At 52.0% G+C, this 103,182-nt stretch overlaps 6 protein-coding genes across 15 annotated transcripts; 2 read left to right on the forward strand and 4 right to left on the reverse strand.

Moving 5' to 3' along the window:
- Positions 1 to 1,851: 1,851 nt before the first annotated feature.
- Positions 1,852 to 4,298, forward strand: LOC141975251 (uncharacterized). The gene is made up of 2 exons (XM_074935548.1): positions 1,852 to 1,873; positions 2,203 to 4,298. The coding sequence occupies exons 1-2, from the start codon at positions 1,852 to 1,854 to the stop codon at positions 3,348 to 3,350; spliced, it is 1,170 nt and encodes a 389-aa protein (XP_074791649.1). The 3' UTR covers positions 3,351 to 4,298.
- Positions 4,299 to 7,158: 2,860 nt separating this feature from the next.
- On the forward strand, positions 7,159 to 44,910 carry LOC141975147 (uncharacterized). Its single transcript, XM_074935348.1, has 4 exons — positions 7,159 to 7,299; positions 9,417 to 9,531; positions 10,743 to 11,411; positions 43,841 to 44,910. Exons 1-4 carry the CDS (start codon positions 7,282 to 7,284, stop codon positions 44,443 to 44,445), a joined length of 1,407 nt encoding a protein of 468 aa, XP_074791449.1. The 5' UTR covers positions 7,159 to 7,281; the 3' UTR covers positions 44,446 to 44,910.
- Positions 18,404 to 27,330, reverse strand: LOC141975143 (uncharacterized). Of its 9 annotated transcripts, none has more exons than XM_074935339.1 (4): positions 27,037 to 27,330; positions 25,283 to 25,386; positions 21,987 to 23,127; positions 18,404 to 19,443 (listed from the first exon to the last, which is right to left on the reverse strand). In XM_074935339.1, the coding sequence occupies exons 2-4, from the start codon at positions 25,350 to 25,352 to the stop codon at positions 19,389 to 19,391; spliced, it is 1,266 nt and encodes a 421-aa protein (XP_074791440.1). In that variant the 5' UTR covers positions 25,353 to 25,386; positions 27,037 to 27,330; the 3' UTR covers positions 18,404 to 19,388. The 9 variants fall into 9 exon arrangements, with proteins under 9 accessions (XP_074791440.1, XP_074791438.1, XP_074791439.1 ...); XM_074935337.1 differs by having other exon boundaries at positions 21,987 to 23,130; positions 27,037 to 27,328; XM_074935338.1 differs by lacking the exon at positions 27,037 to 27,330 and adding an exon at positions 26,240 to 26,433 and having other exon boundaries at positions 21,987 to 23,130.
- A 2,320-nt stretch (positions 44,911 to 47,230) lies between the features above and the next one.
- PFDN5 (prefoldin subunit 5) lies at positions 47,231 to 51,708 on the reverse strand. The gene is made up of 6 exons (XM_074935346.1): positions 51,548 to 51,708; positions 50,669 to 50,771; positions 50,049 to 50,080; positions 48,761 to 48,835; positions 47,736 to 47,841; positions 47,231 to 47,602 (listed from the first exon to the last, which is right to left on the reverse strand). Exons 1-6 carry the CDS (start codon positions 51,617 to 51,619, stop codon positions 47,523 to 47,525), a joined length of 468 nt encoding a protein of 155 aa, XP_074791447.1. The 5' UTR covers positions 51,620 to 51,708; the 3' UTR covers positions 47,231 to 47,522.
- Positions 51,709 to 57,719: 6,011 nt separating this feature from the next.
- ESPL1 (extra spindle pole bodies like 1, separase) lies at positions 57,720 to 84,579 on the reverse strand. 2 transcript variants are annotated; one of them, XM_074935322.1, is made up of 31 exons: positions 84,362 to 84,579; positions 83,794 to 83,886; positions 82,237 to 83,352; positions 81,249 to 81,353; positions 80,052 to 80,220; positions 78,223 to 78,359; positions 77,677 to 77,870; positions 76,344 to 76,586; positions 75,435 to 75,579; positions 74,646 to 74,790; positions 74,025 to 74,164; positions 72,565 to 72,699; positions 71,805 to 71,924; positions 70,513 to 70,684; positions 69,574 to 69,702; positions 68,752 to 68,908; positions 68,174 to 68,283; positions 66,320 to 67,470; positions 64,798 to 65,230; positions 63,921 to 64,091; positions 63,176 to 63,389; positions 62,265 to 62,452; positions 61,631 to 61,758; positions 61,428 to 61,550; positions 61,073 to 61,228; positions 60,587 to 60,757; positions 60,399 to 60,503; positions 59,782 to 59,897; positions 59,481 to 59,564; positions 58,751 to 58,915; positions 57,720 to 58,225 (listed from the first exon to the last, which is right to left on the reverse strand). In XM_074935322.1, the coding sequence occupies exons 1-31, from the start codon at positions 84,392 to 84,394 to the stop codon at positions 58,024 to 58,026; spliced, it is 6,750 nt and encodes a 2,249-aa protein (XP_074791423.1). In that variant the 5' UTR covers positions 84,395 to 84,579; the 3' UTR covers positions 57,720 to 58,023. The 2 variants fall into 2 exon arrangements, with proteins under 2 accessions (XP_074791423.1, XP_074791424.1); XM_074935323.1 differs by lacking the exon at positions 84,362 to 84,579 and having other exon boundaries at positions 80,052 to 80,172; positions 83,794 to 83,934.
- Positions 84,580 to 94,762: 10,183 nt separating this feature from the next.
- Positions 94,763 to 99,142, reverse strand: MFSD5 (major facilitator superfamily domain containing 5). Its single transcript, XM_074935331.1, has 2 exons — positions 98,907 to 99,142; positions 94,763 to 96,198 (listed from the first exon to the last, which is right to left on the reverse strand). Exon 2 carries the CDS (start codon positions 96,148 to 96,150, stop codon positions 94,792 to 94,794), a length of 1,359 nt encoding a protein of 452 aa, XP_074791432.1. The 5' UTR covers positions 96,151 to 96,198; positions 98,907 to 99,142; the 3' UTR covers positions 94,763 to 94,791.
- Between the last annotated feature and the right edge of the window lie 4,040 nt (positions 99,143 to 103,182).

The raw sequence follows: 103,182 nt of genomic DNA on the forward strand, positions 1-103,182 counted from the left end.
GCGCGTTCCGTCAGTAGATCTCAAAGCATTTTACAGAGGAGATCAATACCCTGATTCCCATTTTACCACTGGGGAAACGGAGGCACGGAGCAGCGAAGTGACTTGCCCCAGGTCACTCCAGGTCTCCCAAGGCCCAGTCCAGTGTGGTGTCCGCTAGCCCACCCAGGTTCACATAACTGAACGTGGTCCACTCTCGAGAAAATCAAAAGCAGTTTGAAACCACAGCTGCCCTTGTGCTGCAGTGACCATGTACAACGTTCCTCTGAGGAGGGGCAGAATCTAGTGAGAGGTTGGGCGGTCTAATGGATAGCATCAGAGGGGTAGCCGTGTTACTCTGGATCTGTAAAAGCAGCAAAGAGTCCTATGGCGCCTTATAGACTAACAGATAGTGGATAGTGTAAGTTAGAGGGGCCTCAGGACTATTCTAACTTACTTCATGAACCGGGCTGGCTTCAGATAATAGCAGAGCTTGGGTGGAACTGAGAATTGGGCACTTCGGACTGGGATAAATAACTACACAAGGTGCCAGGCAAAGGAGGACTGGACTGTGCCCCATCTGTCCTGGCCTTCCATTTAAAAAGAGCAGGAAACATAGGGCCAGACCTCATCATTGCTGTAAATAAAGCGTAGTTCCATTGACTTCAGGGCGAGAATTGTATTAATTTGCAAGCACTCTGGATTATTTTATTTCCTATTCCCACACCGCCTTACTTGGAAGCTCTGGGTTGAAAACTGGGCCCCATTTTAATCATTGGGCGGTGGGGGGGTTGCCATTGACCCTGGTCTTTCTGCTGATTTATACAGGGGCATGTTTTAATTTCCAAGAGACATCCCCAAATAGTTTCTCATCCATTCAAATTACATCCCTCCCAACTGGCCAAAAACTAGTGTGGTCTTAAAATACTGGAACATTCTTTGTATGCTAGTAATGATTATTTATTTGTATTATCGTAGCGCCTAGGGACCCCATCATGGACCAGAACCTCATGGTGCTAGGACCTGTACAAACACAGAAGAAGACAGTCCCTGCCCCAATAAAGTGTGATAGTCCCTGTTTTATTGCCTGGGATCAGGAGCATTTCTCACTTTTGAACCCAGATGTGAGCTGCTGGATGGCTGAAATGGAAGAGTCATAGAATATCAGGGTTGGAAGGGACCTCAGGAGGTCATCTAGTCCAACCCTCTGCTCAAAGCAGGACCAATCCCCATTTTTTGGCCCAGATCCCTAAATGGCCCCCTCAAGGATTGAACTCACAACCCTTAGCAGGCCAATGCTCAAACCACTGAGCTATCGTGCACCCCAGGTTTCAAGGAGCTCCCCAGAGACAACTGTACAGGTAAGAAATAAGTGACCTCCTTATCAACGAGCAAAGCAAAAATGTAGAATTCCAACCAAGTGGTTGTGAACCCTTGGATTCCTGTCTCATCGTGTCCAGTATTGTAATCAGCAATTGCCAGATCTTTAGAGGAAAGATCATGCCCAGCTTCCAACCAGGACTGACTTTTTGCAAGTGGGGGGACACCCACCCTCCACCCACCAGCAATCCTTCATCTGAGGTCCAAATGTACTGCTGTCCTGTACCCTGTGTCGTCATGTACACCAAAGCAAAGTGGGTATAAATTACTACCAAATTGGAATGGTAGTGGTTTACACCCACGTCACACTCCCCCTACACTGGTGCAAATGATCACTCAAGGTGCAGGGCTGCAGAGACTAGGACCTCATTCCCATATACTGATGCCCTGAAGTGGGCATAAACAACTCTCTGAGAATACCCCCTGTGCAGGGGTCCTTGCTAGTGCATGCAGAGCTGGTATAACGGCTCTGCATCAGCCCTGATTGTAGGGAGTATGTCGGAGGTGTGGCCAGAATGTACTATGCTATGAGTAGCCTCGCTTCTCAAGGCCCACAAGGGGTAATGGGAAGCAGAGTGTAAATTAGAGCAGCCCCAAGGCTGCTCTAACTTACATCAGAGTGTGGCCAGGCCCTGAATACAGGATGTACAGAGGTGACTTTGTTACCTTTGCCCTGCCACAGCACAGGAATAGACTAACTGAGAACCAGGTGCCTAGTGTGTTTAGATGGGATGTAAATCAAAGATTGCTCCACCTTGCTCTTCGGGGGGTGAGGGGGTTCGGCTCCAGAGCTGCAGTATCAAAGGGTTTGTTTCCCAGCTTAAAACGCCTGTCTCTCATGCACAGGGAGTGACTCGTGCCTGGACGCTCTTTCTGTTCCAGCAGATGTTGAGGTCAGTAATGGCAACAAGGAGATAGATCATCATCCAGGAGGCCCTGAGGAGGCAGAACCGCGTACTGTATTGGGCAGAAGGTCCAAAGAGTATGTTGCCCAGCATCCTTGCCAAGGGAAAGCCTGCGAGGACCAACACAGTTCGGAAAGGAATCAGACAAGTCGTCCAGAGAAGAGGCAAGGAAAATCTGATCTGGCTGAAAGGGAATATAAAGACCTCGTCGCCCACCCTCCTTGCCACAAAAAGGAGAAGGCCTACAAATGTCTGCAGTGTGGGAAAAGCTTCTACCAGAGCGCGTCCCTCATTCGACACCAGTTAATCCACTCAGAAGACCAACCCTACAAGTGTCCTGACTGCGGGAAGACCTTCACGCAGAGCTCACACCTGGTGTACCACCAGGGGACCCACATAGGAGAGCGACCCTACCGTTGTGGAGAGAACTTCAACCAGAGCTCGCATTTGGGGTACCACCAGAAAACCCACGCCAGGGAGCGACCCTATGAATGTGAGGAGTGCGGGAAGGGCTTCTACCAGAGCTCCCACTTTGTTTACCACCAGTGCAGCCACTGGGGAGAGCGACCCTACCGGTGTTGGGATTGCGGTAAGAGCTTCTGCCTGAGCTCCAACCTTCTCACCCACCAGAGGATCCACACTGGAGAGCGACCCTATCAATGCTGGGAGTGTGGGAAGGGCTTCTACCAGAGCTCTCACTTCGTGTACCACCAGGGGACCCACACGGGCGAGCGGCCCTACAAATGCCCCGGGTGTGGGAGGAGCTTCAGCCTGAGCTCCAACCTTCTGAAGCATCAGAAGATCCATGTGGGAGACAGACCCTACAAATGCAGCCAGTGTGGGAAGAGCTTTGGTCTGAACTCTAACCTGATCAAGCATCGGAGGGTCCACACAGGAGAGAAACTTCATCTCTGCGCTGACTGCGGGAGGAGCTTCCGGTGGTGCTCTGCACTCATCCAGCACCAGAGGACCCACACGGGGGAGCGGCCCTACAAGTGCACCCAGTGTGGAAAGTGCTTTAGTCAGAGCTCCAACCTGATCCAGCATCGACGGATCCATGTGGACGAGGGACCCGATTCCCCTCCTTAATGTAGCATTCCCAGACTGGATCAGCCCCAGGGTCGATCTAGCCCAGTGCCCTGTCTCTGACAGTAGCCAGCACTGAGAACCCCACCGCAGGCAGATGTGGGATAATCTGCCCTCCCATTAAGGGGATGATGGCCGTAGAATTTGGACACCCAGTGGGAGGCTTTCGAAAGCATCTGAGAGTCCATGGAACTTGTGCTTCTAAATCTCTTAGGTGCTTCTGAAAATCTCCTCCTGACCATATATTTTAGAGACATTTTTGTCTTCTGGTTTCTTGTCTTCTGCTCCTATAGAGAAGCTAAACTGGGGCGGGGGGGGGGGAGGATTGGGGTCAGCCCATAAGGCAGCCCAAGAAACCAAGGGCAGTACAGGAGTGTATCCAGCTCCTTTCTCTCTGTTATGAGATGAGTTACTGCAGCAGCAGCCAGATGGGTGGAGATCTGCAGTGATTTCTGGGACGGCTAAACCTGAAAGCAGAACCATCAGGGTGATAGGGTGGGCAGCCAGACTGGTATATCATTTAATAAAGAGGCAACAGCAGAAAGAGCTGAAACATGGCTGGGTCCAGGCTTCAGGAACAGCAGGCACTGGTCTCTTACAGACCTGGGCGTATGGCCTGTGAGTGCCCGAAAGGACAAAAAAACAGAGCAATCTTGACATAAACTGGGCAGTCACTCTTAAGATTGCCAGCAGACTGTGGGTAAAGTTCTACTGGACCAGGGAAAAGAGGACAAAGCAATCCCCCTTGTTCTCAGCTGAATGGAGCATGGCGGACATGCAGAGCAGATGAAGCAAACGGGATGGTTTTGAGGTGACACATGACAAGGATATTTGGGGCCAGATTTTCAGTGTGTTGGGTGCACGCTGGGTCTTTTACTCATTTTCAAATTTGGCCCATCGCAGTTTGAAAAACCTAGTCCTTAGTTGAGTGCTTCAATGGGCGCTGAGCTCTTTTGAAAATCTGACCCTGTGTTGATCAGCATTGGGGTGGGGTGGGGGTGGGGGGTCTGAAGAGGTCTTGAAATGTTTCTGAATTGTTTTCTCCGGAGCTGAGTGCTTGAAGGAAAGGCAGGCCATAGTCTCCTTGATTTGGTGTAATGATGATGCCCAGGCATGGCACGAAGTGGGTATTCACCCACGAAAGCTTATGCTCCAATACGTCTGTTAGTCTATAAGGTGCCACTGGACTCTTTGCCGCTTTTACAGATCCAGACTAACACGGCTACCTCTCTGATACTTGAGAGTAAAGTGTGATCCGGGGCCCTAAGCATTGTGTTGTTTTGCCTTGCAGACACTTTCCAAGTGTATTGGGAGGGGAAAAGTAGAGGGTAGGAACACGGAAATGGCCAGACTAGCTCAGACCTGAGATTCATCTGATCCAGTATCCCATTTCCACCAGTGGCCAGCAGCAGCTACTTCAGAGGAAGGTGTAAGAACCGCACAGTAGCAGATGTTGGATAATCTGGCCCCACATTAGGTCTCTAATAGAGAGCTGTTTAAGTCCTGAAGCATGAGATTTAATAGCTCTGCTCATGGCAGCAGTCACTGTTCTAACTCTGGATTTTTTCTGTTATCCTTGTAAACGTCCACACCCTTTTTGAAGGACTCATTGGAATTTTAGAGTGAATTCACCACTTGTGCCCAATGTCATGTTACTTGGATCAATCACTAGGCACCCTCACATTATCCTCATCAGATCCAAAAGGGGGGAGCAGCACTGAAACCAAAGAGGAGGATCTGCTATAGGCTCATAGCTTTGTGATGTCACAGAAAGACTTGGGTTTGGGGTTCTTGCCTTCTTGCTTATCGGATAAACAACCCTATCACTTTTTCAATGTTGCACTTGTCGTCGTCTTTATTTCCTGGGTCTCGGGTGGTCCTGTTATAAAGGGCAAAGGCCGAGATTTTCCAAGATGCCTAAGGAAGATCCCACTCACAGTCAATAGGACTTTCTTGGTTTAGGTCTTGTCTATCAAAATTGTGGGAGCTGAGCTCTGTGGTCTGTGATATACAGGAGGTCAGACTGATCATCACAATGGTCCCTTCTGGCCTCGGAATCTATGAAAATAATACTCTAGTCTCTAAAGTGCCACAGGACTCCTTGTTGTTTTAGCTCTTACATAGTGCTTTTCAGCCATAGATCTCACAGCACTTTACAAAGGATGGCAGTATCATTATCCCCATTTTACAGATGGAGACACTGAGGCACAGAAAAGTGACCCAACTTGCCCTAGGCCACTGGTAGAGCTAGGATGAGAACTCATGTCTCCTAAGGCCTAGTCCAGGGCACTAGCCACTATACCACACTGCCTCCCAAAGCTTGTATGACTGTAGATAAAGTGGCAACCCACCCACCCCCAGTGCAGCTGCAGCTATACTTGTATATTTGTGCCATATAGAGTATAGCTTATTCCCCTCTGGACCAGCTCTTGATGGACAACATGATCCTCCCAGTAGAGGACTGGACCCCAAATTTTCCTCTTACTTACATGAGTAGAAATCAGACTTTTCTGGTTTTCCAGTTTTCCCCCAAATCAATAGGATTCTGTGCCCTGATGCCTAGAACATTCCCTGAGATTCTGGACTAGATGGGACGTGGCATTCAAAAGTTCTCACATGACCAATGGAAAGACAAACAGGGAAATGCCACTGAGTTGTGTACAGAGCTTCCCTTTGCTTGACCAAAAAACCAGCAAATCCTTAAAATGCCCCTCTCCTGTGATGCCTGCAGAACACTAGACAAAGGCTAGACAGCTGGTGTGGGGACCACATTAAACCCAGTCTTGTGAACCCCAAATATGGGGGGCGGGGGGAAACACTAATGAAACAGGCCTCCCAAACTCATGAGATTGGCTAAAAAATCCTGGGATTAAAAAAATTTGGGGTTATTTTAGAACTTTTAGGGGTCACGTTTTTCAGTTTTTCTCTACTACTGAGAAGACTAGAAACAAACTTAATTTTTTTTTAAATGCAAACTTAGATTCACACCGAACCCCATGACTCCAAGAGCTGGGGCTTTAAGAAATACCAACTGTCGGATGAGTCTCTGCACACTGCCCTGTTACCCTAATGGTCTTCTCCCCGCCCCAACGTTGGCCCCGGCTTTGCCCCTGCCTACTCGCTGGTGTAAGCTGCTGCATAAGGGTGCAGTAACCTACTCCTCTTCAGAGCATGGGAAAGCTGCTGCATAGAATCAGGGGAGCTGAGCACCTTGGAAACCTGGCTCTTATGTGTTGGGGTATGTAAGGGTTAAGTAAAGACCTGGGTAAAGATCATGGTAATAGGGAGTGAGGCACAGGTAAGCACTATTTCTTCGCTTGATAAAGTTGCCGTCCTTTTCCCTTCCCTTCTGCGTGGTAAGGATTGATAAGCGTTACAGCTGCATAAGGAATGCGGTTGTCTGAAGGATCCCCCTTGAGTAAAGAAGTGTTATCTCCCCCTTCCTTCCTTTCCCAGCTACAAGAGCTCGGGGTCATGGCCCCTTCCTCCTTCCCCTGTGAACTACTGATTAAGGGAACTTGTGGCTACAATTACTGCAAAGAAATGTACCTTAACGGTAAAAATGTCTGTACACTATGCTTAATACTGTAAGCAGTAAACAGGGGCAGGTATAATTATATTTAGTATCTAGCTATTAATATTCATTAGATGGGCATTCATATTACTGAATAAGGGTTTTGGAAGGGTGTCGTAGTAAATGTGGGTATTTACATATTAACTTAGATGAAAGAGTGCGACGTGATGAACTCGGGGCTTACTCGACGACTGGGTCGAGGGGAACGAGTACCGTGATAAAGAAGTCCGTTTACTCAATCCGCCCCGGGTCCTCCTGCTCCTTCTTTCCATCTCTAACATGATGGTCTTCCAGGCATGGCGTAGCAGTAGAGAAACAAGACAGCCCAGACTTTCTGCCAGGATTCAGAAGAGAAGATGAATGAGAACCAGTCACAAGGTAGGGCAGGGGTGGCCAGCCTGGGGCTCCGGAGCCAAATGCAGCTTTTCAGAGGTGAACATGCGGCTCCTTGTCTAGGCCCCGACTCCGGGCTGGAGCTGCAGGCGCCAGCGTTCCAGTGTGCCAGGGGGTGCTCACTGCTCAACTCAGGCCCGGCCCCGACTCCACCCCTTCCCCTGAGCCTAGTCCTGCACCCCTGGAAACAGCAGATCGGGAGGTGCGGGGAGTCCGGGAGGGAAGGGGAGGCACTGATCAGCAGGCTGGGAGGTGCTGGGAGCAGGGGGGAACTGATGGGGGGCTGCTGACGTGTTTCTTTGGCAAGGTACACTGGTAAATTCTGGCTCCTTCTCAGGCTCAGGCGGGCCACCCCCGAGGTAGGGCATTAGAGTGGGCCAAATCATCTGTTGGTGTAAATCAGCTGCAGCTCCGCTGAAGTTAATGGAGCGATGGGTGATTTACACCCGCGGAGGGGATCTGGCCCCACGGATTTCAGCGCCTCTGGCGGCTGATTTACAGCTGCTGAGGCTCTGGCCCCATCCGTTTCAATGGCGCTATGGCAGATTTACACCCGTGGGGGGATCTGGCCCCATGGAATTCAGCGGCGCTGGTGGCCGATTTACACGCGCCGGGGCTCTGGCCCCGCGGATTTCAGCAGCGCCCCTTGGTACAGCGCCGTGCGCTGGGGGCTGAAGCGCGCTGCTACCGCGGGCCACGCTCCCCCCGCCCCGGGCGCAGCCCCCTGAGCCTCGGCGGGTCCCCGGGCTGCGCGAAGGCTTCCGACCATAGAGCTGCCGCCTCCGCCCGTCGCTGGAGCTCACAGGCCGGGGGGAGCGAATAGAGCAGGGACCTTCCTGTTCCCAGCCTCCTCCGGCTCGCGGCAGCCCGCAGCCCCCGGGTAGCCTCCTCCCGCAGCCCTCGCGCGCCGGGAGAGCGCCCCGAAGCCGAGACCCAGGGCCCGTCCGCTGGGGTGAGCCGGGCTGCGGGGCCGGGGCCGGGGCGGCGCAGGGAGAGGCTGACCCGGGGGAAGGGGAAGCACCAGCCGGGGAGGCGAGAAATTGCTGCCCCTGGGGAGCAGGCGGGGATCGGGAGCCTGGCGGGCGGGGAACAGGGCCAAGGTGGCTGCGGCCCCCCCAGCCACTTGCAAGGGGGGGCAGGCGGCACGGCCTAAGGGGCCAGCAGGCTACCGAGGGGCTTGCAACGCGCCCGTCCCTGGGACTCCAGTGCCCCGTGCCAGGGTGGGGGCACTCAGACTGCGCCCTTTTTTGGCTAGTGGTTAGATGCCTTGTAGTGCAACCGTGGATTAACCAGGGTGCTGGGGAGCAGGGGCTGGGATCCTGGATCGGGGGGGGGGGTGATGCGGGGGAGCAGAGGGAGGGATCGGGGGTCCTGGATCGGGGGGTGATGCGGGGCAGCAGAGGGAGGGATCTGGGGTTGCTGCAGGGGAGCAGAGGGCGGGATCCAGGATCGCTGCAGGGGAGCAGGGGCTGGGATCCAGGATCTGGGGTTTGTTGCTTGTGAACCTTAATTTAGTTCTCTCCCATGGTATTATTCTGATTACTTTCTATTACACTATCACCTTGGGGCTCCAGCCAAGATCAGGGCCCCATCATGCCAGGTGCAGCGCAGATGCAGAGCAAGAGAGAGTCCTTGCCCTGAAAAGCTCACGTGCTAAAGACAAAGTTGGGAGGGGAAACTGAGGCGCAGGGCAGTTACTTGCCCAAGTTACCCAGCAAGCTCATGGCAGGGCCAGGAATAGGTCGCCCTGTCCCAGTGCAGTACCATAGCCTGAGACCATGATGAATGGACTGTGCTGGTTTTCTGCCCCAGAATAGATCTGATCTTTATGTTTATTAGAAAGAGCAAGAGGCTTACTTCAGGGCTGGTTCTGAGCCAGCCAAGTCCCCTTGTGCATGGAGGTCCTTCCCGTGAGCACGCCACCCTTTGCGCTTCAAATATCCTAGGATCTGAAGAAGTTCCCTGCGCTGTATCCCATCTGCTGGGATTCCCCATCCTTAGAGGGGATGGGGAGGACACACATTGTAACAAAGCCTCAGTGACTAGTTATCGAACCCAGATGTCACCTGCCTATTTGCCTTGTGTCTTTCCTTTGGGCTCAGGATTTCCCGGTTCCTGAGCCTCACGTGATATCCTGGATGGAACAAGAGGGAGAGCCACGTGTCCGGGATTCCCAGGACTTGGGGGAAGCGGAGCTCCCAGGAGGCACCTGTGCAGGTGAGGGAGATGTCGAAGCAGCCCCTGGACATCAGCCTGCAAGGGAAAGAGAGGAAATCCCAACACAGCTGTTGCAAGCAATAAGAGGGGGCTTTGTCTCCTCCTAGTGGCTGCAACATGTATTGCAGTATGCCTCTGAGCTAATGGGCCTGATTCTTTAAAGCAGGCTGTAGGGGCTTATGTTTTAAGATCCAGTGTTGCCTAGTGGATGGAGCAGTTGTCTGGACTTGAGAAGGCCTAGCTTCTATTCCTGGCTCTGCTACTGACGTGCTGGGTGACCCTGGGCAAGTCACTGTTCCTCAGTTTCTCCAGCTGTAAAAGGGATACTAGTGCTGACCCACTTTGTAAAGCGCCTTGAGGGAACAAGTGCTATACACGAGTTAGGGATTCTCCGGCAGCTCCAGTTCAGTGTCTTCCAACAAGCTCCTTCTCGTCTAGTTCAAGACTACGGGCAACACTTCTCTCCCCAGGGCAGGTGTCAATTCTAAGCTTTCCACCTGTCCTCGTTGACTTCCGATTCTATCCCCCCCTGCACCCATCCGACCTGGAGGTGGTCCCAGCGCCCAACTCCAGAGGGAACTGGCTCATGCTGGATATTTACGACAGTCGCTCTCCAGTTAATTGCTTGTATTGATTCCCCCAAGCAAGGTGAGGGCCCCCTGGTGGTAGGTGGTGTACAAATACATTTCAAGAGCGAGGCTGGCTATGGTACTGACACACCATAACACAGCCTGAAGCAGGCATCCTTCCAGGCAGAGCAGGGATGTCCTCCCCAGCATACATGTGGGAACAGAGAGCCCGAGGACTTGTCCATGGTCCTATGGGTAGCGGAGGAGGAAGTTGTACTGAGGTTTCCTGGGTGCTAGTCAAATGCGCTAACCACTGGGCCACCTCCCTTTCCCAGCACCCCCCTCCCTTGAAGAGTTTATAATGGCCCATAGCCACCTGGGCATTTAGGTGCCTAACTCCCACTGGCACCTAAATGGTATCCAGTGGGAGTTAGGCACCTAAATACGTGTGAGGATCTGGGCCTAATTAGACAAAAGGTGGGAGGAGAAACAGAAACACAGAGAGGGAAAGTGACCTGCCCAAGGCGGTGGCAGAGACACAGATAGAAGCCATGTCTCCAAGGGCTGGTCCAGCACTGCCCACTAGTCTGCACAGCCTTCTCTGCGTTTAGCTCGGGACTGGATTCTCTCTCTTCGTTCCAGCCGCCGGTGGAAGTGTGAGTGAGAACGAGGGAGAGACGCCCCAAGAGGGAGGCGCTGAGCCGCCGGGGCCCGTCTCTGAAAGCCTCAGGGAGGCTGTCTCGCAGAGCCCCGATCCAGAGAAGAGTCAGAGCCGGCCAGAAAGGCAGCGGAGAAAGACCCCGGGCAAGAGGCTGGTTAAATCCCCCACCCAGTGCGAGAAAGGCTTCCGGAAACTCAAGGACATCCTGGTGCTGCAGCGATCCCACTCCCGGCTGAGACCCACCATCTGCAGCGAGTGCGGCAAAGGCTTCAGCCGGAGCTCCGACCTCATCCGGCATCAGATCACCCACACCGGCGAGAAACCGTACACCTGTGCCGACTGCGGCAAAGGCTTCAGCCAGAACTCCAACCTGGTGACCCACCAGCGCATCCACACCGGCGAGAAGCCCTACCAGTGCAGGGACTGCGAGAAACGCTTCAGCGAGAGCTCCGCCCTCATCCAGCACCAGCGCACCCACACCGGCGAGAAGCCCTACAAGTGTGGGGAGTGCGGGAAGCGCTTCAGCGTCAGCTCCAACCTCATCCGCCACCGCCGGACCCACACCGACGAGAAGCCCTACATATGCATCGAATGCGGCGAGAGCTTCCGCCACAAGTCGCAACTGAGACGGCACCAGAAGCTGCATGTGGCATAGAAGGCCGGGGGGGGGCCAGGGGGATAGATCGGATACAGAACGGGTGGTTGGGTGAGGTGCGGAGGGGTTTGTGAGATGGGGGGTTCCTTGCAGGGAGGGGGGGTGGCATGGATGGCTTGCGGGAAGCTCTGTTGCTTAGGGACAGCTGGCGGTGGGATTAGATGGGAGACGGTTCCTATTTAGTTATGCTTTTTTTCTGGAGGCCTAGGGGAGTTGGGTGCATGGCTCTCTCCCGTTATATTGTCAGAGCATTTTGAAAATGCCAAAGGGATTTAAGAGCTTACGTCTGGTTGAACGACAGTGGGGCTTGTGGCTCTTTAAGCCCTATCGACTTTGCTCCTAAATCCCTCAGGTGACCTTGAAAATCACACCTTGGAGGGGTGCTTAACTCCCTTTGGCGCCTTTGAAAAATCTAAGCCTCAGTTTCCCCGGAGAGACTCCCCACCCAGGGGCTGTCACTACCTTATTGGTGAAACTGGACAATGCCGAGCCGTCCCGAGAATGAAATCAGCGAGGCGGCGCAAACTGCACCAACAAAGCAGCAGTGAGAAGGCTTCGGGAGCCCACAGCAGTGGCGAACGGCAGACCCGAAGGAGGGGTGGGTACGCTGGCATTGCAAAGAACGCCAGGATACTGGGATCCATGATGGAGATTCCTAGCATCCACCCAAAGATGGGGATTCAATGTAAGACGAGAGAGTCAACCACCCAGGCCAAAGTCAGAGCCATGGCTGGATCAGGAGCACATGGGCGTCTATGTAGCATATTGAGCAGCTGTGCATATTTAGATATTCTCTAGCATTAGCACCACATAGCACTGGGCCCTGGCACATGCTCAACTGTGTTTTAAGTCCCACTGAAGTGAGAGAGAAGCCGGAGTCCCAGCCTCCTATCAATTTAGTTTAACAGCCCTGATTCAGGCACGCACGGACTATTGTCACATCTCCTCTCTCTCAAGGTGCATGTAACGGCTCCGTTCCCATGCCAGCCTGCTCAGATGGTCCATGCACTGTCCCAAAACTTCACTGAGCAGCGGGAGGCTGATGAGCATGGCTCTGAAGGAACAGCAGAGCATGGTTTGCAAGGGAAAAGAACGTATTTTGAGGGAGGCCTTTTAAACAAGATCTGAAATCCATGGAAGAAAGATGTTTTGGTTTTTTGTTGTTGTTGTTGTTTTTTAGGAAAGACAAATCTTTGCGTAAGGCAAATGCTCTTGGAGTGGTATCCAAAGAAGTTCTCAAGACCCACCTAGTGAAGAGAAACCTTCAAAGGTTCTCTCCTCTCCTGGAGCCATTCCAAAGAATGGAAGGAGTAGCTGTGGCCTGAAAAGAGCTGGAGATTGAGGTTGTGAATATGGCTTGGAGAAGGGACAGAGATCTTTCTTGAGCAGAGCTGAAGGTCGAGGTGAACATAGAGAGGAAGCTGATGGAGAACGACGGGGACAGCACAAGCCAAGAGCAATCACCATTGTATAGTGCAGTGTCTCCAAAACACGTGAAAGCTGAGCCCCCACATTAGCCAAATGAAATCAGTTGTGCCCATCCCCCCCACTGTGTATTGTTAAAAGCTGTACCCAAGATGAGTGATGGATTGTTGATCATCATCATCTGACCCAGCCTTGCCTCACATACTTCTGTGAGCATTGAAGTAGCTCACAACACTGGCATTTAAAGCATTGTCATTGGCCTCTGAGCTAGTGCCCCATTGAAATGAACTAGGCGAGGAGCTTTTGTTTCAGGCTCTCTGCAAACTCAGGTACGTGTTGCTGTTGCATCAGCTTCCAAGGTTTTCTTCCCAACTATAACAGCTAAAGACCAGATGAAAGCTGAGAATCTGGAGAAGAGTTACAAGGTCCGCCCCCCTTTCCTCAGGCTAATTCTTCACATGCTCCATTGGGGGGGGGACACCTCACACATTGGGAAACACTGATAGGCTGGATTCTCTATAGAGGTAAAATCCAGGCTGAAAAGGAAGGTAGATGGACATGTGAATGAGGTGAAAATGCAGCTTACCCAAGATGGAAGAAGAAGCTCATAAACCTGCATATGGTTGTCTCCACCGCACCTCTGTTCAGGTGAATGGTGATGATCTTCAGCTCAGTAACGACCTGCCATCATTAGAGCAGAAAAGTAGGTCCACCTGCTGAGATGAGGCTGAAGGAGGTGGAATGGAGGATTAGCCAATGGAGCAAGGTTGCAAGTGGAGAGAGCAGGAGCTGATGCCAGGGATGAAGGGTCCTTGAACTTCACTTCAATCCAGTGGACGAAAAGTGGCAGAATCAGATCCCCCAGCTGCAGACAGAGGGTAGGGAGAGCAGTCTTGGAAGGCTGAGAAGCAAAGAGGAGCAAAGACCAAAATGTTAGCAAGACTCACCACAAGGAGGTGTAAAGGGAGCCATAAGGAATCCTAGAAGATTGGGAAAGGGAAGAGTAGCAGCAAAGTCACCAATTTGATGATGGACTTTGCAGAGCAGAAGGCTGGGAATTCATAGATTCAGATTTTAAAGCCAGAAGGGACCACCCTGAACCGCCTGTCTGACCTTCTGCATGACACAGGCCAGAGAATTTCCAAACAAATGAGGATCTGGGTGCAGGAACATGTGATGGCCACAGCAAAACCAAAGTGGTCCAAATTATGGGACAAGTCAAGGAAGATCGCTTGGAATGCCGAGAGACCTGCTGTAAATATTTAAACAAGGACAACTCCTTTGAAAAAGGGCTGGAACTAAAGAAAAATAACAATTTCCCCCCCCCTTTTTTTTTTTTTTAAATAAAAGGTAGAGTCTTTTCATGAGATGAATGTTCTTAAGATGGTGTCTGGGAAATCTGGAGACCATCACAGTGAGTGAAGAGGAACCTTCAAAGGTTCTGGGATCTCACTGAGCTACTCAGGATAGCTACTCAATCTGAACTGGCTTAGATCCAAACTCAATGGCACCTATCAAAGCAAGAAGACATCCACAGGATCCAAGCACAAAATGGCAAGCAAGTTGAGAAGATCCTGGGGGATAAAATTAAAGGAGTTTCTTGGAGATTTAGACGAAGACACAGGTGGGGAAAAACCCCAACTCTAGGAAACCTATGAAACAAGACCGCATAAGTAGAGAATGGTGCGGTCCGTAAACATCAGCCTTTGATGACTACTGTCATGGCCACATGCTCTGGAGAAAACTGGAATTTGATCATGAAAACAATCACCAGAATCCAAGATTTTAACTGTCCAAAAACCCAACAAAACATCAATTGCGTCGTGAACCAAAGTTCAGAAACCGAGAGTCTAGCGGAAACTTTGGAGGATGGACAAAATCACTAGCAGAAGGGACTTGAGTTCCGATGGAAAGGGATACCGAGGCTGTATCGAGCTGGTACCTGTTTGGTGAAAGACCGAGATCTGGATCTTGAATGAGGGTATTCCCACATGCACATATGTATATCACTGTAATAGAGACAGGTTTCTTTTTAATGTCTGAGGCAAACTTAGCTTAGGTAACTATAAGATACAGTGTCAGTGTACATAGGATTTACTAGAGTAGCATGGTTAACGATATAGCTAGGGTAGAATAGGTTCCTAGGTAGATACAAAGTAACATGGGGATGAGAAGTTCTTCAGTGGAAACCCTGAACTCTGGAGGTTCAAATCCCGATCCAAACTATCCAAAGACTCATCTCCGGTTCAGAGTAGAGCCAGTTAGTTTAAGGCCGAGATGCTGAATGAGGTGCCCAATTCCTATTGATTCCAATGAGAATCAGGCACCTAACTCCCTTAAGCACCTACTGCCAATCCCAGCGTCTGATGAGGAGTGACTGCAGCAGAGGCTAGAACAGATTTGGATTTGGTTTAAGCCGATTATGTACATGCCCTGCTTTGAGCTACATTGCTCGCAAAGCATTGCGTCCGCCCTGTACTGATACAAGTGTGTAACGGAGCATCCCAGGGTGCCAAGCTGCGGCTGCACATTCTGGGAATTTTTGCAATAGATTGTGGGATACCTGCCGGTGGCTAATGCCATTGTGGGACATGGGGTCAAACTCCCATGATCCTTCCTCCCTTAACCCACAATTAATCTGGTTCCCACTAACCATGCTCTGGGCAAAACTGAATTAAGAGTGTCCACATGGGATTCCACCGCGTCAGTCTACGTATAGGCAGCCAACCCCCACCCCCACTCCATATTCCTCTAATTTCAAGGGGATGTCTTGTGGAGGCCGGGTCTCCTTAGCAGGGGATGGAGCAGCAGAAGCCGGCCTGTTCTTTAATTAGAGGAAAAACTAGGACAAGCATAGTCGCATTTATATGCTAGTCACTTCTGCAGCGTCTCGGTGTCTCTTTTTCTTTTTAAATGAGCGGTAGGTTACTCGCATCAGTGGTCTTCGAGAGCAATCGCCCGGTCGCAGCTGGAGAAGGAGGCGCATCCATTTCCATTGCTCCCAGCCGGCAGCTGGGGTCAGTTTAAAACTCTCTTGTGGAGAGTTTGCTGCTGTTGCGAGCAGAGCAGTTGGCATGCCGGTCAGGAACATCCCTTGCACCATCCGGTGCCCGAGTCTTGCCCTAGAAGCCAGGATAAAAGTGTAGACAAACGGCTGCTGGTAGATGTTGAATAACTTGTAGGATTTCAGTTGAATAAACGAGTGGCGACAGTTTTTTTAATTAAAAACAAAACCAAACCTGTTCCATGGGATCTGGTTTCATTCTTGTCTTTGCCTTAAATTCGAATATTGCCAACCCCGAGTGATCAAAAATCATGAGCCCCCCACCACCAAAGCATCAGAATGGCCTAAAAATCTTGAGATGTAAAAATCAATAATAAATTGTAGATGTGCTTTTAATTTGCTGTTAGGGCGTATAGGGGTCCTGCTTTCCAGCTTTTCTCCACAACCACGAGGGCTAGACACTGACTTTTGAAAGGGAGCCTGAGCCTCATGACTCCTGGAGGTGGGGCTTCAAGGAAAGTAACAACACTTGTGAGACTAGGCGCCACTGAGCTCTCTTGGGATGAGATTTTGCAACAAGGCTGTGAGGATTTGGGGCCAAGTTCCCCTTCATTCTTACAGGAGTGGGGTCACCAAACCGGTTCATATGACTTTGAAATCTCAGGCCTGGTCTACACTAGACAAGTCGACATAACTATGTTCCTCTGTGTAGACAGCGCTAGGTCAATGGAGAGAATTCTCAGGGAGATGGATTACGTACACTAGCGGGAGAACCCCTCCCATCAGAGGAGGTAGTGTCTACACTGAACTGCTACTAAGTGCAGCTTTTGCATTTTAAGTGTAGACAGGCCTTCACTCTGACTCTGTGTGGATGGAAGCCAGGGCTGCAGCAGCACCCGTACGCTCCCATCCACCAGATCCCCGAGAAGTTGGGGTTTTGCTTTCCCTGTTCCTCTGCATTCTAGCTTCTGTGAGAGCCGCCACACAGGGGACTGAACCAGGGACGCCAGCGCTAAAAGCATGAGCCACTCCAGCGTGAGCTGAAGAGTTGTGACTCCCTGCCGAGCGCTGTGGAGCAGAGACTGGGTGTGACTTGCAACACACTTCAGGGGGTTACACCTCCGCAGTTATCTGCTGCCCTCATGTATTACAAATTCAAGACCTTCCTCCACTCTCCCGGGATTTGGAGTTCAGCCCCTTCCTTCCTGTCCCTGCCACTCAGGGCTCTTGCCAGAACCTGCCGCAGAGAGCCGGGGGCAGGACTGGACTTAGTTAATAGAAAACATGAGCAAAGGGAGGAAAAAAAACAGGAAAGAGGGGGAAAGAACCCCAATAATCGGCTCAATTCTCCATCACTGTGTGTCTCACCTCATGCCACGCAGGTGGGAAATGAGCAGCAAGGTACCAGGCTACTCACCTGCACAGCGTTTGCACCCTGGTGTCAAGGGCAGGCCAGCCGCGGGCCAGCACATATCTCAGCCCCCAGGCTTTATTTTTATTGGCCGAGCAATGGCCCTATTGATTTTGGTGGGAACTGCCACTCACATCAGGCCCACCGAGGGCCCATTTGGTGCTGGAGGCTGGGGAGGCTTTCCTCCCCCCCCATCTCACTTTGCTAGAGGGTTATGCAGCCGGCAGCACCTTGTCAGCCTCGCCCTGCATGTGGGAGTAGCTCACGAGGCTGCATAGCGGTCCAGGCAGGGGTGGTTGCCTACTGCAGGGGTTTTCAACCGTTTTCTCCCCCCCACCCCCCATACGCTGTAAAAACTTCGCCACAATACCTGGTTTTCTGCATCTAAAAGCCAGGGCTGGCATTAGGGGGTAGCAAGCAGGGCAACTGCTTGGGCCCATGGTCCAACACTGGCCCTGCTTTGTGGTCCCCCTGAAACCTACTCCTGGCCCCCCCAGGGGCCCCCCTGGCCCCCCTACTGGGCACGCTTGAGGAAGCTTAGGAAGAGGCTGGGGCTCATAGGAACAGACATGCCGGAGTTGCTGTTTTCCTTCAGCTCCTGGAGTCACCTTATTCCAAGCTCCCCAGCCCAATTAAGCCTTTACAGGCTGCAGATCTGGGTTGGCTGCATCCCGCCATGAGACAGCCTTAAAAGCGAGCGTTCCACTTAAAACCTACCGTCATCTGCCGGTGCAACGGGCCCCAAAAGCCAGGCGTTCTGCGCCTCGCTCAGATCAGTGGGTTCAAAGGGTGGCTGTTGCCAGTGGCGTGCGACCGGTGGTGCTAGAAAATTTGTATTTGATTAGGAATTTCAAATGTTTGCCCCGATCTGGACCCTGGGATTTTTAAACAGGTGATTGACTCGTGGAGGTGGAGATGGAGCTAAGGGGCCTGCTACTTCACCTGCAGCAGCTCTGGATGCTGAGCTGGGAGCAGCTGCTGCCCCTCTGACCATACCTGTACCATTAACAGAATTAATGCAATGCCATGGGCAAAGCTATGGGCCCAGGCAGGCCCCCACCGTTACTGCTCTGTCTGTGGGGCAGGGGGAGGAGCAACAGAAAAGCAGAGACCAGTCGTATCTATCAAATAAACAGGGTCTGGTTGGTGATAATTGGACGTGTTTTATTCGCTTAAAAGCTGGGTCAGCCGGTGGCTTTCCCAGGTCACAGCTGAGCAGGAGGCCAAAACCCCAGCTCATTTGGCCAGTAAATGAAATGACATCTGTGATCTCTGTCGCATCCCACCCTGGCAGACAGTGTGGCTGCGTCCCCGGCTAGCGGCAGGACCATATACACAACCCTGCTGGACCAGCTTCACTCGGGCAGTAGACGCTGACCCATTTAGCATCAGGACGCCGAGATCCCAGCCCCGATGCCCACCCCACTAGGGGGTGTCGTGATGCTGCCCCGTAACCCTCCTTTGTTCTGCCCATTTACTGCCACACCGCAGACCCACGCATGCAAGAGGAAAGACGAACAACTGGGCAAATTTTGATCCTGGGTCTGGTTCCTTTGCTTTTCACCCCTCTCCTCTGCCTCTCAGCCATCTCTCCAGGCGGCAGCAGCTCACGGAGGTGTTGGGCGTATCAGCCAGTCCAGCCTTGCAGTTGATTTTTTTTTTTTTTAAGTGCCAGGAATATTCTTTCACGCAGTCTTTCTGTTTAAGTCCATGTGGCCTGCTGCTTTAAATCAACGCTTAGAAGAGAAGCTGATTTAACCCACACTCAGAGCTGTGTGCTGGTGCCTTCCCGAGGTAGCTGGGAGGTTATATCAGCACGTAACAGCCTTGGCTGAGTGAAGATGCTCTTTTCGCTCGGACAGTGCAGGCCCACGCTTCAAGATCCATAAGTCCCAGGTTCAATTCCCCCGCCATCCACTAGCACTAGGAAGTCTTTAGTTCTGCCGTTCTCGCTTCTCTCCCAAAGAAGAAAACAATCCCTGAGGATAGGAAGTCAGTCAAGAAATAACATAAGAGAAGAGAAGGGGGAAAACAAAATCTGTACAACGCCCACCATGTTCTGGAGCCTACTGTGATAGAAATACCACCAGTTGGAGGTATGGTTACTGGAGCTTTGAGCTAGCGCCCGGTCTTTACATCTGTGACGCTGTTTCCGCAGTCCAAGGTATGTCACAGGCCGGAGTAGCCCTGCGGAGATACAGACAATAGTAACAATTCTTTAGATGTTTAAAAATTCAGCCTGGCCGGTATCATTAGTAACCATCTGGAATACGTCATTTTCCACAAGAGCCTCCTGTTTGCTTGGCAGGATTTGGACATGTATTCTTCAGCCACATCTTTATTATAAGTCAGTAGCGACACGTCTAGTTAAGGTTAATCATAGACTATCAGGGTTGGAAGGGACCTCAGGAGGTCATCTAGTCGCACCAAAGCAGGACCAATCCCCAATTTTTGCCCCAGATCCCTAAATGGCCCCCTCAAGGATTGAACTCGCAACCCTATAAGAAGTGTTTTCAGTTGCTTATAACTTTGCCAGACTTAAACCTTGTGAGCTGAAATTTCCCATGCTGCTAAGATGAGCCAATGGTTACTTACCCTCACTGTTAAAAAAACTGCCTTATTTCTCATCTGAATTTGTTTCACTTCAACTTCCAGCCACTGGCTCCTGTTATATAGTTGTCTGCTAGATTGAATAGCCTGCTATGGTCAAATTTTGTTCCCCGTGTAGGAACTTCCAGACTGTAATCAATCTCTTTGTTAAGCTAACTAGATTGAGCTCCTTGAGTCTTCACTATAAGGCATGTTTTCTAAACCTTTAAGTATTCTCCTAGCTCATCTCTGAACCAGCTCCAATTTATCCACAGCCGTCTTGAACTGTGGACAGCAGAACCGGACCCAGGATTCCAGCAGCACGCACCAGACTTTGTAATATTTAAAAACCGGACACTCCAGCAGGAGTGCTGGAACCTCCCCCGCCCCACCTCTTTTCCTGGAGGTCCCTCCCCTGCCCTGCCTCTTCCCCCAAGACCCTGCCCGCATTTGCTCCTCTTCCCCCAGCCCCACCTCACTCGCTGCTTTTCCCCTCTCCTCTCCTGGGTCGGGTGGGACTCGCCTGCAGAGCGGAGGCTGGGAGCTGTGGCAGGTAGGAGGTGGCCCCTGCTGAGTAAGGGCTGGCGCAGGTGATGACCTGGTGCCTCCCTGCCCGCAGTAACTGGACTTTGGGTGTCAGTGTCAGGCTCCCTTTTTGACTGGACTTTCCAGTTGAAAACCAGACATCTGGCCACCCCCTCGCACCAGTGCCAAACATAGAGGTAAAACACCACGACTGTTCCTACTCAAGATTCCCCTGTTTATGCATCCAAGGATTGTATTAGCCAATTGCATCGGGAGCTCATTATCTACCACAACCCCCAAAGCCTTTTCAGAATCACTGCTTCCCGGGAATGAGTCCCCCATCCTGTAACTATGGCCAACAGTCTTTGTTCCCAGAGGTATACGTTTACATGTAGTCCTATTATAATGCACATTGTTTGCTTGCATTAGCTTAGCAAGCGATCCAACTCGCTCTGTATCAGTAACCTGTCCCCTTCACTGTTAACCACTCCCCCCAGTGTGTGTGTCATCTGCAGACATCATCAGTGATGCTTTTCTGTTTTCTTCCACGACACTGGTAAAAATGTGACACAGGTTAGGGCCAAGACTTGATCCCTGCGGGACGCCACTAGACATAGACCCAGCTGATGATGATGATTCCCTGTTTATAGCTACATTTGCAGACCGATCAATCACCCAGGGTTTAAACCATTTAATGTGGGCTGTGTTCATTTTATAGCATTCTAGTTTTCTTCATCAAAATGTCGTACAGTACCAACTCAGACACCTTCCAGGGGTCTAAGTCTGTTACGTCAACACGATTACCTTCATCAAGCAAACTTGTACCCTCCTCAAAAATATATAGCACATTAGTTTGACAGGATCTATTTTCCATAAACCCATGTTGATGGGCATTAATTATATTACCCTTCTTTAACTCTGTTAATCAAGTCCCATATCAGCCACTCCATTATCTCTATTTCAGGAACCCCCTGCAACACCCCCCTTCACATCCTCCCACAAGGCCGGGGCTCTATGGGTCCCTCATGACACCGCCAAGCCAGGGGCTCTGTGTGCCCCTTATTCTCCTCTTGCCCCCATGCCAGGGGCTCTGGGTTAATGGGTATCCCCAATTAACCCTCTATGCCAGGGGCTCTGTGTGCCCCCCATCTCTCCCTCCCCCCTGCCAGGGGCTCTGTGTGCCCCCCATCTCTCCCTCCCCCCTGCCAGGGGCTCTGTGTGCCCCCCATCTCTCCCTCCTCCCTGCCAGGGGCTCTGAGTGCCCCCCCATCTCCCCCTCCCCCGTGCCAGGAGCTCTGAGTGCCCCCCCATCTCTCCCTCCCCCATGCCAGGAGCTCTGAGTGCCCCCCCATCTCTCCCTCCTCCCTGCCAGGAGCTCTGTGTGCCCCCCCATCTCTCCCTCCCCCCTGCCAGGGGCTCTGTGTGCCCCGTTCCCCCTTTACTCTACGCACCAGGCTCTCTGTGTGCCCCCATTAGCACCGCCCCCCTGCCAGAGCTTCTCTGTCCCCCCACCTCGGTGCTGTCCACGCATTTTACCCTGGCTCAAGGCTCAACAACCGCTGCGGTTGTCGCCCCTCCCCCCAGAGCTTATGAATCGGTGCCCCTCGGCCACGCACTCCCCCGGCCGCGCACTGCTCTCGCACAGCGCCTCCTTCTCCGCCCCCCGGTCTCCTCCTGGCCGGGGCACCTCCCCTGCCTGCTCCCCCTCCTGCCGGTGCGTGCGGCGGTGCCGGCTCAGGGTGGCGCTCTGGCTGAAGATGCGGCCGCACTGGGGGCAGGCGAAGGGCTTCTCGCCGGTGTGGACGCGGCCGTGGGCGGCCAGGTGGGGGCGCTGGCTGAAGCGCTTGCCGCACTGGGGGCAGGGGTAGGGCCGCTCGCCGGTGTGGGTGCGCTGGTGCAGGATGGCGGCGGAGCTCTTGCCGAAGGCCTTGCCGCAGTCGCCGCAGCGGTAGGGCCGCTCGCCGGTGTGGGTGCGCTGGTGCTTGAGGAGGTTGGAGCTCTGGCTGAAGGCCTTGCCGCAGGCCGGGCAGCGATAGGGCCGCTCGCCGGTGTGGGTGCGCTGGTGGCGGATCAGGGTGGAGCTCTCCCCGAAGCCTTTGCCGCACTGGGCGCACCGGAAAGGCTTGTGGCCCAGGTGGCCCCGGCGGTGTTTGAGGAGGTTGGAGGTCTGGCTGAAGCTCTGCCCGCACTCGGGGCACTGGTGGGGCCGCTGGCCCCCGTGGGTCTGCCGGTGGGTGCGCAGGTGCTGGCTCTGGGAGAAGCTCTTCCCGCACTGGGTGCAGAGGAAGGGACGCTCGCCCGTGTGGACCCGCTGGTGGGCCAGGAGGTGCTGGCTCTGGGCGAAGGCCTTGCCGCATTCAACGCACCGGTAGGGCTTTTGACCCAGGTGGGCACGACGGTGACGCAGCAAATTCGAGCTCAGGCTGAAGGTTTTCCCACAGTCGGCACAGGTGCTGGGACGCCGGGATGCCAGTGGGTCTAGGAGATCCCGCTCAGTGGGGTTTTCCCCAGCCCCACACAAGCTCTGCTGGGAGATGTCCCCTCCAGGTCTCCTGGTGGTGACATCTTGGAGATCCCGCTCTGTGGAGTTTTCCCCAGCCCCCAGTGCGGTGGTGGAGGCATGGTGATCCTGCTCCACAGGGTTTCCCCCTGCCCCAGGCTGGATCTGCTGCGAGACGTCCCCTCCAGTTCTCTCTGCTTTCCCAGTGCCTTCCCGCTGCGGGGTCTCCTCTTCAGTTTGGCTCAGGATCTGGTGATCTGCTGGAATGAAAAGGAGAATTCAGACATGGCTACAGTGCTCTTTAAAGTGCTGACATGGTCCCTGATACTACAATCCCTCTCCCCCACTCCTGATGACCCCAGGATAACTTCCTCACCCCACTCTACCTAAGGTATTTACTATGCTCCCCATCACCTCTGTATCTGAGCACCTCACACTCTTTAATGCATTTATCCTCACAACCCGCGGCGAGGCAGGGCAGTGCTATTACCTACATTGTACAGATGAGGAAACTGAGGCACAGAAACTAAGGGTATATCTACGTGGCAATAAAAGACCCACGGCACAGCTGTGGCTGCCAGGGTCAGCTGACTCGGGCTTGCGGGGCTCAGGCTATGGGGCTAAAAACTGCAGTGTAGATGGTCAGACTTGGGCTGGTTGAAGGCCAACTCTGAATCCCCACAAGGGGGTTGGATCTCGGCGCTCAGACTCCAGCCTGAGTCCAAACATCTACACTACAATGTTTAGCCCTGCAGCCTGAGCCCAGTGAGCCCGAGTCAATTGACCCAGGCTCTGAGACTTGGTGGCATGGATTGTTTATGGCCGTGTAGACCTATCCCAAGGGTGCGTTTACACTGCAATGTAAATTTGGGCTCAGACTCAAGCTTGCGCCCAACCCACACTTCCATCTACACACAACTCTGTCTGACTCAGGCCTGGACCCCCGGACCCCATTGGAGGACGGGTTTGAGCCTGTGGGTCCAGCTGGGACTCGGGCCCAAACTCCATCGTTTTGCAGTGAGGACGCAGCTAGACCCCGGGCCCCCTAGACTCAGACCCTGAGTCAGCCAATCCTATCCCACAGTCCCATGGGCCGGCGTTCTTTGACCTTGCTATCCCAAGAGTAGCCAATCGACTCCCAGGAAATGGAAGCAATCCCCCAGTTCAAACAGAGCAGCTCGGCGTTTAACCGTTCCATTTTATTCTGACCCGTGAGCTGCAAATGCCGTGAACCACCTCCTGCGTTTGCACTAGCCACCAAGCAGAAGAAAATCCTTTGCCAAGCCTGCAGCTCCCAGGAGCACAGCCAGATTTTGGAAAATCTCCGGTGCGAGGCGAGCAAACCGTTCAGTTTTAGTACGAGCACCGGGAATGCCCAAGCCTACCAGGAAATAACGAAGAACGGAGTCACTGGACCGGAGACCGCTGCCTTTCTCCGCTAGATTAAAGAGACCTTCAGTATCCAGTATTTTCTCCCTGGGATGGTACTTTGTACGCTGTAATCAAGTCACGTCTGGATGTTCTGTTTGTTAAGTTAAACAGACCTACCTCTGTCAGTCTCTCACAGTAGGGCATTTTATCCAGCCCCCAAATCATTTTTGTGACTCTCCTCACCCTCTCCAGTTGTTCAAAGTCTGTTTAAAATGTGGACACCAGCGCTGGATGCAGTCTTCCAGTACCAGTCTCAGCAATGCCATATACCCAGGTAAAATTACCTCCCTACCTTCTCCCTACTCCAATTTTTCCAGCCCTCAAATCACTGTTACTTGTGAACTTCATGCAAATACTCAGACAAGCATTCACTATTCACAGTGGGTGAAATTCACTGCAGTGCAGAGGCGCACTCATGACCCATTGAACTACTAGGGCTGAAGGGGGAATTAAGTAGTCCATAGACCCAGTGCTGGCCCCCTGGCCTGGCCTGGCCTGGTCCCCTGGCCTTGACCGGATTTTACCACTGTGCAACTGGTCACCAAAATCAAATGGTATCATTTCTGTTCTCTGATTGGATGACGTAACCTTCATTATTGATGTCCACAAAGATTCATAGATTTCAAGGCCAGAAGGGCCCATTGTGATGATCTCTGACTCCGTATGACACATGAAACTAAGTTTCTCGCGCCACAAAACTAATCTTAAAAAGAAAAGGAGGACTTGTGGCACCTTAGAGACTAACAAATTTATTTGAGCATAAGCTTTCGTGAGCTACAGTCCTCCTTTTCTTTTTGCGGATACAGACTAACACGGCTGCTACTGTGAAAACTAATCTTGTTTCTTAGTTAACACACACACACACACACACACACACACACACACACACACAGAGAGAGAAGATCAAGCCTAATAACCACTTGGGATCCTCCAGAAACAATCCAAACACTCCCCCTCATTCTAGTTCTGATTATTCATTACCTTTGCAGGCACCTCTTGGATTCAGCCTTTTGCTGGGGTCCCGGAGAATTGAGACACAGGGTTCTTCCATGCGAGAGACGGTGTCAGAATTAGGAACACACCACCTGCGAAAGAAGGGTGGGAGGTAACAGGAGGTGCTGTGACTTGTTAAACATCCGCAGAGCAGTGGCTTATTTATCTATTGGAGGCAGAGCTGGCTGACAAAATGGATTGTTTGGCTCTCTGGCAAATTCCAAAAAAATGAAAAAGAAAAGATGCTCAGTTTTGGTTGAACAGTTTTTGCAAAATTTTTGACAAATTGAAAACACAATCACTGCAGGTTGAACAAAGCAGGTTTGTTTTTCTTTCAAACATTTTTTAATGGTTTGGATGGTTTGAATAAAATTCAGGAAAATGTTGATAAATTGAAACCCTTTGTTTCGAAAATGTCAAAAGGAAATGTTTTGATTTTTTTCTGAATTTTTTTAGAGGGGTTTTTTTTTGACACAAACAATTTGGCGAAATCGACACAAAATTGTGAAAAGTTTTGGTGTCGCCAATTCTGCATTTTTCACCAGAAATTGGCTGAAAAAATCACCCAAATCTACCAGAAGGCTCTAAGCGCCCTAATATAATTAACTGTATAATAAAAACAGTTACATTAAAACCTCACCAGTGTTTAAATAATCAACTCCACAGAACCTGGGCCAGCCAGCCACCTTCCCCCTTTGTCATCCAGATCTATCCATTGGCTCTCATCCTTTACTGTACTGCAACCCCACCTTACCACCGCCACCATCTAGCCATAGAGGGTGGTCATGAGTCTCTCTGTTCTGATTGCGTCCCTTCTGGGGTCGAGCACAGCTGCTGCTCCATAAGGAGCAGTCAGTCCATGAGCAATTGCTCCAGCGTGCATGTAGCCCTAATCACAGCGTATGACGTGTTTGGCTCTGTGAATGGTCCATAGAGGATAACTACCTGCTATTAATAACAAGTAGCAGACTTAGGCCTTCAGCTTGAGTGACTGCAGTTCAGTCCTATGATGCACAGGATCAGGTGTTCAAATCCTGCTAATAAGCAAGGAGAGGAGTTGCTATAACAACACATTTGCCATGGCTGCTTTTTGCATGTCTGGGAGGCTGCGGGTGGTCTAGTGGCTGGGTCCCAGGAGTCCTGAGTTCCACTCCCAGACCTGCTACCAAACTGTTGTGCATGACCTTAGGCAAGTCACTTCCCCCACTCGTGCCTCAGTTTCCCTCCCACCCTTTGCCTGTCTTGTCTATTTAGGAGGTGCTCTCTTTGGGACCAGGAGTGTCTCCCGCTCTGGGCAGCACCCGGTACCACAGGTCCCCGAGCGCAGGGCGCTGTTGTAATACACAATCATTTCTGCTTACATCCTTTTTCACCAGTTTCTGCAGCACCTTCCACCCGAGCATCTCAAAGCGTTTACCAGCCCTGCCCCACTGATCCCACACCACCCTGCAGTGTGAGGGCGGCGTTACCATCCCTGCGTTGCTGACAGGGAAACCGAGGCACGGAAAGACTGGCTGGAGGGAACGACAGGGCTGAAGGCTGCATCGCCCCCTCACCGTGTTATCTCTGTTTCAGACAGCTGGACCTCCTCCTTCCTCCTTGCCCCAGCTGCCACCCAGGGCCTGATCCCGTTTCTCCTCTGGCTGCTTGCTCCAGGCAGCAGCCGTCCTCTCCTCTTCCTTTGCTTTTCCCCTCCCCTAGGGCGGCCTCCCCCAGGATCGGATCCTCTCCGCCCCACTCACCGCTCCTGCTGGGGGTTGCGTGAGTCTCTTGGGCTCTCCGGGCAGAGCGGCGTCCCCGCTGGAGCTGGGGGATCCAGGCAGCAGGGGCTGCCAGTAGCAGAGATCAGACACCGCCAGGATTCAGGCAACAGGAAGGTCCTTGCTGCATTAAATCCCCCCTCCTGCCCCGCACCGGGAGAGCTGGAGGATCTCTATGGGTTTAAGCCTTTAAAAGGGTGAAAACACTTCTAGGGCCAAACTGACCACCCCATGCAGTGGCCAGTGCGCCTGTCCCACCCTCTGCACCTAACCCCTAGAGCAGGTCGGGGAACTGGGTGAAATACAGTGGCCAGACTGGATGATCTAATGGTCCCTGCTAGCTTCAAGCTACGAAATGGATCCGTGGGGGGAAGGAGGTCAGAGTCTGTGCCCGCCCCCCAGCCCAGTCGCCTGTTTCTCTTTGCCAGGCCGAAACTTTAAAAGCATGGGAAAGGGAAGTTAAAGGGAAAGGTCTTTGAGTGCAGCAAGAGAGATTTAGGCTAAATATTAGGAAAAACTGTCTGAGGAGAAGCGGCGATTTTGGAACTCTTATTACTCTCCTTCTGGCAACATATTTTTTCAGGAAGCCCCACTGTGAAAAACCCAAATAGTGTTACATTTTTTGTACCCACCACCTTTCCTTTATTGGCATTTTGAGGGGATTTTTATGGCATTATCAGCTCCTGCAATTTTGTCCCAGGCATCATGATATTTGGTGGTTTTCTTAAAGCCCAAGCTTCTGGAGTCCTGTTATTATGGGAGACTCTCAGCTTTTTTTTTTTTTTTTTAAAGGTACATTTCTAGTCCTGAGGATTGCAGAGAAGAGCTGGGAAGCAGGATGCCAAAAGGAGGCAAATAAAAGAACCTCCAAATAATCATAGAATCATAGAATATCCAGGTTGGAAGGGACCTCAAGAGGTCATCTAGTCCAACCCCCTGCTCAAAGCAGGACCAAATCCCAATTTTTGCCCCAGACCCCTAAATGGCCCCCTCAAGGATTGAACTCACAACCCTGGGTTTAGTAGGCCAATGCTCAAACCACTGAGCATAATGGTTTAATGTCATGATTTTTCAGGCCTGAACCATGATTTTTGAACCCGGGGATTTGGCCAGTGCGGATTTCACAAAACAAAGGTTTATCCTGTGCTTAAAGTGACCTGAAAAAAAGGGTGGGGAGGTCTAGCAGGACCAACGAGAATCTGACTGGTCAGACAGTGCTTAAAGCGTGCCACTCAGTTACCTGGTTTGGGGTCTGTGACCCCCTGGCAAACCCTCCCCTACCCGCACACATACCTTAACCACTGTGTTTAACGCTCCTGTGAAGCAGAACCCACTACTTCAAGCTTGAGAGGAAGGATGGTGTAGTGGTTAGCGCAGTAGCTTAGGCCTGGGAAGACCTGCAATCAATTCCCCACTCTGCCATAGACTTCCTGTGTGGCCTTGAGCGAGTCCCTTAGCCTCTCCATGGCTCCATTTCCCCATCTGTAAAACAGCAACAATAGCCATGCATTCCAGAAGGGGTGGGAAGATCATTGCCGATTGTGCCCAGATACTACGCTGATGGGGGCTAGACCAGTACCTGAGTTAGAAACTGATCTCACAAGCCCTTACGCATGTGCTTAACTTTGTGAAAATGAGTCGCTCTATTAAACTTGACCACAGTTAGGCAGCTGGTTTGCTGAGCGGTGTTGTCTCCTTGCATTCCGTCATCTGGTGTCTCTCGTCTTATATGTAGATGGGCAGAGACCATCTTTTTGTTCTGTGTTTGTACAGCGCCTTGCACAGTGGCATCCCCGTCCACGACTGGGCCTGCTACACACTACCATAATACACCTAATAAATAATGTACAGTGCCCAGCATAACCTGGCCCTGGTTCCTAACCAAGACTCCTAAGTGCTGCCATAATACACCTAATACAAGTGCAGTGGGGTCCTGGCCTGTGACTGGGGCTCCTCCACACTATGGTAATACAAATAATAAAAAAGAACAAATCAATAAAAACAAGTTCTTTGCAGGTTGAGGGCCTTATCTATCCTACTGCTACCACCTGCCCCATAATATATTTCCAGGGTAAAGTGTTTAAAGCATTATTTTATTTGCACATGGAAGTTCTTCGGTCAGATTTAGAGCCATTGTTTAAAAAAGCCGCAGTGTTTTGGGTGGTGTCGGTTTTTTTCTGGTGGTTTTTCTCCACTCCTCCACCCCTGCCCCACCTTCGCTAAATCTTCCCCAAGACATTCACCCTTGGGCCAAGGCCTGCCCTGGCAAATGTCAGCCCAAGGTGTGTGCAAATTCTGAGCAACCGGAATAGGGAGTTTCAGTGGCAACAGGCAGGAGTTTTAACGCTGGGGGTTGCTTCATGATCCAGCCCCGATGCGAGCTGCCCTGGAGCCGCTGCCGCGCTGAGATTTCATGCGCCACCTTAGGGGAGCCCCATACCCGATTGATCCCACAGTAAATAGTTAATGCCCCCCCCCCCCCAGTGCCTTCAGGGCTCTAACCCTGGAGCGGGTAGGTCTGCCAGCTCCCAGCGATCACAGCCGGGGGGATTGGATAACTGAGGGACCTTCCTGTTCCCAGCCACTCATTTAATCCTGCTCTCTGAGTCTAGCAGCTGGGAGCTCCTGGAGCCCTATCGGAGACACCCCGAATCAGTTGCTTTCCCCAGCTGGAGCGGCGAGTTGGGAAGGTGCAAGGAGCGGCAGCCCCCGGGGAGAGGCAGAAACCAACAACGGAGGTGAGGAAGGGCTGGGATTAGAGTGAAGGGGGGGCAGAGCCTGGCGCGTTGCTGGGGATGGAGAGAGGGGACGATCCGGGCAGCGGGGGCGGCCTGCGGCTGCTGGAGAGCTACCCGCTGAGCGCGTGGGAATCCAGGCCAGCTGGGGTTGAGATCAGTGGGTGGCTGGTGTCACCTGGGACCAGCCAGGCCCAGCCGCACCTTCCTGCGGATGATTCATCGCCGCGTTGTTCTCCGTGGTGCCTTCCAAACCGTGCAATCAGTTACTGCAGGCGGAAGAAATTATGTGGCCTTATAAAACTCAGAGTGATTATTAAACGCGTTGCGGTAACGCCCAGCGGGCCCAACTGAGAGCAGGGCTGGGTGGGCGCTGTCTGGGCAGCCCCTGCCCCAAAGAGCCCCCCGCCTAAACAGACCAAGGGTGGAGTGGAAATCGAGGCACGGGAGGGGAGGGTAGCTTGCCCAAGGTCAAGCAGGAGGTCAGTGGCAGGGAGGGGAATAGAGCCTGTATCTCCAGGGCCTTGGATACTGATTGCGTGTGGGTGCAAAACTCTGGCTGAGTGCTGCTTGTAAGGGACCTGTAAAGGGCTTAAATATATGGGCTTCTTTATTGGTAGCCTGAGGAACAGCAGGATTGCATTCTCAGCTCTGCCATTGGCCTGCTGCATGGCCTTGGGCAACTCACTTCATTGCTCTGTGCCTCAGTTTCCCCACCTGTCCATGGGGAATCTCTCTTTTGTAGAGTGCTTTGAGATCTGCTGATATAACGTGCAAAGTATTCTTATGGTAAGGGTATGGGGTAACCAGAGTGCTGTGTTCCTCTGAAAATCTGGCCCTTAGAGTTGGTGCCGATCTGTCTTGAAAATGAGTTTGATGTTCAGAAGGAACCATTCACAGGTGTGGCGTTGAGCTGGCTGAGTGTTTTTTGTTTTTATTTTTGTTTTTTTTCATCAAAACTTTTTTTTTAAAAAACAAACTTTTTAGGACTGACATGTAAATTTATACTGCCAAAAAGTGAATTTTGGTCAGACATTTCTGGTTCTTCATTGTGAAAGAGGAGAGAAAGGAAGGAAAACAAAAAACCAGGAATTGACTATTTTTTGGTCAAAATATTTGGATTTTGAAAACTAAATTCCCTTTCCTACAACCAGATTTCCCCCCCCCCCCCCAAAAAAAGTATACTTTTTTTTTTTTAACCAAAAAGATTGTTGGAAAGTTTGGAGACTAAAACCAGAAGTATTAGAAATTTCCTGCCAAAACCTTTTCTTTCTTCATCTAGTTCTGAGTCTGCTTGAGCCTAATTTTAAAGCCTGACCTGAACCGAGAACGTTAAGTTATTTTTAGAACCGAACTGACCCAAACCCGATACTTCCCCCCAAAACTTATGTCAGCACTGCTGCTGCCCCATCCCTGGGGCTAGGCCAATGGGAGCATCCCATTCCTTGTGCCTGCCATCTGTCTGCGGCCAGCTCTGGGGGGTAGTCAGCATGCTCCCTCTGCAGTGCCCTCAGAGCTCAGCAAGGTGGTGTTGGCCATCAGGAGTAGGGTACGCTGCCCCTGCCGTGTTAACCCCACCAGCAGAATGAGGTTGACCTGACCTGATCGGAGAGGACGTGACCTGACCCCAAGAGGGTAGGGGTTTTTTTTAGAGACATCCTGAACCTGACACTGTCCCCATCGGGTTTGGGTCAGGCTGCAGTCAGGCTCTGCGTTTGACTCCATCCTGAGACCGTGAGAGCTGCAGGTAACAGCATGGCAACACTGAACCCTTCCCCGTCATTTCTGTATCAAGCCCACAAATCCTGGATCTTCTCATGTTGCATGCCTCAGAAAACCACGGCGGTGATGGCCCAAGTGAAAATTTCTGCCCCAAAGTGCTAATGCTTCCAAAAATAAATAACTAAGGAGTACTTTCTTTTTTCCTAGTGGGAAAAGTACCTTATCGTCCCTTCTCATCCTCTTCACAAATGCCTGAACTGGCTTTGCTAAACTGTTCCTAAAAAAATTAATTGGACCTGGATGATTTCAGCTTAAAGGTCAGAGCAACTGGAAAATGGTGATTATCATGCAAACACACAAGCCTGGTCTACACAGGTTTTGTACCAATACAATTATGTCTGTCTATTTAAGGTACTTATCTGGTTCCCATTACTCTAGTGTCTGAGCAATATAATTATACCAATAGCATCCCAAGTGTGATTGCAGTTACAGGGGTATGGAACGGCTGCCATATGAGAAGAGATTCATAAGACTTCGCACTCACATACAATCAGGATCCCAGGCAATGGAGATACAGCCTCTATTCCCCTCCCTGCCACTGACAGAGATTAATAAGATGGGGTCTTTTCAGCTGGGAAAACAGATGACTAAGGGGGGATATGATAGAGGGCTATAAAATCATGATTGGTGTGGAGAAAGTAAATAAGGAAGTGTTATTTACTCACAACACGAGAACTAGGGATCACCAAATTAATAGGCAGCAGGCTTAAAACAAACAAAAGGGAGTGTTTTTTCACACAATGCACAGTCAACCTGTGGAACTCCTTGCCAGAGGATGTTGTGAAGGCCAAGACTATAACCAGGTTCAAAAAAGAACTAGATAAGTTCATGGAGGATAGGTCCATCAATGGCTATTAGCCAGGATGGGCAGGGATGGTGTCCCTAGCCTCTGTTTGCCAGAAGCTGGGAATGGGTGACAGGGGATGGATCATAGAATCATAGAATATCAGGGTTGGAAGGGACCTCAGGAGGTCATCTAGTCCAACCCCCTGCTCAAAGCAGGACCAATCCCCAATTAAATCATCCCAGCCAGGGCTTTGTCAAGCCTGACCTTAAAAACTTCTAAGGAAGGAGATTCTACCACCTCCCTAGGTAACGCATTCCAGTGCTTCACCACCCTCCTAGTGAAAAAGTTTTTCCTAATATCCAACCTAAACCTCCCCCACTGCAACTTGAGACCATTACTCCTTGTCCTGTCCTCTTCTACCACTGAGAATAGTCTAGAACCATTCTCTTTGGAACCACCTCTCGGGTAGTTGAAAGCAGCTATCAAATCCCCCCTCATTCTTCTCTTCTGCAGACTAAACAATCCCAGTTCCCTCAGCCTCTCCTCATAAGTCATGTGTTCCAGACCCCTAATCATTTTTGTTGCCCTTCGCTGGACTCTCTCCAATTTATCCACATCCTTCTTGTAGTGTGGGGCCCAAAACTGGACACAGTACTCCAGATGAGGCCTCACCAATGTCGAATAGAGGGGAACGATCACGTCCCTCGATCTGCTCGCTATGCCCCTACTTATACATCCCAAAATGCCATTGGCCTTCTTGGCAACAAGGGCACACTGCTGACTCATATCCAGCTTCTCGTCCACTGTAACCCCTAGGTCCTTTTCCGCAGAGCTGCTGCCTAGCCATTCGGTCCCTAGTCTGTAGCTGTGCATTGGGTTCTTCCGTCCTAAGTGCAGGACCCTGCATTTATCCTTATTGAACCTCATCAGGTTTCTTTTGGCCCAATCCTCCAATTTGTCTAGGTCCCTCTGTATCCTATCTCTGCCGTCCAACGTATCTACCACTCCTCCCAGTTTAGTATCATCCGCAAATTTGCTAAGAGTGCAATCCACACCATCCTCCAGATCATTTATGAAGATATTGAACAAAACCGGCCCCAGGACCGACCCCTGGGGCACTCCACTTGACACCGGCTGCCAACTAGACATGGAGCCATTGATCACTACCCGTTGAGCCCGACAATCTAGCCAACTTTCTACCCACCTTATAGTACATTCATCCAGCCCATACTTCTTTAACTTGCTGACAAGAATACTGTGGGAGACAGTGTCAAAAGCTTTGCTAAAGTCAAGAAACAATACATCCACTGCTTTCCCTTCATCCACAGAATCAGTAATCTCATCATAGAAGGCGATTAGATTAGTGAGGCATGACCTTCCCTTGGTGAATCCATGCTGACTGTTCCTGATCACTTTCCTCTCGTGTAAGTGCTTCAGGATTGATTCCTTGAGGACCTGCTCCATGATTTTTCCGGGGACTGAGGTGAGGCTGACTGGCCTGTAGTTCCCAGGATCCTCCTCCTTCCCTTTTTCAAAGATGGGCACTACATTAGCCTTTTTCCAGTCATCTGGGACTTCCCCCGTTCACCACGAGTTTTCAAAGATAATGGCCAATGGCTCTGCAATCACATCCACCAATTCCTTTAGCACTCTCGGATGCAACTCATCCGGCCCCATGGACTTGTGCACGTCCAGCTTTTCTAAATAGTCCCTAACCACCTCTTTCTCCACAGAGGGCTGGCCATCTACTCCCCATGTTGCGATGCCCAGCGCAGCAGTCTGGGAGCTGTCCTTGTTAGTGAAGACAGAGGCAAAAAAAGCATTGAGCACATTAGCTTTTTCCACATCCTCTGTCACTAGGTTGCCTCCCTCATTCAGTAAGGGGCCCACTCTTTCCTTGGCTTTCTTCTTGTTGCCAACATACCTGAAGAAACCCTTCTTGTTACTCTTGACATCTCTTGCTAGCTGCAGCTCCAGGTGCGATTTGGCCCTCCTGATTTCATTCCTACATGCCCGAGCAATATTTTTATACTCTTCCCTGGTCATATGTCCAACCTTCTTCTTTTTTATGTTTAAGATCCGCTAGGATTTCACCATTAAGCCAAGCTGGTCGCCTGCCATATTTACTATTCTTTCGACTCATCGGGATGGTTTGTCCCTGTAACCTCAACAGGGATTCCTTGAAATACAGCCAGCTCTCCTGGACTCCTTTCCCCTTCATGTTAGTCCCCCAGGGGATCTTACCCATCTGCTCCCTGAGGGAGTCAAAGTCTGCTTTCCTGAAGTCCAGGGTCCGTATCCTGCTGCTTACCTTTCTTCCCTGTGTCAGGATCCTGAACTCGACCATCTCATGGTCACTGCCTCCCAGATTCCCATCCACTTTTGCTTCCCCCACTAATTCTTCCCTGTTTGAGCAGGAGGTCAAGAAAAGCTCCCCCCCTAGTTGGCTCATCTAGCACTTGCACCAGGAAATTGTCCCCTACGCTTTCCAAAAACTTCCTGGATTGTCTATGCACCGCTGTATTGCTCTCCCAGCAAATATCAGGAAAATTAAAGTCACCCATGAGAACCAGGGCGTGCGATCTAGTAGCTTCTGCGAGTTGCCGGAAGAAAGCCTCATCCACCTCATCCCCCTGATCCGGTGGTCTATAGCAGACTCCCACCACTACATCACTCTTGTTGCTCACACTTCTAAACTTAATCCAGAGACACTCAGGTTTTTCTGCAGTTTCGTACCAGAGCTCTGAGCAGTCATACTGCTCCCTTACATACAGTGCTACTCCCCCACCTTTTCTGCCCTGCCTGTCCTTCCTGAACAGTTTATAACCATCCATGACAGTACTCCAGTCATGTGAGTTATCCCACCAAGTCTCTGTTATTCCAATCACGTCATAATTCCCTGACATCACCAGGACCTCCAGTTCTCCCTGCTTGTTTCCAAGGCTTTGTGCATTCGTATATAAGCACTTGAGAGAACCTGCTGATCGCCCCTCATTCTCAGTATGAGGCAGGAGCCCTCCCCTCACAGACGTTCCTGCCTGTGCTTCCTCCCGGTATCCCGTTTTCCCACTTACCTCAGGGCTTTGGTCTCCTTCCCCCGGTGAACCTAGTTTAAAGCCCTCCTCACTAGGTTAGCCAGCCTGCTCGCAAAGATGCTCTTCCCTCTCTTCGTAAGATGGAGCCCGTCTCTGCCCAGCACTCCTCCTTCATGGAACACCATCCCATGGTCAAAGAATCCAAAGCCTTCTGTCCGACACCACCTGCGTAGCCATTCGTTGACTTCCACGATTCGAATCACTTGATTACCTGTTCTGTTCATTCCCTCTGGGGCACCTGGCACTGGCCACTGTCAGAAGACAGAATACTGGGCTGGTGGGCCATTGGTCTGACCCAGTCTGGCCGTTCTTATGTTCTTATACAGGTATAAAGCCGTCTTATACAGGTATGACGTATTCCCCATCCCACCTGGGAATAGCTGTACTGATATAACTGCATCCACCCTAGGTAGGCTGTACCTCTTTAATTATACCAGCATAAAGTGGTACATTTTGTGTGTGGACGAGTCAGATTTTCACTCAGCACCAGAGCGAGGAGCCAGTTTTACAAAAAAGCGCAGTGCACATGGCGCTTAACTCTTCTGAAAATCTGATCCTTGTTTAGGAGCATAAAATGAATCTGACCATTTTGAAAATCTGGCCCTTGTAGCTAAAGTCTGGTCTACGCTTAAAAGTTATATTGGCAGAGCTGCGAAAGAACCACAGCCCTGACCCACAGCCCTAAACCACAAAACCCCAAGTGTAGACGCAGCTCTGTCAGCAGAAGAGGACTTCTGTCAGCTACTGTCGTTCGGGGAGGTTCCTACAGCAGCAGAAAAACTCCTTCTGTCGGGCCTAGTCTACACCTCCAAGTTAGGTCAACCTGGCTAAGTCTCTCAGGGATGTGGGAAAAATTCAGGCCGCTGAGAGATGTAGTTAAGCCGACCTAAGCCCTGGTGTAAATACTGCTAGGTGGATTGAAGAGTTCTTCCCTAGACCTAGCTCCTGCCTGTCGAGGAGGTGGATTAACTACAATGATAGGCGAAACCTCTTCCATAGCCGTAGCAAGTGTCTACACTACAGCAGCACAGCTGCAGCCACGTCGGTGTAGTGCTTGAAGTGTAGACACAATCTCAAGTGTAGGCTCCACAGTGTAGCCAGAGCCTAACACAGCCTATGTGCAACCGGATTTTACGGTGGGAGGGGGCTGAGAAGCACTCCCACCGAGAAAGTTGCAACCCAACACCCCAGTTGCTTTCCCTGTCCAAATTGTCTCCGTAGTGATTTAAGGTCAGGGTGTTGGACACCTGGGCCGGGCCAGGTTAGCCTCGTGTATTTATGCTCATGTGGGTGAGACATGTTCAGAATCTCCGCTTTTGTGTTAACCACAAACCTTAAGTTTCTAGCTCTCATGAGTGTGAAGATAAATTTCTGATCTTGAACCACATGTAACCCAATGTAGTGATGTCTGCAGACAACCTGAAACATTGGCTCTGAAGAGTGTGAACCTCCCATCCTCCATTTGTAACATTTGGGTGTTAACACTGGTGCCTAATGATGACTCGTTTAAAATGTCAATGTTAACACTTCATTGCCGAGTATTAGCCCAGATGGGATGTGAAAGGGGGGGTGGGGTTAAACCCAATGGGAGGACTGAGATTTGCTGCAGGGAAGAAGGGAGTGAGACAAGGAAAGGAGAGAAAGGAAAAAGAGGAAAGACGATGGAGAAGGTAGGAGTAGCAGCAGAGTCCCCCACTGAGGAGTCCTGCATGTGTTAGTAAAACACTGAGCACTTTATAGTGACTGCTGAGTTGGGCTAAATCACTATCTTTGTGCAAACGTCCCATGGGTGTCACTCGGAGGTAGATCTGGAGCGTCTGTTCTCCCTGTCTCATGACACAAAAACAGGGGGACACTTAATAACACGAAAGATGGTTGAATTCAGAACTGAGCAGAAGAAATACTTTTCCCCACATGCCACGTCGTTAGCCTGCAGAACTCATTGCCACAAGAAATTAGCAAGATGCCAAAAGGACTGGAACATTTCTGTGACTAAGAAGAGTTGACTGTTGAAATTGTGGAAAGGATATTAAACCCAGAGCTTGATTAGAGGCCAGGAGGAGACCTAAAATCGAGGGGCAGATTATCCCACAAACACCTTCCTCTAGGGCATCTGGCACTGGCCAGTGTCTGAGATTAGGACAGTGGGCTAGAGGGTCTGATTCAGCCTGGCAATTCCTAGGTAGCTCTGCTGGGGGTTGAGAGGCGTGTGTGTGTGTGTGTGTGTGTAATATAGGGTGACCAGCTAGCAACTGTGGAAAAAACAGGACAGGGGGTGAGGGGCAACAGGCACCTATATAAGAAAATGTCCCAAAAAACAGGACTGTCCTTTTAAAGGGGACATCTGGTCACCCTATTGTGTGTCCATCCGTCCAGGCCCATAAATTAGGGATGAAGATTTGTCAAAGGTGTCAAGAGGACTTGGGGAGTGATGGGTGGGAGCTGGGGAACCTGGGAGTTGGGGGGTGGGGGTGTTGTCGACAGGAGGTTGCTGGAAGTTGGGGGGCAGGAGAGGCGGTGGGTGGGAGTTGGGGGCCAGACAGGGGGGAGTTGGGGGTGTTTGGTGAGAGTTGGGGGTGTGTGTGTGTGTGGGGGGGGGGGAAGCTGGGTCCTTAATGCCCATTTGTGTCTTGAAAAAATCCCCTACTAAATATGGCTTCAGCCTCCTGTACCCCCCCGGACCACAGAACGGAGCCTGACCTTTTCCCCCCCCCCCCCCCCCGGCCATGGAGCGGAGCCTGACCCCTCCCCCCCCATAGAGCCTGACCCCCCCCCCCCGGCCGCGGAGCGGAGCCTGACCCCCCCCCCATCCCCACCCGTAAAGCCTGACCCCCCCCCCATAGAGCCTGACCTTCCCCCCCCCCCGGCCGCGGAGCGGAGCCTGACCCCCCCCCCCCATAGAGCCTGACCCCCCCCCCCCGGCCGCGGAGCGGAGCCTGACCCCTCCCCCCCACCATAGAGCCGCGGCTCCGCCCGCTCCTAGAGCTCTCCAGGAAACGCGGGGGGCGGGGAGCGGGTGGCCGCGCAGGGACCTTCCTGTTCCCAGCAGCCCCCGCACCTGGCTGCGCCCGAGCCCGGGCCGAGCGGTGAGCGGCGGGGGGGGCTGGGCCGGGAACGGGGGCGGCGGGGGGGCCCCGATCCGGGCAGCCAGCGGGGAGCGATCCGAGCAGGGGGAGGGCAATGGGGGGGGGTCCTGATCCTGGCACCTCGGGGTGGGGGCGAGATCCGGGCAGCTGGGGGGTTATGGGGGGGTCGGTCCTGATCCTGGGGTCGGGGCTCGATTTGCGAGCAGCTGGGGGGGGTGATCTGGGCAGCTCGGGTGGTGGGGGGGGCGAGATCCCGGCAGCTGCGGGGGGGGGTCCTGATCCTGGGGGCGGGGCGCGATTTGCGGGCAGCTGGGGGGTGATGGGGGGGTCCTGATCCTGGCAGCTCGGGTGGAGGGGCGAGATCCAGGCAGCTGGGGGGCGATGCGGGGGGTGTGTGTGTCCTGATCTGGGCAGCTGGGTGCCAGGGGCGGGGGAGAGATCCATGGCTGCCTGGGCCCCTGAGCCCAGATGGGACTCGGGGCCCCTGCCCCCTGAGATTGAGAGCGGTGGGTGGCTAATGTCTGCTGGGACCTGCCAGCTCTCTCCCTCCCTGCCGGGGGATGATTCACCGCCGCTTCGTTCTCCTTTACCAACTTTGCCATCAGTTACCGGAGGGGGAAGAAATTGTTCCGTTGGGCGCACACAACTGTAGGCAGTTGCGACACTCCGGGTGAGCCTTTGGGTTGACAGGCTCCAGAGGAGCAGCCGGCTCAGTCTGTATCCGCAACAAGAACAGGAGGACTTGTGGCACCTTAGAGACCAACACACTTATTAGAGCATAAGCTTTCGTGAGCTACAGCTCACTTCATCAGATGCAGTCTCTAAAAACCAGGCTCCTTTCCTCCCTCAGACCCAGCTGATCTGTCCCAAGTGACATTGCTCTTTACCAGGATTGTCCCCTCCATCTCCCAGCTGGTAAAGCTGCCAGGAACAGGTATTTCAGCCTTTAAGGCATCTCCTTACAATAGGAAGGAACAGGAGGGAGATGTGATCTCAGTTGGGGAGGGGGGTCTCTGGGCACTCCAGCAGTGCAAACCAGATCAACAGCAAACTAAGGCATTAGTTCTGTTTAAAACAAAAATTGTGACTTTGTAAGAATTTTTTTTTACTTTTTTAATATATATTTTTTTTTTTTTTGAAAGCTCTGAAAACAGGCCCCATTTCCTGAAGGACTGATCCACCCCCACAAACCACTTCCCTTGTAAGAACTTAATATTGGTATTGCAGTAGAACCTCGGAGCTGTAGTCACAGATCAGGACCATATTGCACTAGGTGCTGTACAAACAGGGATGGTCCCTGCCCTAGAGACTGTGTTTTGGATTATTTTGTCCCCCCTCCCTCTCCCCGGATTTTCTTTTTTTCAGGTTGAATCTTCAGTTTAAAAGAGAACGTGTGTTGGCACAAGAACAAGTGGGGAGAAACTGGCCAGAAATAATTTCTGGCTGGAGATCCGAAGAAGGTTTCTAACCGTCAGAAGAGGGAGGTTCTGGAATTGCCCCTCCATGACTCCTAGCGGGAGGCTAACACCTTAACGAGTTTAAAGCTGGAGCTTGATACATTTATGAACAGGATTGTATGACTGGGCTGCCTGCGGTAACAAGGGACTGGCTTCTGTGACTCAGGAGGTCCCTTCCAGTCCTGTGTTCCAAAGAGAAGTGACTAGATCTTACCTTACTAAAAAAGCCTCATGTCATAATATTATCCTTCCCCCCTGGAACAGAGCCGCGGGGGCCTCAAGCTGGACTCCCAAAGACCAAGGCCCTCAAAATCAATAGCTGCTTTGTGGAAGATGTTGACTTCAGTTCTTAGGAGCAGGGAGTTAAAACTCTGGGCTGGATTCTCCCCCCTCCCCAGTTTTCTGTGGCTGTCTCTCTAGAGCAGGGGTCGGCAACCTTTCAGGAGCGGCAGGCCGAGTCTTCATTTATTCACTCTAATTTAAGGTGTTGCATGCCAGTCATACACTTGAACATTTCTCGATGGTCTCTTTCTATAAGTCTATAATATGTAACTAAACTATTGTTGTATGTAAAGTAAATGAGGTTTTTAAGAAGCTTCATTTAAAGTTAAATTAAAATGCAGAGCTCCCCGGACCGGTGGCCAGGACCCGGGCAGTGTGAGTGCCAGTGAAAACCAGCTTGCGTGCTATAGGTTGCCTACCCCTGGTCTAGAGACTTCAGTGCAGTCCCTCCTGACTCACCCTCGTGTAGATGACTAGGAGAGGAAGGGGGGCTAGCACACTAGCCTGGGTCTCCGGAGACCGGGGTTCAGTTCCTTGCTCTGCCACAGACTTCCTGCCTGACCCCTCGGACCAGTCACTTAGCTGCTCCATGCCTCAGTTTCCCCATCTGTAAAATGGGGCCAAGGACTGTGTGACCTCATTTGCCAAGCCCATTGAGCTATATAAGAGCTAAGTATTCTATCTCCCTGTGCCCCAGTTGCAATGAGACTCATGCCCCCCCTACCCCAGAGCGGTGTGAGAAGGATATAAGCTGCTGTACTGCCGATGACCAGGTAACGATAAGGGTTCTTACTTGCTTTGCTTTCTCCATTAGGTCTTCAAGTGCATCCAGCCACAGCAACACTGTGCAGAGAGAGGGGGGCAAGGTGGGAAAATAGCCTTTGAATTGCCACGGCGCCGCCTGCATTGGAAACCCCGACCCACGCCTCTCGGAGTGCAGGTAACGGTCCAGAGATGTCCCACTGTCCCTTTACAGCACATGCCTGTTAGAGGAACCCTGGCATGGGAGTGTCAGGTTGGGCTAAAACGAACGGGAGTTGGGGTGACTGAATTCCCCAGGCAGCTCTGGGGAGCAGTCGCAGCCTTGGCACCTAGATTACCAGGGCGGTGGCGCTCTATACCTGTGGCTGGCAATGCCTGTTGCTTAGAACAGGGATGGTGCAGCACTGGGAACTAGACACACGGGGCTGGGTTTTCGGGGGCTCAACACCCAAAAGTGAGGTTGGGTTTTCCACGAGTGTTCCTGAGCTCTGAAAATAATGGTGCCGAAACGGGAGCTGAGCTAGCCCACGGCGGGGTTAGCTAGTCTGTGTCTCACTAGCCCATGTAATACGCTTTGCCTGGGCTCCTTACCGAAGGGTCAGATGTTTCCTCGTCTTCCCGCTGAAGCAGTTCTGTGAAGCGTTAACCTGAGATCTCAGGAGAAGCTCCTGGAAGAGCTAGATTTGCACTGGGATGCAATCAAAGCCCTTCGAAGGAAGGAAGGATGGCCTAGTGGTCAGGGCAGCAGCCTGGAGATCTGGGTTCAATTCCCTGCTCTGCCACTGACCTTGGGCAAAGTCACTTAGGGCCAGATTTTTCTAGGAAATTCAGGCACCTGATGGCTAAGAAGTGCTTCAGCTGATCGGCACTCACCTCATTCACAGCAATCTGATGCCTCTAACTCACCCGTTGGGCTCAGGGCAGGACTCGCTAGCAGAGTTTCTCTGGCCTGTGCTCTGCAGGAGATCAGGCTGTGAGATCACAGTGGTCCCTCCTGGGCTTACTGCTGAGCTCCATCTCATGTCCGATTCAATGGCTGCATGCGTGGGGAACGGGCTCTGTAGGGTGTGAGCAGCGGTGACGCTGCTGTGGGGCAGAGAGTTAATGGCCTGTGTTCTCTTCTCTCTCCCGTTAGCAGGATTCCTGACTCCTCACGTCTTCCTTCCCACCCCCAATGGAGCAAGAAGAGCCGTGCGTGGTGGAGCTCCATGACTCTGACGACCCCGATATCGTTCGACGAGTCTACATAGGTGAGGATGGACACGAAGCCAGCCCAGGAGCCACCGATTTGGTGAAGTGTGGGTGGAGGGAGCTGAGACCCAGGGGATGGAGGGGACTCTTTGTTCCATCTGTCCTAGCCTAGCGCTCCTTGCACAGTGTATGATACCTGTCTGGCCCCATTCACATTGTATCTAAGCACCTCCCCGTTGTCAATGGAATTATCCTCACGCATCTCTCTGAGGCAGGGCTGGGTGTCCCCATTATCCAGAGGGGGAACTGAGGCTAAGAGATTAGCTCAGGGTCACACAGGAAGTCTGTGGCAGAGCAAGGACTTGAACCCCCTGGGTCTGCCAAGTCCTAGGCTAGTGGCCTGACCACTGGGCCATCCTTCCCACATGGATGCAGGTGTCACTCATGGCTCCCTGCCAATTCCATGAGACTCCTGAGAGGCCCCTCCGCTCGGCGCAACCTGCCGTTTCACTTACCAAGTGGCTTTGATTTGAAGGGAAGAGGGTGCCTGGGGGTTACTGAGTGCAGGGTCCTCGGCAGGCTGGTGCCTTGAGGAGCCACCTTCAGGGTGAACTCCCTGTGCCCCTTGGGTGGCTTTAATTCCTCCATTAAATTGCTAGCATCCAAAGGGTGTCCTAGCTCCATCCCTCCCCCCTGGTCCCTGGGATCTCTCCTCTGCCTGTCCTCCCTGCATGGGGCAAAGCTTGGTGTTGCTTTGTGGAGACCCCTCTCTCTGATGAGTGTCCCATCCCACCGGCTGTGAGTTGGGGATTCTGCTAAGGAGGGGGTCCCTGTGTGCTCCAGTTTTGCAGGGTTTTGCTAGGAAGGGGTTGTTTTCAGGGTGCAAGGCAGCTGGGCTTCTCTCCCCCCTCCCCACCCCATGCCCATTCTCTTCCATATGGTGTCCCGGGACAGGGTGGGTGGGGAAAAAGGGAGGTTCCCATGTCTCATGGGTCCTGGGCTGTAAATACACCCCCCCCCCCCCCGCACTTCCAGCCAAGGGCTTCCCCATCCCGTTCTCATGGGGTCTGTGGGTCATTCTTGTCACCCCAGCCAAGCTGAGGGGAAGCTTGGGGCCTCTGCTGGGAGGGGCGGGGTTTGAAATGAGAACTGGCCTCTGCCGTCTCTCCCACCTTGAGGACTATGGGGAGACTTTCGAAGCTGCTTGGAGAATCCAAATACCTGGTTGCTGTGAATTTTAATGGCAACAGGACCTCCGATCCCTTGGGCTGCCCTGCAGTGCTCAGCCCTGGCTTCCAGACGGAGCCCCAGGGCTGTGCGTTTGTGCTGACTCCGGCTCCCCTTTGCTTTCCAGCTGACGACGGCATCGTGAGCGAGAGCGAGGAGGAGCTTCAGCACGAGATCATCCAAACTGTCATCCCCCACAGCCCGCTGGCCAAGAAGCCCAAGAAGAAGGCTCCCCAGAGAGCTGACGGGGGCAGCGCCAAAGCCCGGGGGCCGGAGAGCCCGGCAGGGCCGCCCCCTGACTATGGCGGCGAGTTGGTGGAGTTGGCTGGCGGGCAGGAGGAAGAGGGGGGGATGGTGGTGCGGCACCGTGGTGCCACCGGCCGGCAACGGCCCTTCATCTGTAACGAGTGCGGCAAGAGCTTCAGCCACTGGTCGAAGCTGCTGCGGCACCAGCGGACTCACACCGGCGAGCGGCCCAGCACCTGCAGCGAGTGCGGCAAAAGCTTCAGCCAGAACTCGCACCTGGTGCAGCACCGGCGCACCCACACCGGCGAGAAGCCCTACCGCTGCGGCGACTGCGGCAAGAGCTTCAGCTGGAGCTCCAACCTCATCCAGCACCAGCGCATCCACACCGGCGAGAAGCCCTACCAGTGCGGGGAGTGCGGCAAGAGCTTCACCCAGAGCAAGAACCTCATCAAGCACCAGCGCACCCACTCGGGCGCCCGCCCCCACCGCTGCACCGAGTGTGGCCGCGGCTTCACCCAGAGCACCAACCTCCTCAAGCACCAGCGGCTCCACGCCGCCCGCCAGAGCCAGCCCTGCCCCGAGTGCGGCCAGGCCTTCCGCGAGAGCGCGGAGCTGGAGCGCCACCGGGCCGAAGCCCACGGGCACGAGCCCTTCATCTGCGTGGAGTGCGGGGAGAGCTTTGCCAAGAGCGCCACGCTCAACCGGCACAAGAGGGTCCACAAGCCCCTTTTCGTGCGCTGAACGACGGGCGTGGAGTGGGGCCGTGCCCGTCCCGTGACCGTGCGCGGCATCAAGATGCGCTCAATGTGGTTCGGCACGTGGCTGGCTACAGCGTTGATGCCTGCGAAGCATGGCCATGCCCGTCACGTGACCAGCCACAGCGTCGCCAAACGTGGGTGTCCACGGTATTGATGTGTGCTGAGCAGGGCCCTCCACCGTATCAACACGTTGAGCATGCCTGTGCCATCCATGATGTTGCTGAGCATGCCTGTGGCCTGTCATGTGACCTTCCATGATCTCAGCGAGCACTTAGCGTTGGCGAGTCACATGGCTGTCTACGGCGTCACATGGCCATCCACTAGATCGGGGCGGATCGCGTGTGGCCGTCCATGGTATCAACATTGTGGTCAAAGCCTTGGAAAGCAGACCTCAAAAAACTCACAGGGGACAGAGCTTACAGATGTACATAAGGTGGGGGGCAGGGACCAGGGTTGGGGTGGGGGAGGGGATGTTTAAGGTAGAAGCCATAATACTCAACAAGGCACCGCACATCCTAGGGAAGCTAGCGTCTTGGGACAGGGGAGGGTGTCCTCTCCTGGGGGATGACATTAAAAGATGGATTGTGGAGGAGGAGGTGCAGTGTAGAATAAAATTCTGCTGTTTTGAGGGTGTAGATTCTGTATGGGTCAGGCTCATTGGGAAGGAAATGGTACCTTGGTTCCATATTTGGGGTCCTGCTCTGAGTGGGGGGCCCCAGGTATTGTGCTAATACCGATAATGGGGGTGAGGGGAATCGCTTGAATTAATTAAAGGTTCTTTGTCCCTTCTAAGATCCTTAGCGTCTCTCATCCACCCTCCCTCCCAGCTGGCAGCTTTCTGCCTGGTGGACATGCCCCAGTGGGCTAGCATGGGACAGGACTTGCCCTTCTGAGGGTGTGGTCCCGTTGGAGACTGAAAGAAGGAAGCGGCAATGGAAGTGAAAGAGCAAAGCAGAACAGAAGCTCAGAACCAAACCCCCAGTCTGTCTGTGTTCCCTCTGGCCTGGGAAAGCCTCCTCAGTGACCTAGTGCCAGGCAGGATCCCTCAGGGGACTCCCAGGGGCTGCTCCAGGGCACCATGCAGCAGTAAGGCCTGGCTCAGTGCAGTCAGTTGTATTGGCTGGTATAAACAGGGGCTGCTCGCAGTGTGTATAGGTGATAGGAAAAGCTGTTTCCCTTTGGGCGTGGGGGCTTTGCCTTGCCCCCTTCAGTGCTGCAGGACCACCCTTTGCCTGAGGTTTTCACAAGTGATTAGTGTCCAACTTACGATCACCCCCCTCCCCAAAGCACCTGGTGAAACGCAGGCCCCAGGATCTTGATCCCAAACTGCAAGTCACTTCTCTCCAACTCCTGGACTTCTAGGGCATGATTGGCAGAGGAGGACAGGGCATTTTTTCCCTCTTGGTGACTTGGCATGAGCTGGATCTTGCTGTATGGGGTTAAGACCTCAGGGCCTGATTTTCAGGAGGCCAGCAGCCCCTAGCTCCTGCAGGAGTTTCAGACAGGCTGCTTCCGCCAAGGGGAATAGAAACCCATGGCAGCTTTGTGAAAGTAAAACCTTCTGCAGCTCAGCTACAAGGGCTTGTTTATTTTGGGAACGAAACTCAGCAGGAACCATCAGCTGGCGTCTCTGTCCCGCTGTGTAGATGCTGAGTAGAGGTGCTGGCTATACAATTGGCCCCTCTAGCTCTGTTCACTGCCTTTCTCCATTCCTTGCAGCAGGTGGCTTTGAGCAAGAGCGAGGTGCATTATTTTATGTTGTGAAGGTGGTCCGTGTGAATCCCCTTGAACTGAGGGAGAGAGGAGCTGTGCACAAATGGAGGCTGAGCTTGTTAGTTACCTAAGGGATTTAGACACCCCATCAAGGGAATCCAGGTGCCTGAATCCTCTGGGGAGCTTTAAAAATCTTAACTCTAAGGCCTGCATCTAGGGGCAACAGGAGTGAACCAATCTCCCTTCCTGCCTCTCTCAGCAGCCAGGGACAAAGAGGGAGGGAACTCTCCCGCCTCTGAGCAGCTGTAGGGGAAGAGCCAGTGGCATAAGATGCTGACCAGATGCCTGCTTCCAGTTTGGACTTAATCTCTATGGCAACCCTCTGCTCAAGGTCTACATGCAGCTTGAAGCCTGGCCAGTATTACCCCTCCCCCAACCACATCACATGCAGCCCATCAAAAACCCATCACATCATGGCCTGGCCCCCGCTGCCTCTCAGAATGGTAAACAGGGGCAGTGGGCAACGGCCGCTGCTCCTCAGAGCCCTTCTTCCTCATCCTAGCAGGAAACTGGGACCCTGCTTGTAGCGCTGAGTGGCTGGAGAGGAAGCTGGGGGGTGGGAGCCCTGGGTGGGACCAGAAGGAACATGTATCTGACAAGAAACACACCCACAGCTTGAAATCCAGCCAGTGGATAGGGGTGCTGGTAGGTGCCAGTGACTTGCCTTGTGTCTGGGGTGCTCACCAGATGCCATAAGGGAATCTCCACACCAGCTGGCTGCTGTCCTATTGCATCTCATATGGGAACCACCTTGTTTCCCTGCAGTGCTCCAACACAGGCCTGCCCATTAGAGACTTGTTCTCCCTGAAGAAGCAACAGCCTGCTGCATCCCCTGCGCCCCCTCCTCTTCTGCGGCCAGAGCCCATAGGAGCTCAGATGCTAGGGTGATGGTCAGAAGCTTCAGAGAGACAGATCCACCCCACACATCAGCTGGCAACAACTTCCACTGGATTTAAAGGGGCCACACAGACAGCTAGAAGTCTTCATAGCCCCACCCCTCATATCTCTCACCAGAGGCAGCCGAGTACTGTTCCGCAATGCTTTACTTTATCTCGCACATTGATATCACCTGCCACATACAAAAGGGGAAGAGCTTCCACCAGGTTTGCACTTAAGACACTGCACGCACATAACAGCCACCAGCACAAAGAGCAGATGCCTCCTGATGGCGCCATGATGATTTTGGCCCCAGCTGCTTCGTTGGTGGTTTTAAGACTCTGCTCGTAAGAGAACAAAATGCCACAGTCAAGGTGCAGCGTGCGGGGCCCGGGGAACCGATGCCAAAGGCTATGCCTTGGTTGCTGCAGCCTGTGAAGCCCCCATGGCCGTTAGCTGCTGGATCTTCTGGCTCATCATTTCCATCACAGCTGCAAGGGAGAGAACATGCACACAGTGAAGGGAGTTGGCCAGGGGCCGTTCTAGCTGTTAAGAATAGGTGGGTGCCAGCAGTGGGCAACGCCCCAGAGCCCGGCCTGCCTGAAAAAACCAACATGTCCATACCTTGTTTCATGGCATGTTTTTCCTGCAGTGCCGGCTGAATTTTCTCCATCTGTTTGGTCAGAAAGTCTATCTTCCTCTTGAAGAAATCTCGGGCATTGTCTGCTGTCTGCAAGAGGAAAGGTGGCCTGATATGTCCACCCCAAGGAGAGGTGGGCACCTGGGGAGGGGCTCACCCCCTGCCTGAAGTGCAGTGACAATGAAGTGATGCACAGGACAGAGGGTAAACACTTGAATCGCTCCAAGATTTGGCTGCTCCGGCAGTAACATGCTTAGCCTTTCTACAGCACCTTTCATCAGAGACCCTCAAAGCACTACGTCATGAAGCCTCACAGCATGCCTTAGTTGTAGGTGTACCTATATATCACCTCATCTGCTACTGAAATGCAGCCACCTCTGGGGTGGAACATGACAGCTGTCCAATAGGGCATCACAACACCACAAAACAAGATAGAAATTGATGGCGTCGTCTCTGACTGAAGCAGCAAGAGGTGACAGCACGTAACCATGCATCTTTGGCCACGGATAAACCCCTGATGCTTAGGGAAAGGGTCGCAGGAGTGTTAATGGTCAGCAGGTTGATTTTACGTCTGCCCTGACAGACGGCAGCACCCAGGGAAGAGTGCACCACTCCTGCCTGCGGTCCCTGCTTGGGTTTTGAAGGTTTCTCATCGAAGGACCCACCTGCTTAGCTTGCAAGACCCCACTGCAGCGTAGACAAGGAGGTCTGGCTAAGGGAATGCAACCCAATCCCCTAGCAGAGAATTCCAGTGCACTAACCTCACTGGCCATTTACCTAGCCTGCTGTCAGACACATCCCTCCAGTCCCAGGGCAGAGCTCGCAGGGTGTACAGCAAGAATTCTGTGCTCAAGGTGTGAGTGCGTTTCATACGGAGAGACTGGGGTGGGGAAGAGATGGCTCCGAGTCTAAAGCTTTTATGTGCAGGTAAAGCACATCCTGCCACTCCCTGGAACACACCAAGTCTAATAACGCTCTCACGGTGGGTTGGCTCACGAGTGCCTCCTACCTTTTCTACGTAGTAGCCTGTCCCCACGTCTACCAGCACGTGGCCAACGTCGGAGAGCTTCCCGGGGACGTACATCTGCCAGGGAGGTCAAGGGAAAACATAGAACCAGCAGGGAAACCATGAGAGCAACAAGGTTACGGTGATAGGTCCTGGGAAAAGCATCTTAGCTCCACACCTGCTCCTGAACTGGTATAAAGCAACAGAACTCCTTTGAGCACGGGCAGATGTGAGTGCAATTTGCCCAGATATTCAGTTTAATAAAAGTGTTTTACTAGATTATATTGTGGTGGCAGGTTGAAGGCTTGACCAAACTCAGGGCCCCGCTGCACAAATAGAGAGAGAGAGAGAGAGAGAGAGTGTGTGTGTGTGTGTCTGTCCTGGAGAGCTCACAGTCCAAACAGACAAGACAGAGAAGGTGGGATGGGAAACAGGTGCAGAGAAAGGAAGTGACTCACCCACGGTCACACAGCGGGTCAGTGCTACAGCTGGGAATAGAACCCAGGTCGCAGGCCAGTGCCCTAACCACTGGACCATGTTGCTAGATATGAACGGTGCAGGCCCATGGGAACGACTAGAACTGATTTCAACATTATCAAAAGATCAGCTCAGTCCCAAGGTCGCTTTGTGACGCTTGGGCGGAGGAGAAACCCAAGCCGGGATTAATGAGAGGAGGTTGCAGAGAGACACTGCAGTGTCCCAGTATCACTGGAAAAATCAGCAGGCGGAGGAGGCAGCAGGAACTGAGCATGGAACTAGAAGCCCCTGTTCGTTCCCAGAGCAGGCACAATCCAAGCAGCCGCAGGGCAAGCGCCCCCAGTACATCTTGGCCAACAAGCCTCAGCCCTGCCACGGAGTTAGAGGGGAGCTCATGCTCTACCAGCCTCCTTGGTTCTTGGCCCCTCTGGCAAGGAGGGGGCTAATGGGCCAGCTGGGGTGTGGGTTTGGGATGCGGATGGCAGGCCACATGGAACAGCACAGATCATTTCATAGAGAGGTCACTGGAACAGCTGTCCAGCGGGAGCAGCTTCGGTCACTGTCAATCCAGGCAGGATTTAGACTAGTGTCGTAAAGGGAAAAGGGTCCCTGTGACTGTTCCCAGCCTCCAGTCCCCTGACTGGAAACGTTCAACGCTAGCCTGCTAGCTGCCGGCTGCATCAAAGCCAGAGCAGGCTGCATGTTGGGGCCCGAAGGGTTAAGTTCCCCGTTGGGGTGAGAATCAAAACGCCAGGGTAGCAAGGAGCCAGAGCACAATGTCGGCAGCATCTTTGAGGTGGTGGGTAAAGGATACAGAGCTGGTTAGCGGGACTAGCAGCTCCTTCCCTGGAGACAGAAACAAATGCCTGTTATTACCCAGACACTACCCTCTACTGCACACTACAGGGGGGAGGGCCTCCAAAAAGCAGCGTGAGAGTGGGGGGACAGCCACGACTATGGGTGCTCATCAGCATTCAGAGGCTTTGCACTGTTGGGGGCAAGTTAATAGCAACGCCAGGCCCCTCCATAGCATCTTTCATCCAGATCTCAGAGCTCTTTAATTAATTACACACATACGCCCTGTAAGGCAACTGAGGCACCAACCAGGGCTGTGGCCTGCCCAAGGCCACGCAGCAAGTCAGCGGCACAGCCAGGATCAGGATCAAGGAGTCCTGGCTCCCAGGTGTTTGCTCTAACCACTAATGAAAACTCCCTCCCCTCGGGACCTGGTCCATGGGAAGAGGGAGGTCATTCCAGGGGGCCTAGAGCCAAGACACATGCACAAAGTTGGAGGACACGGGGCTATACAGCAGCAGTGTGGGGAGCTTAACAACCGCATGCAAACGCCAAGGGGTGCCCTCTACGACTGCACCATCCCCAGATGGGCCTGGGGGAAACAGGGGTCCCAAGGGCGCAGGGCGGGTCTGCACTGACCTTCGTTGCTTTTGTTGAGCACATTCAGACAGTCCTTGGCTTCCACATACTTGGTCTGCACCACCTTGAGCTGGGCGATGGAGGAGGAGAGGAACTCCACTTCCTGGGGGGAAGAGCAAAGCCCAGCGCCCGTGGGGGCAGAACCCGGCATCACTATTGGGGCAGGAGAACAGAGGCACGGGATGGGGCTCCCCAAGCTCGCGGTCTCGCTGGGGGGATGGGCCCCTTACATGGGGCTGGGAGGGTCTTGCTGGGGGGGCAGGGCCCCTCAGACGGGGCTGGAGGAGGGTTTAGGAGAGGGTTTTCTGGGGGGGGCAGGGTTCTTCAGCCAGGGCTGCGGGGGGTCTCGCTGACGGAGGATAGCGGGGGGGGGGGGGTTCGTTGGGGGGCGGGGCCTCTCATATGGGGCTGGAGGAGGGTTTAGGGGGGGTGGGACCCCTCAGATGGGGCTGGGAGGAGCGAGTTGCGGGGGGGGTCTCTCTCTGGGGGGCGGAGCCCCTCAGCCGGGGCTGCAGGCGGGTTGCGGGGGGGGGTTTCTCTCTGGGGGGGGCCCTCAGACAGAGTTGGCAGGGGTGAGTTGCGGGGGGGGTCTCTCTTGTGGGGCGGGGCCCCTCAGATGGGGCTGGGAGGGGCGGGGAGTCTCTCTCTGGGGGGGCGGAGCCCCTCAGACGGGGCTGGGAGGGGCAGGGAGCGGGGGGGGTCTCGCTGGGGGCAGGGCCCCTCAGACGGGGCTGCGGGCAGGTTGCGGTGGGGATCTCTCTCGGGGGGGGCGGGGCCCCTCAGACGGGGCTGGGGGAGGGTTTAGGAGGGGGTCTTTCGGGGGGGCGGGGCCCCTCAGACGGGGTGCGGGGGGGGTCCCTCCCGGGGCTGGGTCCTGACCTGGTCCAGCTGGTTCTTCAGCACCTCGAGCTGCGGCAGCGTCAGCTCCGTGATGTTCACCTGCTGCGCCATCTTGGGGGAGAGTCAATGAGCGAGCCGGGGAGGCGCTCTGGGCCGGACACAGCACCACTCGATGGTGCGCGACGCCTCCGCTGGACCCCGTCTCTATGATTTCCTAAGGGCAGCCATTGCTCTGCAGGGCTAAGCCTCTACCCTACTTCCGGTCGCCATTGCTCTGAGGGGGCTACCTCTACTTCCGGTCGCCATTGCTCTGAGGGGATCAATCACAATTAGAGCCTGTTCCCTGGAGTTCAGAAGTGAGGCCTTGCTCAGTTTCAAGGTCTAGGTGGGCTACAGCGTTACAAAGAGCCAGCCCACCGCAGCAGAGATGTGTCTGTCTAGTTCTTATACCACAAACCTCCATATGGCATCCCGGGGGAATGGTCCTAACAGCACTAAACTCCTAGACCAGACGAACTCAAACTGCAGGGGGGGGGATGCGGAGTGTATTCGGGAGGCAGAGGGGATGGAGAAGTTTAAGGGGCAAAAAAACGTACTGCACACATTTCACCCACAGCCCTGAATAACTACCAAACCCGATTCCTCCAGAGATATCAGCTCCTCCGATGGCACCGGGCAGTTTGATGGAGTTCTGTTGAGCTTGCATAGCATTATATAAAGTCGTTGCCTTCTGTGCGATCATCCCTTTGCTTCGACGCAGTGTGCACATTTAATTGTAAGCAGCGACCACAGTCAGTTTTGTGCTTTTGCTCTTATTACACTGGATCGTTGGCTCTGCTTGAATCAATGCCTTACTATTTTTAATATCTAGTGAGAGTTGCATGTTGATATTTGTTAAATTGGTATACGTGTGGTAAGAGGCGGGGGTGTGTGTGTAAAATTCTATAGACACAAAAAAGGGGGCACGATCAAATAAGTTTGAGAATGACTGTCCTAGACCAATGCTAGAATCCACTCTGCTCCCCCTGCCTCCCCCCATACCCATCAACACACAGAAATACTTAATAAAGATTTAATAATGGGTTCATATGTCTACCAGAGAAAGGAAGAACATGATCCACTGGCTGGAAGCTGAAGCCAGACAAATTCAGATTGGAAATGTTGGGGACACTGGGGCATGGCCACTAGGTAACTCGAGGGGATGGAAGACCATGAGTGTCGATGAAGCCCCCTCGCACTAGGCCCAGGTGTCCTTCCCCCCCCCCCCCCCCCCCGCCTGGAGGCACTCGCAGCAGCTCTGCATACTAGGCCCAAGTGTCCTTGGCCCCCCCGCCTGGAGGCACACACAGCAGTTATGCTGAGAATCTGCAACAATATGCTGCAGAGTCAGACTGCCTGAAACTAAGCAAGGCCACACAGGGCAGATATGGAAGAACAATGCTGAATAAAGCAGCTTTATGTATAGTTTAACAAATGATACAGAGAACTAGCTGGGAACTGGATTGGCTGGCTATATGGATACTTGGGGCAGCTTGCTCTTGGATTAGTATGCTGGGAAAAAGGATGTATAAAAAGCCTGTGTAACTTCCTGCTCTGGGTACAGGATTTGAGATTCAAATCTCCCTGTACCTATTTGAAGCTTCAAATAAACTTTTCTGCTTCTCCCGCCCGTTGTGATTATTGGGTGTAGCACACCGAGTAACAGACCACTCAAGCTGTTGTTCAGCCTCTCGGCACTGGGTGCCGGCAACAGAAATATGGTGTCAATTTTTAAACAAAGTAACCATAGGAGCAACTTATCAAGAGTCGTGATGGATTCTCCCTCATGGGCAGGTTTCAGATCAAGACTAGATGCTTTGTTTCAAGATCTGCTCTAGGAATGATTGTGGGGAAGTTCCATGGCACAGCCGAGTCAGTCAGTCAGGGCTATTGGACTGCTCTAAGTTTACTCAGGGCATAGGAAACTTGAACAACCTAGCACAGAGGCCGCAGGCCCGTTTTTACCCACAGCATGTTCTCTGAGAGAGGACATCACCTTACCAGTGTGATAAACTCACAATAAAATAAATGGAGTACTTGTGGCACCTTAGAGACTAACAAATTTATTTGAGCATGCTCAAATAAGTGTTAGTCTAAGGTGCCACAAGTACTCTTTTTTTTTTTTTTTGCAAATACAGACTAACACGGCTGCTACTCTGAAATAAAATAAATGTGCATTGTAAGCTTTTTAGGACGGGGTGGTCTTTTCATTGTTTGTACAGGCCCTAGCACAATGGGGGCCTGCTCCCTGCCTGGGCTCCTAGGCACTACAATACAAATAAAGAAGCCAGTCCCATAATCAATGATAGCAAGTTGGATGAACACCAGATGGAGGGGGCAGCCTCAGCTCTTTGGGTTTACAGAGCTCCACTAGTGGTCATTTTACATCCAAGTTGCTCCATGGGATGCTTACAGGACCTCAGCGTGATGCTTTTCACAGAGGCAGCAACAGGGGCATTATGCTGGGGATCTCCAAGCACAGAGGCAGACTCTGATGCGATACCACTACCTCCTAAAGCAATACACACACGGACGAGAAGGACAGCTGGTGTGAAAGGATGGTTGCTTAGGTGCAGGTTAAAAGGAAGAAGCACACCTACCCTGTAGAGAGCATCCTATGTGCAGAGGAAGAGTGAGGGGGCTGGTGCCAAAGATCATTATTAGGCAGCATTTGGCCACTAAAGTAACTGTCAGCTAGAGACACAGCCACAGCCAAGCCCCACTGTAGTGTGGCGGCTGTTCCCAAGTAAGGTAGAATGGTCTGTTGCAGTAGGGCACAGGACGCTGAGCTCAGAGATTTGGATTCTAGGCCCAACATTTCCACTCAATCTGTGGAACCATCAACCAAGTCACTTGATCTGCCCTGACTCAGTTTCTCCTCTGGACAAAGTAAGGTTATGGCTTCCCTTTATGAAGCATTAGATGTCCCACAGCCCTACCAAGTTTTCTGGGGATGGGAGAGAATTCCCCCATCAACTCCAACACTTTGCTCCTGGAGGTGTCTACAGCTGCATCTAGGTCCACTTCCAGCTCTCCTGGTGGCCATGCTTCATGCTACTCTCCCTCCTTGACTTTGTGTCTTGACACAGTCCAAACTACCAAGCAAAGAGTGAAATCCGAGCCCTTGTTAACAGCTCTGCAAGTTAGATCTCCTGAAAACCCTCCTGCCTGAAGCATGCAGATGGCATGGCACATATTCTTCGGGGAGGCTGACAAAGAACATAGAACATAAGAAGGACCTTTGGTCTGACCCAGTTGGCCAATCTAGCCCCATATCCTGTCTTCCAACAGTGGCCAATGCCAGGTGCCCTGGAGGGAATGAACAGAACAGGTAATCATCAAGTGATGCATTCCCAGCTTCTGGCAAACAGGCTAGGGACACCATCCCTGCCCATTCCGGCTAATAGCCATTGGTGGACCTATCCTCCATGAATTTGTCTAGTTCTTTTTTGAATCCTATTACTCAGCCTTCACAACATCCTCTGGCAGAGTTCCACAGACTGACTGTGTTGTGTGAAGAAATACTTCCTTTTGTTTTAAACCTGCTGTCTATTAATTTCTTTTAGTGACCCCTAGTTCATGTGTTATGAGAAGGAGTAACTAGCACTTCCTTAGTTACGTTCTCCTCACCAGGCATGATTTTTATAGACCTCTATCAGATCCCCCCAAGTCATCTCTTTTCCAAACTGAAAAGCCCCCCTCCCATCTTAATCTCTCCTCATACAGAAGCCATTCCATACCCCTAATAATTTGTTGCCCTTTTCTGAACCTTTTCCAATCTATCTTTTTTGAGATGGGGCGACCACATCTTCACACAGTATTCAAGATGTGAGCATACCATGGATTTATATAGAAGCAATATGATATTTTGTGTCTTATCTATCCCTTTCTTAATGATTCCCAACACTCTATTAGCCTTTTTGACTGCCACAGCACACTCTATGCAAGCTTGCAGAGAACTATCCACAATGACGCCAAAATCTCTTCCTTGAGTGGTAACAGCTAATTTAGACCCCATCATTTAATATGTATAGTTGGGATGATGTTTTCCAGGGTGCATTACTTTGCATTTATCAACACTGAATTTCGTCTGCCATATTGTTGCCTAGTCACCCAATTCCGAGACATCCTTTTGTAGCTCTTCACAGCCTGCTTGGGAACTAACTATTTTGAGAAGTTTTGTATCATCTACAAATTTTGCCACCTCACTGTTTACCCCTTTTTCCAGATCATTTATGACAACATTGAACAGCACTGGCCCCAGATCAGACGCCTGGGGGACACCACTATTTACCTCTCTACATTATGAAAACTGACTATTTATTCCTACCCTTTGTTTCCTGTCTTTTACCAGTTACCAATCCATGAGAGGACCTTCCCTCTTATCCCGTGACAGCTTACTTTGCTTAAGAGCCTTTGGTGACGGACCTTGTCAAAGGCTTTCTGAAAATCAGAGTACACTATATCCACTGGATGCTCCTTATCCATGTGCTTGTTGACCCCCTCAAAGAACTCTAGCAGATTGGGGAGGCATGATTTCCCTTTACAAAAACCCTATTGCCTCTTCCCCAACAAATTATGTTCATCTGTGTGTCTGACAATTTTGTTCTTTACTATAGTTTCAACCAGTTTCCCTAGTACTGAAGTCAGGCTTACCCACCTGTGATTGCCAGGATCACCTCTGAAGCCCTTCTTAAAAATTGGCATCACATTAGCTATCCTCCAGTCATTTAGTACAGAAGCTGATTTAAATGAAAGGTTACAGTCGACAGTAGTTCTGCAATTTCACATTTGAGTTCCTCCAGAACTCTTGGGTGAATACCAGCTGGTTCTGGTGACTTATTACTGTTCAGTTTATTTGTTCCAAAACCTCCTCTAATGACACCTCAAGCTGGGACAGTTCCTCAGATTTGTCACCTAAAAAGACTGTCTCAGGTTGGGGAATCTCCCTCACATCCTTGGCTGTGAAGACCGATGCAAAGAATTCATTTAGTTTCTCCACAATGGCCTTGTCATCCTTGAGTGCTCCTTTAGCACCTCGATCGTCCAGTGGCCCCACTGGTCCAGCAAAGTAGCAGGGGCCTCTGCAAATCTAGGGCAAAGCAGCTGCAGATAAATGCTACAAAAGCCTCACACTTGCCTTCTGGTTCAGCAGCCTCATCCAGCCACCTGAGAGAGATAAGCAGCAACATGGGAGGGGAATGTGTCCATCTAGGACCCCAAACACACTTCAGGCCTTTGTGGGCTTGGCCCCCATGGCTTTGTCCTTGTTTACGCAGGAAATCCCCATCATTGTGTAATCTAATCTTAAAAGCCTCCAATTACCCATCAGATATATGTCACCCTGCCTCAGCATGAGGGATGGGGAATGGGCTACAGAACCTCTTGCAGCCCCTTCCGGCCCTATATATTTCTGTGGTTCTACACCAGGAGGGTTTTGCCAGTGTTCTACTGGAATGACTGTACCAGTAAAACCCTCTTGGTGCAGAGGCCTCCACATTCGGTTTTACAGCAGCATAGCTGTCTAAACAACCCCCATCCCCAACCAGCTCTGCGGCCCAAGGTGGCTTTTTAATACCATAAAAACAGCTCTCCGCACATTACCGGCAAAACTGCACCCAAGACTAAGATCCTCCCTCTCACATCCCATTCAGGGTGACCGACACTGGCAAAAAGACCCCCCCCCCCGTGGGAGGATAGAACAACAGCGACTGAAGGAACAAAAGCCAAGTGTCGTAAGGTGTTTTGTCCAATGCAGACCCCCTACCAGCATATGGGGCATAGGAAGACGGCCCTTTGATGGGGAGCAACAGTGGCATCTAATCTTCCAAGTAATCACTGCCTCAATTTACCCAGAAGAATTGGTCTAGAGGGTGGTTCAAGTTATACACTCCAGCCGAGGCAGACAGTCAGAAGTCAGAGTGGCATTGCCCAAAAAGGCACCTAACAGAGAAGGTAACTGGGTTAGGCGTGGGGGAGTAGATTGTCCTCTCACCCCGAGGACCCAGGAAATCCATGTGGTCCAAGTCTATGGCTCCACCAGATTTATTATAGCTGTACAAGCCTCAGATATTCAGCAACCATTTGCAATATAAAAACTCAGATTTATTTTAATTAAAATAAGTTATATTCATAGAGATTTGACAATTTACATGTATATGATTCTTCCCCCAGACCAGCCGCTCTGCAAGTCACTGCAGCTGTTTAAACGTGCCACAACGAAGCTAAAAAATATCCATTCATGAGTCCTTATGAGAAGCCACCCAGGGGCCTTCTGCTGAGAGTCAGACAGAGAAGGCTGAAACCGACGGCTGAGTGCAATGCATTTTCAGAGAAGCTGTGGTCCAGAGGAAAAAGTTTGGCTAGGAGGCAGTTTTCAGGTCAAGTGTTTCATACAAGAGCCTGGAGGGACGAGGTGCTGGATCCACTTCATGATCCAAGTCCCATGACCCCTGGGAGCCCAGTGGGCAGGGGCCTCACCGCAGAGACACAGGTAAGCCATAGGCTATGGGGGCTGCTCCGATGAGGTATTTGAGTTTGGGGGCCTGGCGGGACTGGGCAACATACTGGAGGAGAGGTGCACCTGACCCTGCCTTTAGCCAGCTCTGGAGGAGCGCCTCCATATAGCGGTCGATGTCTCGGTCAGTCACGTCCCAGAGGTTTCCCAACACCAGGGGGCTGCAAAAGGAACAGACAGACACTTGTCTCCCCTCCAGCAGACACAGGGCTATAGCCAGTACCTTAACCCAGCCCAGCCATGTTTGGATCAAGCCTCGCCTGGGTACAAGGAGGGCAGGTTCAATTCCCCCAACCCCCTCCCACTATTTAATTAGATCTGGATGAGGAAAAAAGGTGTGTATAGCTTGGACTGGAATCAGACAAGTACTAGAGCCATAGAGCTCCACCTGTGTTGGCATCGGGCTTCCCCGCAGCAGAGCGGAGTGCTGTGGCTCAGATTTGAGGAGACATTGATTTATGGCCATTAGCATTTGAAGCTCTATGGGCTAAGCCAGGGGTGACCAGACCTCATGCTTCCAGGGCACAAACAGAGCTTCTAAAGGGGTCAGGAAGGAAACCTACAACCCTGGCATCTCCCTGGCTTATACCTGCCTCTAAAGCAGGATGGGGGGCATGGGCCAATGAGTCGATAGTAGCCAGAGCACAGATTTCCCACACTCAAGATCTCACCCCCAACAGACTCACCATCCTGCCATGATGTACTTGAGGATGATACCAGTTCCCTCCAAGTTGCCGCGCACAGCCAGGGCGGCACTGCTGCAGCCAAAGAGCAGGGCCACAGCACCGCAGTCCAGCTTTAGGATTGACGGTCCATCCAGGAAGCGGGCACCGGCTCCATGCCCGGCGTAGCTAAGGCAGAGTTTGTGGGTGAGCTCACAGCACTGCCAGGGACTTAGTGACTGCAGTTATCTTGGGGTCACTGCTCCCCCACTCAGCTCCCTGGCCTCCAATGAGACTGACTTACAGGGCAAATGCTCTGCACCTCCATGGACTGATCTGATACCCTGCCATTGTCCCCCCCCCTCAGCTCCCCAGTGCTTGAATATAGTTACACCCCCATCCCTGAGCAGCAGAAACCTCTGTCTCTCCAGGATTGTTACACTTGGGTCTTTATACACAGGGAAAGCCACCTGCCATGAAGCTGATGGTTACTGAAACCTGCACGTATCAGCATCCTGTAGAGAAGGATCTCCTACCAAGGCAGGTATCCTCACTGTACAGGAACAAGCAGGGAGAAGGGGAGGTAGCTTGTCCAAGGTCACACCCCAAGCCAGGGAGAGAGCGGGGAATAGAACCCAGGAGTCTAAGGTGCCCATCTTCTATGAGACCTGGTCAGTCCTGCTTGCTACCACCACCCACCCTCGGAGACACTAGTCTTGCTGGCTTGTAGCTGGCTCATGCCGGCACCACTTACATATAGAGATCACGCTGCGTGAGAGCTGACTGCATCTGCTCCTGGCTTGGGACTTCTCCTGTCACCCCCGTCCAGCCGGGTTCGCTGTAAGACGACACTGGATGAGAACAGAGCGTGGACACCCGCCACTCCCACAATGAAGGGCAAACCCCAACGGCATTGCTCAGCAACGCCCCCTATGGCTGCAGGCAGGAGGTCTCAACGGGACACATCTCCATCTCTACCGAGGGAGGCAGATTACAGCCAAACCATGCAGAACCCCTCCCCCAGTGGGCATGTGGGGGCAGAGAGATGCACCCACCTCTCAAACCAGGCTCGGAAGCGCTCCTCCGTCCCTGGCAGGTTGTCATGTGGGTTGAGGACGTAGAAGGCACTGCTGGGATTCACCCCGCAGGTGAGGATGAACCCTGGCCGATACTGAAACGAGGACATAAGACGTGTTGCTCCCTCCCTTAGGTGCAGCATACTGCAGAGCCCAGGCTGAGATCTAGGCGGGCACCCATGTGGGCAGCCACAATCCCACTGGGAGCTATGGGTCCTGGGCACCACCCAGTCCAGCCATGTGAACCGAGTGTCCATGCTACAGCTAGGGAAGCCCCTGGCTGGCCTGTGTGATCACTCCACCCAGCACTTGGAGCCTGCCCCATTGCACCCATTTGCCAGGCCAGGGGTGCTCAGAGCCCCTCCAGCTAGCAGGGAGCGGGGCCAGCACTTTTGGCTGACCCTTTCAAGCTCAGTATCACTTGACGGGTCATACAGGGGGAAGTGGGTCTCCCCCCACCCACCCCAAAAGGGAGGGTCCAGCTGATCTGAGAGCATGGGAGCTACTTACTGGCCTAGCTTTCTCACACAGGCTGGGAATCCTTTCCCAAGGCCCAGCAGAGCCATCCCAGAACAGCCCCCCTCCCCTCCCCTTACCCTCTGAGTGAGGGAGTAGCTGAGCAGGAAGCGCAGGGAGGGTAACCGGGTCACTGGCAGGGTTCTCAAGCAGGGGATGTTCTCCCAGGGCAGCTTCTGCAGGTGCTAGAGAGGAAAGGAGGAGGAGTTATCCGCTGAGCCAGAGGCAGAGGCTGGTAGGGGCATGCTTTGGGGAGAGGATCACTAACCTTGTCCAGCACAAGAACCAGGTGACCGCTCGTCTGCCCACTGCAGGATCTCCACTTGTCCACCGCCTCCTGCAGGAAGGCCTGGGCGGCGTCTGGCTGCGCCGGGCACAGCCCGGATGCCAGGCACTGCACATCTTGAGGGGTGAGGAGGTGAGAGCCGTTCAACACGAGCTGAGGAAAGAGAGGAAGACGAGTGACTGAGCCAGTGTCCCCACGCAGGGGCCAGCAACGTGATGGGCACAGCAAATCCCCCTCCATGCCCCAGGGGAATGGCTTCAACTGAAAAGCCTCCCCCATGTGTATACAAGGGACTTCCTTACCCCATGAGAGCACACTAGGGACCTGGCTCCCCCTTCCTACCACAGTCACAGCATTAGCTCAGCAAGCTAAAGCTAGGCCAGCCACATCGATCCCACCCAGGCTCAGCCAAAAGCCTGGTCATGCTAGGGGCTTCTCAGCTGGTTCTCCCAGGACCACCCCTCTCACCTTCAGCAGTGCCGGATCTGAATTTTGCCAGCCACACCCCCTGAGACGTTCCTGCAGGCTGGAGGCCTCCTTGGCCACACCAGAGTCCTGGCTGGCCGGCAGCAAGGCCCCCTTCCAGCAGCTCAGCACCTCCTTCTCCAGGGTCTCGGTCAGGACCTGCAGAAGGGAAGAGGGAGTCTAAAGCCCCTTGGCACTGGAGAACTAGCCCCCACAGTGGGAAGGCCAAGGGCTGGCCCATGAGGAGGGAGCTCCCACTCTTGTCCTTGTCGGCAGAGTGGGGTGAAGATATGGGAAGCCAGAAAGCCCAAGTCTCCAGCTTGGCTAAGCCAGCACATGTTCCCACGTCCCCACCTACCTTCATCCTCCTGTCCAGCTCTGTCCGGCCCAGCCACCAGTCCCTCTTGTCCGTGCAGCTGCTGAATTCCTTCTGCTCCTTCTGGATGGCGTCGAACTCGCCAAGCACCGAGCTCAGGGGCGCCTGCAAGAGACAGCACCGTGAGCCCTGCCCCGAGCTCAGAGTTGCCGCTGTCCAGGTGCCCCATCGACCCTGCCCCTCACCTTGCTCTGCACAGTTGGGATGTGGATGGTCACTGGGGTGCTCTCCTTCTCCAGCCGCGTTAGCAGCAAGGTGTCCCCAAGGGTGCCGGGCTGAAGGCTCACCAGGGTCAGCAGGCACACTGTTACACCTGGGATGAGCAGTTAGGGGAGTCAATCAACGAGCCGAACCCAGCTAAGAGTCCTCCTTTGGTGTCAGAGGATGCATTCTGAATCCCCCCCAGTGGAAGGGAGCAGGCAGCCTGCAGGAGAGCCCCGCCCTTCTGTGGCATGGACAAAGAACAGTGCAAGCCTCCCACACGCCAACAGCCCTGCCCCTCTGGGGGGGGGAGGAGGAGGAGATGATTTTTGGTTCCCCAGGCCCATTCACTCCTTGTTTGGGGCCTCAGGTTGCAAACAAGGTCCCCCAGCTGGGATGGCTGTTTGCCATAGGGACTCCTGCCCACTAGGAACTGGACCAAGGACAACTCATTTAGCAAAAGTGCTGCTCTATGGCTAGGTGGTATAGCAACATTCAGCCACCAGACCCAGCTGGGTCCAGATCAGGCACCCAGCTGCGAGATGCCCTTTCCCAGAGGCAAAGCCAAAAGCCGCCCGCTACTGCCAGCTGAAAGGGACCCTCCCTCCCAGCACATACCACTGGGGATTTTTTGCAGCTGCTCCCTGAAGCTCTCTGTCTCCCACTGGCCCAGCCCCGCCGAGCTGAATGCAAACAAACGCTGAAGCTGCAAGAGGTGCTGGAGCTGCAAGTTGGCATCCCCTCCCTGCAGGGCGAGCTCCTGCAGCTGGTCAGCAACATCGGCCACTGACTTTTTCTTCATTTTGCTGGAGATGGAAACAGCGTGCAGGGAGGGTCAGTACAGCAGAGACGCCCAGAACCCAGAAAGGAGGGGGGCAGATGGGTGGGGGCGAGTTCAGAAAGACTGTTCTGAACCGAGGGTTATGGAACAGGCAAGTCCCCATAGCAGGGCAATGCCAGGAGCAGCGAGCAGAGCGCCGGGCTGTGGAATCCAGGAAGTGAAATCAACTGGTCTAGCTCCAGTGAGGCAGGAGGCTACGGGGTGTTTAAACTAGGACGAGTGTCCTGACAGTGCTTCTTCCAGTTTGATGTTGCCACCCTCACAGTAGCTTCCATCTCAGGAGCTCCTGAGGATTTTTAAGCCACCCACACCCCTCCCCGAGCTAGGCATTATCTCCATGTTATAGATGGGGTGAACAGCCTAGGGTCACACACTGGTCTTCTGGCAGCACCAGGAGTGGTGGGGCAGAGCTGGCTCCCAGCTTGGTCAATCAGCCACCAACCCATCTTCCCTTCCTGCCTCCAGTTCAGTGTTAACCAAGTTATTTGCCTGTTCACTTTTGGAGGCGTTGTACCGCTCATGGACAGTTTTAATGCTCTCTCATCTTGTGGCAGTGGGTTCCACAGGCTAGTTATGCCCCACGTAAACAGAGGCTATAAAGGCAGCCTTTGCAGGAAGAGAAGTAGTGGATCTAGAAGGGTTTCCCTTTACTGTATGAACCCGCCAGCCAAGGGTGGACAGCTCTTACTACAGTCTCCTGTGAACGTTGCTCATCAGCTGATGGCGGACAGTGATAGAGACGGACTCTGAAACCAGGTAGGCAGTAGTGAGGGGGTCCTGACTGCCAATGCACAGTGCCAACAGCCGGCAGAGCTGGCAGTAGAGGGTGCCTGGAGGGCAGTGGCTGATGGCCTGGAAGGCGGCTTTCAGGGAGTTGCAGACAGAGTCCAGAGAGGACAAACCTGGAACAGTCAGAGCAGATAACCCTGTTGTCAGATGGTGCGACAAGAGCTTTTTCATTCAGCCCTCCCTCCTGCCCAGCGTGAAGGTGGAGATCGGAGCAGAGGGGAACAGGTGGGGTGTGAAGGGTTGAGTGGATTGGAAGGGGGTTGGAGTGGCAGCAAGCAGGTTTTCAGAGGAGTTGGCAGGTTGGGGAGCTGGCAGGCAGGGCAGAATGGACATGCCTCCTCGGCTGTCCCAGGGAAGAGTGGAGGCAGCCTCCAACAGGATTAGTTGCTGCAGTCTTATAGCAGAGACAGGAGGACTGCCAGTGCCCGATCCAAGCCCACCACGCTGCTATTGTGGCTTGTTAGAATGATGGGATTAAGGACAGACAAAGCACAGAGTGCAACTACACCTTGGTTATACAACGGTCCCTGGATTCCCACAGGAGCTCACCTCTCTGTCCCCTGCCACTGCCACAAGGCCCTGATGTTTCAGTGAGGAGGGGAAGCAACAAAGGGAGACCCAGGTGGGGTTCCTAGGGCACTTACTGACAGCAGCAGCCAGGGAGGAGGAGAGCGGCTGCAGGTTGAAGGGGTCGTGGCTTCCTTTCTTCTCTGCCACCAGGAAGTTCTCTTCCAGATCAGCACTGGCATCTCGCCGGAGAACCTCGTGCTCCCCTTCGACACAGTCCTGCCCGTAGGCAAAGAGCCTCTTCCTCCCTGCAGACAAGAGCAGACACTTCCCTCAGACCTTGCCAGGACATCAAGGCTCTGGCTTCCATTGGAGTCTGCTCAAGCCCAGGCTCTGCAGACAGGACTTGGAAAAATATACGCTTCTGTGGGAGAAGTTGGATCCAGAATGTGACAGGATTCAGCTCTCCCTTGTTCAGCGTTGGGACAAGAGCAGCATCCTCAGATCAACCCCGCCCACTTCCTCAGCTCAGGCCTCCAACTTGCCTCTGCTGTCTAACCCCCAGAGGCTTCCCTATCCATTTCAGGACCCAGCTGCGCAGGCCGCCCCCTTATCTACAAGGCCCTATATGGGCTCACACCTATATGCCCAAGGTGGCTAGAGCGCCCCGAGTGCTTTCACTCCACCCCTGGGAGCAAGGCCAATCTTACAAAGAGAGAGTACAACAGTGAAGGGACTTGCATATGCAAACCAAGGGCAAGTCAAGGTTAGACCTTGGGTGCCTCCCAAATCTGGGCTCAGACCAGATTTCTTTTAGCAAGCGCTTTCTCCTTTGCCTCTATTCTCAGCCTGAGACCTCCCCAGATTCTGTGCCCCTCCGCCACCCTTGATCTAACAAGATCCAGCATACAGCTTGCCCAAGACACATTACACAGGACAAAGCGGTCTAGTAGTCAAGCCCTCCCTGCTGACTCCCCCCACCTGTTTCTGGATAGGCCAGAAAGCCAGGCCTACCTGGGGCTGGCTCCTCCTCATCAGATCCTCGCAAGACCTCAAAGCTGATCTCAAATCCCTCTTCCATCACCTCCTGTTCCTTGATGGTTCTCAGGAGCTCCCCTTCCTCCTCCTGCCCCTGTCCATGCCCACAGGGGCCTCTCTGGGCTGCTCCCTTCTTTTCTTCTTGCCCAGCAGCTTTCCTGTTGCCTGCTCGTGTTCTCCGGGGCTTGGCTTTGCTGCTCTGGGGGCAGTTATCCGAAGAGCGGGCTTGGGCCCCCTCTGCATCAGCAACCAAGGCCTTTGGCCGTGAAGCCTTCCTGCCATAGGCCGATGCCTGTGTTGTCTTGTGGCTGGCAGGCCCTGACTCTTTGTGAGCTGCCAGCCCCTTGTTCTCTGGCCCCTGGGCTGCTGCAGTGGGATCCTCCACATCACTGTCATCGCTGAAGACCACCTGGGAACAGGGGGACACAATCAGTTTTCTCCAGTATAGTCTAGTGACCTCCTCTGGGCAGTGCTCAGAATGCATGTGGAGAGAGATTTATCAAGCCCTTCTTGGCACCAGAATAGGATTACAGGAAACAGCCATTTTTTAAAATCATGGGATCAGTAGCCCTGGAATCTGAAGGCCTGAGTTTCTCTCCAACACCAGCAGCACCAACTTCAACTTCTCCTCCACTCTAGCCCAAGCTCTTGGCCTTGGGCAAGGGGAGTAGGAGCGAGAGGACAATTCCTGTATGCAGTTCATGATATTCTTGGCTGAGAAGTCTAGGAGGACTGACATCCCCATTGGAACTGGCTTTTGTTGCCCAACTCTGCTCACAAGCCTGGCTCTTAGATGCTAGTGGTTTCCAGTCCTTATGGAACTGGGCCAGCTAACCTAAAAGTGAAAGGCTCCGTGCATCTTGCGAGCCAACAGGAGTTTCAGGGGCGTCTTATGCACCAGACGCAGCAGAGAACTAGCAATGGAAGGGTTAACAGCCTGCAAATCTAGATGAGTCTCCACCTGACCTTGGGACAATTTCAGCTTTGGGGCACTATTAACCCTTTCAGTCCCTGCAAAGATGTGGTAAGACCAGAGTCCTCATGAAGGGATCAGGTTCCTAGCACAGAGATGGCCAGCTGCTTGTATTTAACTCATGTAGCTAGCAGCAGGGGGGTGTGATAGAGCAAAGGGAGACCCAAGTTAGGTTGGATTACTGAAGAATTTTGCAACAGTAAGCTGCGTCAGGCCGCAGCCTGGTCTTCCCCAGGGAAGGAGTAAAAGCCCCATCGCCAGGGACATGGCAGAACTAGCCAGGACAATGCCCTAGAGAGCAATCTGCGCTGATTAGAGGCGGGGGGCACAGATGGAGTGGGCACCACCCAGTAGACCATCTCCCTATCCCAAATAAGCACAAGCTGTTCACGTCTGACCAACAGGTGGCTCTCTGGAAGTTGCCCAGGCACAGCGTCATGCCTGGACACATACCCCGCCCCCCCCAAATATACTTTCTGCCCTAAAGATACTGTCCATCAATGAGCTCTCCACCCACCCACTTACCTTCAGGCGAGATCGGACTCTCTTGGAAGCTTTGGGAGCCTTCAGCAGCTGGGACTTTGCCCCTGGAGGGGAGGACTCGTTGAACACCATGAACGGAGCCTTGGGGCCAGGGGTTGGCTTAGTGTGCGAACGACCCTTGGTGGTAGGCAAGGATTTCTGCACTGGGGTGCAGGGATCCATCACAGGTCTAATAACAATTGGGGGCACCTCTCCGTCTGAGTCACCCAGGGCAAAGACATCACTGGAGTCTATCAAAGGCAGAGGTTTGATTCCCTGGCCTCTCTTGGCTTTGGGTTTTGGGCCAGATGCTGCCACTGGATTCTTCTTGCTTCTACTCTTCAGGGGCAGATTCTCCTCTCTCTTGATTGTCTTGGTCACTGCTGATCCTTTGGTCTCAGAGGAGGGAGTTAAGGGTTTCCAGGCCCAGGTGCTGGAGAAGATGTGGGCCATGCAGCCATTATGCTTGGAGGCCAGGCTGTAGATGGTAGCCACAGCTTTGGTGAGCAGCAGGCTGGCTTTGTGGTACTCCAGACCTGGCAGGCAGGGCACTCTGGAAGATAGGAACGTCAGGCCAGCCTCCAGGAGCTCCCATAGTCTCTTCTCCGGCTGGTGGCCACCCATGCTTTGAGCAGCCACAGTGGCATAGATGTTGGCGACCAGATTGTCCAGCAGCCCAAGCATGGATCGGTCCCAAATAGCAGCCTTCTTGCCTTTGTGCTGGGATGCCTCCCGCACCATGGTGGAGAAGCGTGAGGTCATGACCACACAGCGCTCCAGACTAGCCTGGAGGAGACCTAACCCTTCTGCTCTGTTCCCTGATGCCAGCTCCCACTGGCCATAGGAGACCACCCAGTGGAGACAGACGGCTGAGAGGGTCACGTCAGAGCAGAGGGAGCAGGAGCACAGGGCGGAGTGGCTCAGGAAGTTCAAACACCTCTTTTTCTTGGGTTTCAGCACCGGGGAGGTGGTCAGGACACTCTCCTTCTCCTGCCTGCTCACTGTGTCCACAAACTCTAGCGACGGGCCCTTCAGGAAGCCATCCTCTTCCCCGGGAGGCTCAGCACTGGGGACTTGGCACTTGCTGCCCTTGGACCTGCCCTTCTTGGGTTTGATCTTCACTTCGCTTTTCTGCTTCTCTTTTGTTTCAAAGTCTGGAGGTGGAGGAGAGGGAGCGGGGTTAGTTATTTGAGTGTTGCCACTTGCAGTCAACCTGTGCTGTGATATACTTAACACACAGTAGACTCAAGACAGACAGACAGACAGACAGACAGACAGACAATCTATTACTGTCCTTTGTAGGAGGCCTTTTCCCCTCAACAGGACAGAATGCTTCCCACCACCACCACTCTGCTCTAGGCAGCCTCAAGACAACACTGATCTTGGGTTGTAGAGCCAGCCTTGTAACCATGGGACCCCCCCCCCAAAAAAATCTAGTTTTATTCCTATATTAACATTGCCTCTCTCTTTCCAAGAAGCAGCTACTAGACACTCCTTTACTGGCCAGTGGGAGTTGCTCTCAGCGAGCTGAACTTGATTTGGTTTGGAATTATGATTGCCAAGTCTCAAGACCTCCCCCACCTCCAACCACTCTGGTTCGTGGATTTCAGGGTGTCCTCAGTTGTATCATTAAAACTATTGTAAGAGACACCCTGCAGAGCAGGAAAAGAATCACTCTGATGTCTATAGAGCCTTCTCTACCCCTCACCATCTGCCTCTGAAGCGTGAGCTGTACGGCCACTGCCACCAGTGGACAATGCCACGGGACGAGCTGGTCACATTTCCTTTTGAGAGGGCATAAAGTCCTCTTCCCCATCCCACTTCTCTCCTTTAAATCAGAAGTAAAAGAAACCTCACCAGTGCCAGATTCTAGCAGGAACAGGGCTTGTTGGAGGTCTGAGTGACACAGCTCCAGCTCACTTCGCTGCAGCTCCAGCTTGGCCTTCAAGACCAGAAACCCAGCACACCTAGGAAGAGAAACCTATCAACAACCTGGATCCAATGAGGTAAGATGGCAGCTTGATTAGCAGTCCATGAACACCAATTTTCTCTCTTCCACCTCAGAACCATTAATGAAGGCTAAAGACATCAAGCTACAGGAGAGTTTAGTTTGTGAAGATTAAAATTTGGGCAACATGCCCTAGAGAATTCCTGTGAGCAGCTGCTCGTTTGAGATGCACCAGGGAACGATCAGCAAGCCCCACCACTAAGGCTGCTTCCTGCACTGGCGGCAGCTTGGACAAGACCCAACACCTGGCCTCCCTATCTGTGATGAGGAAGTTGTCCCCTAGGGCTGGCCTGAAAGCAGAGCTGAACAGCTCCCAGAAACATGGAGTTCCTTCACAGGGATTGAGACACAACACTGACGGAGTTGCTTCACATTGAGATGGACATGCTGTGCCCTGTGAAGGAATCTTTCCCAGTGAGTCCCTTACCACCGAATGGACTGCAGCTTCATGGCGAGTTTGAGGGCTTCCAAGCAGAAGGCTTTGGCTTCACACACCATCTCCACTTGGCTGAAGAGGGCAATGAGCTTCTCCGAGCAGACCAGCATGTCAGCCAGCACCTGCCATTTCTGCAGGAGATTTTCCCCTGCATAAGAAGGGAACAGGTGAATAGGGATCCTCTTTTGCACTGTACCTACAGAGCGAAGGGGAAGCCACTTGGTAATTAAGTTCTACAAGAGACTGCACTACTCCAGACCGTTAACATCATCCAGCTTTTTGCTGGAGAGGCTGGTCAGCGTAGGTCACACAAAAGCTTATGCTCCAATGTAAAGTCATCCTAGTTGATACTGAAGGGCCTGGATCAGCAGGCAGCCAGCCAGATATCATGATGGCAGGCTCTGTATCTCTAGCACAACAGCTAGAATTCCCTCAACTCAGCGTTCACTGGTATTTTGCCCCCTGCCCCTTTAGTTGGTCCCTTCAGTGCTCTCTGTGGGCACTTGATCATGGAAGCTACACTGTGGTATATGGAAGCTTAAGACTCTCCTACTTCTAGAAGGAGAGAGTAGGCCTGCTGACATCAAGGATGAAGTTATATTAAAATAAGATGCATTTCCATCCACACAAAACCAGATCAACCTGAAGTTTTCCACACAGCAGCTAATCCCTGCACAGACTTTGAAGAGTACAACTTGAAAAGAGGCTTGTTCTCCATTTCCTTCTATGCACAGAAGCAAGATCCAGTTAAGACAGCCAAGTCCTCTTAGTCAGGGCTGTTAGCGATACTGTCCATGCACATACACAGCTTACCATGATCCACAAACTGCGTTTCTGTCACAGTTTTAGGAGAGGACAGCAAGTCACCTCCCATCAGGAGAAGGAGGATGCTGCGGAAGAGTTTGTGAGCATCAGCAAGAGCGGTCTCAGGGGTCTTCCATCCTGTACAAGGGAGCGTATGAACATTAGTACCATCTGCCTACCCATACAGGCAGTAGTTAATTCCCCCAGTGTCATTAATAGCAGCGTGCTTGGCATGACACCAGCTATCTGCAGAAACGCCAGCTAAACTTATAAAGCATGCAGATTCCAGCATTCACTCTCCGCCCATCTCAATTGGAAGGGCGGTGTCACAAGATGGGGAGATCAAAGCAGGCAACCCTCAGCCAAGTGAGGGCCATTTTTAGGAAGAGGAGCATCTGCAATGACACTCGGATAGAAGTTACTTGGACCAGTGCCCGCCTATTCCAGGTCACGTGCTGATCCCCAGCCTGGGTCAGGAAACAATCCCTCTCCCCGTCTAGCCTTATACAATGGAGTATGCTATGGTAGTTCTATACCTCGAATAGATTTGGCATTTGTTGCCATTGCAGATAGACACAGGACTAGATCCACCGCTGGTACATTAGCGTCCATGCTCTCAAAGCTCTGGAGGACAGCCTCAGATCGGAAGGCTGCTTTGCTTCTGCCCACACAGGAGAGGTGGAGAAAAGCATTTGCCACATTTGTGGCAAGAAAGGTAGAAGGTACCCAAGTTTAGCATGTCACTAATGTTGTGCGCCAGGTGGTCATCACTGGCAGGCCAGGAGAAAGCCAGATCTAGGTATCTGTGAACTCCCAAGCCACCCCAGTCTGCCAAGGTAGCATATGCCACCCAGTATATGCCCACAACCCCACTGCCATCAGAATATCTCCCATGCTGCTGAGACACTCTGGACTGCAGTTAGGGTTTTGCCATGTCCCCATGCTCACCTTGAGCCCAGAGCTTTTGCCTGAGCTCAGGCAAAAGGCTGGTTGAAGAAAGGCTGAGATAAACTGCCATCAACTGGAGGACATGGGCTCGGAGCAGGTACCAAACCTTTGAGATCTTCTGCAGGGCTGGGTGTTGGAGGACCTCTAGCAACAGAGTGAGGCCTTCTTCAACCTGTATGTGATAGAGATTAGGACTGAGGGTACAGTGACCTGGAAAACAGGTCTTCATATGAACCAAGACCTATCAATTCAGCCTTACAGCTTGATTCTAGTAGCTGTAATCCATGGGACAGACTGGAGTGGAGGACTAGAAATATAAAGGGAGAAGTTTCAAGAACAACAGTGTCGTTGAAACAGCCACTTTTCACCCCTTCTGAGAAGGGGATTTCCTCCATGCAAGATCTGTAGACTGAGACACAGCAGAATGGGTTTAAGATCCTGCTAGTCAGGAACACTGTGGAAAAACCTCAGACCGGCAGGGGGCAGTGTGCAAGGCATTTAAACTGCCTCTGCTCACCCTTTTCTGGATTTGCCCTCTCCAGGCATCTCCACCTGGCACCTTCCCTCAGGAGCATGTAAGCGAACAGCCTGGCTTGCAGAGGACTCATTACTCTAAGTCCTCTCACAGCTGAACAGAAAGGTTTCCATGCTGGCATCAGATCTTCAAAGATTCCTTTCCCAGTGGTACCAGGGTGGGCTTTGATTCCTAAACAAGGTGACTATTGGGCAAATCAAAAGTTTTCTATTAAACATGTAAGGGTTTCAACTAAATTGAGCTTTTCATAAAAAAAAAAAGTATCTGCATTCCACAGGGAGTTATGTTTTTTTGTCAAAGAAATTTTCTGCCTGAAAACTGAAATATGTTAATTTTGAAATGTCACCGAGGCATCTCATGCTTCCACTTTCTTCTATAGACCAGACTCAATCTCCTATGATGCTCCAGGGCCACGTGACTACCATGCACAGGAGGAATGCGGGGGGGGGGGGGGCGGAGAGGATGCATCATCGTGCATCATGGGAGAGGAGTCCAGACTATAGGACAATGGGAGCTCAAGGTACCGAAACTACATGTCCCACGAGGCATAGCAGCTGTATTTCAGAATCAAACTATTACAGCCAAAAAAAAAAAAAAAAAGCTGAATTTTCTGTGGGCAGGGGAAAGCTCCATTTTCCAACTAGCTCTAGTAGATCCATATTTAAAGGTCACATTAATGATTTCTGCAGAGCTGAAGCTTGATAAACATCAAAGGGACTGGAAAGTAACAGGAGCTACATTTCAAAGGGTTGGTTACCTTATGGTTTGCACAGCACAGCTGGCTATGGAGTATAAGGCACGTTTGCTTCAGCACTAGATAGGAGTCACTGCTGCAGTCAGCCTTTTGCAAGCAGGACTCTGCTTCTTCCAGGAAGATCTGAAAGGAGATAAGCCAAATGAAGCATGCCCAGTCCAGGGATTGCCACAGAGCAATAGCTGAATTCAGCTCAACCATGGTCATGTTAAAAATCTTAAGAGGCACAAAGCACCACAAAAGCTGGAAGATTAGGATCACATTAGAAACCACTTCTTCCACTGAACTCCCACGTACTGGGCAGCTAGCTTTTCTTCACCTCCCCATCACAATCCTAGAAGGCAGCAACACTACACAGAAAAGCTGAAAGTCAGACCTACCAAGTGTATGACACTCCAGGCTTGACAGTTCAGAGCATGGAAGTTAGGCCAAGTGTCCCCACCCTAGCAGAGCATGGCACCATTGGCCTGCGTGTCAGTGGCTCCCAAGTTTCTTTCCGCCCAGAACCTTTTTGGAGTCTGCCTAATTGTCCCAAACCCCCTTCATTTCCAGTAGTCCTGGAACAAACCCCGCCAGCATGATCTCTCATGCGTGGTGTGTGAAGGAGGCCATTGAGAACAAAATGCCATCCTCCATTCAGCAAAAGTGCTAGAATGCTGCTCTGACTCAAAGGACTGACCCCCACATAAGCCCAGACAAACCCCACCTTGGGAACCACTCCTATAAGTCACCTTTTTACCACCACCCTAACCCTGATACTTACCTTGGCTTCACTGGGGCTCTCCAGCAGGAACAGTAGTTTAGTCACTTGACACAAGGCGTTGGCTGTCCCAAGCCAGTCACCAAGGACACTGGAGAGGGTTCTGATCAGGAGATAGCTTTCCATGGATTGCAGCGGCTGTGGGACAAGGAAAACAAATACACCCCCATCTCTTTGGAGACTCATCCTAGACAAGCTGCACATACTTTAAAGCCATCACTTCATCCACTTCAGGATGAGGTATTGCAGCCATTTAAGAGTTACATGACCCTTCAGGGCGGCAAGCTGCAGGGAGAGAGGAGAGGAGACAAACACTCCTACAGCAATGAGGGCTGTGCGAGTACCCAAATAGAGAGGGGACCACAGGAAGCCACAGTGGAAGAGATTGGGACTGTTTAAAGAGGAGACACCGAGAACGAGATACAAACAGGGATTGTTAGAGACGGTCACAACCAGAAGGCTCCTATTGACCCTCACAATGAGATTAGAAAAGGCAACACAGGAAACTGACATTGTATAATTAGCCTGTGAACTCCCTGCCGCAAGGTACCAAAGACAAGATTTTAATTGGCTTCAAGAGCTGAATGTTTATATGAACACCTCCCACCCCCATCCCTACGCCTCTGTTACAGTAGATAAAAGTGTAAGGATATAAATCCTCATGCTTCAGGGCATAAGCCAACCGCCAATGGCTAAGGGTCAGGAATGAAACCTCCATGGCCAAGTACTGAAGAGATTTCCATAATGGTGTGACACCTTCCTCAGAAACATATGGAACAGGCTACTGTTGAGATAGGGATACCCAACTACATGGCTCAATAGGGAGCACTGCTGTAGGTCAGGCTATGGTCCTAATCTAGGGAGGAAGGAGGATCAACAGAAGCTGATCACTGATCATGTCAGGGAGCTCCAAGTGCTGGGGCTGCAGTGCCCACAAGGGCCTTGAGTCTGTGGCACTCTGGCTGGCCGCGCTGCATAGCAAGTTCACAGAGCAGATGGCAGAGCCAGTCTTGCTCTGGGTCAGTCTCAAAATGGACGCAACAAAAAATGGAGATGAAGACTTGAGACTAAAGTACGGAGGGGGCTGAAATCAGGGGTGGGAGCATTTCTTTTAGCCTGTCATTTCATGGAGCATGGGACTAGGAGCCAGGATTCCTGGGGTCTATCCTGGTTCAGCCACTCACCTTGTGGCCAGACTGCTCTCTGCCTCAGTTTCCCCTTGGCTAGAGCAGCACAGGCACTGATTAAAACATGAAGGGTCACATAAGACAACACGCTGGCTCACTTTTAGCCACTGGGTCAGACACAAATAACTTTAGTGTGAGTAGCTATAGAGATGACCTAGGGTTAGTACTAGTCTGAAGCCCTCATGCACTTCAATGTTCATGTTGAATAGCCCTCAATGCCACAAGGCTATGACGAAGCCACCTCCCCAGCCCATCAGAGCCCAAGGCTCCAAATACCTTTGCCATCATTCTGTAGAGTGCTGCCAGGATGTGCAGGGAGACCACGGTCTGCTCGGCACTGCGCACTACCGGGACTCCCTTCTTGGCCAGGAGCTTCTTCCACAAGGCAAGGGCATCATCCAGGCACTTGGCCTGTGCTAAAAACCAAGGCATGTAGCTGTCACTCAGCCACCAGGGGTCTGATCCCTCTTCCTCCAGGGCCAGAGGATCAGACATGAATAAAACCCACCTCTATAGCAGCAGTGACCAAACAGTTCTTGAGAGAAGGCAGAGGGAATGATTCAACAACCCCCACCACACGCAAGCAGGGGTGTTGTAGGTTTGCAGGTGACAGTATCTAGACAGGCCCAATGTGCTCAACTAAACAATGGAGAGACCACCAATCCCACACCCACTGAAGTGGCAGAATTGTGGGATACATTCCCTTTACTCCCAATGGGAGCATCCCCCACCCCCTTGCACCCTGGAAGGCTGAATGGGAGACTGTGTGCCTCACCCCCACCTCAGGGATTTTCTTTCCTGGGCCCAATGGATCGGTTTAACCCAGACCGGAAGAGATAGGCATTGCTCCAAGATACTGTTGGCATTTAACTGTACCACCTCAGAGAGGGTCCTCACCAGAATCTGCCACCAGGTTGAAGGAGATGCTGTTGTACAGGAACTTGTCATCTTGGAGCTTGTCTTCATAGTTGAGGTCATTGGGTTCAAAATCCTCCAGGTTCTTGTGCCCCTGGTCTCCGACTCTCTGGTCCCTCTCAATGCTCTGCAGCAGGTTGAGAGAAGCCAAGGCAGTTACAGCACATTATTAATGGGACATCTGATGGGAGAAGAGCTAGATCTCCCATCAAGTATCAGGGGGTGAGAGTTTGTCTCAGCTCCATCACCACTGGCTTTTCACCCCTTGGGGGGAAGGCAGCCAGTCTGATGGGCCAGGCATGGGGAAGGCTCCCAAGGACAGCATCCCAGACAACTGCATGGGAGCAGCATGGGCACTTCCCTGTCCTTTCTGCTCAGCCATTTCACTGCTGCAGGTGCTGGTGCTTTGCAGCCAGTTTCTACAGGTGGACCATTGACGTTCTACTAGAAAGACACCTGGTATATCCAGTTTAAACCAGGCACAGCTGGCACACATGGCACCCACCACTTCTCATTGTGGCCATCAGGCAGTTGGAGAGCTTTTCATTGGCCCCATTGATACCGGGGCTGCCCCCGGGCACAACTCCCCAAAGACAGCACCATAGGCTTCGGTCTGTGGTGCCGAAGCCTCTCACCTACCCTTGACACCCAAAACACTGTCCTCAGCCCAGTACAATGCCGAGGTGGCTCCGGAGCATAGACCTCCCACGTGGCAGTGAGGTTTGATCAGAATCACCAGCACTGCAACACACCGCTGCTGCGGCCACCTACCTCCTGCATTTTGGATTCGAGGGTGCAGATGTAGAGCCAGAGCAAGGCCTGTGCTTTGTCATCCAGGAGCTGCTCCTGGTTCTCAGCACTAACAGGTACAGAGTCCAACAGTCGCAGGGCCTCCTGTACTGAGTCCAGGGAGGAGCTACAGGAGAGGATACCGGTTATAAGAGACTAACAGCATCTCACCCTCAAGGATCTCACAGCACTTCACAGAAGGTGGGAAAATATCATCCCCATTTTAGAGAAGGGAAATGGGTACAGGTCAGCAGTTAAGTGACAGAGCTTGGTACAGAACCCAGGTCTCCCATATTCCAGTCCCTTGTCTCACCACTACTGTCTCCATAAGGCATGTACCGTACAGAGAGGCCTTTAGTCCCCAGGGCTATCGTCCGGCACCATAAGATTCAAACCAGGGAAGAGGAGTCATGTGAGGCCAAACCCCATGATAGTTCACACCAGGGGCAGCCCAACAGTCCTGGAGCCTTAGCACCTTTAGTCTTCTAGAGGAACTCCATGGAATGCCCCTGTAAGGTAGGTGGAACATGAACCTCCCAGATGGTAGGCACAATAGAAAAGACATGGCCCCTTTTATTCAGTAGCTCTGCTATAGGGATCATTAGTGTAATGGAGACATCTCCTGCCCTGCACATGCCTGGAGCAATCTCCAGTGCTTACAGGGTGCCAGGTTGCAAGGGGCTGCATACCTGGAAACATTTGTAAGACAGAAGCTGGGTCACTAAGTGGCCCCATGTTTTCAATACTGCTGGGGAACCCCCCACAACTGGCTGCTTTCCCCACGTGGCTGCCTCCTGGGGAAGGGTAGCCAATCAGAACTGCTGCAGGAAGCAGGTAGCAGAGGGACAGGCAGATAGGAGGGTGATGAGGCCTGCCCCACCTGCCACTCACCAGGCGGTCTGCTCCGTGTAGTCATGATAACACAGCACCTGGGCCAGCTCCACCAGGTTCACCGCCCGCTCATGCTCTCGGCTGCTCTCCTCTGAGCAGATCTCCAGCAGGTCACAGATCACATTGAAGCGCTCCTGCCCCGTGTCGGCCCGTGTAGCCTTGTAGGCTTTCAGTTCTTCAGAGAGCACAGACACCAGGGTCCCTGCATCCAGGCCATGCCCCTCCAAGCCATCCTTCAGAGTCCTGCAGCAAACATGCAGGTCAGACAGGAGCATGCTTGGAGGTGGGCCACTCAAGATGGCTGCTAGGGCTCCTGATAGCCCCACCCATAGCTGTGCACTACAGCACAGACCCAGCTTTCTAGCCAAGGTAGCATTTCTTCTGGCAAGTGTCAGGTTAGTCTTTAGGTATGTCAATAGCTTCGATTATTAGGGCCTACCAAATTCACAGCCATGAAAAAATGTGTCACAGACTGTAAAATCTGGTCATGTGTGTGCTTTTACCCTATACTATACTGATTTCATTGGAGAGACCAGTGTTTCTCATATAGGGGGGCCCGACCCAAATGAGAGTTGTGGGGGGAGAGGGGGTCACAAGGTTATTTTAGGGAGGGGGTCATGGTATTGCCACCCTTACTTCTGCGCTGCCTTCAGAGCTGGGCAGCCGGAGCGTGGCAGATGCTGGCCAGGCACCCAGCTCTGAAGGCAGCACCGCCAGCAGCAGTGCAAAAGTAAGGGTGGCAATACCGTACCAGGCCATCCTTCCTTCTGCGCTGCTGCTGGCGGTGGCTCTGCCGTCAGAGCTGGGCAGCCGGAGAGCGGCGGCTGCTGGCTGGGAGCCCAGCTCTGACGGCAGAGCCACCGCCAGCAGCAGCGCAGAAGGAAGGGTAGCAGTATCGCAACCCCCCCATGCCACAATAACCTTGTGACCCCCCACAACTCATTTTTGGGGTCAGGACCCCTAGTATTACAACACCATTAATTTCAGATTTAAGTAGCTGAAATCATGAAATTTGCGATTTTTAAAATTCTATGACTGTGAAATTGACCAAAACGGACCCTGAATTTGGTAGGGCCCTAATCATTGCTTACACAGCTGTGTCTCTGCTAGGAGAGTGACTAGGTTGTGTGTGTGACAACAGATCTGTCTCTGGCTACTGGAAGAAATATACTTCCATTTTACAGATGGGGAAACTGAGGCAGAGAGCAGTCTGGCCACAAGGTGACTGACTGAACCAGGATAGACCCCAGGAATCCTGGCTCCCAGTCCCAGGATCCATGAAATGACAGGCCAAAAGAAGTGCTCCCACCCCCGATTTCAGCCCCCTCCTTACTTTAGCCTCAAGTCTTCATCTCCATTTTTTGTTGCGTCCATTTTGACTCTGACCCAGAGCAAGACTGGCTCTGCCATCTGCTCCGTGATTTTGCTTTGCAGTGCCGCCAGCCAGAGTGCCACAGACTCAAGGCTCTTCTCAAACCAACACAGCTTCCTGTAGCTTTCCACCTGCAGCTTAAAGCATTTGTGCAACTGCAGAGAGACAGAGAGCATGACTTGAAGGAGCATTTTGGAATAGGATGGACAAGATTCACTTCCACCTAATCCCTGCAAGGAGGCACCATCGGCAAAAGCTTCCCCGTTCCCTGGGCCCTAGAGGCCCAAGCCCCACGCTGCAGCCCCCATCCTGGTGGAGAGCCAGTCAGGACTTCACATCACTAGAGGACAGAAAGGAAGTGCCTTACACCTCCTGACACTCAGGGCTGGAGCATGCTGCCTTCATGGAAGTCTGGATCCTATAACCCAGGTACTCAAGCTCATGGCTCCCTTACACCAGACCCCCAAGCCCCCAGTGAGCTACCTGGAATCTTAGACAGCTACTCACTCTTTCTGTGGACATCTCTGGATATTTACAGGATTCTGCCATCCCCAGCTTGCGGCAGAACACCTCAGTCACCGAGCTGGCCTCCACATACAGCTTCTGGCTGTAGAAGCCATAGGCCAGCTTGAATGCACACGAGGCTGCCACAGCAAACAAAAGCATGAATATTAAAGGCTGCCTCACTACGAGATTACTCTCACACTATCCTCACCCCTATGGAGGATAGGGGCCCACCGCCCTCATTCTGCAAGCCTTGTTACCAATACCCTTGCGAGAGAATCTGTCTGCCATTGCTCCCACAGCTCATGGAGACTGAGCAAACCGCTTGTCTGGAGAGATCTGGATTTTCCAGCAGAGCATCAAGGATCTCACTGGCCTAGTGCCAGCCATGTGTAGCCACTTACAGACACTGTCCCCAATACTCCAGCAAGGAGAGTATGTCATGGAGGCACTGTATTTGGTCTCAAAAGGAAGGATTTGCCTTGGGCACCCCCTGTTAGAGAGCTACAGTTGCAAACTCCCCACAGCCATCCCATCAGAAGAAAGCATCAGTCTACAGAGGAAGTGTAAAACACTGACAGGAGGAGACACACCAGTCACTACTAAACTGGTCTATCCAAATCTCCTCACTTACCCTGGTGCCACTCCACTGACTTCAGCTGAATTGCTGGAGATTTGCACAAAATGACAGGATCAGGCCCCAGGAGTTCAGTTAAGGTAGGATACCATCCCCTCTTGACGAAAAAGGCTGAAGGCTTTTATATAGCTCCACGTCACCATTCTGGGGCCCCTCTCCCCGCATTCCCTGCTTTGAACACCCCCCTAATCCTATGCTATGTGCAAGGCATGGATATCAATTCCTCCAATGGATACTGGATACCAGTAACACACACACACACACTTCCATCCCAGGGTGGGCTTTGTGAGTCTCAAGCCCACACTCGGATCCTTCACTGCTCTTTGGGCCACAAGATGCTCAGTCATTTCCCTGCAGTGCAGATTTAAGGAAGAGTACGAAGAGTCAGATGCAGAAGCAGGCCAAGCACTTCCTGGGACTGAGGGGGAGGTGGGGGCTAGGGGAGGAGGGAGGAAGGTCTAGTGGCAGGTGATTTGAACAGAACAGTTGATAGGGATACTGAGGTGGGAGGAAGAGGATGGCTCACGGGGTCTAGGAAGAACATTTTCTTTAGGGTCCCATCAGGAAAGACACTGCAGTGGAGCCACTGCTCCCTAGTAGCAGGGATTACCAGGACAAACAGGAGTCAAGAGGCAGAACTTCGGAGAGGCTTGGGGCAAGAGAAAGGAGTAGCAGCAGCAATCATGCTGCTCTTGTTCCGGTTCACATGGGAGTCTTAGCATCATCCAGTGGCAAGACTTTGCAATACCACATTCTGTAGTCAGCGCCAGTCCAGCACCAGCACGGGGTTACTCTGGGAAGGATTTTGTAATCCAAAGAACCAGGGCCATCTGGTCACAAGCCATGCCTGTTTCAGCTACTACAGGTTAGAGCTTTTGCAGGATAGGGAGGAGCCTACAGCGATTGCAATGCTTCCCTGCCTAGAAGGGAAAAATCTCAGTCAGACCTGGCAGAGGGATCTCAGTGGAGGAAGCGGTCAGTATCTCTCCCTGGCAGCCCAGTGCGGCTTAGGATATTTGTGGGGCGTTAGTGAATGTTCCAACTTTTTTCATGCCGAGTTTTGTTCTGCATTCAGGGTAAAGGACCAGATCCTCGCACAGAGCAGTGAACATTGGGAAGGCCATTCCCTCCCCACAACAGCAAGCCTTGTAACCCACGACGGAGCAGGACCCTGCTCAGAGGCTCAGGGACTGACCTGTGACATCAAGGTAGTCCACCTGGTCTTGTTCGGAGAGCCCCTCTAGTGCATCAAGCATCCAGGTAATGACACTTTGGCAAGAGCCCACCAGCTGCTCCAGTCCAGCCGCCCCTGCCACCTGTGGAAAATCAGAGGTTTGGGGAGCAAGGGAGATGCAGCAGGAGTGCTGGAACATTTGAGCAGTTGCATGGGAAAGAAATAATCAGGGATTAAGAGCACGAAGCAGCATTCTTCCACTGTTGCACAGCCTTTATCTGCTAGTTATGCTCAGAACTAAGAGGGTCACCACTTCACCTGGAGTTGCTATTGCTGGTTAGCACTATAGAGTGGTGATTGTGATAATTGACTTGCCTTTGCAAAGCAGTCTGACCTCCAGATGAAATACAACAGGTACTCGTCTCTCAAAATACTGGTTAAAGTTTCATGCCATGCAGAAGAGGAACACCACCACCTAGCTCTTGCATAATACTTCTCACCTGTAGATCTCACAGCACCTTACAAAAGGTAAATATCTCCATTTTGCAGCTGGGAAAACTAAAGCACAGGGAGGCAGAGTGACTTGCCCAAGGTCACCCAGCAAAGCAGTGACGGTCAGGAATTGAACCCAGGTCTCCTGAGTCCCAGTCCACTAGGCCTCTCTAATAGTGCAGCCCAGAATCAAAGGCTGAGGGTTTACAGGAAGTCAAGGGCAGATTCAGGAACAGAATCCAGATTTCCCAACACTAACCACGTGACCACACTGCCTTCATTTGGGTGGGAGCAGAAAGCAACTGACAAGAGGGAACCCTGGTGTAATAAATGTACCTTATGCTCATAACAACCTGCAAGAACCATGGCTCCTAGAGGACATCTCCTGCTGACCATTCAGTGATGCTCTATGGCATCTTCAGCCCAGTCTAATCAGAAACCTTCCAACCAAGAAAGGCTGCATAAGGCATCCATCATATTGTTCAGCGGTAGGCTGGATGAGACTGAGCAATCTCAGAGAGGGGGAGTGTTGCCATTACAGCACTCAGAGCCCTGCTGAGCCAGGACCTCAGTGAACCAGCCCCCACATGGGAGTTCAGTGGCCTCAGATTGGGACCAGTCCAGCAATGAGAAGCTTAATGTTTTTTTGCACCCACGCTTCTTGGAAATCTCCCTTGCCCACTCCCAGCTCCTAGTGGTGTACCCGATTCCCTCCATTGCCAGTACCTGGGAACCCAGGAAGGCATCATATGCCACTGTGGTGCAGAGCTGCAGGCTGTGATAGTGTAGCTGTTTCACGGCTTGTTGCTGTTTCATGTTGTCAGGAGGAATCTGAAGAGGGAAAACAAAAAGGCAGTCCACAGATCAGCATGGAGAACGCACACTGGCATCCCCAAGGAGCATTCGTACCAGCTCAACACACATGGATCAGGCCCCATTGAAACAATACAAAAGGTTGCACTATCATTAATAGGCAGACAGATGAGCTATCAAACAGCAGCAGCAACTGGCTAGTATGTGGATGCAGGCCCACCCCACTCACCTGTGATGCATCCTTATTAGTCCTCATCTAGCTCACAGAGAAGGGAAGCTTGCATTTGTCAGCAGAACCCCTTTTTCAGGTGGAGACACACCTGTGCACCCTAGCAGGTTAGATTTTGGAAGGCCACATGATTCCCAGACAGAGGGGACATCGACACTGCAACTGGAGGTGTAATTTCCATCTTGGGGAGACCAACTCACGCTAGCTTGGATCGAGCTAGCACATTAAAAACAGCGTTGCTGCAGCATGGGCAGCAGACATTAGCCGCTCACATATGTACTTCTTAGGGTCTCAGACGGGATTGTGCTGAGGCAGCTCGGCTGTGGCTACACTGCTATTTTGAGTGCGCTAGTTCTATCAAAGCTAGTGCAGGTATGTCTACCTGAGCTCAGACTTACCTGAGTGTAGAGTTACCCAGAGAGCGTGCTTCCTTTCTGCTGTGCAAAGCGGGTGTACTGCGGAAGTGGCACCTCAGCCATAGGCAATCCCCAGCCTAATGCCAGACTGGGCTTTAGAGCCCTGGAGCTCGAAAGATCTCAGCTGCCAGTGGGTCTGATCCTTTGCTGCACTCCCGGGCTGCGCACAAAGCCCAGATGAAACCCTGGCACAACCCTTTGTGTCTCAAGCCCCACCCTACCTAGGGGAAGCCCCTAAATCACAAGCTTTACTCACACTATCCAGCAGCCTATGGAGAAGCCAGGAATAACCCTCCATGAAGGCGGAAAGGCCAAGGATGTCCTCCAGGCTGAACAGCCTCCGCTTGCTCTTCTTCATGTACCCATTTAGGGAAGAGACAATGAGCTGGCAGCTTTCACCCAGCACTCTGGGCAGGGGCTCAGGGACTCCAGCTGCACAGCTCAGAGCTGCAGCAGCTTGGGAGAGGGGCAGCCCAGCCTGACTCTCACCCAGTGCTAACACCTGGTTTAGCCGGACTCCAGCACGAAGGAGACCCAGAGCAGCACCAAAGCCCTTCCCAAGGTCACCAGTTCCTTCCAGGTAGCCCTGGGCTTCGTCTATCACTTCTTTGCCTTCCCCAAAGCAGCTGGTCTTGCAGAGACGCCGGCACCGCTCCAAGGTGAGCTCGAACAGGCATAGGGACCGCTGCAGGGGCAAGGGCTCCGCTGCACTCCTCCCACCCAGTATGGCTACGATCAGGTGGCGAGCAAGCTGCTCGCTGAAGAAGCAGGCATCTTCTTTGCTCAGGGGGGTCCTTTGGGCCTCAAACATCACAGCAGCAGCTGCAGCTTGACGAGCAACTTGGGAGGTAAAGAATGGGGGCTCCAGGGGCAGCTGGGCTGAGCAGTCTTCCTCCAGAAAGACCAGAAAGCGCACGGCCTGCAGCCGGCCTGAAAGCACCACCCTGGTTTCCTTTGGTGCCTGGTCTGATTTAGCAAGGGCATCTGCACCCTTCCACAGCACACTAAAGCTGCTCTTGGCAATGGCCTCAAAGTCTTCAGCAGGCACCTCTGGGGACCGGCACCTTGCCAGGTTGGCATAGAGCAGATCAGCAAACCTTAAGCAGGCATCATAGGCTCCCTGGGTGGCAATGTTCCTCAGCAGGTGGTAGAGGATTTTCTCCAGATAAAGGGGAACACGCTGGGGCCCGGCTGCTATATAACCCTGGCATGCCAACTCAGCCAGGTCCAAGAGGCTTTCAAAGTGTGCCAGGCAGTTCCTGCCTAGTCCCAGCCAGTAGTTGCAAGCCCGCAGGATTTTATCACACACCGTGCTCTGCCAGGAGAGCTTGCTTGTACTGGCTGGGTCTTCTGGGGCACAGGCAAGGCTTTCCTGAAAGGAAACAAGATGATTAGTGCAACTGATACACACCTTTTATCGGAGGATCTCAGAGCATTTTCATATTAGGCCTCCCAACCCCCTCACAGGACAATATTGGTCAGGTTCTTCAGATGGAGAGTCTGGGGCACAGAAGGAAAGCAGCGTCCATTGAGAAGTTACACTGAGTCAGCAGCAGAGCTGGGGATAGCACCCAGGAGTCCTGATCCCCAGTCCCCTGCTGTGACCCCCAAGCACTCTGACAACTAGGGAGTATGGAACATGCCCAGTTCCTCAACTGTGTATCCATGTACAAAGCCTCCTCTGTTTCTGGTAGTTAATGCCAAACTTTTTTCCTGGCCATACTTCTTGCTAAGGGTCCGATCTAGAGAACAGCTAGACGTCCACTTCTCCCACAGTGGGAGTGGTTTCAGAGGTCTTCTCCTGCAGTCTCACCTTCAATTCCAACAGCAGCACCCCCGTCTCCTCCCAATTGCTGGTTCGTGCCATAAAATCGGTTCCTTTTAGGCGCTTCATCCTACTTCTGGCCTGTAGCAAGGAAGAATGAACCACGATACAGGAGTGATTGGATGGCATTCTCTGGCCTGTGTTATACAGGTCAGACTAAAGAATCTAGTGATGCTTTCTGGCCTTGAACTCTGTGAGCCAATTAATTCTGTAAACGCAAGTGTGCGTAAAGACCCATTGCACAGAGAACCTCTCCAGGTCTCCTCTGCTGGCCTCATGTGGGTGAAAACATCACATCCAAACCAGTTCTCTGTACTCAAAGTTCTTATCCCTCACTGCCCTCCCATCTTCCCACACCACAGTGCATAGTAAGCAAGATCAAAACTTCTGCAGTGTTGAATGATGATGCTCATCTACAGGCCATTTCATTGACCCTGCCAAGTACCATCCTGCTTCCACCTCTCCACCATCACCCTAGTTCCCCGGGACCAACTTGCGAGTGGGCCCCGGGAGATCCTTCTCAACTAGTCCTCGGGACTGACCCTTGTTAACTCACCAACAGCCTGGCTATGGGGTTCTCAGACTTCATTGCACCGCGACCCCCTTCTGACAACAAAAATTACTACACAACCCCAGGATGGGGGACCAAAGCCTAAGCCTGCCTGAGCCCTGCCGCCCAGGGGAGGGGGGGTGTGTGTGTGGCAAAGCCTGGGCCTCACCACCAAAGCCCAAAGGGTTTCAGCTCCAGACAGGGAGCCTGAAATCTGAGTCCTGACACCCAGGGCTGAAGCCCTCAGGCTTCAGCTTTGGCCCCAGGCCACAGCAAGTCTAAGCCAGCCCTGGCCACCCCATTAAAATGGGGTCCCGGCCCACTTTGAGAACCGCCAGAGTGAAATCCTGCCTGGCTCTGCATCGCCTGCCAAGAGCCTGCCTGAGCAGCAGCAGACATGCCACCCCCCTGGGGAGCCCTATACACCCTGCTGCCAGTGGGGTCTTCCTCACCCCACACCTTCTCCCAATACCCCCATACACTCAGACCCGCCCTCCTCCCCCAGCCCCTGCTCCTACCTACCCCTAATACCCCTCCCCCAGCCTCCAGCCCCCGCTCCTACCTACCCCTCCCCCAGCCCCCGCTCCTACCTACCCCTAATACCCCTCCCCCAGCCTCCAGCCCCCGCTCCTACCTACCCCTCCCCCAGCCCCCGCTCCTACCTACCCCTAATACCCCTCCCCCAGCCAGCTCCCTGTTCCTTCCTTCTCTCCCCGGGGGCTCCTCCCAGCCAACCCCCAAGGCCCCTCCCAGCGCCCCCCTCTGGAGTCCCTGCCCACAGAGCCCCCACTCACAGCGAGCCGGGAGGGGTTGGGGTAACAGCAACCGAAGCCGTCTCCCTCCCCCCGCGCCCGGGCCAGTTCAAATCTCCGCCCCAGCCAATCAGCAGCCCGCGGCGCCCCGCGCTCCGCCCCTTCCTGCCTCGCTGCATGCTGGGGATTGTAGTTCAGGGTCGCTCTGGCTGGGCGTTAGCAGTCCGGGTGGGGGGCGGGGCCGTTTTGCAATTAAACTCCCTCCAGTGTGTGCCCCGTGCAAAGAGAGGATCCTGGCAGCCCGAGTGCGGAAACTCATCGTGTGCACCAGCACCAGTCAGCCGGAGTGTGTGAACTCTGGGGTCCACCACTGTGCAAACCTGTGTGTGCAATGTGTGCTCCCCTCCCTCCAAATCTCCGCTATGCTTGGGATAGGAGCTGTAGGGAATGGTCCATATTTAATACCTAGCACTAGAAGGGACGCAGTTTGTCGTTCCTGCAAGCCGAGGTGATTGCACACATGGGGCTCCTTGCATCCCTCCCTCCGGTCCCCATAAACTCCTTGCCTGCCAATCTCCCAACCCCTTCTATTGCAGGGATTCTCTCCAGTCCCCCACATTGTGCCCTGTGCTCTGTATGTCCCCCATTTTCCCTTTCCCTCATGCCAGGGGCTCTATACGACTCCAAACCTTCCTCCCCATGCCAGGGGCACTGCGATCCCTCCATTACCCCCATGCCAGAGGATCTGTGCACACACCGCCATTCCCTCCTCCACCAAGTTCCCCCCTGTCCCTAGTCCCATTCTCCCCACTGTGACCGGGATGCCTGGGGCAGCCCCCACCGGAAATCCCAAGGTCAGGGCAGGCTGCAGAAGGGAGAGCAGATCCCCCCAAGACTGGTGGCTAACACTGAAGTTAAACTCCTCAAACAGACATAAACTGTGCTTCTGATCCCCCACACTGGTTATCAAGAAGCAAAAAAGAAATCACACAGGCCCCTTTATTGCATTCCAGTTCTCTGGCTCCCAGTCAGCACCTAGGTCCAGTACAGTGAGAAGTTATTTTAAAAACTCTGCTCACATATACAAAATGTTCTTCTGACCCCAAAGGGTCAGCCACATTACCAGGTCAGTATAGGTTTGGATCTTACCCAAAATACCAAGCTGCCAGCCCATCCTTTAGTGTCTAGAACTAAAGGTTTATTATAAAGAAAAAAGAAAGAACAAGAAGAGAGATGTTAAATGATAAAACAATCACCTATATACAAAGACTTCAAAGTCCATATATCAGGTTCCTAGCAGTATTGGTGAGTTTGCTGGCTAGAAAGTCCCTCTGGAACACATCCACAGCTTGGACTGGTCATTCAGTCCTTTGTTCAGAGCTTCAGTTTGTAGCAAAGGTCCTCCAGAGGCAAGAAGAAGGATTGAAGACAAAATGGAGAAGATGCAGTTGCCTTTTATAGTCTTTTGCCATGTGGCCTAGTGCTTCCTTTGTTTCCAATATAAGTTGCCCAGCACATGGCTTGGAAGCCTTTTCTGTTCATAGGCATGCCCCTGCTTATGCCTTGCTGAGTCATAAGGTGTATCCCTTGCTTTCTCTCAATGGGTCAGTTGTATAGCTCATGGACCTTAATAGGCCATCAAGCAGGCTAGGCAGTGCTGATGCCAAACTGTCTGGGGGTGTCACCCAGAAGCACACACACAGGCAGGGCCACACCAAACTGCAGACTGGAAGCAAGAACTGAACTGAGGGGAGAAGGGTTGAACCCAGGCTGGGAGGGCGTCCAATCTGTGAGTGGAAATACCTTAAATCTCCAGCTGCAGGCCAGTGCAGCTGTCTTTCGCACTCATTTTGCCTATCTACATTATGGATGCTATTGTGGTCTGGGAGGGCAACGCTGGCCTAAGGATAAAGTAGACTGGTGCTGCTTTAAGCCCGACTGCTGCTGCAGTAAAGCAGAGCAAGCAGACTATAAGCCCAAGATAGAGAGCTATAACTGCGAATGTGAAGACAATGCTGCTGTGTGTGATTCACTAGAAGACAAATACCAAACAATAGCGTGTGAATGTGACCGCAAAGCTGCCAAGTGTTTGGCTAAAGCCCCTTATTACCCAAGGTACAGTTTCTGGCCAGATTTTGTGTGTGGAGATAATCACCCAAAGTGTAAGTTTTAGTGAGACAGGAGGACACTACTCTAATATTTATAAAAATCTGTATGTGTTTTTGAATTTAAAAAAATAAAAATTTCTCCTATCAAAAAAAAAAAAAAAAGACTTTCTGTAATCTACCTGTGACAATATCTAGGGTGAGAAATTACATTTTGTAACCTGTTTCTTAAGTATATTGAGCTTAGCTTGTGTATTTAATTTGATTTGCTCAGTAATCTGTTTTGTTCTGTCTGTTATCTCTTATAGTCACTTCAAATTCACCTTTTGTAGTTAAAAAACATATTTCTTGTTTATAATATAACCCCGGTTGTACAAGTCACAATTGGGGGACGGGGTAAGAGGTTGTGCATACCTTCCTCCATATTGAGGGAAGAGGCAGATTTAATAGTATACCTTTGGGTCTGCACCCCAAAGAGGTGGACACTTAAGTGCTGGGGACAAGTCCCTTAAGCTAAGCCTTCACAGAACTGATCTCAGTGTCTGTTTCGTTCTTCAGTTTGGTGTGGCCCTTCCTGTGTGTGTGCTGGAGGAGACTTAATAGAATAGCATGGCTCAGCAAGACAGGTAAAAAGGGTACCCAGGCTGGCATAATAGACAGGCTCAGTGGTATCTCAGCTCATCGGATGGCATCCTAAGTGGGACAACCTCTCACCCAGACATACATACATACATATCTATAACCCAATAAAAAGGTGATACAAACACATAAATGAGAGTATCATATTTGGCAAATTATAACATTTTTGCAGATCTCTTACATGGCATATCTGCCACAACTCATTGCAATTTTACAATATTAATATTCATAATATCCTAAAGTGTCCCCCAGATTCCATACAGCATCAAACCCACCATTTTCTTTCCTATTTGGGAAATAGCCATTCAGAATGGCAACATTTTAAACTGTATTGGGAGGATGGGCCGAGCTCATGAGGATGTTACTATATGAGATCTGTTTGCATCATCACTCCAATCATTGTGTTTGCCTGGATTAACCCTTTCCCCCATTATCCATATGTCTTATCTTTTTACATTGTGATTGTGAATTCTTAGGGGCAGGAACTGTCTTCTTATATGTTTGACCATCTGCTAACATAATGGGGCCTCAGTCCTGAAGCGCTCCCATAATACAAACAGTAACAGCAACATTGACTGGAAAAAGAACAGGAGGACTTGTGGCACCTTAGAGACTAACAAATTTATTAGAGCATCAGCTTTCGTGAGCTCCAGATGCATCCGATGAAGTGAGCTGTAGCTCACGAAAGCTCATGCTCTAATAAATTTGTGAGTCTCTAAGGTGCCACAAGTCCTCCTTTTCTTTTTACGGATACAGACTAACACGGCAGCTACTCTGAAACCAACATTGACTGGAGGGGTGTTGTGCATTTGACAGCTCTTTGTGAGTCAGTTTCACGCCTCCCTCTGAAAAGTCAATTTCCTTCTTGTTTGTGTGCAGCAAAGCGGCAGAAAGAAAGCATATTTTCAAAGACAGAGAGAGTGAGCACGTAAAACTACAATTACCAGGGAGACATAAGGACTAGTGTAGAACCCAGTGCCAGCTTTCAGAGTTTTATCATGAGTCTCACAATATTCGGCGTAGGTAGTGTCTACATTGAAGCGTACAGTGGGAATACAGCGAGGTGCCTTGATTTTTCAAAGTGCTCAGGATCCAGATGCTACTGCAATGGGAAAGGATGAACACTGCTGAGTTTTGTAGAAAATCTGGCCTTCTGAGAACCCGGAAGCGAAGCTGACTTTTCGCCGAGTGGTCATGCTAGGTAAAGTGCAGAAACTAAACAAAGAACATCAAAAGTGTCAAGTGGTTTGGATTTCTAAAATTATCCACTTTTAAAATAATCTAAGGTGGTGGTGGTGACATAACTAACGGCATTAGCTGGTTTACAACCCTGCCAGATCCCCATGTTGCATACCCACAATACAAAGTAAGTTTCTGGCCCCCCTGATTACAGTGAAAAGCCTGAAAATATGACCCCAGTGTGACCTAAAAGCTCAGAAACCCAGAAAGCAAATGAAAAGGACACAAAATGTATTATTTTTAAATCGCAAGATTTTTAAGCCAGTCATACTTTTGGGGGCCTACCTCATGATTTTTGAACGCTTGGGGTCACCACCACTGACTAGCCAAGATGTTCATACCTAGCAACCAAAAAGAAGGAGATTTTCACCCAGCTCTTGGCAGGGAAGCAGAGCAAAGGCCCCAGCTCAAGAACAATGGCCCAGAAGGCGTCTGGTGGCGGGCATTAGGGCTGAGATGGAGAGAGCTCTCCCTTTGCACTGACAAAGAGGAGAGAGCCAAAACGGAGACCGCAGCAGCTTGTCCGTGTGGCATGCTGGCTTGGTCAGAATGGATTCCATTTTAACCTTTCTTTCTCTCTCTTAACCTAGGGACTTCCCGACGCCGTGTTCCAGGTGACTAACAAACCCTGCTCTGTTCTGAAAAGGCTGCATAGCGTCACTGCAAATCCTTGCCGAGGTGCCTTGGTCCCTGAAGAGTGGCCGAGTCTCTGAGCGGGAGTCTACGTCATTCTTGCTGGGCAGAGGTCATGGTGTGAAGCAAGGGAGCTGTAGCCCCTGGGCTCAGTCTCAGAGGTGTTGAGGCCCCATGGCCGATCCTTAAGGAAGAATGGGACCCCTTGGGGGTCTGGCCAACTCAAGCAGCTCCTCCAAGGGACTGTTTAAACATTGGGGTGTAGCATAGCTCCTGGGGATCCAGGACACGTCCCAATCCCCCTGTGAGGCAGGGCAGATCTCTTATCCCCATTCTACAGGTTGGCAACTATGGAACAGAGTGACTAAGAGTTGCCCAAGGTCACACGGGGCATCTATGGCATAGCAGGGACCTGAACTCGGGTCTCAAGTGCCAGGCTAGTGTCCTAACCATCCTTCCCCTTCATCCTACAGGGGTTGCCTTCAGAGGCAGGGGGGCACTGAAGAAGAGCGCATGCTGAGGCATTCCAGTAGGGGGAGTTGCAATGGGAGTTTTAAATTATCAAGAGTCAGAGTAAGAGCCGTGTTAGTCTGTATTCGCAAAAAGAAAAGGAGGACTTGTGGCACCTTAGAGACTAACCAATTTATTTGAGCATGAGCTTTCGTGAGCTACAGCTCACTTCATCGGATGCATACTGTGGAAATTGCAGAAGACATTATATACACAGACACCATGAAACAATACCTCCTCCCACCCCACTCTCCTGCTGGTAATAGCTTATCTAAAGTGATCATCAAGTTGGGCCATTTCCAGCACAAATCCAGGTTTTCTCACCCTCCGCCCCCCCACAGACAAACTCACTCTCTTGCTGGTAATAGCCCATCCAAAGTGACCACTCTCTTCACAATGTGTATGATAATCAAGGTGGGCCATTTCCTGCAGAAATCCAGGTTCTCTCACCCCCTCACCCCCCTCCAAAAACCACACACACAAACTCACTCTCCTGCTGGTAATAGCCTATCCAAAGTGACCACTCTCCTTACAACCTGCATGAAAATCAAGGTGGGCCATTTCCAGCACAAATACAGGTTTTCTCACTCCCCCACCCCCATACACACACAAACTCACTCTCCTGCTGGTAATAGCTCATCCAAAGTGACCACTCTCCCTACAATGTGCATGATAATCAAGGTGGGCCATTTCCAGCACAAATACAGGTTTTCTCACTCCCCCACCCCCATACACACACAAACTCACTCTCCTGCTGGCAATAGCTCATCCAAACTGACCACTCTCCCCACAATGTGCATGACAATCAAGGTGGGCCACTTCCAGCATAAATCCAAGTTTAACCAGAACGTCGGGGGGGGGGGGTAGGAAAAAACAAGGGGAAATAGGCTACCTTGCATAATGACTTAGCCACTCCCAGTCTCTATTTAAGCCTAAATTAATAGTATCCAATTTGCAAATGAATTCCAATTCAGCAGTTTCTCGCTGGACTCTGGATTTGAAGTTTTTTTGTTGTAAGATAGCGACCTTCATGTCTCTGATTGCGTGACCAGAGAGATTGAAGTGTTCTCCGACTGGTTTATGAATGTTATAATTCTTGACATCTGATTTGTGTCCATTTATTCTTTTACGTAGAGACTGTCCAGTTTGACCAATGTACGTGGCAGAGGGGCATTGCTGGCACATGATGGCATATATCACATTGGTGGATGTGCAGGTGAATGAGCCTCTGATAGTGTGGCTGATGTTATTAGGCCCTGTGATGGTGTCCCCTGAATAGATATGTGGGCACAGTTGGCAACGGGCTTTGTTGCAAGGATAGGTTCCTGGGTTAGTGGTTCTGTTGTGTGGTATGTGGTTGTTGGTGAGTATTCGCTTCAGGTTGGGGGGTTGTCTGTAGGCAAGGACTGGCCTGTCTCCCAAGATTTGTGAGAGTGTTGGGTCATCCTTCAGGATAGGTTGTAGATCCTTAATAATGCGTTGGAGGGGTTTTAGTTGGGGGCTGAAGGTGACGGCTAGTGGCGTTCTGTTATTTTCTTTGTTAGGCCTGTCCTGTAGTAGGTGACTTCTGGGAACTCTTCTGGCTCTATCAATCTGTTTCTTCACTTCCGCAGGTGGGTATTGTAGTTGTAAGAATGCTTGATAGAGATCTTGTAGGTGTTTGTCTCTGTCTGAGGGGTTGTAGCAAATGCGGTTGTATCGCAGAGCTTGGCTGTAGACGATGGATCGTGTGGTGTGGTCAGGGTGAAAGCTGGAGGCATGTAGGTAGGAATAGCGGTCAATAGGTTTCCGGTATAGGGTGGTGTTTATGTGACCATTGTTTATTAGCACTGTAGTGTCCAGGAAGTGGATCTCTTGTGTGGACTGGACCAGGCTGAGGTTGATGGTGGGATGGAACAATTTCCATAAAAGAATAAATGGACACAAATCAGATGTCAAGAATTATAACATTCATAAACCAGTCGGAGAACACTTCAATCTCTCTGGTCACGCAATCAGAGACATGAAGGTCGCTATCTTACAACAAAAAAACTTCAAATCCAGAGTCCAGCGAGAAACTGCTGAATTGGAATTCATTTGCAAATTGGATACTATTAATTTAGGCTTAAATAGAGACTGGGAGTGGCTAAGTCATTATGCAAGGTAGCCTATTTCCCCTTGTTTTTTCCTACCCCCCCCCCCCCCCCGACGTTCTGGTTAAACTTGGATTTATGCTGGAAGTGGCCCACCTTGATTGTCATGCACATTGTGGGGAGAGTGGTCAGTTTGGATGAGCTATTGCCAGCAGGAGAGTGAGTTTGTGTGTGTGGGGGGGGGGGTGAGAAAACCTGGATTTGTGCTGGAAATGGCCCACCTTGATTATCATGCACATTGTAGGGAGAGTGGTCACTTTGGATGAGCTATTACCAGCAGGAGAGTGAGTTTGTGTGTGTATGGGGGTGGGGGAGTGAGAAAACCTGTATTTGTGCTGGAAATGGCCCACCTTGATTTTCATGCAGGTTGTAAGGAGAGTGGTCACTTTGGATAGGCTATTACCAGCAGGAGAGTGAGTTTGTGTGTGTGGTTTTTGGAGGGGGGTGAGGGGGTGAGAGAACCTGGATTTCTGCAGGAAATGGCCCACCTTGATTATCATACACATTGTGAAGAGAGTGGTCACTTTGGATGGGCTATTACCAGCAAGAGAGTGAGTTTGTCTGTGGGGGGGCGGAGGGTGAGAAAACCTGGATTTGTGCTGGAAATGGCCCAACTTGATGATCACTTTAGATAAGCTATTACCAGCAGGAGAGTGGGGTGGGAGGAGGTATTGTTTCATGGTGTCTGTGTATATAATGTCTTCTGCAATTTCCACAGTATGCATCCGATGAAGTGAGCTGTAGCTCACGAAAGCTCATGCTCAAATAAATTGGTTAGTCTCTAAGGTGCCACAAGTCCTCCTTTTCTTTTTTAAATTATCAAGAGTCATTCTGTACACAGCACTTCAGAGAATTAACTTGTCACTCACTGTGAAACAGGAAGGGGGCGCTCTCTATATGGGAATGCAAGCTGCTGGAGCAAGGCTTCAAGTTTTTACTCTTTATAGACCCAAGACTTCAGGGTCCCTTTAACGAAGATGGACCAGCATGCTGCACCCTTAAGGCCCTGAGTACATTCATGTTTCTGTAATCAATTCCTGACACTCCTCCAGTCCACTTACAAACATGGTTTAATTGGGGGTCCTGGCATCTTTCCCTCCCCCCATATCCACAACACAACCTCACCCCTGTTTACCACCCTGCCAAAGCCTATTTGCATTAGCGCATTCAGGGAATAGCTGGGCATCTATCCCAAACTAATGCAGAAGGGGTAGAGTGCCCAGAGGATGGGCAAAAAGCAGCACCAGCAACCCGTGGGGCAATGCACTCAGTGATGGAGGAGGACAGGCCAAACTAGTTTCACCTGAAACTACTGAACTGGATACAGGAAGACAAGTATATGCCTGCATGACTGGCAAGGGCAACTCATTGTTGTCAGCTGCCTTGGTTCCTAACCAAAGTATTAACCACATTCTGTGGGAATGCAGCCATGTTTAGAGACAATCATGCCACCAAACTAGTCATAAACTCTGTTCTAAAATGTGGCGTGATCAGGATTCTAGATTGGGCTTGAGGTTGCAGTTGCTGAGAGGAATCCTCTATTCAATATTCATGCGGGACAGAGAGCCAGATGCTTCCTGAACCAGGTACTCCATGACAGCCAGCCAGCTACACACAGAGCTCAGGCACTGGCAAACTCAGTTCTCAATTCCTGTCTAACAGGGTGTTAACAGCTGCCTGAATTAAAATCCTAATCAATAGCAGCCCCCACAGAGCCATCTCCTGGCCCCAACAAATCCAAGTGAAGCGAAGGCGGATCTACAGCCCTTGAACCAACAACCGTAAGAATAATTAAATTTCCATGCACGGTGAAAGACTTCAGGACACAAAGGAATAAAACCACAGGAGATGTTTTCTCCGAGGAAAGAGTTTTATTTTTTTTATTTAAAAAAAAATAATAGAGTGAAGGGGTTTGGAGTTTGGCTCATGCAGTAACTGGGGTCAGTACCTCCAACATGTGAAGAGAGTCTCTTTCCTTGTTCTCCCCCCAGCAAAAGCTAGGGGCCAAGCAGCTGTGATATGTGCTCCAACCGCCTGGCCTCTCCCCGCCACCTCCAAACATGGCAGCTACAGAACCGAGGATGCGGGGAGCTCCCAGAGTTTGAAGGCCCAGGTTAGGAAGTTTTGGACACAGGCACTCCAGGGTGGGAAGGAACAAACTATGCTCGTTGGGCGCTCACGAGGCTGCTTGTGATTTATACAAATTTTGTTTGAAACAATACATTTTTCCAAGTGAAAGTTAGAACATACCGGCCCGTCCCCAACACCCAAAGACCAGTCCTCAGAGCAACTGTCTTTTCTACAGAGTCTCTCTCACTTAGAGTCCTCTCCTCTAGCCCAGAGTCTTGGTATTCAAAGTATTAAGCTTTTGGAGACTTTACCGGGGGGGGGGGGGGGGGGGTGTGCCAGTCGTGCCAGGCATGTGATCAGAGCTCCGGGGAGGACAGCTCATTCTGCCCCTGCGGGCTAGGCACCTTGAGCTCTGCGTTGTTCCAGACCACGGTGAAGAGGCTAACGACGGCCAACAACGCCATCACCATCATCACAGAGCATATGGTGAACATGTTCCTGGTACCTGTCTTGTAGTCGCTGTCATGGAGAATAAGCATGCCAAGGCAAGCCAGCAGGTTCAGGGGGATTCGGAACCAGTTCATCACGCCCACCTGGTCCTTCTCTGGGATCACCTTCCGCCGGAGGAAGCCCATGGCAGGGAAATACAGCCCACAGGAGAGTTCAATCAGCAAAAAGGCCAGGAAGGACTCAGAAGGGTTCTCCTGCCCAGGGTTGGTGGAGAAAGTCAGCATGAAGAGGGAGAAGAATACCATCAAGACAGAAAGAGAGAGGATGTGCATGGGCTGGAGGTGGTACCTCTTGGATGTGGCAATACGGTACAGCGATGACCCCACCATGCTGGCAGCCATGAAGCTGGAGAAGACAATGCCCAGAGGTGGGTTGTGGGGATCGAGGACGGGTGTCCAGAGGAAGATGAAGATATAGATGACACTTTCAAACAAGGCCTGGATAGTGCCCAAGAGCAGGACACGCCGGTCAGACAGCAGACACTTCAAACCATCGATGCAAGTCTTGGACAGTGCCCGCTTCTTGCCATAGTTCTCATCCCAGTTTTTCATGGCAAAGATGCCTGTCAGCATGAGGAAGGGGATGGAGACCATGAATGGGGCCACGGGGCCCAAGCCCAGCCACTCAGCGAAGAAGTTGGCTGTCACCCCCGCTCCGATCGCAATGACATTGTTCCAGAAGGCGGCCCTCGAAAAGGTGGCCGGGATCCACTCTGCCGGGAAGTCATGCCGTTCCACATGCTCATGCACATACCACGCCTCGAAGGCGGAGAACAGCAGGGCTGTGGACAACCCCCCTAATATCCTCCCCACTACCAGCACAAAGTAATCCCAGGACAGCTTGGTGAGGCAGCAGACTGAGTAGGTCAGGGAGAAGAGGATGCAGGATTTCTTGCGACCCAGCCAGTCAACCAAGGAGGTGGAGACCAGTCCAAAGAGCACACTGGAGGCAAAGCCGCAGACATAAATGATGGCGATCTGGCCCTCCAGGAAGTGGTAGTGCTGGTAGAGTTTATAGAGGTAGGGGCCCTGTAGCCAGTCAGCCGCCAGAGCCAGGAAATACACTTGGTAGTAGTCCAGCTGGAACCGCAGGAAGACAGGGTTGGTACAGGCGCTGACAGTGAGCTTGGCGCGGCAGGCGGAGAACTCCAAACCCAGGCATATTGCCAGCAGGACAGCAAAGGCGACATATGCAGTGAGTAGCATGGTGCCTCAAAACATCATGTGCATCCCCTGGGGTCTACTCCAAAGCACCTGAGAGAAGAGAAGAACTTGCAGTGAGACACAGATGGGAGAGCCACCTTTCCTGAATTTATGACAGCCAGCAGAGGCCGCAGCCCCGAGCACATAGCAGTTTGTGACGCCTTGCACTGCTGTCAAACTGGCTTTGCTTGGAGATTAACCTCAGGCTCCCATGCACATACCCTGTGGGATGCTCTCTCCTTCCTAGAGTGCTCTGGCCCTTCTGTTCTTAGCTGGGCATGCGGCCTCCCTCTGAAACTTTCCACTTGACCCCCAAGTCCCACAGGGTAGATGAGACATATGATTGGAAGTGCAGCCAGGAAATGTTCATTCAGGGTGGCCCAAGGGGAGGGGAAGAAGTGTATAATTAGAAGTTGATGCTAAGGAAAGGGAAACTTGGGCTGAGAATTAGGGAAACCTTTCTGGGACTGAGATCTCTCAGGCTGTGGAAGAGTCTCCCCAAGGGAAGTACCGGAAGCCCCATTAGTTAGGATGTTTAGAACTGGACAGGATAAAACACCAGTGAATACATTGCAGGGAGCTATCCTGCATGAGCCAAGGGTTGAGAGATATTGACTAGATGATTTAGGCTTTTAGACCATCCTATAAGGGGTAATTCCTAGGATTCCCTCCAGCTGTTTCATCTGCCTCCCTCCAACCCCATATTTGCAAATTTTCAAAACCTGAATCATCAGCTGAACTTGCTGCATTCTTCCATCCCTCCCTTGATAAGGGACCTCAGATCCCAACAGCAGTTCAGATCTCTCTGATTTAAGTTAAGTGACTTGCCCAAGGTCACACAGGAAGTCTGTGTCAGAGCTGGAATTGAAGCCAGGTCTCCTGAATCCCAGTCCAATGGCCTGACCACAGTAAATCATCCTTCTCACCCTGTGTGATAAAGACCTTCCTGCCATCGTACCCCCAGGGTTTAACCTCAACTAGCAACAACACTGACTCCAACTCATCGTTATTGACACTGACCACAAAGTCATGGGACGTATGCTGTCAGCTAACTTGACTCTACACAATTATGTAGTAACACAATAACATATGGTAGTGAAGACAAGGCCACAGATGGTACAACTGGTTTCATGATCTTTGATACTTCTTCACTGTGAATGGATGTAAAGGTTTTGGTACCAACAGACTATTGGACAGAGTAGCTAATGCCACAAATCAATGCTAGAAAAAAATCACATCCTGTTTTCCTAGCCTCAAGTCATAGGGGAGGATAACAGTTACAATGAAAAGAGGAAAAAAAAAAAAAAGAAAAAAGCATGTGATCTGCTGTGTGATATTTGTAGCTCTCTGGCTGTGTTCCTGAAAGAAAGATCCACTGGGGACACTTGAATCAGAGATTTTAACTTCCATCTTGGCACATGTTTTTAAAGAAAAATTACAAAAAAACATGCCACCAGTTTCACAGCCAAACTTCACAGTGATTACCATAGAATGGCTTCCTTTAGGTCTCCTGTAAATTACAAGATTGCCAGAAAGTGCCTGGAACCGTCCCCTCCTTTAATCTGGGTATGGCACACCCATACGCTCACGAAAGCTTATGCTCAAATAAATTGGTTAGCCTCTAAGGTGCCACAAGTACTCCTTTTCCTTATACTAAATAAAACTATTTCCCCTTGTTTATTCCTCCCCCGCACTGTTCCTCAGAAGCTCTTGTTAACTCCTGGAAATGTGCTGGAAATGGCCCACCTTGATTATCACTTCAAAAGGTTTTCTCAACCCACACCCCACTCTCCTGCTGGTAATAGCTCATCTTAAGTGATCACTCTCCTTACAATGTGTATTTTTTCATGGTCTGTGTGTATATAAAATCTCCTCACTGTACTTCCGACTTTATGCATCCGATGAAGTGAGCTGTAGCTCACGAAAGCTTATGCTCAAATAAATTGGTTAGTCTCTAAGGTGACACAAGTACTCCTTTTCTTTTTGCGAATACAGACTAACACGGCTGCTACTCTGAAACCATCACCACATTGACTCCTGTGCTCTGGAGAAACTCACTAGCATAGAAACAGTCTGCTGAAATCATGGTCAAAGTGGCAAGAGCAGCCCTGTTAGCGGCAGGAAACTTTTTAACAGAAGAGAGCACTTTACAGGTGGGCTTGGGAAGGGAGAGGAGGAGTCACCACAGCATCTCCCCACGCCTCCCTAGGAAAAGGGCAAAGCTGAGCAGGGCAACCATGTGGAGTTATAGCCTCAACCTCATCAAGAGCACTTGGGGGCCACAGCCCCCATTGGCAGGCAGCTCCACCCAGCTCAGAGGGATCCCCCCCCAAGACTCCTCCCATTCCCACCCCTCCACTCACAGCCCCCCAGGCTCCCCCACAAGGATTTGCCTCAGAACCCGCAACTAACTCTCCGTTCCCACACAAAAAGTACCCCCCAGCTTCGCTCCCTCTCGAGTCCCCCACTCCCCCAGAGCCTCAGCCTCCCTCTCCCCTGAGAGCTCTCCCTCGAGTCTCCCCACAGAGCCCCCACTCCTCCCAGAGCCCCCTCCAGCCCCCCCTCCCAGAGCCCCCCTCCTCGCAGCCTCCCCTTCCAGCCCCTCCCTCCCAGAGCCTCCCCCTCCTTCCCTCAGCCCCCCTCCTCCCAGAGCCCCCGCCCCCACCCTCACCCCCGAGCCTCCCCCTCCAGAGCCTCCCCCCGCAGAGCCAGCCCCCCCCCAGTTTCCCCAGCGTTCAGCTCCCCACTCAGCCCCTCACCTTCCCCGCTCGCTCGGGGGCCGGGGGGGGGGGGCTTCTCGCCAGCGCCCGCCCGCCTCATTGACACGCAACCCGACCCGCTTCCGCGACACCCCGCCGGCCCCCGTCCGAGGTAGCCCGGGGCGCCGCCATGCTGGAGAAGGGGTCACGTGATGGGGGAGCCGCTTTGGCCCCGCCCACAGGGCGAGCGTTGCAGGGGGGCGGGTCGCCGGGCCGCTCGTGCTGCTTTCGCACCTTCTCCGGCACCTCTCCCCCCTCCCCCGAGGGCCCGAGTCGCGGGTGTTAGGCGCACGAGGCCGGCCCAGCGTTGCCATGGTGCTGGTGCGTGACGTCATACCGTTGCCACGGTGATGGCTCATGACATCCTCGCGTCGCCGGGGTGACGGCGCATGACGTCAGAGTGCTGCTGGTGCGTGACATCAGCGCGTGGCCCGCTCCCAACGCGGCCACAGGACCCTGGGGGCCGGGGGCAAAGCGGGGCGCAGGGTCACGTGACGCCGACGTGGGGTGACCTGGCCCGGTGGGGACCCTCTCAAAATGTGGCCAAGTGCTGCAGCCCGGCGAAGTGGCAGGGCGGGGAGGCCCCAAAATGCCAGTGTGGGGCATGTAAGTGGCTGGCGGGGGGGGCAAAGCACCACCTCCCCCGTCATGGAGGCGTCACGACGCCTGGAGTCATGGCGTCACCCCAGCCGCGTGTCGCAACCAGGCCGGCGTCGTGTCAGCAGAAAGCTCCGCCAGAGCCTGCTCCCCTTTTATCTGGCTGAGGTGCTTCCACGGCTCCCATTCCCGCAGCGTTGGAGCGCATCGCAACCATTACTGGGTTTATCTTCACAACCCCGCCCCGCCCCCGCGTGAGGTTGAGAAGCACTATTACCCCCATTTTAAAGAGGGGACCCTGCGGCGCAGAGAGGCTAAAGACCTGTACAGTTCTACCTCCGCTTGCCGCGCAGTACGTGGTCACGGAGACAAGCTCGGTGTGGGTTGCCCAAGGTCGCACAGGAAGCCAGCGAGTGACACAGCCAGAACTTGAACCTGAATCACCAGGGCTGGTGCCATAACCACCGCTGGACCTCATCACTTATCCTTTGCCTTCCCCAGCCTACCACCAGGCCTGCCCCTTGCTCTTCCTGGGGCTGAAGTCATCTTTTCCACAGCGCTCCCAGCCCCTGCTAGCCCAGTGTTGCAGAGATCAGGATCCCTGTATGACCCCAGAGCTTCACCCAGCACTTATGTAAAGAAATAGATTTGAAAAATGTAGCTCAAATAATGTCCCATCAATTCCTTTCCCTTGGGAGTAGCACAGGCTCCTCAGATCCAAACAGCTCGGCCTTGATACAGACTGTGAACATCGAACGCAGTGGCCCACCATCCCTGCTCGGCTGTGCTGCTGGACCATACAGTGTCTTTCCTCTTTATTCTTCGGAAGCGCTTTCCCCCCAGCACAGCCCCATTCGGCTGCTGGGTGCCAGGGCACTGGTCTCCAGCTCCATCGGGGCTGCCTGTCTCTTTGCCCTTGGGTCAAATGCTGCATGCCAAAGGGCAGGTGTGGCATCATGCTCCAGCATTTGGTGCCAGGAAATGAGATGTAATTAAGAATCACAAGAAATGGGAGGAAGCAGCCCATTTTAGTACGTGGGCAGCAGTGGCACGCAAAACTGGGCTAAAACCTGCTAAAAAGATTAAGGGGCATGTTTCCAGGGAACAAAGGCTCTGTGCATGCCTCGTTATGAGCCTGGATTTGCCCAGTTAACCTAGATTTACACCACTGTGAGAGCAGAATTTGGCTCTGTGTGTCAGTGGCTCTCTTGTTGTTGCTGTGTTTGTCTGCAAGGTGGGCTCCAGATAGTCACTTTCTGGGCAACAATCACAGCTGAGCAGATGTTCCCAAACCAGCTGTTTTCCTCCTCAGCAGAATGATCCCTGATGCTACAGTAGAACAGTGAAGGTTTCAGGCTTTTGGAACTGAGGGTCCCAGACTGGGTGTTGGACAAGGAGACTGCAGAGCGGGAGGGTTGGATCCTCTGCTGATCAGCATGGGAGGTGCGGGCCTGGCAGTGGAGAGGTAACAAGGTATATTTCACCACCCTTGTGCCTCCGGGATTCCAGCTTGCAAAGGAGGGTGGCCAACATCAGTCCTAGATTGCGCCTGCACTGGGAGTGTTCCCATCCTGGAACCAAAGCCACAAAGGTGAGATCAGAAGAAGGGATTGGCATTGGTACCCCCTCCCTCAAAATTCAGAGGGATCCAGCTTTGAGGCTCTGGTTTTGACCCATCTCTGCTCCTGATTCTGTTCACACGAACACTGGTTTGATACTAGGGTAACCCCATTGACTTCATGGCAGTGTTACCAACTCTTGTGAGTTGGAGAGTTTTCTTAAAGTCCCAGCTCCTGAAGTCATGCGAATACAAGAGAATCTCAGCCTTCATTTAAAAAAAAAGTAAGTTTCTATCATCATAAATTCTGCATATATGTTAAAGGGTTTTAGGGACAAAATATACCCTTGTCTCACACCCCACCCAGTGGAAAACCCGCTGGTTGCACTTTGACCTGTTGGTGATAGAGACTTGTGATGAGTTCAATGAGAGGCTTTGGAATCCCCATGTCTGCCAGTATCCTCCAAAGATGGGGATGTGGGACAATATCTAACACTTTTGGGGCGTCAATGAAACACATGATTAATGGATGAATGCACTCTGCATTTTTCAATGATGTGACAGATATTTACGATTTGGTCACGTGTCTCGGCCTTCCCTGGAACCAACTTGTTGGGGTGGTAGTTTTGCTTCTATCCTTCATTTCATGCGACGCTGGATTACATTGAGCAGAGCTTTGCTCGCATGCGATGTGAGGATCGTACGATAGTCACTTCACTCTGTTATATCTCCCTACTTTGGTAAAGGCAGAAAAGGTCCCTTTAGCCAGTCCTCTGGCCAATCTCTAGTCACCCCCTACATCTTCACAGATTTACCATGTAAGATCAATAACTGAGGCTGGCTCGCTCAGCTGTGGCCTCCCTTAAGAAAATATGGAAAAACTGTTACAACTCGAAATGTGGGAAGGTGCAACTGGCGAAAAGTCTAATTTTTTCAGAGCAATTTCTGGATGTGAATCATGGGAAGTTAATGCTGCTGGCCAGAAGAAAACTGAAGCTTTTGAAATGTGCTGGCAAAGACTTTTGCATATGTCCTGGACGAAAAAAGAAGGGCAAATGCCTATGTTGGAAATATTATTGGAGAGAAGCTGACCCAGATGCCAGAAATCAACAGATGCAAACTTATGTGCTGTGGTCACCTGAGACATAGAAATGGGAATAACCTTGAGAAAATTATTATGGAAAGAATGGTGGAAGGTCATTGTAGTAGGGGATGACCAGGAGGTGATGGATGGATGGTGTGCAGAAGATCAGTGGAAGGTCAGCTACTGAGCACTCAAAGCTAGTGATGGATTGTGAAGGCTTCTAAAAATTTCAATAAATGGATGTACTAGCTTAGGTTTCTTTCCCTTGTGGCTGAGGAAAAAAGCTGGAAAACATGATCCCTGAAGGCTAAAAAACCTGACAGTAACTAAAGGATCCCCAAATTATTGTATTTTTAAAACCTCAGGAATTTTAAGCCAATTGCATGATTTTGGGAGGGCTGGACTCTTGATGCTCGAATGGTTGGGGGTTAGTCACACTGACAGAGTTACTCCAGATTCACACTGCTGCACAATCAATTGCCTTTTCTTAAAATGGGGTTCACTCACTTCACCCTGTCCCCCTGGAACAGAGAGAGACGGAGCCCAAAAGTGAAGAATTGATGTGCTTAGATACCATGCCATGATTATGATATATGATTTAGGCTAGATCAGGAGTTCTCAAACTGGGGGTCGGGACCCCTCAGGGGGTTGCAAGGTTATTACATGGACAGTCGCAAGCTGTCAGCCTCCAGCCCAAACCCCGCTTTGCATCCAGCATTTATAATGGTGTTAAATATATAAAAAAGTGTTTTTAATTTATAAGGGAGGGTTGCACTCAGAGGCTTGCTATATGAAAGGGGTCTCCAGTACAAAAGTTTGAGAACTACTGGGCTAGCTAGCTAGATAGGAGGGGGAGCATGAGGATAGATTGATAGCCAGCTATCCAGCAGGTGGCTCTGTGGGCCAATCAGTAAGGGAATGAACAGAAGGGAGAAAAGAGAAATCACCCTGACAGAGTAAAATTGCATCCTAAACCAGATGATAATCTGAACGATGTCAGTGAATATCTGGAGTGACTCCAGATTTACACCTGTGTA

Source organism: Natator depressus, chromosome 20, assembly GCF_965152275.1.
Source record: "Natator depressus isolate rNatDep1 chromosome 20, rNatDep2.hap1, whole genome shotgun sequence".
Lineage (NCBI taxonomy): Eukaryota > Metazoa > Chordata > Testudines > Cheloniidae > Natator > Natator depressus.

Excerpts from the sequence above, each read along its gene's own strand:
- LOC141975251 (XM_074935548.1), top strand. The coding sequence starts at position 1,852 with ATGTCGGAGGTGTGGCCAGAAT. Across the intron at positions 1,874-2,202 it reads GTCGGAGGTGTGGCCAGAAT|GGAGTGACTCGTGCCTGGAC; the intron begins GTACTATGCTAT and ends TCTCATGCACAG.
- LOC141975147 (XM_074935348.1), top strand. Across the intron at positions 9,532-10,742 it reads CCCAGGAGGCACCTGTGCAG|CCGCCGGTGGAAGTGTGAGT; the intron begins GTGAGGGAGATG and ends TCTTCGTTCCAG. Across the intron at positions 11,412-43,840 it reads GCACCAGAAGCTGCATGTGG|GGCAACGGCCCTTCATCTGT; the intron begins CATAGAAGGCCG and ends GTGCCACCGGCC.
- LOC141975143 (XM_074935332.1), bottom strand. The coding sequence starts at position 26,068 with ATGGCTAGATGGTGGCGGTG. Across the intron at positions 23,131-25,282 it reads TCCAAGAGGTGCCTGCAAAG|CAGATCACCAGATCCTGAGC; the intron begins GTAATGAATAAT and ends TTTTCATTCCAG. Across the intron at positions 19,444-21,986 it reads AGCAGTGCGCGGCCGGGGGA|GGCTACTCCGGCCTGTGACA; the intron begins GTGCGTGGCCGA and ends GTATCTCCGCAG.
- PFDN5 (XM_074935346.1), bottom strand. The coding sequence starts at position 51,619 with ATGGCGCAGCAGGTGAACATCACGGAGCTGACGCTGCCGCAGCTCGAG. Across the intron at positions 50,081-50,668 it reads GCTCAACAAAAGCAACGAAG|GGAAGGAGCTGCTAGTCCCG; the intron begins GTCAGTGCAGAC and ends TTCTGTCTCCAG. Across the intron at positions 47,603-47,735 it reads AAAACATGCCATGAAACAAG|CTGTGATGGAAATGATGAGC; the intron begins GTATGGACATGT and ends TCTCCCTTGCAG.
- ESPL1 (XM_074935322.1), bottom strand. The coding sequence starts at position 84,394 with ATGAAGTCTGAGAACCCCATAGCCAGGCTGTTG. Across the intron at positions 68,284-68,751 it reads AAGCTGCAGTCCATTCGGTG|GTGTGCTGGGTTTCTGGTCT; the intron begins GTAAGGGACTCA and ends TTCTCTTCCTAG. Across the intron at positions 67,471-68,173 it reads CCTGCTAGAATCTGGCACTG|ACTTTGAAACAAAAGAGAAG; the intron begins GTGAGGTTTCTT and ends CTCCACCTCCAG.
- MFSD5 (XM_074935331.1), bottom strand. The coding sequence starts at position 96,150 with ATGCTACTCACTGCATATGTCGCCTTTGCTGTCCTGCTGGCAATATGC.